Raw genomic sequence first — 104,645 nt, 5'->3', positions numbered from 1 at the left:
CTGTTAAACTGATGACATGATTGATTTGCTAGAAGCTAAAGAAGCTGTTAGCAGTGATCTGCAGATGAGAACTGGAAGTCTCCAGGAAATGTTGATCCCAACATTTGGGCTCCTTCTCCAAAGTCAAAAATAAAAGCAGCTGCACAAGAGAATTCTTAAATACATGAAGAAACACAAACAAAATTAAAAAAAAAAAAAAAAAAAAAAAAATCAAACAAATAAAAGCAGCAGAAGCCTCTCCTATCCCTGATCAAGCTATGAGGCATGTCTAACAATAGAGCCCTCTGCTAGCAAGCATCTAACCCAACTTCCAGCCAAGCCACAATACAGAAGCAGCCTTACTTGCACTGATGAATCACCTCTGAAAAAGAGCAATATTATCATGCACTTAAGCCTTACTCAGTCATCACCATCTTTAAAACATCTGATCTATTGTTTTTCAAGCCTTGTTAAGTCACAATAAACCAACTATTCCACTCCCCTCCTTTCCTTACCTCAGTGAGACAAATGCCCGTAGCTGTAGTCCACATTATCTACAACTTGAATGCGACAGCATTAATGTGATTTAATACTCACATATGACAAAGTCCTAAGGAAAATGCTCTGATGTTTCTTGAGTCAGTCAGCTATTATTTATTATATTGACAACTAAATATTCATTCACTGTGCAAAGCTTTGTGTAGGTCAGAATCCCCAGCACTTGGAAGGCTGGAGGGCTCCTCCAGAACCAGCCTTATTTATTGCATCCCATTAGTGTCACATGAGGATTCACGGTGGTGAGGAGTAATCTTGGAGCTCTACAGTAAGAACAAATTCAGTGGGAGCTCTTCAGTGAGAACAAGGCTTTGTCTGCCTCATATAAGTGAGCCAATACTCCTTTAGAGAACACATGCCAGATCTCCAACCATCAAATGGCAAGGTTTTCAGGTCACTGTCTTCCTTTTCGTCTATTGTTTTCCCCTACCAAATTAAAGAAAATCCCGTTCTCAATAAGAAAGAAGCAAGCTGCAAGCCTACAGAATATGCCCTGCACCAGGCATAGCCCACAGCTGGTTGCTGGCTCCCCCCCTCACGCACTGTACTGCCATGTCATAAGTACCAGCTCATGGTGCAGCTGCTGGCTGCGTTGGCACCGGTGTTCCTCACAGCATGAATTACAAAGCGTGCAAAGAATAACCACACTCCACCTACAGACTAATCCTAACAGCACCAGGAAGCCATTGGGCTCCTGGCATTTTGCAGGATTGCCCCATGACCTACACGCAGCGAGACGGAAATACTCCAGAAGAATCATAAATCCTGTCTATGTGCAACAACATGCCTGGAAATCCTGAACTTACCATGAACAAACAACAGGCTGGTTTTCAACTTACTGCCTTCCCCCAAGGAGGGAATAAATAGACCTCTCACAAAGCAATGCTGCTCCTCCATTCTTCCCCTGCACCCCCCAAAAAAGAAAAAATAAAATAAAATCAAAGCAGCAACACAAACTAGCCAGCACAAATGAAGAAGCCAGTGTACTTACAGTGAACTTCATTTAAGGAGTGAGGAAATGAAAAGGTTAACGAGGAAAAATGCAACAAAAGCCTGAAGTTGTGACTAAGCAGGAACATTACTGAAGCAGAAACATCCTTTAAGCATCGCTACCTAACTCTGCAGCACAAAGTCTTCAAGCTGAAGAAATTAATTTGCCAGATGAACTATTAGTACAGCCTAAATTCCCATCTGGTATCATAAGCTTTCCTAAAGAACTAACCAATAATTGAACAACGTCCTTTGAAGTGCAGTGCTGGGAGGACTGCTCCCTTACACCAAACCTGGCGTGTAACTGTTCTAGCACTTAACAGAAGAACACTTAATTAAATCTCTAGTCTGAACAAGTTCAAATATTTTATTGGACAAGGGATGTAAATGTGATGGGGACCAAAGCACTCATACACATCAAAATAACTGCATATTAAACTGATGAATTTATCACATCTCTGTCAGTGCAGAGACTGCTCCTGGGGGCGTAGGCTCTCAGCAATAAGAACTCATGTTTGCACAGCTTGATAATTGCTGTCTAGTCTGCATTTTCAGTTTACAGCAAGGACAATTCCATCTTTAACTTCCAGCAGAAGGATTTTCAACCAAAATACTTTTAGCTCAGTGGTGCGGTGGAAAAGCTGATCTGTTCTCATCTTCTTTCACCTGAAAAGCCAATAAAATCAAAAGGAATTTTGGGCATTCTACCGTGCCAGCAATAACTAATAAACAAAACTGATACCTAAACCACTCAGATGTAATGCTTACCTAGAATTAATGGCATTTTCCACACAAAAGGAGAGTTGACAGCGGAACGCAGTTTTGCTATCGTTCCTTGGATCACAACAGAAAGACCTGGCTCATGCAGGTTTTTAGGCACCGCTTTTATACTTTTGCTTTTAATACACAAAACAACGCAGTGCTCCTCCAGCCTTTAACAACCTGCTTTCTACTTTTAACTGACCCGAAAGGTTTTCTGCCGGAATTCTTTTTTCCTCGACTTCACATTCAGCAGGGAGCTCACCTACCCTCTAACTTCCAACATAAGGAAGCCCTAGGCTCCAGGCACCTCAAAGCCTGACTGCTGTACCTTGTTAACGGCTGGTGATGCACTGAGCTCTGCAGCTCCAGCTGAACGTGGAGGGACGGAGCAGCAGTTTGTCCCAGGCCACACAGAGAGCTTTTGGCAACGCACAGAGCTCAACCTGTTTCCCAAGTCTCAGCACAGCACTCACCATTGAACCACCTTTCTTCTACATAAAATACCTAAACTATTCAGATTTTCAAGGCAAAGGCATATGTTCAAACCTGAAAACTGTTTAAACTGTTAAATGCCACAAACGTCTACCAGACCTGCAACTCCCTACTCATGCAGATAACATCTGTTAAAAGTAAGTGGCTCATACAGTTCTGCCCCAGAAAGCTTAATAAGTTCCTTCTCCAAGATTAAAGTAACACCTACACATTCTAGATGCTTCTGCAAGTCCCTGGAGGGAAAAAACGCTGCTCAGTGCTGAGACAATGAACCAAGCTTCCTTCCTCAGCAGCACAAAACCCTGCTGCTTTACCTAGCACTAACAGGAAGGTGTTATTTATAAAATTGAGCCATACACTACTACATATCTAAGTGTTTCAAAATTAGACTACAGCATATCAGACAATGACCTTTGACTTACAGATGTACAAAGTCCTAGTCTCCGAGAGCAGCATAGGAGTAGAACTCTTTTTTTCTAAATAGTTCAGCCTTATCTCTACTATCAGTCGTTTTGTACATTAACACATATTACTTCAAAACCCAAACTGAAACAAGTACTTGTTTCTCTAACCTCTTCAGCATGCTTTTTTTTTTTTTTTTTTTTTTTTAAAGAGAACATACATTATTTTTATGTCAGGTAAACTCACTGGGATTCTGATGTTTCTGTTTCTTACGCAGTTCTATAAAGCACTGTGGGCAGTACGTCCCACCACGTCTCGCTGCATTTAGACTCAATGAAACCAAAGAACAGACAGTTTTCTCTCTTGTTCTGAACTACTTACCCCACTTTGTAAGAATGTTCTATGCTAAATCCAGTTTACCTAAATTCACCTACTTTGGCACTGAAACAAATGACTGCCCTCTACTTTCAAAGGCTTACTCGGCTCCGCTCAGAACCCCGCAAGCATTTTCAGAGAACACTTTCCGTTGCTCCTGACTCTCAGGAGAAAACAACTGTTGCAAAGAAGGATGCTTTCTCTTCTATCACAAGCCATTGTTCAGACTAGCAGTGACATACAGCTGGCTACAATGGAGCACATACCACCACAGGCTAGGGAACTTCACACTTCTGACTCGCTCTCACTTTCCAGTGCTTCAGGCTCGCTGCATTTTGAAATGACTCCATTTACTGTGATAGGTGCCAGCTCAAATAACCAGGGCCATTTAGTAATAAAGACACTGATGGAATTCTAAATCTACTAAAATAGATTAAGAATTTTGCAGGCCTGGCATTTTGGACTCTGTCCAATCCTGCACTGGAGGCTGTACTGCAGGCACAGATCAGGTCACATTTTAGCAACGTCCTAAAGCTTTTTTCTAATCTGTTACAGTCAATAAAAATGGACTTTTGCACTTCCTCTCTTCTGCATTAACCCTCTGACATACAGTCAGCTTTTATTACTCCTGCTGATAGAACTTACTTGTCTTCTGAAACAAGCCACAGCTATTTGGAAAAGTCAAGGCCTTTTCTCACATTCAGGTTTTTTCCCTGCTTGTACACATCTCTGCACCCCACGGCGCACATCTTCTCTCTATCATTCAGTCGCTGCTCCTAAGAAAGGACAACTACAGGGGAGAGGTGACGGAAAGGGAATAAAAACGTTAAGGTGCTTCCTATTTCCCGTACACACTACTTCTTTTGTCCTCTCTCAAGTTTATATGTAAGCATCTCTTCTTCCAAAACACTTAAATGCTGCAATATACCCTGTTAGTCACCTACCACACATCCTTCTCCTGATTTCCATCTCTGAAATGCACACAATGGAAGCTTGTGCCAGCTGCAGTTATGTAACACAGAAATAGCTTAAGAAAACAGATTTCATCTGTACATTTTACTAACTCAGAACTGATTTTTCCTACAGTAACAAAATAGCAGCGCTGAGTAACTGCAGACACCAGATTCATGACAAGTTTGACTTTTTTTTATGCTAAGCTGTCTCTGGCAGCCCAGTACTCAGTGATATCATGCCAAGTATTAACTGTTAGAATGCACAAAACCCAATATAAACTCTTGAATTAATACTTTCTGCCGTATCAGGGCTTATTTGCCACTGAATTACAAGGCTGACAATCCCTCTAAGTGAGACTCCAGCCCACCCCCTAATGCTTACGGATGTGACAAACAGGAAAGCAGAACTTCCACACTTCTCTGCTTTAGGAACCTGACAGTGTCATGCACATTGTTACTTGTGTGAATTGATCAACATGTAAAAATAATAACCAGAAGTGGGAGACAAAACTGCAGGAACCTAAAAGGCAAATCCACTGCTCCAAACCCACTGTTAACGCTTTCTAGAATGATTTCCTCTCAATGTATCCAGCATGGTACATCATAAGAAGCAATGACTAAGCTCAGAGGAAGAATTCTTTCCATAGGTGATCACACTCCTGCATGTACCTGAAAGATTCACCGTAACTCAGTTGTGAAATAAACTGACACAAGCCTTCATTGTATTTCATAACTATTTTTACACCAAAAGAATAAAAAAAAATCCTTAAAAATTTCAGTCTGGTTAAGTTTGTTAAGACTGCCAGAAGGAGTACCTTGTTGTACAGCATCCAGCCACAGACCTCCCCCACAGCTCTATCACGGTAAAGACTGGGTTTGTGCTGTATCATAATGAACATGGTCAAAGTGTAGAAAAAGGAAGTGGATAAAGAGAAAAAAATAAAAAAGACAAAAAAACCCTTCTGGACTCAACAATGCAAAGCTATTCTAACACCTCACAGAGGCAAACTGTGATCAAATACGGTTCTGCTTTCCATTGTCACATATGGGATTGGGTGAAGGGGAAGAGAACAGGACGTGCACCTTTGCAGATACAATGGCCCCTTCGTAGTGAAGTAAAGCAATGTGTCAGAAGGCAACAAAAAGCTTACAGCATCCAGCAGTCTGGATTCCACGTGCATCTTTGTATATATACATAAGTGGCTGGTAACCTCTGTAAAAGCACAACGCCTTTGCAAGGTGAAGCACGAAGAAATGCAGGTCTTAACAACTGAAGAAAAAACATCAGTCCCATTCTCAGCTTCACTGAGTCAAATGAGAGCACTTTCTACCTAACGATCAGCCTAATAAGTTGTGTAACTGAACTTTTCCCCACTTGACTATTAAGTGTTCTGTCAGAGCATTTTTAATCTCCCCCAACGAACCATGAGAATTAAGACAGAAGACTTTTCAAAAACAGGCCTCAAAATAACAGCCTGCACCCAGAGACAAAACGCTGCTCTCTTGAAGTCACTTGGCAAATATTTTATGCAGTAATACAACACCTTTTGTACAGGTTATGTGTTAATTACTCCCAAGGCATCTGCAGAATTTAAGTCTTAAGTTCATAACACGCCAGACACACATTTGGAATGATACCTGTGCTACAGAGTGCAAACGTGACAGAGCTTAACACACATTTAAAGGCAAGTTGTCCACTCAGAGACCGTCTGCACTGAGAAACAAGCAGCACAGGTGGCTGAGCAGCATGCTGCTAACCTGCAGCTCCCTGCAACAGCCTGTGTGCAGCCACAGCAGCGCTCAGGATGAAGGCTGGGGGCTGCCACAGCCACCACAGCTCCGCACCTCACAGTGGCCCACGCCCAGCACTGCAGGCTGTGCCCTGGTAACACCTGAGAATACAGAAGGGAATGATAACAAATAATAATAATAATAATAATAATAATAATAATCAGCACCAGCACTGTAGGCTGTGCCCTGGTAACACCCGAGAAGACAGAAGGGAGAAGTAAATAATAATAATAATAATCATCATCATCAAAAAATCAAATAAAACGCGGGTCATGAGATCATCTTCTTAGCGCTGGGGATGTGACTGAGCCCTGAACGCTCAGCGGGGCGATGGTGCCATCGCCTTTTGTACCTTTCGTACAACCCCCTCGAGGTGAAGCGCCCGCAGACCCTCACACCAAAGCCAAGATTTCGTCAGGAAAAAAAAAAAAAAAAAAAAAAAAAAAGACATTCGAAAAAAAATAACAAAAATAACAACCATAAAAGAAGGAGAAGGGAGAAGCCCGAGGCGACCAGACGGAGCGCTGCGCGAAGGCAGAGGGCAGCGCCTGCCCCGCACGGCAGGAAGAACGCCGCCGCGCCCTCGGGCCTCGGGCGGCCCCACATCGGCCCTCCGCCCGGCCCCGAGCACTTACTGGAGGCCGGCGCAGTCCGGGAGCTCCGTGAGGAGCCGGGCCGCGCGCGGGTCCCGTTCGCCTCCTCCTGCCGCGCTCCCGGCCCGTCACGACGGCGGCGGCTCGAACTCGCTCTTCCCTTCCCCTCCCCTCCGCTTCCCGCCCCGCTCAGGAAACTCAGCCGCCCGCCCCCCCGCCGCTGTGCGCGGCGGCGACGCCGAGGTCCCCGCCCTGCTGTGCGCATGCGCAGCAGGTCAGCCTCCATAGGCGCGGCGACGCCGCCGAGCATCCTGGGATATGTAGTGCGCGGGCAGCGCTTGGCGGGAGTTGTAGTCCCCGCCTGAGGGGGAGGTGGGCCGCAGGCAGGCGGGGTGCCGGGCGTGTCATTAAACAAAAACGGTGGTCTCCTACACACACACAAAAAAAAAAATAGTACAGTCAAAAAGGGGAAGGATATGTACAATAATTATGTACAATAATTATGCACAATAATTATGCACAATAAATATGACAACACAGAAGGTGACGTGCTGCTTGTGCCTTGTGCCAGCAGCACCGTTTGAGCAGAGCCGCACACTGCCCACGTTCATTGCAAGGGAGTTGGACTGGGTGACCTTTAAAAGTCCCTTCCAACTCAAACGATTCTATGATTGCTGCCATGTGACAGAGTTTTCAGCAGTGGTTACGAAACGTGAGCAATGACGCTGCAGCCATTTTGTCCCTGGGAACTGAGGCAGGCAGTGTGCAAGTCATCGCGGTGTGGAATGCAGTGGTGGTGGCACAACCTGTCTCACGGAGAGCTGTGCTACCGACTGCACTCTGCCTTGGAAAGAATTCACTGTTTGGGCACATGAAGATTCCTCTGCTGCACTTTTCCTCTTGGTTCAGGTGTTGCCTCAAAGCCTTTTGAAGCCGTAAGGCACAATGGTCCGAGTGGCACATAACAATTTCCAGTAGCGATATTTAGCCAATTAGAATGGGAATGTTCCTATTTTAAGCACACACTAAACTTGTTCTAAAATTTTTGGTTGCTTTCCAAAATAGTAATAGGAGAATTTTTATTTTTTTTCCTAGCTCAAAGCAGTGATATCTCCAAAAAACAGAATTCATTTGAACTCAGTTCTTGCATGTAAATGCATCTTTGTTTCAAGCTGGCATTTAACAACTGTACTTTTTACAGTCAAAGAAAAGCTGTAATCAGAGTACAACAATAAAAGCTGAAGTCAGCTACAAACAATGCTTTACAATTCCCTTGGCAACTTCTTCCTATCAAATCCTTGATAGGTCACATACTCTGTGGCTGCACAAGCCAAAAGCTTTTCAATCTGTACTCCATTCGCAATCATTCAAACATTTTTTGATGATTTTCACATACCAGTACTTTACTACAGTTAATGTAAGATAATTGACAGTAGCCAGCACAATGCAGTTCTTCCCCTACTTTGGTCCCGATTTGTCATTTCTGGTGCTGATAGAATGATTGCAAGCATGGCAGTTCCCCACAGGACTCCAGGTTGTGGTCTGACATTGCACTGTGCGTGGAAGAGCCCTTTGTCAATATGAAATGCTATTTCTATAACCAAAACCTGAGCAGTCAAAAGCCATATCATAACACACATGCAGAAGGTGAGGAGAAAGTAGTAAGGTGAGGAGAAAATCATGTAAATGAAGAAATATCTGCCCATAAGTTGAGATACAAACTTTTAGAAATAGCCACATGCCCTCTGGTAGTGACAAAGCTCACAGAACTTTTGGAATACGCAAGTGGAGAAGCAAGAGATGAAGAGCTCATCCACTGATCAGTGTGAGATGGAAAAGACAATTGCCACTTACACCCATCCCTCTATATCCAGAGTGTCTCCATCTCATATGTGTTAAAACCTGGATGTAGTCGCCTCGAATTCCTCTCTTATAGGGAAAACTTCCTTTTGGTAGAAGGTTGCTGATGGCTTCAGTGTTATAATATCATACAGGACATTGCTGCTACATAGGCAAGTTAAAGCTCTGCTGCACTTACCAACACAGGCAATTCAGTATTCTTAATCTTTTATATTAAGTGTGCCAATGTAACAACTGAGAGAAATTGTAGTGTCAACGAGTTAAACTTCAGGTATGAAGTGATGAGGTCCCTTAGATATTCCCTTCAGATATTTTCCCAGTCTCCTGCAACAAAGTACACGTGCAAAGATTACAAAAGACAGAATGTTTTTACCTACCCTGCAATTTCTTGAGATTGTCAAGAATGAAGTCGGCACTGGCTTACCACCTATGCAATGCCATTGACTTCCATTTAGAAGTTGGCTCAGAGCCTGGTATAATCCTGCAGAATTGTAAAGCAGGCTTTTATTCCCTTTCCAGTTGTCTCTATTCATACTTTTCAAATCTGGCAGGTATTCTTATGACAGTCTTCAGGCCTGTGAAAAAAAAAAAGTGTCCCTTTTGAACTCATCTCTTACTCGGAAGTTGCTTGTGATTCTCGTCATTGTAATGTAATACATTTTGGATTTAGATTCCTGTTGGAATTCCAGTTACTCAAAATACAGTGCATAATAAATTGTTTGTTTGGTGACATATGGAATTATGCGCCTAAGAACAAGGAATGATAGAAAAAGAACTAAATGTCCTGTTGGACATTTATGTAAAATGGCTACCCTCGCCATTTTCACTGGTTACTTTATTCCAAATGTAGCTTTGCCGTGCTCTGTTCCTGTCTTTCTGAGTGGAGTGTTATTTTCTGGAACCCTGTCTTCATCCTTTCTCGTGGAAGGAGATTTACCAGGAAACAGCAGGTAAAGGGCTTCTGCTTGTTGTTTTTTTTTCCTCTTTTAAATAATTACATTTCCTTATGGCAGCCCACCATTATTATGTGACTACACCTGACTTGTGGGCTTTTAGTCTTGACTCAGAAGGCATGTTATCTCTGTCACCTCTGCTCTTTGGCAAAGGCTCACTTTGAAGAGCCTTAAAACAAGAGCTGTTATCTAGTGCATAGCAAATAGATTCAAACACTGCACTTGGATGAAGAAATCTCATTCAGTTCAGGCATGTGTGTTCTCTCAGTCATCAAAATAGTAAAGCTGAGCTAAATACTCCTTTCCACTTTTACTTCAGGGCAGTTTTTACAAGACAAAAGGAATTACAGCTTTCACTGAAGGTTTGCTGGAACATCTCATTCTGATCCTGCAGTGCTGTGCCATTCAGTTCAAGTCAGGTTGAGCATGACTTATAAATGAGATCAGAGGCAGAGAGAATGAGAGAATCCTCATGCATGTTCCTTCCTGCTGGTACCAGGCAGAGCCGTTAAAACTCCATGTTCACCCAAGTGAGCCCCAACCCCTGCCATTGCCATTGGAGAGCTCTATAAGCTCTTAAGTTAAATAAAAAAGAACCTGCTCTCAAAACAGTAAAGTAACGTTTAGGGGGCCCACTGTTCTTTATAGTACTTGTGTTTAAAAAATTAAGGAACTATTTTATTTAATTAATTTTGTACTTTTTTTTAAAATTTAATTTACACAAGTTCCCCATGTAATAATTTTACTATATTGTCGTTCATGTACTCAATTACAATGCATGGTGCTATTCTTTGAAGTATTTTTTCGTAAGGCAGGAAACTCCCAGTGGAAAATGGATCTATAACAGTAAAATCAGAAAGAATAATAGGCATATATACAAGATATAGATGCATATACACAAGTATAAATAATACATTTATATCCTCTATGTAGAAGTGGACATTGCGTTCCGGTGAAGAAGCAGAAATATCCAGTGATTCCAAAATATCACAGTTCTCAACTTTCCTAATTGTGTTTTCATGATGGATAATTTTATCCAGCAGAGGAAGTTCAGCAACTTTATATACGCACGGAAATAAAGAGCTGTGAACAGAACCTCACTTCATTGCTATGAAGAAATTATTCTGCCTTAGACAAAACGTTTTTGTTAAAACTAACAGTTATGTTACAGTGGAAAACAGGAAAAAGCCTGGCCAGCGAATTGCTAAGTGTGCAGCAAAATGCTCTCACTATATTCCTTTTCTGTGGGTTCAATATTGCAAATTCCATCCGCAGGCAGTGGGTCTCCTGTGCACTATTTTAAGAGGGGTGTTACTGGAATCAATGGGACTCCTCTTTTTAGAGGTTATGACCAGGAAGCTGTCACGCCGCTGACACCTTCACCTTCCACCCAACCACCAGCATATTGGCAACCAAGGGAAGCTTTCCTGCTGTTAAATGTTACTATAAAGGAGGAATTCTGAGTTTTCTGCAGTGGCATGGGATTGATTCGGTAATTATGTTATTTGCCATAATGTAGAAAGCCTTGTAGAGTTCTCTGAGGTTCTTGTCAGTATGACCTGGGCAAAATCCACCTTTTGCATTTGGGGTTTACTCACAGCTGTGACTTCAAACATGTGAGCAAGGCCATCCAACAAACAAGGTGCTTCTCCACCTCGGAGCACACTGCTGCTCATCTCCAGTCACGGTAGCTTCTGAAACTGGAGAACATAACAACCAAGATCCCCAGTCCCTTGCTAGCTAACAGATGGTGAAAGGAAAATGCCCTCTTGATTGCCACCGGCAATTAGCTAAAGCTGTGAAGCACAGGATTTGCCATAATCCTTGCCTTGCAGCAAGACTGTGTGTGATTAGCGCCTTGAGGGGAGCGCAGACAAAGCTCTTCCCTCCTGAAGCCAGAGAAGGAGCAGAAAGCATTCAAATCCCTGCACATATAAGCACAGGCTTTAATTCAGAGGCTCCTTCAAAGCATAGATAATAGGCATTTTAAAGCCTCTAATGTGAGAACTAAAATTTCACCTCTTCTGATAAAATTACATAGACAGAGCTTGGAAATTATATCTCACATAGAGTTTGGATTCATTCATCCAGTCACTCGATGGTGCTGGAACTTGGTGCTGCTATAACCACAGTATGAGAACTGGCACACAGCAATGTAGTGAGTTCTCAGGCTTCTGAGTGGAGAGCTCCATTTCCTGAAAGTCACATTCAAAGCACTGTGGTCTTATTAGCACTGGAAGCTTCGTATGCTTATTTTGCAATTATTTCACTCCTTTGTATGTCCATAGCTTTGTACTAAAATTGATGTAATGATAGTTCAGTTTCTATGAGACTATGCTGTTCTAATTTTCTTCCTTCTTTTTTGAATTCTTATTATTGAAAACCAAGAAGCCCTTCTTCTATTTTAGTTCAGGGCCATTTTGCTAAAAAAGTGAATTTTCTTTAAAGTAAGTGTCTACAATAAAAAGTTTGAAGTGTTTTATTCGGTTGCAGACGATCCCTTTTTTCCCAAAGATGAAAAGATGAAAGCTTAGTCTTCAGAAAAGGGCGTATTCCGCACTGAAATCTATGCAAACCGCCAGGAGGGCTCTCAGCTTGCATTGCTGTTGCCATCACTTACTCAGCTCAGAACTGTTCAGTGCCTCCCTTTGTTCCTGTGCCCAGAGATAGTGACAGTCACGGCCTGCTGGGTAGAAGTTTGAAAGCTTTCAGTTTGTTACAAGACCCTGAAGGCATTTGCAATGCCCTGCCCTTAGCACACCCCTCTTGCTCAGCTGTGGCTGCTGTTTCTCATGCTGGGGAATCCCTCGATGATGGCACTCTGGGTGTTTCCATCTGTCTGTGGGAAGCAGCAGAGCAAGGCAGCTGCAGTCCCATTGCTGGTACCTAATATCTTAGTGTGGTTTCTCTGCAGATCCTATAATGTAAGGGCTTCTGACACAACTATCCAGAGAGGCTGTGGGTTCTTCTCCTTGGAAATCTCCAAATCCACCTGGATACGGCCCTGGACACCTTGCTCTGAGTGGAGCTGGAGTGGGGAAGTCCCTCTGGTCCCTGCCCACCTCAACCAGTCTGTGGTTCTGTGGATCCCATAAGAGCCTCATCTCCGTGACACTTTCTTGCTGGAAGCTTTCTTGCTTTCTGTATAGACAGGTTGGATGTTAGGAAAAATCACTTCTCAGAAAGAGTGGTGAGGTATTGGCACAGGCTGCCCAGGGCAGAGGTTGGGTCACTGTCCCTGGACGTGTTCCAGAGCTGTGAGGATGTGGCACTGAGGGATGGGGGCAGTGGGCACGGTGGGCTTTGTGATCCTAGAGGACTTTTCCAACCTTAATGATTCTGTGATTCTGTGAGAGGAAGAATTTGTAGGACTGGAGAACAGCTGATATTGGTGGCCATTAAAAAATGCACGAGCACTAAAGAGTGGGAGACTCTGCTTAACAGCTGACAGTGTAACTTGGAAATTCATAATATGCAATGAAGAAAGCAGTTATTACGGATTTATTAAAGGATAAGTATACTTTATAAAATCCACAGTATTAAATTACTTCAAAGTCCTAGAGAAATCAGGCCTACGCCTGAGTACTGATGATAGATGCTGGAATTGCCCAAAACCTTCAGTTACATTCTCGTGTCTTAGCAGCAACAGATAATGAGATTTAAATTTGCTGCTACATTTACCATATCAAGTATATACGAAATTCTGAGGTTTTGGAGACTTTCCCAAATTCCAGCATTTTAGCTCTTGATGCCTCCTTCCTGAGTTGTTCCCTGGGTGCTGTTTTACATCTTCAGATAAAATCCTTTTGTATGTCTCGCGTTGGTTTCTGAGCAGAGGAGCCCTGACCATGTAACTGCTACCCAGGTTCAGGCTGGGATCCAGCTCGTGGGAGGTGGGGATGGGTTTGGCACTCAGATGGCTGCCCTGTTCCTGGTAGGCACAGCAGTGCCCACTTTGAAGCATGAGGCAGTTGGGGCCTATCCTGCTGGGCACCGCAGGATGCTCAAAGAGATGATTTCTCTCCAATGCCATTTTCCTAAGCCTCGGTCCCATCAACAAATACACCCTTGTTGAACACTGCATTGAGAGTCATTTAAGTGAAAATACACGCAGCACCATTCCAGATGCTGCTCTAGATTGTCTGACTTCTGAGCATTTCTTTTCCCTCCACAGATCTTCCACTCTTGCTAAAACCAGCTCCACTGGTTGTAGGAGTAGCTTTGATGGGTTGTGTAAGAAAAGGATTGCTGGGTCATCTCCAGCTCACCAAGCTGATGGTGGTGCTGGCGTCTGCTTTCCATGCAGTCTGTCATCGCAGAGGTGACAGATGTTGACAGCTGTTTGCCATTGGGCTCATCTCCATACCATGCTCATCTCCAGCAAGAAGTTCTCTGAGTCAGCCAGGTGGCTTTGCGTTTTGGAGGCATAGTGTATATTTCCATGGTGATTTGGCTGGATTTTTGTTTCCCCTGCTATCTGGGATGGCAGCATTTCCAAAAGGTACATTGGGCTATACTGTAACGCTCTGGGATTTTATTATTGTTATTCTGTAGGTAGTTGGGCTATGAAATTCTTCAGTCCTTTTTGCTTTCCGACTGCGTGCAATTCTGATATTAATAATGAAAATGTGGCTGGTTCTGTCGGTCCTACTCTGTCCCAGGGAAAAGATAACAGGAGTGATTTAGTTCTTTGAATTATTTGGTAGGCTCATCGCACTCTTAGAAACGTCCGAAAGCAATTGTAATGGTGTGGGCCATGTGCACGACCTCAGTACAATGAAAATACATCCTCAGATGTTAAATAATGTGTGAGGAACAACTGCACGCTGGGATGAATTAAGGTTAGAAGGGAGCAAGATAGGATGATGCTGGGAAGAAAAGATAAATATTTGATGGCAATGAAGATGCACATCTCCCATTTTAGTAGAGGTTAGTTAAGGTTTTGTTAAAAGCAACTCTCAGTTTTGTTTAAAGAAACTAAGTGTGGTGCTGGTAGCTTCTGGGGAATCCCAGAGTGCCGGCTCCTGCCCAGGGGAAAGCCGGGCACCAGCTGCCCCCGAGCTGCTGGAATTGAGAGCCTCAGCACTGTAGAACTGCCCACTTACTGAGAAATCAAGGCTGTGATAGGAAGCCAATTCCACAAAATGAAAGAGCTGAGATAAGGAAGAACAAAGGACAAAAGGAAAGAAAGGCAGAAAATAATGATGGCTAACGATTATATGACTAACCAACACCCCCGCAATGATTAAACATTAAACTCCCGCAAGCTAAGTAAACACAAAAATACCCTCCAAATTCCCCAAAGGCTTTTTTTTTAGCAGCAAGGGCTGAACTTGAGAGAAGAGCATAGCACGTGGTGCCTATGGCTCCCATAAAACCCCTGTAGGCGCTCATTAGAGTCCCCTTTCCATGGCTGGTTTCTAGCCCAAAGAAGCAACGTGGTGGTATTTTTCTCCCTAAAGGAGTGATTTGGGGTCACGCATCCTTAGCATTGGAGGCTTCAAGGCAGCGGCTTCCCATGCAGCCCCAGCATTGCAGCACGCACGGGCACGCCGGGGCAAGTAGTGCTCAAGCACGTCCTCCTTGCCAGGCTCCTTGCTTACAGAAAACTTCACCTTCCCACCTCCCCTTTGGTGTGCAGCCATGTTTGTGTTGCAGGCTGGAAGCGGGGGCAGCAGGAGGTGCTGAATGGTGATTCAGAGCTGCTCTGAGGTTTTTTATGTGGATGGCAATGAGTCACCGCAAGGAAGAGGGGATGAATTGTTGGCGAGGGGGGGTTGAGGCCATGGGAACACCTCCTGGAAGTGCTGCAACACCATTCCCAGTCACCTTTAGGCATGTGGAGGAGGTACACGTGGATGCCCTGGCTGCTGTGTGTTGGCAAACACACCGGCTTGGTTAAAGCTGTGCCAAAAATCCAGGTGGGCAGAAGGTCAGATGTGCCAAAGTGATTTCTGCTTGCAAAGTCTGAAAATAGTTCACTCCTAAAGCTCACCTCCATCCCTTAGAACAAAACAAGGCATCCAGAATCAAACTGTTACACATGATGTAATAAATGCTCATTTCTTTCAGTGCCGCAAAAAAGAGGGCAAATCCATGTGGCACTGAAAGTTTGCCCCATGCAAAAGTGGAGCTGTGCACAGTGGGACTGTTCCTCAGCAGAGCAAAAGTCATGGCTAGACAGATGTGAGCAATTGAGTTATTGTGGCTAGTAAATTAATTCAGCCCCAAGGAAAGCAAGTTTATACATAGATACGTAGATGTATAAACACACATATATATACATGTGTATGTGTGTGTGTAGGTATATATGTATGTGTAAGTATATATATATGTGTGTGTGTAAGTATATATATATATATGTATATAAGTATATATATATATGTATGTGTAAGTATGTATGTGTCTATATATATTTTCTTGTGTTTGCAGTAGGCTGTGGCCTGCTCACAGCTAGGAAATATGGCTCAGTGAGTGAGGAGTGGTGTAGAAAGCTCAACTTTGGTTGGACAAATGTCTGTGCAAATGACAACAGTGTGCTAAAGACTGTTTTAAGGCATAGAAATGTGGGGAGCCAAAGAGGTTGGCTGGCAGAAGACAAGTAAATGAGAATAAGAGGATAGAGGAGCAAAGAAGAGAATGGGAATGAATGTTAGAGGAGTTTTAAAAAAGGGGAATTATGGAATAGACATAACATCAGGGGAGATTATAGGGAGAAAGCAGACTAAGTTGACCTCTTTCCGATGGCAGTGGTGAAACAAAATCTGTTATTGGTACCTATGGTGATTGTGTAGCTCACAGCTTGGCAAACCCAGCCTGGCACAGCCAAAAGCAGAGAGCCGAGTGCTGCTGCTCTGCTGTTTTGCTTCCTTGGACAGAGGCCGTGACACTGCTATTTTCCACTAGACTGCTCAGCTGTTTGTTTACAAACAGAGCAGTGTCTCCCACATCTGTCTGCATTCTCCTCGCAGCTACATCATGTTCTCTGCAAGTTCCCACACTGCACGCTGCCCTTTCCAGGACGGTTACTGAGCCGGTGCTCGTCAAACACTGTCCAGCTTAGCTCACCTAACAAAACAGAAGGGCAAAATCGCATCTGATGAAAGCTGTCTTAGCTGTGACATCATGTTTTGCTAGTTTGAACAAACAATTTGAGAAGGTTGAAGAGGAATGAAGAGATGACACGTAGGATATTTCTGGAAATGTCTAGATTTCTACAAATACAGATGAAATCATAACCAGAACGAAGTGCAGCTGTGCAGGGAAGAGGCACCTCTTGTTTCACCTCTGTTCTCAGGCCAAAAGGAGCCCAGCCTGGCTGGAGAAGAGATGTAGCTGCTCAGCATCACAGCACCCAAAGCAGCCTTAGTTCTTCTTTAACCTTGGGTTATGAGTATGAAGAATCATAGGACAGCTTAGGTTGGAAAGGACCTAAGAGATCATCCAAGTCCTGCGCTGGGCTGGCTGCCCCCCAGCAGGGTGCACAGGGCCCATCCGTGGCCTTGGGCACCTCCAAGCGTGGGGCATCCTCACCTCCCTGGGCAATCCTGCATGTGAAGCGGGGAGCGTTCTGCCTACAGGAGTTATCTGCTAGAAGGCATCCCCAAATGTTTTACATTTCCTGAACTACACCGGCGTTGTAATTACACAAATAACCAAAGAGAGGTTTTATTAGGAACAGTTTAGACTTACATACTCAGCCACCTGTTATCTGCTAAAATGTTGGCAGAAATGATTGCTTTAATTCCCTCTTGGAGTAGTGATTTAGTGCAAGCACGCTGCCTTTTTGTTCACGAGCAAAAAATAAATCTTACGCTGAAATGAGCATGTGGTATTTGGCACGGTGTTCTCTTGACCCCAGAATTACCGTGAAACGTGTATTTTAATGTTGACAGCAACGTATTTACAGGAATAGAAGTCCAACTGCAATGATAGGTGAATCGGGTTTAATCAGAAAAAAAACAGTGTCCTATTCATAGCTTCAAAGCAGCAATAATTTTGCAGAGGTCATTATGTCAAGTTATATAAAAAGATGGTTTATAACAAGCAGAATGTGTGTACTAATGTCAAGGCAAGCCCTCTTGGCCACATGTTTTTCCCATAGCTAAGTGACCCTATTCCCAGGTGGCCTGGAGACAAACTCTTTTCCATCTGTTGCCATTGCCCTACGCCCTTTGGGTGAGAGAGGGCTGGGGAGCACAGTGGGAGCATGGAGGGACATGGGAAGCTGCAGCTGGGCCTAAATCCTCTTCTTAGCACACCTGAGCCACGTTCAAACAAGCTTTGCCCCATTCAGAGCAAAAGCCACTCTGGTTTTAGGCAGTGTCCAGCGTAGCTCTGGCACATCCATACATGCATCCCACATGCTGGGACATGCTTGCTCAGAGGATTTGCCCTTCTAGAAAGGACATCTGGTGAAAAAAATAATCTGCACCTTTATGGCAGCATAAAATGTCCTGAATCATATCTCTGCTGTATAAAAGTAGATTGCTGAAGAGGAAGAGATGGCCATGGTTGATCAGCGTAGGCCCAGAGCGTGGATCCAATGGCATGAAGAGCTCATACTGCAGTGACAGGGGTGGCCAAAAGCTGTGGACCAAAATTCAAACTGCAGAAGCAGGGGAGGAGGAGGGGATATGGGATGGAGGTCAGCAAGGGCACCGAGCAGCATGTAAACCTGCAGCAATTTGCAGAACCAGTTCCACAAGTTATCTAGATGAGGCTCATTCATGGCTTTTATAAAGCCATCTCGCTTGGAAAATATCATTCAATTAAAAAGAAATTAGATAATATATGTGGAACTGTGGGAAACCTGAGATGTAAACGCCTCCAAACTTTCTTTTCCCATAACCTAGAGCCAGGTTTTGTCATCCGAGCCCATGCCTAATACAGAGGAAACTGCCAATTTTCAGCAAGAACCTGTGGGTAATGGAAACAGGCTGCTGGTCAAATTTAACCTTCAAATGAGCATGACATGAGGAGAGGCTGCAGTTGTTTGTTTTCGCTGTGACAAAATGATTATGGGGCTTCGCCAGTCCTATCAGGTGCTAAAATCAGTTCTCAAGTGAGGAAATAGCAGTCCTTATTTACTCAAGAAGGTAGTACAGGATGAGCATGTGTCATACAGACTGGAATGGAGGGATGGTGTCTATGCTTCAGCTCCTGTACCCCAAATCAAATGAAAATCCATATTGCAGGAACTGTTTTAATTTATTACTGATTTAAAATTCTAATATGTCTTCTGGCTAAAGACTTGGGTTAGCAGAACAGCTTCAATCTCATTTCTTTGAACTTTTCCAATGACAGAGAGGTAAGCCTGGGCCCTTTGCTTTCCTGCCATGAGGCAGACAGTGTGTAATCTGCACCTGAAATCTGAGTTTTGCAGACAAAGTAAAAAGAAACAGTCTGACTTCTGAGTAACTCCTCAGAAGTTCTAAGGTGCACGCAGACAGTGTCTTTTAAATAACCTTTTGCAGCAGCCACGCAACCTATTCAAAGGTTTTCACAAGAAGCTGGCATTTTGCTGGGGAGCACAGCCTCTTCTGAACACTAAGTGCTAAATTTTAATAAGCTCTTTCTTGCCTGGTGGTTAAACCACAGCTCTACAAGTCCCAACGCAGGGGTCCCGTGCCTGCTCTTTGGTAGCCTCCTCTCTGACCTCAGATAAGACCTCTGCACCATCAGCACTAACATTTTAAGTATTCATCTATCTCTGCTGCTCAGCTGAAGTCACTTTGCAGAGCACTTTGGCTTTGTTGGATGAGAGACATTATTCTTGGTGTAATTTCTGATTTCAGTTCTTCCCACGCAACCTGCTTCTTCATGCGTAATAGCATCATCTCTCTGACTTCCTTTCTGCACAAAGGTTTGGTGTTATCTGCACTAGGAAGCACGATTAGGGAAAGAAATACGCTTCTTTATAAACGTTTTCTAATGCTGAAACATCCGAAAAACGTGCTTCAGTGAGCAGCTTTGCTGAGATAACTCATCAGTATTTTCCATGAAGGTTTGATTCCATGTGCCACCAACATTTTCTTCAGGGCGCTAAGCATCCATTTTTATCATCAATTTCCATTTCCACTCTTTGAGAGGAACGATTCCACTAGAGGAATCCATCTCAGGCAGCAATTGCATAAAGCACTCATGCACGGAGTGTTGCATTTACAGAATCTATGCTTATCAGCCATCTCGCTAACTGTCACCCTTGAAACACTGCTGCTCCTATGAGTCAAGTAAGTTGTGGCTGTGTGTAGATGGAGGGATAAGTGTGCTGAAGAAGTAAGTTGAGCAAAAGGCCCATCAGCAGCTGTTGGAATCTTTTAGCAAACTGCTAGAAGTTGATGTGGACATTTGCAGTGTTCTGTGCTGACAGGCCCTCATATCTGCCTGTAATTGCGTTTGTCATCAACACCGAACAACAGTAATCAAAGCCAGCTTTTTGTCATTGATTCAGTAGGTGTTGCAACACACTGGCCTTTTCTCTGGTAATCTTTCTTTGCAACCACATTTGAAAATTCGTGGACTTTGCCTTTTTAAAATTATTTTTCTTTGTCTTGGAGTCCAAGCTCTTTTGTTACAGTAAACATTTGCTTGCCGCAAATACCACATCAGTGCTCAGACATAGCAAGAATAACTGCGGTGGAGTTGATGCTTTTCCAAATGCCTACCTGGCTTTTGCAAGGGAATCGCATCGCTCCGGTTTTGTGTGAGCTATTCAGTACTGTCTGTGGGTCTGACTTTTTGAAGAGGCATTGAATAAAATTCACTCAAAATTCTGTAATGTGTATGGGAAAACCAACTGCCACAGTGCCTCTAATTTGTGCCAAAAATGGCCTTCAGTTCTGTTAGAGGAGAAAGCATTCTGTGGGCACTGTGTAAGTAGTGGGTGACCTTGTTGATGAAGTTCTCCATGGCAGCAAGAAGAACACTGTATTCCATGCCAAGGCATCCATGAACACATCTGATTTTCCTACCTTTTCTGCTGTTTTTCCAAGTTAATGGGATTCTCTGGAGTTTTCACTCACAGTCATGGGACCTTGCAGGATATGCGGAGAGCAAATTGCAGCACAGGCAGATCACTTATGCACTTTTGGTTCAAAATGTGTCTCTTTGTGCTGAAACTCTGCTCTGAAGGCACCTTCCTGGCTCTGAGAGCACACGGTGCACCTTGGTGAACATTTTGATTGTGAGGAGTAGGCCACTGGTGTGCTGGAAAGCCCCAGCATCAGGCTGGCAGCAGAACCTGCATGGTGCAGGAAACCCATGTTACCACCATCACCAATATTATTAATCAGCCCACAGTTTGCTCAGGCAGGAAATTGTTGCTGGCCACTTCAATTTAGCTAAACAAATGAAACCACCCCATTACTCATTCAAATCTAATAAACCACAGAACACACAGGAGGAAGTGAGCGCTTTAAGATGGCTTGGAGAAAAAGTCCACACGTTGTTTTGCCATTTAATTAAAGCCAGACTCTTTACAGGAAAGGGGGTAATTAAATGGCAACAACATGTGCACGATGATAACCTTCTCAACTGGCATCTCAACGTGCAACTTTCTGCTGGAGGTAAAGGGACTTTTAATGCTGCTCTTCACATTCCCAGAACATTTTGTGCATCTCAGAAGACGAGAATTAGAAAACAATTGGGTACCAGGATGCACCCGTTCTGTAAGGCACCGTTGGATGATATGGAGCTTCATTAGAAAGGGATCCTCACACTTCAACCATCTGAAGACTGGCCCTACAAAACATCTGAGATCCATCCGTTTTCTGAACATCTTGGTGTATGCTGATCATATTGTGGGTACCCCTGCCTGGAGGTGCCCAAGGCCGTGTTGGATGGGGTCCTGGGCAGCCTCAGCTGGTGGGGGGCAGCCAGCCCATGGCAGAGGGGTTGGAGCTTGGTGATCTTTAAGGTCCCTTCCAACAAAAGCCATTCTATGATTCTATGATCAAGGTTTTAAAATGCCAACCTAATATCACTGCGGTTTCAGTTGTTGCAGTTCTAGTGTTAGTTAAATACGTGATATATTTGTATGTATATGTAAATATTGTCTTTGCAGTCAAAGCATGAAAATGCTTGCACTGCAGGACGAGGTTGTAGTAATTGTTTTCTTTCCTTCTCGACATCCAAATGAAGGTACTCCTCCACATGAAGGTAATTTCACAAACAGCAGAAAGGACCATTTTGGTTGTGGGAATTCTAACTTCAGCATCAAAGTGGTGTAATGAAGCTTCGAGTGCAACTTCTTTCACCTGAAAGAAGAGTTCATAAGTGGAAATTACTTCCTTATGGTATTTTAGATCCCAAATACAAGCACATTTAGACACAAAGGTACTAGCAAGGGAGATATTATTGAAATGCTGCAAAAAATGCTGCAAAAACCATGAGGGCTTTTTCTCAAATGTATCTGAGTTTGTTCCTCTCTGTACAAGGCTCTGCTTAGGACTGTTCACATGTGGCTCCTTCATGCTTGGGGGATGCCGGGTTTTTGTTGGAAGGTCGTTGCCAGTTTGGGGCTGAACTGACCCAGCTCCTTCACCTGGTTTACTGTAGGCACTTCATCTGCTGCAGGATGAATCCAACACACATGGGGAAAGTCATCAGGAAGGTGTGTTAGTTGTATTATGTATTAAAGAAACTCACACATTTTGTAAAACCCCCTTTCAGTCACCATTAGAATTCACTTGTCCCCTGCATGGACTGTCTTATCCACACAGCACTTGCCTGTCTTTCACCTGCCACAGGTAGGCTACCAAGTGGAATGCAGTCTGCTCTACTTGCCATTCTTAAAAATACCCTCCTTGCCAGCCTGGATAGTCATACTTAATTTATTTTGCTATTTGGAAGGGGTTCCAGATTTGACATCCTAGAAAACAGCTGTAACTTTGACGGGAAAAAGAATGTGATTCATGATTTTCCAGAAATCCGCGCATTGCATTTGTAACATATTGGCATTCCCAAGACAACACATTAACACTTACAACTCCTAAACATCGCTTGTGCTTCTCTGCTGTGTGCACCTGTTCCAACACCTGTGCCCCAGCTGTGGGGTGAAGCACGGCTGACGGAAGCAGCCCATCACAGCGAGGTGTGGGGCAGCAGTTTGATGGGCAGCTCTCCTGGGCAGAACGGCTCCAGCTTCCCCCTTGTTGTTGCAAGAGGTGCAGCTGCACACGTCGCACAGAGAGGAACAAACTCAAAGGAACTTGAAAAAATATCAATAATGAAATACAGTGACTGTCAGAGCGTGACTCAGTCCCAGAAGGAATAGTTGGGTGTTTTGAATAATGCACTCTTTGGAAACTTCCAGAAAGTGAAACAAAAATGATTTATAAAATGCACGCAAGGATAAGAGCAGTCAGTTCTCTAGGCTGAAAATATATTTCATTCTGTCCTCGTTTACATTACTGACAGGGCTCCTAACATCCCAAGGTGTGTCGCCAGAGCTATTTCACACCTGCAGCAGGGAAGTACAAGCTTTTCAGTTCAGAGCTTGTTCCTGACACCCCTCTGTACAACTTCTGATGTATCACAACCCAAACTCATCCAGCCCTTCGAGCTGCTTCCTGAGGCCATCATACAAAAAGCACTAACTCGGTTTCAAAGTATAGAGTTGGATGTTTTCTGAGTCCAACCCATTGTATGGTGCTGAGGGAGCTGGGGAAGAGCTGCCCTTGTCAGCCCACGTGTGTATGTCACAAGAAGAGATGGCAGAGCCTGCTTAAACAAAATAATCCAAGACCCCAACTTTCAGAGCATGTTTAGAATCCTTGCTGGTATACTTCATGCTTCATGTTTGCTTAAACAACTTATTAAACAGTTTGGTTTTGCTTAAGCAGCCAGATTTATGTCCTGGATTAGTAAATAAACTTGTAGCAGTATGTTTTGCTGTATGTTTCACTTCTACCCTGCCTATTGCAAAATGAAACAAAACTAGTAGAAAGACGACATGCATACACTGAGCCACAGTACCTAAATTGACATCTTTAATGAAAAAGATTAGAGATTTTAGATTTGGTTTGTTGTATGCAAACAGCCCATCATTTGCAAGTGCTTAGCTCCAGGATTCGGGCTCAGTAGCATCACTCTAAGCAAAAGCAAAATGATGCCAAAGTGAAAATGTTAGGGCGGATGCTAAAATGTGAATCCAGAAGCTGTGTGGCTTAGGGTTGACTCCTCTTCGGCTGGCACTGCTGGGTTCTGAGCAATTCTAACTTGGGCGCTTCATAGTAGAGCCCATCATTTTCAGTCCATTCTGCAGTGTCATTCTGTGATAAATACTCATTCTAATGACTGGATGAGAATAAATGTTTTCAAAGAAACATTTGCTTTGTCCACACGTGGGTGAGCATTCAGAAGAAAGCCCCACACGGGAGCTGTGCTGCACACTGACCTGGTACTGGCACGCCAAACCCTTCTGCTGAAAGGAGCCGGTAAGGTTTAGATTACAAACACACGATAAATTGTACTTGAAATAATGCCATGTAGATGAAGGGATTGAAAAACAGCTATGTATCTCTGTCCTATTTCCCTTTCCAGGAAGGAACATCTCTTGGGTAATCTAAAAACAAAACAAAGTAGCTGAAAACTTTACTTAACCTCAAGCTAATTTCCTATCCGGACTAAATTTAGCCGCTCGGATTCTGTTTGGTGTGTGTGCCTCCCAACGCACTGACTTTATGGGGATGTTTGCCTGCTGCAGCTCAGGGCTCTCCAGCTACAATGGGCTGGCTGTGTGCCGTGCCTCAGAGCTGCCTTTACCATGAGACTTCCCTCTGTGGGTGGAAGCAGCAGCGGGGCATGGCTGGTAGAGCCGCTTGGTGGACTTCTCTCTGGCAAAGGCCCTGTGTAGTAAACAGCTGCTGAGAACGCACTTGAGATGGCTTCTGCTTCTCAAGGAGCAGGTAAGAGGATAAAAACATTATCATAAAAGCTTCTCCACGCTTATTTTGAAACAGCCATTAGATTCAAGGAAGATCAAGTCTGGGGCCAGCTCGGATTACTTAGATTATTTTTCCGTGAGTCAAGAGTTATACTCAAAACAAAAATTAGCCTACAAACACCAAGGCCATGCTGATGCACTGAGCATTTCCCAGCACAGGTCACTGCTGCCAGGCTCCCGCTGCAGGAAAAAAGCCATCTGACAAATGGTCTGGAAAGTTTGCAAAACTTTATTCATCCCGCCCGTCTCTGTCTTTCCTAAACCTTTAATTTTAAGGCCAGAAATTATTTGTACCGTTGTCAGCTCAAAGCGTATACAATCTGGAAGGACCATCAAAGACTAAAAAGTGCATTTGAGGACTCTCTAAAACTGAAAGCACTTCACTGTTCTGGATGCAAGGTTCTGGGGAAGCCAAATGCTTCTTTCATACCTGAGAACTGCACCTTCTTCAGGGTGGTAATCTGGCCAGGATAAGGACATCCAGTCACCAGTCTGTCACTGAAAATAGGACTCAGTGGTTTCTGCTGCACTTTCGGTTGTGCTGGAAGGACTAACACCTGACACAGGTGTTCCCAACACAGTGCTGGACATCCTGCTCCTGGCAGGTTGTCACAGATCCAGACAGCCCCCAGTAGGGCCATGCGAGCTGGAATGGAATGTAACAGAGCATTCGTTTCCCTCTTGCGGCAGTGGCTTCCCTTTGTGTCCTTGGCAGTAGCAAACAAACACAATCACAGGCAGGGCAAGCAGATGCAGCCAGTTACTGGTAGGACATGAAGTGGGAAATGATTCAAACAATTAGCTTTAGGAAGGAAAATATCAGAAATTGTTTTACTGTAACAGTCCCATTTTACACCTAGTGACAACCTAACCTGGCTGAGGGCTGTGAACGCTGATTCAGAGCTGGTGATATGCAGGTGGTGTCAAGGACTTGAAAAAAGAGAGCTGTGCCGAATACATAACTAACCACTTCACTGAGTAATTAGTAATAGGAAATAAGTGATTCAAGATAAGTAAGTCACAGGTGGCAAAATGTGGTTGTGTCTCCTGTGCTGCCAGTGGTAGAGATCACAGTCCTGCTGAAGTTACTGATCCACAGAGCTGAGATGGTGTTCTGCTAAAAAGGAAATTTATTTTCCCCGCTGTATCCCCAAACATTTGTTAGTGGAGCAAATTATCATCCACAGAGGAGAAGTCTGTTTCTGATGTAACATCCCATATGTTTCCAATCAGAATTTTCCATATGCTGCCTTTTGCTGATGTATTTTCAAGCCATCTAAATGGCTGGTTGCAAACAGTATGCGCACACCACTTGGCTGAACACTGCCGTGCAGATTCTAAAGGAAATGAAAGAGAAGTGTGAGTTATTTGCCTCTCCGAGCAGCCTGCACCCACAAGCCCTGTCTGTATTGAGGCAGGGCATGGCTTTGCAAAGGCATCGTTGCAAATTGCCAAAGAGCTGCAATTCCTTCACTTTCATCCAATGGACAATGCCAGGTCTTGGTTGGCAGTGTCCATGTGAAGCACTGGAACAGGTTGCCCAAGGAGGCTGTGGATGCCCCATCCCTGCAGGCATTCAAGGCCAGGCTGGATGTGGCTCTGGGCAGCCTGGGCTGCTGGTTGGTGACCCTGCACATGGCAGGGGGTTGGAACTAGGTGGTCACTGTGGTCCTTTTCAACCCTGGCCATTCTATGATTCTATGTCATAGAATTGTTGAATCATTTTCAGTTGAAGGGCCCTTACAGGTCATCTAGTCCAACTCTCTCACAATAAACAGGGAAAATGTTATTATATCTCACCTCAACAAGTGTTAGAGGATCCTAAATGCTATTTTTCCACCCAAAAAGAAAAAAAGAAAAAAAAAAAAATTGAATGCAACTTCGATTTTCTGAAGAGGTTATGGCCATTTGTCTTAGCCGTGCTATGCCTGGGAGCTTGGCAGCCTTTGGTGAGAAAAGAGTTAAACAGCAAGTTTGTGCTAACTGGAAAAAAAACCCATGTTGGAGCTCCTCCTTTCCAGGGTAAATAAGCCTTGGTGCTCCATAGCTGCTCTTCTCTTTGAGGTGCTGTGCCCATGGCTTGGCTGGCTTTTGTTGAGTCCCAGCTCAGGTCTGACACAAATAATGCACCACATCTGGAAGATGTGGAAAATACCAGCCTAAAAGAAACAAGAAAGGCCCTGCAATGTTCTGAAAAGCAGACTCCTCAGCACAAAGTTCAAGGCACAAATTATTTACATTATGAGGGCTCATCCAGTGAGCTGTGCTGAAAACCTGGACAAGCATCCAGCAAACAGATTTTTACGCCATGGCCTTTTCTAGTGTTGCTACAGCAACTGCATGGCTGGAAAAGTCCCAGGTCCCATTTCTCCTTTTTTTTTTTTTAATTTTTTAATTTTTTTTTCCCCAAACAGCGCCTCCAAAACACAGGACTACCTCTCACTCCAGGTCTCGTGTTCAGACACAAACCCACTCCATCCCCTCAAGATGCAGCTCCATGTGGTGAGCCTCTCCTCTGCCTACCGGAGCGTGATGTGGGCCACATGCTAAGGACTTCCCAACCCTAATGTAACATCAGCTGTCCTCGTGCTGCCATCACAGCTAGATGTAAAGGAGGTTCCCATAGATGGCTGAGGCTGGAGGCACTTCTGGGTCTCTCTGGTCCCCCTGTCCCATCCCCTTCCAGAGCAAGGTGCCCAGGGCCACGTCCACATGGGTTTGGACATCTCCAAGGAGGAGATCCCATAGCCTTTCTTGTCTATAGAGGTGCATTAAAACATGAAATTAAATCAAGAAATTAAATTAAATTTAGGGCACTTGTTCAGTGTTAAATTAATCTCAAGTAAGGCAGCACCATGAACCCGCAATTCCATGACACCACTTTTTCCTACAGGACGCCCGCCTGCTTCACTGTGTTGTATGGACCAGTTGTGGGCATGAACCAGACTTGTTCAGGAAAAGAGTGGGTTGCCTGTAAAACCTGGCCCCCTAGTTGAGATAAACTAGATGCTTATCCCAATTCCCCACGGAGTCACCAGTGACTCACACTTTATTTTTTGGAGACCTCTGATTCAGAGCTTCAGAACTGTCAGTAACTCACCGTAACAGGAGTCACCTCAAGATGCATGTCATGTAAATCGAAGTCAATACAGCTCTAAATCCTTTGCAAAGACTTGTGCTGTAGCCAGCCACCCAATGCAGAAAGTGGACATCGCTGAGCTTCTTCCCAAGGGAGGAACGTGGAGGAGTTCAATCTTCACACCTCAAAGTGGTGTAAAAATGCATAATTAATAAACATATCCAGTGTCTACTGAGCAAGACTGAGGGGATAGTTGTAGCAAACCTGATGGTGATGTTAATTATCATGTTTTCAAAGAAATGGTTAAACAGCACATTCCAAGATGCTGCTGGCAACAAGAAGCAAGGGGAACATACAGAGACCTCATGTTTTGGATGCTTTTCTACTCCAAGATGTGATGACAAGAATGGTTCTTTAAATATTTAGTATAAGGCTTTAGTATGTGCTTTAAACAAATGAGTCTGAGATTAAGATTGCATAGGAAGTTTTAATCATGTCATCTCATTGTTTCTATGGATCTGTCTGTGCAATAGCTAATAGTGTTATCACTAATAACCAATAGCACTGTGTTGTACATTCTGTGCTTACAGAACGCTTGCAGGTAGTCAGCCGGTGGCTTTACAGAGGAAGCTGTGGGAAGCACTGTATTTTCAACTGCCTTAACAATGAACAAAAACATAGCTTATGGTACTAATGTATGTACAGCTCTGCACATTGTTCCTGCTCCAAAAAGGAAGAGGAACGTGGTCGGCTTGTTCAGAAATGAGGCAGAAATGCCATAGAGATTTCATTTCCTGTAAATTAGCTCGCAGAAGCTGCAGTCACTGCAGTCCTACCAGGGGTTTGAGTAGTGTCTTGTTTTGTAATGTCTGCTACATCTTTCCGAGATCACTCATCCAAGGTTAAAAAGACCGAAAACGGGTCTGCTTTTAATTAGTGAAATAACCCAACAGCTCGAGAAGGTTGGTGAACTGGTTGGGCTGAGGTCAACACCTTTGGATGGGGAAAAGTGATCATTTCCCCTGATCAGACCCGGTAAGGGGTGGGAGGGAAGTCAGGGCTTCTCTGCAGCCACCGTGGCCTCGATATGTCTGGTAATTAAGAGAGTCATTAAATAATCATCCCTGATGTGTCCAATGACGGTCAACAGGCCGCTGTTCTTGCCACAAGCGGCAGTGCATGTACCCAGTTGGATGTTAAACCCTTCTGAAGTAATTGTTTAAAGTACACGCAGCCAAGCGAAAATAGGAAAATGTTACATGCTGTTTGTGTGCTAGCTGTACACACCACCGTTCAGGCTCATTAATCAGACTCCAGAAATCATGGGATGGCTCAAAATCTCATTGTTGTTTGGAAATCATCCTGGAGGGGCTCTGCTTGTTTGACTTGGGCTTTCTGTGATTCTAGATGTTTGCATGGTGCTGCGTGCCAATTTAGCTGCTTCCAGCTAAAAGCATTCTTCTTCCTATCCACAAATCGTAGGACTTGTGAAAAAATACTCGGTGACATTGTCCAAGAATTTGGTTGGCTTTTATGGGAAGAGAGGTCACCAATGGCTTCTCCTTCCCTCCATCCCTTGCAAGGAGCACAGAAAGGCAAGATTGCAAACATACTGGCAAATCAGAAATTGTCATCATATCACAGTACATCTTGAGTTGGAAGAGGCCCACAAGGATCATTGCGTTCAACTCTTGGCTCCAAACAGGACCACCCAAAATTTAGGTAGAAATGCCATCTCTGCTTTAAAAAACCCTATTTGACTCCAAAAGCCATCCTGGGGGAACTGAGCTGAGAATGATGCTACAGTGGCCACTTGAACCAAGAGAAAACACTCTGATAAGTGTTTTAGCTTATACATATTTATACATTTAAACATATTCTGGCCTTCTTCTGGGAAGTTCATTTCCTCCTCCCCTCTTCCTTCCCCTCCCCTCCCACCTGAAGCGATGGCTACCATAAAAGAGACGCCTTGGTCCCAGATGTATTGCATTTCCTGCAGTCAAAATTAAAATCAGCACACTACTTAAGAACTTTCTGTAACTGCTTTAGTTCCAAGTGAATAAATCAGTAGGATTTGGTGAGCTTTCCAGCGTTTTCTAATTTGTTTCTACTGGCAGAAGCTCTGCAGTGAGTTTCATCCAAACAAATTTGGTGGCAGCATCTGCTCTGCAATGACCTACATGTCTAACTCTAATTTTAGAAAGCGACTTGTAAAGGGTTCAAGGGAGGCTTTCACGGCTTGATCCTGATTTTATTTTCACTCCTTTGAGTGAAGAGCTGATTCGTGGCCTTTACATGGGCAGCACTGGCTCACAGGCCCATGGTTGGCCCTGCTTGGGATCAGTTCGTGTAATCCACCTGCAGTCGATACCCTCCAAGGGGTACCTCTGTGTTCCTCCAGTTCTTCACCTTTTGGGGCTTTTTTCCCCCATTCCTTTCAGCCATCCCTCACAGAAGCTGTTTCTGGGGCCCTGCCTGACTGTTTGGTCAGATTTTTGTTGCAGATTTTGCTCTGATTTGCTCCTTTATTGCTGAAATTCTGTTATATTCCACATCTGGGTTTCTAAGCTTGGATGGGCCTCAGCGCGCAGGACTTCTCCAAATATATATATATATATATAAATATGATTTTTACACTCATTCTATGCAGAGTGTTAAAAAAATGCCTTTTAATGTTATATCATACTCAAGTGAAAAGCACAAACAAAGCCACGTTTATGAGTCATACGAGAAAATCTCAGAATCATAGAACCTCCTGAGTTTTAACAGCTGTTTACAAGGGTGAATAATGATAGGACAAGGGGGAATGGTCTTAAACTGAGGCAGGGGAGGTTTAGGTTGGATATTAGGAGGAAGTTTTTCACCCAGAGGGTGGTGAGGCACTGGAACAGGTTGCCCAAGGAGGCTGTGATGCCACATCCCTGCAGGCATTCAAGGCCAGGCTGGATGTGGCTCTGGGCAGCCTGGGCTGCTGGTTGGTGACCTGCACACAGCAGGGGTTGGAACTACATGATCTTTGAGGTCCTTTTCAACCCAGACCATTTTATGATTCTGTGAGTTGGAAGGGATCATCGAGCCCAGCTCTTGGCTCCATATGGAGTCACCCAAAAATCAGACCCTGTGTCTGACAGCTGTGTCCAGATGCCCCTTGAACCCCATCAGCTTTGTGTTCTTGAAGGTTATTTTACAAAACTAAAATATTATTCTGAAATAAAATTAGTTGCATTGATGATGCTAGTAAAATGTATCAACAGATATAAGGGATTATTGCTATATACAATGCAAATAAACTGTCAAGAACACGTTCAGTCCCATGGGACACGTATAGGTCTGGCCTTGTGTTTCAAGGATCTTGTCTGATTTTCTTTTTCCTTTTTTTTTTTTTTTTAAGCTAATGGTAAAAACACAGTTCAGGTCAAAACAGTAAATAATGAATCACCCAGAAATCCATCTCATTTCCTATCTCTCAGTGAAAAAAACGTTGATCCCAGGCATGGGAGCATAACTTTGAGCCAAACAATAATTTCTTTATGGTGCGCGTGACTCATAGGAAAGAATGCCTCATGGGGATGGCAGTAGAAAAAAAACTAAATAAGAAACCCCATAAGTAAATGCACTTTAAAGGAACAAGCGTTCAAGTAAAGGGCAAAAGGTCAGCAGCTGTGTGCTCTTGCCTTGACATGTCCTCCCCTGGAGTGAGATGGGGCAGGAGACAGAAGGCACTGTGCTATGGTTGGGGCCAGCTTGAGCCCACCCTCTGGTTAAAGGAACCAAAAGCAGAACCAAGACAATGATGTGACACTAAGCTGCAAGGTAGCTCATGCTTTGTAGCAGCTACACGCTTCGTTAATGCCACTCACTTAAAGCCACGTAGAGGACCAGTTAATTTCAGGCTACGACTCATGAATCATAGAATGGTTTGAGTTGGAAGGGATCTTTAAGGTCACATAGTTCCCACCCCCTGCTATAGGCAGGGACATCTCCCACTAGACCAGGTTGACCAAAGCCCCATCTAGACAGAGTCCTTAAAAAATCCTTTGTAATATCTGACTACAGCTGACTGATGTCTCCTACCCACTGTAGGAGCTTTCACAAAACCACGATTCGGGTTCCAGGAGGGCACAGCGTGGGACATTAGGCCTTTCCCGCTCACAGCAAGTGAATTATGTGCTTCTGTACCATAACCGCTCTTAGGCGTAAAGCAGATCAGTCTGATTCTCAATTAACACTTAAAGGAAAAAATTAAAAGTTGTGCTTTGGAACAGTTTCTTATTTAAGAGTTAATTCCTGCTGATGTAGGAGAACGCAGAACAAAATTAAAATTTGTCTTTCAAAAGGAGGTGACGGAGATAATGACTACCTACTGCAGTGCACTCTTTCACCTTCTAGAAAGGTAGGGCTCGGCTCATCCAGGTGCTTGGGTTGGGCTGGGAAGGTCCACCAGGGAGGCTCACAGAGAGCAGACAACCTGCAGGAAGAAAACAGCAGTTGAGTATTAACTAATTATTGCCTTGTAAGGGTCAAAGCCTTGCATCTAAAGTCTGGAAGCCTGTTTCCAGATCCTTCTGAATACGTCCTTTTGAACTGATAAATACAATAGATTTCTATGCACAAATGTAGATTCTTAACTACAGGAGATGTATGGGCCTTCCTAACTTATTAAATGGTGATATCTTTTAACACAAGGCACAGCAAGCTCCAGTGGTGCTGTGCTTGCAGGGACTCACGTCTCACATCCTATTCTTTCATTTCAGGTTAATTTAACATTCCTGAAGAATGCAAAGTTTACACAGATTAAGGGATGGCTCTCGGGCTGGGTGTACCATTGGGTTGGCTTCCACCATCCATCTGTCCATCCATCTGTCAAGTATATTTCAGACCAGATTTTCAAAGCAGGACCCTAGCAGGATTTTTCCTACATCAGTGTTTGGGGTGAGCAGCTTACAGCACTCCAATTATTTCTAACTTTCATTAAGTCCCAGTTTCTCCCTTATTAGGACAGCATTAGCCAGATGGGGTTTTGTTAGAGTGAAACCACGCTGAGCCCCAGGAAGGTGCGAGCCTTCCTGCAGCCTGCAGACAGCTTTGCCTGGAGGGGCAGCTGCAAGAAATCCCATGGAGAGCTTTGCCTTCGTGTTTTCGTGCCCATCGTCATGGTGTTTGTTTGTTTTACAAAGCTTTGCTCCACTGGTAGACGTGGTGCGCTGCGTTACAGCACAGTGTTTCCAGACATGGAAGAATGTTTATAAATCTGTGGGGAAAGATTTAGCTATCTTTGAAAAACAAGCTATTTCTGTATCTGGGTGTCAGGGTGACGCTCCTTCATGAGCCTGCTCCCATCAGCTCCCTGCTGCTCTGGGTCACCACGGGCACTGCTGTGGGACCGCTCGGGCCTGTCCTTGAGGAAAAGACCTTTCAGATCCCCGAGCCCAACCCCAGCCCACCCCACCATGCCCACTGCCCACATCCATCAGTGCCATATCTCTGTGGCTCTGGAATGCCTCCGGGGATGGTGATCCCAACACCCCCTGGGCAGCTGAGCCAATGCATCACCACTCTTTCAGAGAGGAATTGGTTTCTTGCTACCCAACCTGAACCTCCTCCGGCACCGTTTCATGAGGTTGCACACCCCCAAAGCAGCGCTGGCAAAGCCTCCCTGTGTTGGGCAGGATGTGCTATTTCTCAGGACGGGAAAGCAATGCTGCATTCCTGTTTTTTGGGGGGTTAAATAAGTAGCAGAGGATGCAAGCAGCGAGTGGGGACATTTGTGAGCCCCGGGTACCCCCTGCTGGTAGATGTACTAAATTTCAAATTAATTCTGTCGTACTGTTTGTAAATCTCAAACTGCAGGAGACGTTCAGAGTCTGAAACCATCACACTCCAGGTAGGCATAAATTGATGGGTGACTTGCTCAGCATCTTACGCTTGGATGGGTGCCATGGTTTACAGGCTTCGAGGCCCACTTTAGTCAAGTCATTCAAAATTCCTCTCCATCACTTCTGTCACTATTCCAGATGTGCAAAAACGAGGTTTCCAAACCAGACATCTGAATCAACCCAATAAGGCACATTATACACACAGACAAAGAAGGGCACCGTTCACTGTCTGGTTGCTGCTTTCCACGAGGTGTCTGCACTCTGGTCACTGGGGACAAATAGCACAGTGCTCGGGGTGGGACACTGGGAATGGTGGGTGGGAAGCTGGCACTGCTGCCCATTTGCCATCAGTGAGTGGGCCTCGTGGGGGTTAACACAGGGCTTTTATGCACTGCTATTTTTATAAGCAATTAAGATTCTGCATGCTCTCTCACAGCATTCTCTCAGGAGTCTGCTGATCGAGGTGGTTACCTCCAGCTAATGGTGATGGTTGTGATTCCATGGAGGAATGCAATTCAATCTCCAGCAAGCTAGTTGGAGCCATCTTTTACTATCAGACCCCCACCTCAGTGCAGGGCTGAAAGCTGTTCTGGTTATAATACAAATGCAGATATTTCTGCACTTGCTGAGCAAACGTAGAGAAAAAAAAAAAAAAGGAGAGGGAGAACTATTTTAAGAGCTGGAATTTGCTCCTGGAAAGCACTCAGCACCGGCCCAGCACAGAGCAGTGAGCATTTGTTGGCCCAGGGCGGTAATCTGCCACTCATCCTGAGCAAAGCAACTGCAGGAGCTCACCGGGATTTGCCCCGAATAGCTCTGGGTGCCTGCAGAGCCAAAGTTTGGATAAGCATAAATCGCTTTGTGTAAGCCACAGGGAAGGAGAGGGGTGGTAAGATCACAGGGCTGTCTGGTCACGTAGGAGCAAAGTTTTCTTTTCAGTTTCCGCAGAGATCCTGAGATTTGAGCAGATAGAAGACGGCTTCTTAAGGGCTTGGGTGATGCTAACAGTTTTCTTTTTCTTTTTTTCTCCCATATCTGTGCACATCCTCCCACCACGGCCAGATCTGAAAACCTTCTGGGTGTGCACAGCTCCTGCAGCTTCACAGCTGAAGCCAGGAGGCAATCAGCAGCAATTGCAGAAGCCAGCTGGGCTGCACAGCTGCTGCCCATTGAGCATTCCCCTGGGCTCCAGAAGATGCAAAAGGGGCTAAGGATGATCTGCTGTGGGAGGTGAGGAAGACCCTCCTGGGATGGGAGGAACCTGCAGTAAGAACCTCCAATGAGATGCTTATACTCAGCCCTACTTCCCACCAGGCCGGGCTGACAAGCACGTTCTTCTCTCTGACCTCAATTCCACTCAGCTCCTCCCTTATCACAGAATCACGAAAGCTGGAAAAGACCTAAGAAGTGTTTGAGAAGAATGGGAAAGAGGGAATCGCTGTCTGCACTGACAATAGCAAGAGGACAGAAAGCACCCATGGAAACTATTCGTTTGGGCTGGCTGTCCCTACATCCTATCAGCTAGTTATAAGTGAGGTTCTTTCAGTAATAAATATTAAATTTTACTGCAGCGCTTACCCAACTGACCCACCACACCGATCCAACAGGCAGAACAGAAATGCCACCATTCTGAGTCACAGCAGAGCCCACCTCACTGCCAGCTCTGCTCCTCCTCTCCCAGCATGAAGGAAGCCACGAGACTTTGAGACTTCAGAGCAGCCGAACTGAAGATGATTATTTTCTGCCTGGAATAGCTTTGCACACTCACAGCAATGACAGTTTTAAAATATTCCATCTATTTTATTCTGCTTTGTTCCTGTGCTCATCTCCCCGTTAAAGTTAATGCCGAGAACTGCTGCAAAACACCTCTGATATCTCCATAAACCAACGAACACAGTGTATCATTCATAGATATCAGTACACGTGCACATTTCAAATTCATAATTAGGCAGTAAAAGCATCAGAGTGCTGGATGGCACGTGGTGGGAGCACATGGTGACAGCTGGTGCTTGGCAGGGCACACTGCCTCACCTGGTTTCAGCACAGAAGCTTCACCATAACAAATCATTTGCAGTTTTATCTAACACATTTAAGATACAGATCCCCGTGGAGAATCTCCTGATGGAGCAGAGGCCAACAGACGAGACTGGCCATCACAACACTCCTCCCATTTATCCAGAGACACTGTCAGAGATTGCATATATTTTAATTTGTCATTAAGGAAATGCACAGAGCATCGCAGAGGTTGCATTCCGTAGAGTTTTATCATTACAGAGCAATCAGAAAATAAAGGTACCATCAATACATATTTTGCGTAGCAGAACAGATTGAAGGAGCTGATTCAAGCTGAGAATGAAATGAAGAATTCTTATCAGCTCAAGTGATTTGTTACACACATGAGATATTTAAGCCTAAATTAATATTCTCAGCCAAGGCGAGGCAGTCCAGCAATTTCTTTTTTAACAGCTGTATCAGCCTTGTGATAACAACAACCACAGAGCAGAACCCCCAGGTCTGAGAGCCCCTCCCAGCAAAACCCCAAAGGAACAGCCCCAGTCTGACCCCACAGCCTACAGAAGATGATGGAAGGATCCATCCAGAGCGCAACAGAACAAGGAGACAGTGCAGCTGTAGGGGCAGAGTGCCCTGAGCTTTCATTGATTTCTTTTGCAGAGGCTCTCAAGAACCTTGACCAAATTTTGGAAGACGTGCAGGATCCTACCACGTGCTGCCTAGTGCTGATCTTGCAAAGAACAATACTTAGAAACAAAGTCACAACACGGAGCTAGCAGAAAATCTACTTCGTCCCATAGTTCATGAATTCCATAAACGTGCTTGAATTCCAAATGGGCAACAAAAAGCAGAACTCCTCACTGGAAGGCCACCTCTACTGAGGTGACACCAGCTGGGCTGAAAGCCGCTGTGTGCTGGAGATTAGACCTGGTCAGTACAGCTGGATGCTGACACCTTCACAGATCAACCACCTGCCTACGTGTCACTGTGCTACGAATCACCTCTGCCCTGCCAGCTCCTTGCCAGCATCACCGACCCAGCAGCAGCTCAATGCAATCACGTTGTGGTACATCACTATGGCCCAGGTTGGGCACCCCCACTGTTAGCAGCTGCCCACAGCTATGGCTGCGCAGTGCCATGGCCCACTTTGGGTCATCTACGTGGTAAAACTGCAATGAATGGGATTATTAAACATGATAATTTAGTTCTTCAGCTCTCTAGACATCTCCGTGTAATTTCACTTTGCAAAATTAAAAGGATTAGATAACCCACCACACAACACTCTCTTAATGACACCAGTGCAAGGAGGGCTATGCACCACTTCACTCTTTAGGACACTGAAGAACACAGTTGAAATGCATTAGGAATTTGGGTATACAAAAACATTGTTACCTGTGTTATTAGCTGCCTACAGCACAGCGACTGACCAAAGCTTTCCAAAAGTAGCAGGAGAGACAGGCAGTCTCCAGTAGGCAGCTCACCTGCTGAAAACAGCACCCAGGCTGCTTTTTTAGCTGCTGCTTCCAGTGTTGTGATAAGATCTTCGAGTATCAGAGGAGAGGAGACTGGGAAAGTTCTTTTATCCCTATAAATGTATGTAATACAAGTTTCCCAATTTTTTTTTTTTTTCTTAATAGCTTTCTCTTAGCACTTTGTATCAATACTAAACCATTCTTACATCAGGTTTTTTGCCATTGTCCAGACTGGATATATTCTCTGAACAACTCAAGAGCGTGCTAGAATTCCCAGTCACTTTGTGCCTGAAAATTGGAGCTTGCTTTTGAGTGCGTGCCAACAGCAGACAGCAGCTGGAGCACATCACTCCTTACCTTCACTACAAGGCTGCTACCTGCAGCTAAGTCTGCCTACAGCTTCTTCCTACTGAGAAACGCGGTATGTGGAGTAACGCGGTACAGGAAGTGTGATTACAACCATCCCTTTCTATAAAGGCAGTTTCAGGATCCCCCTCATGTCAGCTTCAACAGCGGGTGCCAACACAGGGACAAGAGGAGGAGGACGAAGCAGCCGTTGGAGGGGCCGAGCCTCGCGCCGCGGCTCTTGGCGTTGCAGTGGCTGGAGTAGCAGCAGTGGACGCTCACCCCGGGTGCTCTGGCTCCATCCCTCATCGCCTTCTCACAGAAGGAGCGGAACGAGCAGGACTTCATCACACCGCCTGGAACAGAGCACAGTGAGCACACAGCGCAGCGCAGTGCAATGCAACGCACCCACCGCCAGCGCAGTGCCCACCCGGCGGGGACCATCGCGCTGTCACACGTTTGGCATCAAGCTGCTGCTAAGCCAACAGAACCAAGATTTGTAAACAGTGCTCATTTGGAGGGGAAAGCAGCTACGCTTTTCTCCTTCCAGCACTGATTACCTTCCCGCTGCTGTTAGCAATGTGCTGAGCTGGAGCTGGCTGTGGTTACTCACTTGCTTGTCCTCGCATGACCGCACACGCATCGGAATGCCCCGGGCACTGCTGTGCCCCTTGTCTGTTGCAGTCATCATCGCTGGAACCTACACAGGTATAACACTGCAGTGCTTCACCTGTCGTTAGGAGAGAAAAGATAGTGGTAGAGTTTGCAAAAAAACCAAAACAAAACAAACAAAAAACCAAACAAACCCTTTTCAAATACCATCCATGCAGTCTTTATGATTTTGCTTGAAGCACGCGCAAGAATTGCTAGAAGATTATAAATACCTAAATATTTTGCAAATCCTATCAACTTCCCTTTTTTAAAGGGGCCCAGATAACTGACTTTAAGGATGAACAAAAGTGAGACACGTGTTATGATTGCTACAATTGCACTGAGCATTAACTCAAGAGTATCACAGAATCACCAAGGTTGGAAAAGACCTCCAAAATCACCCAGTCCAACTGTCCGCCTATAACAACATTCCCCACTAAACCACATCCTTCAGTGCAACACCTAAACGTCCCTTGAACACTCCAGGGATGGTGAACATCTGATGCTCTGTGATTGCACCCACATCTTCTTGTAACACTTGTAGAACAATGGAACAACTGGAACATGACAGTTTTCCCCTCCATCGCGGTCTTTGGTCCACAGCGCCATGAGAAAGTACACTGTGAACGCCTAAAATCATATTATGGTCCATATTTAGTCTTCTGAAGTATCAGCTCCACTGGAAGACCAAACAGTACATCTTCGATTTTTGCATCTGTTTAAACGTGACAGCTATAATCTAATTTTCCTTATTCCCAAAGTTTATCTTTGGTTGAAACTACACAGAATTTTCAAAGACAAGCACGAACTTGCAGCTTCTCTGCAGTGTCCTTGGTGAGCCGTGCAGATCACAAGGCACATTTGCTGTCCAGAGATAACGCATTTACATTTCTTTGCAAACATCTCCACGTTTCTATTCCGTAGCAGAAGTGAAACGCCGTGCTGCTAACCGCACACACAAAACACTCTGAAAACCAACCAAGCCAGGAGGAGAGCCCAGAACAGCAGAGAAGCTCAGCCACGTCTGAAATAGGAAATAAGGAATAAAGGAAGAAGAGAGCTGACTTACTTTTGATGACAAAAAGGGAGCCGATGAGAACCAGGCTGAAGACTGTCCGCATCATGGAGATACAAGAGATGCACCATTAGACAAAGAAAGCAGTTTGTTTGCTATTAAAGCTTTAATGCTGATCTTACATACTTAATCCTCCGCAGAGGATGACTTAGAGGATAAGGAGGTGTGCGGGAATGCTGCTTATCTAGCTTATTCTGGGTGTACTTCTAATCACACACACTGCATCTCCACAAATGTGGCAGCAAATTCTTCCATTGGCAGGAAGAACAAAATGCGTTCACCCAACAACAGATCTGCTTAAAAACCACCTCATGTCACAGCACCCAACTCAGACAAACAGCCTCACTTTCCTACGTGCTTTTCTGGACCAGGGTGAGAGAATCAGTCATTCCCACAGGATTGAGCTCAAACTTGAGGACAGAAAGTCTAAATCTAGCATATATACTTGCAGGGAATGCAGGATATAGAGACAGGTGCACACAAGCAGTACGACTTTGTGGCCAATCCCATCACTGGGCAAGGAGTTCCTTAACAAACTCCGCTGTACCTGGCACAGCAAAAGCAGTAAGCAAGCAAAATACACAAAATAAAGCCACTCATCTTCAACTTCCAACGAAAAAATTTATTTACAATAGAGAATTTCATTTAAGTGACATGCATCTTGATTTTTTTTTTTTTTCATTTTTCATTTTATTTTACAAATCAGCAAATGCAGATAAAGTTTACACTCCTTAAGGCAAGAGTCCCCATGCAAGTAATACATGTTTATATTAAATCCAAAAGACATCCAACATGGGAACTCATGTACAAAGGGAAGGCTAGGATCAGCAATTTGTAATTTCTTAGAGAACTTGACAATCTCCCTGATACAGGAACTTTGAGATCAACTTGCTATGAATTATACTATGAAAATGCAAACAATAGCAAGAAATTCTGATAGTCATCTTAGTACTGCATACAATTAAATCAACTTTATTTAGAAAGAAAATACAGTAGTGCATACGAAAAGGTGAAAATATAACCCGTCCACATAAATGTATGGACATCAGTGTGCCAATGGTCATATTGCACTCAGTGTTGAAGTCCAGAAATTTGGTTAAAAGTTAGCTTTTCCCCATTTTGGCAATCAGTTCGTCACAAATCTTTGTCAACTCTTCTATCTCTTTATTCTGGAAAACAAAAGGCAGTATTGAGTTCCATGAAAAATATTATTATATTGAGTGTATTTAAAAATCAAGCTTTCCCATAAGTGTGGAAGACCAGCATTTTCTCCAATACTGGGAATAGATGTATGTATGATATACACACACACGTAGAGCAGTTGTGCATAATGCCTTCAAACAATCTGCTTGCTGCTTCCCACACAGAGCTCATCTTACTGCAGTAAATACAACTTAGCACCAAATCAGATGATGATTCAGGACCAGCAGCCACTCCTGGCACATGATAATAACACACAGCGTGCTTCTGTTTGCAGGCTGTTCCCCATAGCATTACTTTCATTCTGTTTTCATGGGGCTCTAAGCAAGGACCTGCTGTATTTTAGTGGAAATAAGCTCCTTTGCTGAGCTAGAGAACATGAGATATATTCTGGCTGGCTGTGCTTGAGGAGCAGAACAGGACCTTGGGCAGACCTCGACCTAGGTTTAAGCTCCAAAAGAGAGCTGGAGGCAGCCAGTCTGAGGCAAGGTCATGTCACTGCCTTAGATCCAGAGTCATTAAGGTTGGAAAAGACCTCTGAGATCATCTGCTCCAACACCCAACCCGTCCCCACTGACCATATCCCTGCACCACCTCCACGGTTCTTGAACTTCTCCACAGACAGTGGCCCCGTGTTCCTGGGCAGCCCGTGCCAGTGCCTCACTGCTCTTCCTGAGAGGACATTTTTCCTAACATCCAACCCGACTTTGTTAGAAGAGCAGAGCTGCTACATACCTTTTGTTCCAGTGTTCTTTCCAACGCATCCACCTTCAGCTGCTCTTTACGAAGGCTGGCCTGATACGCTGCTTGCTCTTGCTGAGCCTTGCCTCTCACTTGTGCAATTTCAGCATTGGCTCTAGAAAAACACAGATTCTTGTCACGTCAGGAGGTCTCCAGGAGAGAATGGAGGGTATCCAAGGATGGGCTACATGTTAAGAGATGGGCAGGGCTGCTTTCTGTGTATCTTTGAAGGCAGCCTGAGCCTCGCCCCTAGAGACTTTCTGTGGCTCTTTCCCTTGCTCAGCAGTCAGCAAAGCCTCTTCACTACGTCTATACGAGAAGGGGTCAAAGATACCACTCAGCAGGAGGTGTTCTGTGGAAGTTTCTCAATCTGATCTCCAGTTCTCACAGACAAGATTCACAGCTGGGAAGCAAATCCAAGCCTCGCTTTACTTTAGGCACTGATCAATGCTAGTGATGTTTTGCAGACATCTCCTGGGCTTCGAGGACTGCATGCGGACTCTAGAAATGCTTACTTGGTTATTCCATGAAAGCATTAAAGATGGCAACAACAACAATCCCAACTGACCTGCCTGCCTTAAGGCACAATCAGATGTTCACACCTTAATGGTGGCTTATGGATTTACACGCACTTTTGTGCAAGTGCACATCACCATCAACACAAGTGGGCAAACTCAGCATAAACCAGGGGTCCAGAATTAACAGAGAGACACCTGCTCTGAACTGCACACTCTGTTCTGCTGACTGATGTCAGGGCAGTAACACAGCACAGGGCAATAGCAAAGCACTGGGGCACAAACATCAGCTACAAATGCAAATATCTGAGCACAGCCCTTTGTAGCTGCGTAAGCCTGGCTAACAGCTTCTCCCTCAATCTTCCCTGTCAAATACATGAAGATAAGGAGAATTTTAAGGTGCTCAACATGGACTCCTCCTGGGGGATGTTTTCAGTGTGAAACTAATTCTTTCTTTAGCTATGGTCAGGAGCTGAAGCACAGCATCTGGAAGGAGCAGGTTTGGAGCGCAAGGCTCAGCCTCAGGGACCTTCCTGCAGTGTGAACTCCTCAATGGAGATGTGCACAAGCAATTACCTGTCCAGTTTTTCCTCGGCATGGATTTTGAGTGCTTGATACCTCTGTTCTTCTTTCTTTACTCGTGATAAATACTCTTGCGCACATTTCTTTAATACTTCTTCATTCTGAAATGGAAACATTACATCACATTTAATCCGAGTCACATTCAGGTACTTGTAAGGAGGCTGTCCAATGCTGATAACTGACATGCCCCCAGAGATTTCATCTGAAGCAATTCTGCACAATGCAAAAAGCTTTATGGTGCTTTTATTTGTCTTTGGTACCGGGCTGAAATCCTCTGTTTGAGGATTACACCACACCATGCGCTTTAGACATAATCTCCGAGTGGAAATACAGATTTCCCTGACCCCTCAGCCTGCAAGCCAGCCCCAACATGTGGTAAAATCCAGCAGGTATGTGATATTTATTGCAACTGTACCGTCGGATACAGGAACAAGCTACTCTTAAAGAGAAAGAAAGCACAGTGGGCATTCCTGCTGTGCACAGTGCAGGGCCATGCAGCAAAGCAGACTTATGCCTGGGAACGAAAAGGTGCCCCATGTGAAGCAACACGGGTTCACCACCACACGAGCGCCCTCTCAGCTTCCCTCCGAACAGGAAAGGAGCGACTCGCCTTTCGAAACCCCTCCAACACCTCCTTCATTTTTTCGTATCTCCTGAAAAGATCTGCCAGGGATTTCTCCACCGAGTTCAGATCCGCCAGCGCTTGCTCCTTCTCCACGATCAGCTGTTGAACGGTGTGATGGGAGACAGATTTCTCTCTCTGCTCGTCCTCTGGTAGAAAGAAGATGGGGGAGAAAAAAGAAATCAATATGAACACTGATTTCACTGTCATCTATAGCTTTTACTACGCTGAGCTCTATGCTGTATGTTAGTTACTCTGCAGAAGATCCAAACGTCACTGTTACTCAAAGACAATATCATGTTTTAGAAAAAGCTTTCTAAATACAGTGATCATTAATTACTGTAATACTGGGGAAAAGGTGAAAACATCTTCTTACAGATGATTTATTTCACTTGGAACTCAGCTGCTCCCATAAAGGAGATACTGGATTCAGTGGAACAGGCTGCCCAAGGAGGCTGTGGATGCCCCATCCCTGCAGGCATTCAAGGCTGGATGTGGCTCCAGGCAACCTGGTCTGCTGGTTGGAGACCCTGCACATAGCATTGAGCATTGAGGTCCTTTTCAACCCAGGCCATTCTATGATCCTGGGATTCCTCATTTGCCAGAAGAGGCACAAGCTGGAGGAGATTACATGCAGCAGTACTTCAAGAGCAGGCAATACATTATTTGCTGCTTCTGACCCATGTTGTGATCTCCCACCATCTTTTCTAACCCCGTACGAACTTGCCACTTCATTTCATTTAGCCCAGCTCAAAATTCTCCCCTCAGAAAACTCTGTAAACTTTCCTTCTTGGGAGCTCTGCAGACAAATGCCAGGAAGGAAACCTGACTTTGGGCAGAGCTGGTTTGTGGAGGGCATCTCCTAAGCATAAAGAGTGTTTAACTACATGTGAGGCAGGAAGGGTGGGAGGAGTAAAACAGGATTCCAAATCCACATGGAAGACAATTTTTTTCAAAGTAAAAAATTAAAATAGCTTATAACAGTAGGAAAAAAAAGCCTGCCATTGCCTACTTGAGTGATACACTGCTGGCTGCAGATCCTAAATTAAGATCTTTATGTCTCTGTTTTAAGGGCTGCTTTGAACGATGCTGCTATGAGATATGCTCAGAGAAATGAGCAGCTTTACGTTACCGTTTTCTTACACCTCCGACAGAAATTGAAATGAAGGAAAAAGTTCTCCCATCTAAAAAGCAGTTTTAAAATGTACAACTTTTCATTTAAGCCTCCTATGTTTTGAAATATTTTGACGGGTGTTCAGTTTTTCACTCAAAGAGTGAAAATGAGTCTGATTCAAAGAGTATTTCACGGTGTTGGTCAACCCTGAAATGTCAAAGTTCATGCTGTGAATTCCCAAGCAATTCACCTCTTCCTTTTGTGTATTCAATCTCTTTGTAGTCCTCTGCATTTGTGCCAGCCCAGCAAAGCCCCAGGCAGTGACCAACAAACACCTTTGGGATGAATGAACCAAGGAGTGCAGAGCCTTGACGCCCCATCACTCTGATAACTTCTCCCTTTTGACTACTTGGAGACACACCATGATTATTTGTAATACTCAAATAAAGGGAGAAACCCATTGATTTCTCTTCCTTTATTTATGTAATTCTTTGAGATCTGAGAAGCTGCCACCCCGTGCTCCAGCAGAAGCCTTCTGTAAGCACGTTGGAGATACAACCTGCCCAGCTCATCCCCAAGCACTGACTGCAATGATGCCAGTGTCAGGCAGCACCTCTGCTCACAGCTCCATCTGCATCACTAAACGCTTTAAGGCGTTCAAAGTGACAACTCAAATCAATAAATAAATCTCCATTTACTTTTTCTGAGATTACTGTGGTATTTTAGCAACTTCCTCCTGCTAGTGATGCAGCCTCACTCCTCACATCTAGGAGCTCTTTGCCTCCCAGCATCATGGGCCGCAGGGGCTGGGCAGACCCACCAACTACTCTCTGAAGCTATCATTTAGCCTTAAGGAACAGGCTGCTCAGTGGAGCTGTGCAGGCAGCTCCAATCTCAGCTCACCAGTTACAGCCACTTATCTCTACATTGTTTCTAAGGCAGTTTATAAAGGCTACGTGATCAGAATATTTTAATTAAATGGCTTCCATGTCCATACCACACACTGCCTGTGGGTCACCACCACCACGAGGATGCTCAGCACTAAGGATGTCCAAATGGACAGAGTGAGGCCACCACCACAGGAGCAGCACATCCGCCCCGAGGCTCAGCACAGCGTTATCACATAACTGAATGGGAATGCAGCAAACGGAGAACAAAGGCAAAAGAAAGGAAAAATGCAGAGTGGTGGTGTGAAAGTTGGTGAAAAGCTTTACTTACCGGGCTTGCCTGTTTGTTTTTGCAAGCAAATAGCAAGAAGCAACGAAAACGGAAGCAAAATAGAAAATCAGGAATTGTTAGGAAAGCAGAAAATAAGTAATGCAACAACCCGTAATGCACAAAGCATAACATTTGTTTGTCTTCATAATGAAAAGTTCATTATGTCTTTAAGCTTACAGGTACACGGATACATTTTTTTAGCAGGAAAAAAAGAGGAAAAAAAAAAAGCCCAACATCACAAATCCAACAATACAAATAAATCTACAGCAAGGATTTTGGAAGGGGAGGAGGTGAGTGTGACTGAGGAGAGGTGCGTGCCGCAGGGTGAGCAGGGGCCTTTGTGAGCTCTGCCCAGGCTGCAGCACAGCAGCATGGCTGTCCTTTGGGTGCCCACCCTCAAAGGGCAGCAGACTGTCTTAGGGGGCCAAGTGTGAGGAAGAGCAGTTAAAGCAGCAGGAGGAAATGATGCAGAGACACTCATAGGGATCTGTGCACTGACAGCGTGCAAGCTCTGCCTGGACAGCATGGGACTGATTGTATGAGCTGGGGTGGGTTAACACTGGGCTCTGTACATGACAGCAACAGGAGATCTACCACAGCCCTTGAAATCAATGGCAATGACAGCTTGCAGGGCATGTTTTCAGCTTTTTATATGCAAACACACGCACAGTCTTATTCCACAAGTAAGAAATATTTTCCATGCTCACTCTGCATGCACACGACAGTCTGTAAAAGCTGAGCAGGATCGCTCAACCACGCTGAATATTCATGAAAAGGGATTTGTGAAATCGGTTCACTTGCAATGCCCTCCTGGCAGAGGGCTCTGTAAATAGCTCAGAAGGGTTAGAACATAAACAGAAAGAGCAGAGGCATTTCCTTTGTGAAAATGCATATTTTGCTCCAGCAGGGAGACGTTAGTGGGATAACAGCTCAGTCAAGTCTATGCAAACAGCATGCAGACAATCACTTCCCTCACAATGTGGCATTTGGGTAAATTCTTTCGTCAGAAGGGACAATAATTTGCAGCAAATGTCAGGAGAAAGTGGGATAATTAGAGGGAAAATTTACACTAAATGCTGGGAGAAGGAGCCTCACATTTATCATGCTGTAAAATTTGCATATTGCTCTAATTAGCACATGCTTCCTGTGTCGCTTCTGTTCCAGTTCTTTTGAAAACGGATGGCAAATTACGTTATTTACAGCCATAGCTCTTAAAAACTTGCTGTACATCACCTGGAAGACTCTGACTGATACTTTGAATTAGAAGCTTGAAGTTCTTCCTATTTCCTCAGTGGCCAAAGGCCCGATGCTTTAATATCCTTGATTTCTTTAAAGATGAATCGGCAACTGCAGAATTTGCCATGCATGCCATGGCTGTGCTGTTGCCTTAGAATCTCTGCTCCATACCTTCTCATTGCTCTACAGACTTACAACTTCTATACATATAAGTTTAACCTGCAGTCAAAAGAAAGTTCTGTTGCTGGCTGCATGCAGATGCTTAGGGAGAATGGGGCAGGTCCTGTGTCTGCCCATACAAATGGCCATTGAAGCTGAAGAACTCCCTGCAGAGTGATACAGGACCTACATGCTGTAAGCATTCAGATCAAACTCTGTACTGCTTTAAAAAAAAAAAAAGAAGAATCTCTTGACAGCAGTGGGACACATAAAATAGGAAAAAATGTCCCCAGTGTTTGAAGAAGAAAATTACATTTTGGAGACTGTGACCCTGATTCTTCACTACGCTTGGTAATGTCCATAATCGTGCATGAAGCAGCACCAGAGCACACCCAGTGTAAAATAAAGGGAATCAAATTCTTGGCATAATCTGACCACTCCTGCCTTAACATCTGTATGATGAGAATGACAGAGGTTACGTCAGAAAGCAGGCAAACCCATTCAGGTTTACACACAGAAGGCAATGGAGGCAGAACACTGTACAGAGAACAAAGCACACAGATGAAGACTTATTTCTAGACCCTTTTCTTTCCTTTTCATGAAAGGAGGTTGGGGTGCCTCCCCTGGGCTGTGAAATACAGGAAGGCAGCAAACAGCAGGCACTGAACAGCCCCCCCACTGCTCTCCTTGGGCAAAAATAAGCAACTCTGCTATAGAATTTAGAGAGAACTCAAGCATCAAATGCTAACAAAACAATGTAGAAGAAACCAACAGCTTGGGTGTTATGCCACACAGAACACGAGGAGCTGCCAGCTTTAAAAGGGGTAAAACACATATATATTAGAACTCAACAGCTGTGATAAAAGTCCTTCATGTGTTAAAACCCTTTTAGAAAGATGCACAGATGCCTTTTGTGCTGCAGGCATGCAGTGCTCTCTATGACAATTCTCCCAGAGGAGTGAGAAGAATGATTTCTTGACTTCTGCAATAGATTGTGCAGATAGCTTGGAGGCCTTTATGTCAGTAGCTGGGAGGTGGATTGGCCACTCACAATCTCAACTGGGATTGAAGTTAATCTCGGTTTTGGTCCAACCAATGCACTTAGCACAGATAATCCCTGTTGTAAAGAGCTAAATTTGGTATCTCCTGTTAAACAGCTGCGAGCGGATGACTACAGGGTTTTCAGGTCATTTTATGTCTCTCCTGGAGATACCTGTAGAAGCTGGGCAGTGTTTGAACATGTTTCCCATGGGACACTTTGCTTTGACACAGAAGAATTACCTGTATTTCTCTATTTCTGTATTACCTGGACTGCTTTGGGGTTTATTTCTGTAAAGTGAAGCACCAGCTTCACATCACCACCTGGAAGCACACAGTGTGTCCTCAGATGCATCCCCATTCCCTGCAGCATCAGCGGGGGGAGCTGGCATCAAAATGAAGCCCACAGACTTAAATCCCATTTCTATGCCCTCTTCAGAAAATCAGAGTGCAGGATAGCATCTTTCATGGCAGGAACACCTACCTATCATCTGAGCAATCGTCTTCTCATATTCTGAAACTATTTTCCTGTAAGAGGAAAAAAAAGAAAAAGCTTTTGGCAAACATCGTAATAGCTAATAATTAGAAAATAATGCTACGTAATAACTGAACTGTGGTAGAAAAACAGGATACAGATCCTGCTCCACGCTTTTGCATGCTCTTTATTCCTATGCAACAAATAAAACTGACAGCTTAAACGTTGCTCCTCCACGGGGAGGGAAAAGGAATTACTTTGCATCACACCGAAGTACATTACCGATCTCAGTTTAAACATCAACATAATTGCATCAACCTAATTGAAGAGTTGCATCAAGTCTCCTTTTCCAATTGCCTTCTTCCACCCCCTCTTCATCCTCCGTGTCCGCTTATTTTTAATGTAAACATTAACAAAAGCTATAATTGGTAGGCAAGTAAATCCAACAGCAGTACAGCTGGCCCCCATCCAAAACACATCCACTCTTCCACTCTCCAAACGTGAAGAAGTGACCCATCAGCACTTAAAACAACACAACCAGAACATTCAGCTATGGAGCACAAAGCTCACCGCGTCCAATTTCACACATCTTTTGAAAAACAGAGGGGGTAAAATGTTACTTTCAAGACTATTTTATTTCGCAGACTCGCAGCGGGCTTTGAGTTTCCTTCTTGAAAAGAGGTTAGCCAAAATAAGCAGATTAAATGTGATTTAGAAAGATGATCCATCCCTTTCCAGAGCCAAATAAAGCTAATGAAATGGGACTAGCTTGATCTGTGCTTTGATTTGTGAGCCACATAGGATTGCCTATGAAAAACAAAATTACTGTACGCTTCATCTGAAGTGAATATTCCAAATAGCCCACTGGTATTTGAATACATATTTTTTGAAGTCTTTGCTCGCTTTGATTTGCTCCATTTTAGCTGCAGACAGAGAGGTTGCAGTAAGGATAAGGGGAAATCCTGGGACAGAAGTCAGCGAGGAAAGGAGAAAGCTGTGGAGATCCCCCAAACCCAGCGCAGTAACAGCAGCACTGCATGTGTCAAGTCTGGATCACATACAGACCCCAGACAGTGGGATCATTCTCACATAAGAGGTAAGCAGCAGGGATTTCAAAGCCATGTCATGTTCTTGTGATAAAAGCAGCCACCTTCTGGAAGCTTGATCATCTTAGAAAATGAAGCCAAGGACCAATGACAATGAACACAACACTAAATGTTGTTAGAACACCATACAGCTTCCCAGCCTTACTTTCATCAGTAAACGTGGACACTACAACGCCACAGCGATTTTAATACTATCTGATTTGGAAAGTGAAGATCTCAAGGCTTGCTTCATATTCATCACAAAGCTCTCTTTCTCTCAAGCAGACTAAAGAAAAGGCATTGCAGGTGGGGAACCCAAGGATGCTGACCATGTCATTCCTCTCTGTGATGGAGCATCTCAACTCAAAGTTGATGCTACATAGGCCTAAGTTCTTCTATTTCAGACTTCTGGTCTGCGTATTGACTTTCCACAGTTTTATAAGTCATGAAAACATAGAAATCCCAGGCTACCTCTCGAAAAGTCTTCTGCTTGGCATCCCACACAGAGGTACGATCAATCACACCTCCAACAAACCATGTTTAAACACATCCAGCCTGACTCTGGCTCTACCCTTGGGCTATGGCACAGCCCATCACTGGCTATCTGTTTGAATCCTACTGTATCCTTATTGTAACTTCTCTTTCAGCTCCTTACCTCCAGAGTGGAATCTCCTTCACACTGACATTTTGCTGGAAACTTGGCTAAACTCAGGATGTAGAACAAGGAGTATTTGCATAAAGAAGCATTGCTTCTCATCCTGCAAAAAAAGTTACTATGCTTGCAACTCGATAATCCCAGCCTTTCCCTTCATTCCTTTCTTACAATTATGTCACGTCTAATTTCTGCATCTCTAATTTATCACACATGAACTGTTTCAACATGTAATCTTCCCAATGAAATCCTGGTGCACACATGCACCTTTCATCATTTTGAGACAAAATGACCTTTTCCCCATTTGCCTGTTGAAACTTGGCTTGCATAAGGCTTTTTCTTTTTTTTTTCTCCAAAATCAAATCTTACTGAGCACATAGACACAGAAGCAAATTAATGCGAGGTACAGAAAGGAACAGATCCTACAGTGTGTCAGACGCTCTGTCTCTCTGCTCTCCTTTCATTAAGGAATAAGCAACCTCTGCCAGTGCCTGTTTGCAGCCAGCAGGCGTATGTACCCTGGCAGCCTCCAGAAAATAGACAAAGTACTGCACTGGAGTGTGTGCAATGAACTCTGAGTCATTCTTTACATAATTCCTAGGTTTTCTTCATTCCACGTTTCGTTTTTTGGATGCATGCTTGCAGCAGTTCCTTTCCATTTTGCCTCATTATGCACTGAGAGAGCTATGCCAGGGTTTTGGTTCCTTTCCCAGGCGGAGAGCAAGAGAGGTGAGAGAACTCAGCGGGCGCTGGGAGATGGTTCCTCTCAAAGGCACAAAGGGGCTGCCCTCGCCTCCTGCAGACGCCTCTCTTCAGATGCATTGGCTCAGAGCCCTGTGCTCCTCTATTCAAATCTGCCACGTGTGACACTTGGCACCTTTGCCAGTGCTTCTGATTTGTGCAGCACAGTGTTCTTTTGCCCCTGTTCCATCAGCACAAGTTTCCCGGATGCCAGCAGGAACTGCAGGTGCAGATCACTTCTCAATACAGCTGACTGGCTTTTGCTTTAAGCTACCTAGGTCTTTAACTCTGAGAAGAAGCAGGTGCCAGAACAGAAAACTCAGTCTCAAAAGGCATCATGGAAATTATAATTTGAAAGATAGATGCTAAAATAATCTGTCTGATGTCTTTTATTTATGAGTGAAGGACAGAGGTAGGCAGAGGGCCTGTCTGTTTGAAGGCAGAAAGTAATAGGCTTTAAAAATTCCATAGAATACTCCTACAGAGCCTCTTTTAAAACTGATGACTTTCTCAGATTCAGGTCAATGAATGGGTCAAACTTCTCTGTATGTTGTTCTTATGGCATTACCACTGTACAGAAAAAGAATGGCTGAAACCCTCAGCTGACTAGATGGCAAGCAAAAGTGATGCTTTGAGCAACTTTATCCACTATAGTGACTTTATCATTTTTGCAAATGGCAGAGACCTTGGCTGGGAAGAAAGGCCAAAACAGTTATTATCAGTTTACTGTTATTTAATGTAATAGAGACAGGCTTGCAAGAAGAAATGGAGTACAGTAGATCAGCAGATACAACTAGAAAGAACTGAAAAGTTCAGAGTGCTTCTCGTCAGCTCTCAAATTGGGTAGCAAAATCCAAGATAAACACTGGTTAGCTGAAATCAAATTTAGTGTGTATGTTACAATTAAAAATTCTGTTCAAAGAGAAGGAAGTTGAAACTCCTTGAAAGTCAACTCTCAAAGGCAAGAGTGGCTCCTTTGCAAGAAATGTTTTCCTACCAGCAATGGGGTTTTTGATGTTAAAGAATCTTTTAATAATAACCTCCTGAAGGGAGCCTCTGCTGCTCATACCTGTATTCAAACCTTCACATGCTTTTTTTCTGCTGGCAAAACTCCTCGTGGAAAGACAACTTTAAATTAGCAGACAGACACCTCTACCAACACTGCAGGCACAGTCATTCAGTCAGGCAACAGAAACACCACAGTGCAACCCATGTGAGAATTCACAAGCGAGGAGAGCAGCACAAACTGGAGAAAACTCCTTATATTAGCCTGGACTAAGACCCTTTATCTCTGTACAGCAATGTAGAAGTTCACAATGATTACCTTCAACAGGTTTAGGATCAGTTTGAAGCCTGCAGTTAAATATAACCAACAACTTGAGTGAGCCAAAGATCTGTACAGTCATGGCACTCTGTGTGCTGTCCACAGCCTGAAGTAAGACTACACTGTTGTGATTAGTGACAAGTGATGACCCACCTCATTTCCATCACTTCCCTTCTGCTTTCTTCATACTTCTCTTTCCACTCAGACACTTCTCTTTCCTTGGCCACAATCTGAAACAAGAAAAAAGAAAAGTGAGAAGAAGTGATCCACTGAGGAGGAAACAAAATAAGTGTACAGTATGGATATCAAATTCTGATTGATACAGGTACAGTTTCCAAAGGCACAATGGGTTCAAATACAAACATGCCTGTTGATTTACAGACTGTAAGGTGCAATTTTAAGAAGTTCAGATGTGAAATCATGATCATTTAAAAACGCTTCATACAATGCCTGATTTGGAGCCAGGACTGAAATAATTTTGGCTTTGGAACACAGTCCCATGGTTTGTCCTCTAAGGAGGCTCTTATTGCTTCTGCGTCCATATGTAGGGCTGACTATCCATGAGATTTTATACTTGAAGGACTGTGTTCCTTTGTGCTCCTTTCATTCACACTGGAATGGTTAGACACTGGAATGGGTTTCTAGAGGTGGTTGATGTCTTGTGCCTGTCCACTTTAAAGTGACTTTTAGATACTGCTCTTAATTATGTTTTTTCACTTTGGGTCAGTCCTGAAGTAGCCTGACAGCTGAACTCAATGATTTTCATAGGCCTCTTCCAGCCAGTATTTACATCCACAACAAGCAGCACTTACAGAGTAGCACCTTTAGCTTTGTTAGCCTCCAGCATGGGTTTAGAATTGCTGAGAACAGTCTCAAGCATGGTAAACATAATAATAATATAAAGAGTTTGGGAGAAAACAGAAAAGAAGGAGTCCACAAGTGCCACCTATTTCCTATTCCCAATTCTAAAAAATTACCTCTGCTCTGGCAAGTCGTAGTGCAGCATCCAAGTCTTGCTGGGGGTAGAGAAGACTCGTGGTGCCTTCTGCATCCGAAGCGCCGATCCGTGAGTACAGCACACTTTTAGAGATGGAAACATCTGCTGGGATAGCAGGTTCTCTCTGTGTGTTTGGTTTTTTTTTTAAATACAAAGAAATGAGCCATTAAATACATGTTGAGCTGATGTTTTCTGTGTGCTAGGCACCAGGGTCCTGAGCTAGGACTGACAGCCAGTGCACTACTAAACTACAACAGCTGTAACATTGACAGGAGCATTTCAATACACGTTTAAAAGTCATAGCGAGCATCAGGAGAACCAAATTAGCCTTACAGAGAGAAAATAAAGATAGTGCATCATCCACAATATTTTAGGAGCTTATTTTACTACCTCCTGATACAGAAATGTCATGAAAGCATCCACAAGAAACACGTGTCAGCAGAGGAAATTAGAATGGGAGGCAGAAAGCTCATTAAGGGGAATTCTGCTTCCATAAAAATAGATGAGATTAAAAAAAAAAAACAGAAATGAGGAGATGTTTATCTTACTAGTTCTCACATGCTGATATATTCTGTCACAAACAATATTTTGTAAGGAGTGTGAATATGCAGCTGCCATTGCTGCCCCGCTGATTATTTAGCATGCAATTAATATGTTAAATGAAGTTTTGTTAGCAGCTGCCAATCTTGTTCATGCCGGTGGTCAAAACTGGGTCAGAAGGATACAGAATAAGGAAGAGAGCCCAAAAGAGCCAAGTGAAATTGAGATGCCTGACCCTGCGAACGCTCTAGATGTAAACAACTCACATCACAGTGCATTAAAAAAAACAAGGAGTTTATAAACACCCACTTCTTGAAATACCACATCCAGACTGCTGATGGCCTGGATAGGAATGCTCTCATGCTGCAGCTACAGCACGCTCTGCCCCAAACAAAATGCTGCACCTCCTCCCCTCCAGCACTGCCCTCAGTGCAGACTCTCAGCTTTGTCCCATGAATGGTTCACTTGCTCACAGCCCTTCTCACACATCCCACAATAACAGAAAGGATCCAAAGTCACAGTTCCTCCTGTGCAGCCCTTTCTGAGCTCCCACAGCACACCTTATTGAACAAGCTGTCCTAAGGACACAGAATGCTCACACTAGGAAAACACAGGAATAGATGTTATGCATTCCACCCACATCTGTGAGCAACGTGCTGAAACTGTGCCAGCAACACTAAAAGACGAGACAAGGAAATTTAATTAGAGCAATAACAAGCTCAACAGCACTTCAAAACACCATGCTGTTTATATAGGAGACGTGTCAATTTGCTCTCTATCTTTTGTTCATTTTTAAACACAGGAATCATCTGACTCCGTGCTTTCAGCTGCAGGCCATTCCTCTCTCTTTTTGTCACATTTTACCACATGCACCGACTATTGATCAGTTCCAACAACAAAGAGGCACAACCTCCAACCTGGTGGCTTTGCACAGTGCAGCAAAAGGCAGCACAGGATCTACCCAAATTACACAGCTTGTATTCTTCAGATTTCTCCTGATATACAGTGACAATGCAGGAAAAAGCACATCTTGGGCACGAGTCATCTCTGTGTACGCATATATATAAAAACACACGGTGCTGCCCACAAACCTCAGCAGAACAGGCAAGAAACCAGACCTCTGCTGCTGAAATTCAGTATTCCAGCTTCAAAAAATGCACTTTATTTCCTACTCAAACCCAAAGAGGAAAACTGAGAGACGACAAAGAGCTATTAGAGCATCAAAGCTGCCCTCAGAAGAAAGGCCATCCTGCAGCTCAATCTGTTGAACCACACATATCTTATTTCAAAAGCCTTCTGCTGTGTGAGCTGCTGGGTCTCGTGAGGAAACTGCTGGGAAATATTAATCGTGGCAATGAAAACACACATTTCCTTAAACTCCTGTAAAAACTTTTGGAAGTCATTGTCAATATGTGAAGATTTTGAAGGGGAAAAAAAAAGCACATTTCAAGAATACATATTTAGGGATTTTTGTATATCATGGAAGCATAGAATGGCCTGGGTTGAAAAGAACCACAGCGATCATCTGGTTTCAACCCTCTGCTATGCACAGGATCACCAACCAGCAGACCAGGCTGCCCAGAGCCACATCCAGCCTGGCCTTGAATGCCTGCAGGGATGGGGCATCCACAGCCTCCTTGGTGACCTGTTCCAGTACCTCACCAACACCTTACTAACATGGTTTTTCTCATTCTCTCCTGCAGTTGAGTGAATTTTACAAAAGAATTACTGATGACGTATAATAAAAGCTTAATATTTCCCCCCAAATAACTACCATAAAAGCTCTTGGAACTGAACCAGCTCACAGAAACACTGGTGTCTACTAGCCCAACCAGCGTTGTCCTGACTCTGGAAGCAGGGCATGCAAACCCCAGCTGGGTTGGCTGGCTTCTTTCTTTGGCAGGAGCATAACTAACCCTCTGCCACAGTCTCCAGCACTGGTCTTATTGGTTTTATCTAACAGCCAGTTTTACAAACTTATGGCCCATTTCCTATCTGTTATTTTCTGCCTTCAAATATTCCTATCATCTGAAAACAAATAGCCCAATAGCATGACAATATCACCTCAAGTAATATTTTGCCTATGCTTTAAATTCAGTGCCTAACTGCCAAGAAAGTAAGCAGTTAATTGGGGTAATAATAAGCATAGGGATTTATAAGTCACTGAACCTCACACAGAAAGATTAGAGCCCGCAGGGGAATTACTACGAGATGTAGGTCACTGTGATCTTAGTGCAAATATTTGAGAGCCCAATGCACTTCCCCTGCACTTCCCAGCACCTTGCACAGAAACCAGATATCTGATCAGACAGAGAGTAAATGCATATTGATTAACCAGCTGTGGTGATCTCACTTCAAGAAGGTTAGAGTGGAAGAAAAGTGAGGCTCTGCAGTGAAAATGATACATCACTTTTAGCACACTGTTTAGGGGAATATATGTATTTAGCCTTGCTGAAAATTAGTATGAGTGCTGGCAAAGGGTAAGCTAAGTGCATATCAAACGATCTTGTCTTGTAACTAATTGATGTGCGCACACAGGTCGATGGAAGCATAACAAGCCTAATTTATGCCTGCAACTTTATAGAAAAATGGTGATAGGACATGGTAATGTGGAATGCTTGTGCTTGTTATCACACCTGTAATGGTTCAGCAAATGCTAACCTTAGTTATAAAACACGAAGGGAAGAAGTGTGGGCAGCCAACCAGAAGGGAATCCTGCCAGATAGTGTCCGAATTTAAGTCACTGCAGTCATCTGGTGGATCCTATTATAGTTAATCCAGGCCACCAGTCACTGCAGGTCACAAGGGTTGCCACCACAGGCTAATTTAATATCAGCAATCTCCCACCTAAACAGTAAAGTTATCCAGGGACAAAAGGCCTTCCCAGCCTAGCATGGCACCCAAGTTGTTCAGCCAAGAATGCTCCTGTGGCTGGATAGAGACAGGACCTTGTGAATGTCCAGATGCTTCCAATTCTGTGCCAGAGGGTGGAGTTTTGCTTATTTTTCCCTCCTCATCTCTGCTTGTCATTTTTGCTATCTTTGTTATGGAGATTAAATTCACATGAAGCCTGTCCCCCATTTCTAAGTTCCAAGGAGTTCATAAATTTCACCAAGAAACTACACCTTGTCATCAGCTCAAATGTTGTTATGATGCAATGTACTCTAATATTAAGATGATGCAGGACTAAGCCAAAAGCTTCCTGACTTATTAATGGCCACTGTAACATAAGAAAGGTCACTGGAGAAGGATGTGCCACAGCACATGCCCCTCGTTTGGAATAAAATGACTCATTGCAGCAGGATGCTGCCATTCCGTCAGCATCCTCCTCAGCTGACAGCACCTCCCAAGAAAGCCATTAGCGTTTTTGGCTTGACTTTTTTGTTCAAAGCACCACAAAGGACAACACAAACGAGCTGCACTACTGGCTAATCACCAAACACAGTGCATCACAGCAAGCTTTTCCATCCTGCAGTAAAGCCAGTAAGGACCGCACGTGTCTCTAAAGCCATGCAATGCATCACTCCGAGGAGGCAGTAGGCAGCGTGCTAGAGAAAAGACAATTAAAGGAAAGCTTTAGATCTTCAGGAGTGAAGCCCCACTGTGTTAGGGAGCCCCTTTCCCTCGGTAGCTCTACAGCCCTTGCAGGTCTGCTGCAGTCCCTTTCTTCTGAAGCCTGATGGTAGGGTTGACTGAACTTCTCACTTGTGTACTTGGGTGTCTGTTTCAAGCCGTGGGGACCAACAGCCAAAATCTACAGCATTCTTATAAGGAGTAGGTTTGATATTGTTTTGCTACCAAATATTTTAGGACAAACCTTGGGGTAAACATTAAAGAAAGCCATCTGGTTGCAGAATTCTTTCTCCTGTGATAAGTGTATGCCTGTTTCTTGCCTACAAACTTATGTTAATCTTTCCATTGGTGGACAGCATTTCTGTGTGCAGTGCTGCTTTCAGCATGCTCTTCTGTGCCACACTCTGGTGCTTGTTTTAGTTTTCCACTGCACTCTGAGCGCCTTAGTCACCTTGTTAAAGAAAAAGCAGCACTGTTTCTTAGTCTCTGTGCACACTCACACACATGGCAGGCACAAAACAGATACCTCGGCATCTAAGGAGCGGAAAGAAGACAGGGTAATCTGCCTGGCTAACTTCAGTGCTTCTATCCTCATTGCAGCAAACTCTAACTCCTCCTGTTAAGTGTTTGGTCATCAGTGATCCACAGAAAAAAATGTGTTAAGAGCACAGCAAAAATCTTTAACGCGTGAAAAAACTGAATGTTATTGATTGCAATTGATGTGCAATTCTGGCAATTCCTGGGTGACAAACATCCCATATTACCTTTGTTTTGAGCTTTGGTGCAAAATGTCACTTTGTGGGTAGTTCTGAGATGGCAATTTTTATTAGAAAGTAAGTTTGGATAAAGTGTCTGTATAAAAAAAATATATGTTTTCTGCAGTTGAAGCCGTTTTCCAGACTTCTCTGCTTCCATTCACATTTTATGTGAACTTATACCAGCTGCCACCCCCAATTCAACCTTTGCTGCTTTGAAGTTTCACTGTGAATATTCTGGAAAATAGGTCCTGACACACAGAACTGCTCTGCAGATGGATTTGCTTTTCCTAGAAGAAGCCACACCAAACTGTGCATCAGATGGATTATTAGAGTAAATCCTAATTTCCATTTCAGCAGAATTAGGATCTTCATCTCCAAAAACGGACCTACAGATACAGACCTACTAAGGTCAGGTGTCAAGGTCACACTCCACACATGGAGTCCTGTGTTCAAGCCTTATAGGGTTAGGGCTTTATAGGACTAGAGTTGTCTTTATAAAGACTTCAAAATATATACATCAGAGCTACTGGATAGAGGAAACTGTTAAGGAACTTTAAGTTCAATTTTATGTATTGCATAAATTCAATTAAAATATTTCTCTTCCTTAGTTTCCTGAAAGGCCAAAGTTACTTTGGAGAGAATCAAATCATTGCTTTCTTTCTTTCCCACCCTCCAATCCAAGCCATTTCCCACCCCTTTCACTCAAGGTAAAGCATTCTCCACAGAGCATAGACAAAGGAAAAGAGAAATTTATATTTCTGCTACAAACCTGAAGTTTCTGAGCAAATACTGGGGGGTTCTTTTCAGCTAAGTCAGGATCTAGATATTCAGGTTGATCACATATTGATGTTTTCTTAGATATCCTGTTGAGAAGAGCATCAGCAGAGACAAAGGAGTCTTCAGGAGATGTCTGAAGGATAAGAAGAGCGTAGAATAATCAACAGAGATTGCCCAAGCAATTTAAGCTAAAAGCAATGTGTCTGCAAATCCCTGATTTCTCATAATTTCATTCTTCATAGAAAAATCCTTTGGAATACACAGCTCATAGCTATAACAGACAAACATCAAGAATAATTATTCCCAATTTATAAACTGAGTAAATTTTTTAAGACTAATATGAAGTTAGCGGCATTAAGACCTCTAAAATCATGGCTCCCAAGCCATGAACCACAGCACACTCTCAATACATCTACTATCATGTGCTTTGTTCTGTTCTGATATCTCTAAATGAATCCAAAAGCTTTGAAGATGACCAAAACTGAGGGGGAAAACGAGCAAGACTCTTCTTCCAAATCTTGTGCTGCTTATTGGAGATAAACTAAGATGTGTTCACAATTGTAACATGCTCAGGATAAATACATAACATGAAGCTGGACAGAAGTACAATGAGAAAAACAGACTTCAGGCACTTGAGCACCTGCAATGCATTGAAAACTTAGCTTGAAAACTCATCAAGCTAATTCCTTGCAAGATGGTATCAACAGCATCATTAAAGATTATAAATGAAGCACAGTATTAAGGTGAGCTTAAAGGAACCTTCATGTGTTTGAGAACCAATGCTCTGAAGTCAGTAAGCACTGCAGGCCTAAAGTAAGAAAGGGCTCACTCAATACCAGAGAAGCCACTGAAAAAAAGTGATGCCACTGGAAGCTGGGCTGAGTTCTAATGATCAGAAAAGTGGTTTTTACATTATCAGCATCAGATGACAACAACAGAGTCATCTGTTGTTAAAAACTGTTAAAAACTGTTTTTAATCAGTTTTTAAGAAAACCTGAACGTGCACCTCTTTTTACCAACAGAAACTTGAAATCTTACACCACATACAGCAGAGCAAACCACGGTCCTACGTTTTTACAGAAAACCTAATTTATGACTAAAATACCTCCACAAAAATTGAGTTGAAGTGTAAACAACTGCGTGTAAGGAAAAAGCACTTCAAAATGTCGGCTTGGAATAAGTCATCACAAGAGCATTTTAAAGTACAGTAAAATTCGTCTGAATTCCATCAAACTTTCATTTGGGTCCTACCACATGCCGCTACTAAGAGTACGAGGCCAAGTTCTTGCTCTGCTTGTGAGATCCACCTGTTCTGAGTTTTATAAGATGTGAATTTTCTACAACAAAATGGTTCCCAAACTTTTAACATAAATTACTTACTATTTCAATAGTCTCTGGGGTTGTTCCTAGTGTCATGGGCTCTAAGTCCTTCTGTTTGGACTTGTCTGGTGACTGTAAGTGTGCCTCTTGGCTGGCAGCAAGGACTCGAGAAGCTGGATGTTGTATTTTCATTCCAGAGGATTGCTGGGCTTCAGGGTCTTCAAAACTTGACCTGAGAAAGGATTGTATGCACACTTTCAGGGTGGAGCACAAGACCTTCATCGTTCTGCTTCTGGTAACACCAAAGTATGTCCTCTTCATTATTTCCACGTGTATAAATATAAACACTGCTTCAGCTCATCTTTCTATCGTTCTATCTCATAACACTTTGCAATATCCTTTCAAAGCTGCACGCTGGAGTCATCTAAATAAGCCCAGTTCCATCAGAAAGGTTAAGAACATTCCTCAAATATTTCTCCCTTGCCTTTTATCCCTTTCTCACCATGACCTACATCTCTCCCAGCAAACAAATGTTCCTAACAAGAACAGATGTCCTTAAAGAGCAAAATTTTGGAAAGTAAACACAACCCACACATGCTGTTCTTATGAACAAGACTCACTTTCTAGAAAATATAGCTAGGAAAGGCCAAATGAGAAGTTGCAATTAAATAGTTTCTAGATTGACATGAAAACGACCTCAGTATCCGAGAATAAAAACCTAAGCAGGAAGCCACAGCCTTGTGAAACTGTTGCCACTATGACTGACTCCATTCAGTAAGAACATAAAGGAGAAATACGTGTGCTTATTCCTTCCCATTGCACAACTTCTGTACCTTTGCCCTCTGTTCTCTGTCATATGTGTACACAGATGGGAATCTATTTATAAACAAACAACCCTGCAACAGAGAAGCAGAAAAGAGGAATAACTGCCTGCCTGCGTGTTGGGATGGCAACCTATTTCCCTGGCATCCCTTTCCACTGCTGCTTTCCTTGCAGGGACATACCCTGAGCATGGCGTGGTGGAATCGGACAGTCTGACGGGAGGCGATTTGACTGGGCTCTCTTGCTGTGCATCAAACATTAGGTACAAAGATTGTTTCTTCGGGGTGCTATCATCCTGCTGGCAACAGGAAGAGAAAGACTCATTAAGCAATTCAGCTGTTCTCTGTTGAAGCTAATTCACTGCCTTAAGTGACCGAATGACTTGGCAAACAGCTAACAATACAGGACTGTAATCCTCCCTGTGCTAAGTGATACTGATAAAAAATGATCCCTTGCAGGAAGAAATCGATGAAGAACATAACCTAAGTGGTTCACTCTTTGTAATGGTTCTTTCTCTCCTTCTTTGGGGTTAATCAGATTTCTGGTCCTGTCAGGCTGGAGGCATCTGTTGACTGAAAGTTACCAAAATATTCATTGAATACAACGTTACTCACATTAGTTTATGTACTTGACATAAACCCCTGGCTTTTCTAAGTCCCCACTGGATCTGGTCAAGCTACCAAATCCATGAATTGAATGGAAAGACAAACAGCTGATGACAGTGTACAGTGCTGCATTCCATACTTGACATTCATTCTATATTCTCCCAGGATTCTCTCCATCTTCTTTAAAGTTCTGCTCTCCATTTCTTAAAATAGTTCAGTAGCTGGTGTAGACAGCTCTGTGTTCTACACTGCTGGAACTACTGAGTTCCTTTTAGTCTCCAGAAAGAACTGCTATGATCCTAGCTTAAAATAAAATAAAATGGAACAAGCTCTACAGGATATAGGACAACACAGCACATGCAATTTACCCCAGTTATGCCAATTTAAAAGAAACTGGATTTGCAAATCTGCTGGAGGCACTTCATAATTAATTTAAGGGGTAGTGAGGTTGATGGCATTATCAGGACAGTGCATTACAACAGGGGAATGCAAATGAATGAAAATGGGGTGAGAACTTACAGGCACAGAGGAGCCTATTTTCTCCATATATTCTATTTCATATGAGTTGCCATATTCCAATTCTGCAACAGAAACAAAAAAAGAGCCATTAGATAGGTGCCATTAAATGATTTTTACATAAGTAGATGAGATATGTTCTCATTTACAAGGCCTGCTTCCACTCTGAATACTTTCCTATGAGATATTAAAAATAGAATATACAGAGAGAAAGCAGAAGATGTACTTTCATTGATTTTCAGCAGTGAACCTGTGACACATTTCAAGCAAATATATTTGCCAGAAAAAAGTCTGCTTTATCAGCTTACCCAGCACTCTGCCTCAGCACCCAAAATATTAGCACAGTTCCAGAGCACCTTCAGAGCAGGTAACTTTCCTCTATCTTATCACAGAAAACACACTTTTCAATTATTGGTAATGTTGATACCATGTGCCTTTAAAGTATGCAAAAAGGTGCAGCAAGCTGTTATGAAATGAAATGATACATTTCCTAATGTACATCACATAGTTCAAAATTAAGAACAACAACTGTGGTATCACTTGAGATAAGAAAGATGCATCAAATAGCTGCACACTCACTGAACAGGGCTGAGACCACAGCCCAGCTTGCTTGGCTGTTGTCACATTTAGTCATGGAGGAAAAACCCAAGGTGGGAAGCTTGGTTTACGAAGAGCCCTAAATCTAGACCTTAAAAAAAATGCAAATCTTTGCTGCTGCTCTACTTCTCATCTCCTAATTAGACTGCTGGGAATAACCAGATTTCTTTCCAATCCATCGTCTTCCAGGGGTGAGATGAGAGAGGAGGACTGATAACACAGCCAGATGGAATCACAGAATCATAATCATAGAATCCTAGAATGGCCTGGGTTGAAAAGAACCACAGTGCTCATCTGGTTCAACCCCCTGCTGTGTGCAGGTCACCAACCAGCAGCCCAGGCTGCCCAGAGCCACATCCAGCCTGGCCTTGAATGCCTGCAGGGATGGGGCATCCACAGCCTCCTTGGGCAACCTGTTCCAGTGCCTCACCACCCTCTGGGTGAAAAACTTCCTCCTAATATCCAACCTAAACCTCCCTTGTCTCAGTTTAAAACCATTCCCCTTGTCCTATCACCGTCCACCCATGTAAACAGCCATTACCTCTACAGGAAAGGAGAGCATATCTTCCTGGACCCAAGCAAAAACAAAGATTTTGTCCAGTTACACCATAACTTAAAAATTAAAACCATAATTATTTGCCCAAATTCCATATTTTACCCTGTTGCCACGAGCCTAACCCAATAAACCATGTACCACGTTTCCATTACAGACAGGTCCTAGTGAATGCATTTGCATTGAGATAAAAGCATGTACAAAAGTTCCTATAGATTTGGGCAGCTTTTGAAAAGCAGGGCTCGTATCAGGGAGATGAAAGCCATCATTAGAACATTTATGCTTTACAAGCAAAACCAACCCTAAAAACAATCTCTTACATTCTTAGATTTTTTTTTTTTTAAAGTAAAAAGCATCAGAGAGTACAAGAAGTGCAATTCCACAACCTATGTATTTTGTAAAACAACCACAAACTCACAGAAAATGACATTTGGGAGATATTAATACTAAAATACCTAAGAGAATGCTATGATAGGCTCCTGGCTGGTTTAAATTCCTGGCACCATGTGTTTTAATGGTAATAAGAAGCCAGGTGAGGCAGACAACCTCCAGGTATCAGACATGAATTTCTTCTTAGAGAAAGCAAAGCCAAAACTGAAACAAGGAGCTGATAACAACCTGCTGGACATTGCACTGCAGGAGAAATGAAGAAACGTTTCATTTACTTCCTATAGCCCAGCAAGGAGCAGCACAGTATTTGTGGGGCAGTTTCACTGCCCAACCAACCCCAAGGGAGCCCAGAAGCAGACTGTGCAGCATCGCTGTGCCACTGCCATCCTCTGCTGCCATGGGGGGCTGTCAGCCTGCAGCTGCCTCCAGCCTCAGCCTGCTTCTGGGATAGCACACAATTTTGCTGATTAAGGAGGCAGGATGCAGATGGAAACCACCTCAACAAGGAACAAAAGGAAGAACATGGCTTGCTAAACGCAGTGTAGCTTCGTCTCATTAGACTCACAGTTAGATAGCATCTCCTCTCCCAGGTATCACCTCTAAGATACCATCTCCCCTCCAGAATCTCACGCTCCAGTTATCTCCATGCATTCAAAATCTACAAATGCCCAGGATATCATACGAGGTAAGATAATTATCTTTTACAAATGCATACAGCAGACTTACTAAGCGATGCTCTTCAACTCCTCCTACAAATAGCTGCACGGTTACATCACAACTTTCTGCTAATAATTACTGCTTATTTCTGGTCTGTGAAATGGCCAAAAAAAAAAAAAAAGGCAGCAGCTATAAGCAGAGTGCAACAGACGAGTGCTGGATGTGCGGGCTCACTCTGTGGTTGGGCTGTATTGGTACAAAAGCAGTGTTAGGTTACAGGGTAACAGTCACACCACTGTCTGGGAGGGGTGAAAGGGAAACAGCGCTGAGAAACAGCCCTGAAACTGCTCAAACATTCCTCAGAGCAGCAGTAGTGAGCCTGCCAAGGGAAGAAAATGATTATTTTTAAGAGATCTGAAAAGCGGAAGCGTTGTTGATTATAATTAGCATGTAATCTGAAACTCCAACTGTACCATGCAGCACACGAGATGAGACAATTAGCATTTAATTAGGAGCTTTGCACACTTTCTTCTTCCACTTTGATAGCTCAAGTGATTGCTTTACAGTCTCTCGCTATCCTTTTGTTCCATTTCCTTTCATACAACCTCCATTTTCCAATATTTGGGAGGTTATTATTAAAAAAATATTCCTTGGCTTTAAAAAAAATTTTACAGAATTTCTCATTTGATTATAAAATCAAACGTATTAATCCAGACTGACATCCTTATCTGAACAGCAGACTCACCAGATTTCCATGAAATCCAGGCTGTGCAAATACATAAGCACGTGTGTATGAACATGTGCAGTCCCATTACAAGCAGCTTTATCATTCATGCCTTTTAATATCAAACACATTTGACCTAAAAGCTTAGCAGTTCTTAATCAAGCAAAAACTCTTCAAATGGTATAGAACAGCTTTAGTGTTAGCTTGGGACTCAGGTTAAAAGGTTAGGAAAAATAAGGAAATCTGATTGAGAGGAAAAAGTTGAAGCCAAGGTAAACTCATGCATTCCTCCCACCCTCAAAGCTGAAAATCTGCCCTCTGAGCAGATGTTGCAGAGCAGTGCTTCCTCTGCTAACCCCAGCGAAGGCCACACACAGATTTCCAAGTGGCTAAATTCTCTCTTCCACATTTCACAGACCTGGAATGACAACCCTCAATCACAGAAGCCTCCAGTTTTGTCTCACAATTGCTTATACTAAGGTACCAGAAAAAAGATCTTAGGCTGACACTTCTGGTGATTTGACTTGGCACCTGAATAACTATCTTCCCCAAAGGATATCCTGGGTATTTCTGTGCATATAGAAACCTGGATCCCAGCAGCCTGAAGGGAGGAGTAAGTTAAGGGCCCTAATGTACAAACTTTGAGCAGAGTTGTAACCACATTTTCTCCCATTCACATTATAGACACAGGCTTGGGCAAAATCCTTGCTGCAGATCTAAGAGCACCGACAGAGAGCAGTTCAGCCCTATGAAGACACAGGCAGCACCCAAAGAACACGGCAACTCTATAATCAACAGTAAAAGGAAAGCAAAAGTCAGTGTTCTCCGACGGGCTCTTTCATTTAAGCTGCCTCTCTACCCTCACTTGAAAACTCAAGGTGTGATTACTGGGGTCATTTATTCAGCCCCCCATAACTGCCAAGCGCCTCAACCTGATCCAAAGAGCACCATTTTAGAGTTCCCCAAAATAACACCAGCTGGATGCAGACAGCCCAGTATACAGCATACCCTCTGTAGGAGAGCTGAACTTAGTCTCATTGACGAATGTGGACAGATCAGAGGGCTGTGGGTAATCCTGCTTGTCCGTGCTCAGGTCCACAGTCATGCAGGTCCATTTCTGGCTGGTCACTGCCAGTTTCTCCTCATCTGTTGCATGAACCACTGCAGATATGACAGGAGGCGTTTCTGGGGTAGGCAGCGGGGTGGGATCCTGTAGAAAACAGGGCTGATTAATCCTGTTATCTTTCATCAAGAAGTTGTATGGTCAGCTCTGAATTCCTCCACCTGACTACAGTCATCCTTTTAACTCTTCACTGCAGCCCTGTCTAAAATGCTTACCGAAAAATAAAGTGCTGCATTTAGAACTGCCCTAGCAACAAACCTTCCTCCTGTTACTGAGCTCTTTGATGGTAAACACTCACAATGCAAAGCTGCCTTGATAACAAGGCAGAAAGAAAATCTGGAGCCGTTTAAACCCTTTAAACACTTGACAGAAGTTGTCAGGACTGAAGACTTAGAGGAGCAAAGCTGACTTTTTAGGCTTCCCTTGCAGGAGCAAGTCTGTGTAGGACTGTGAGGTCACAAACCCTTTCTGCACTTCTATGCCATCAACCTGCATCAATGGAAGGCAAGATGGGGGAGAAGAAGGCAGGCAGCAGTGTGGAAGGAGCAGCGCTGCATCAAAGCAGTTGGGCTCTTACACACAGAGGGCTTCTGTTACCTCCCTTCTAAGGGAACCACCTGCTGGCTGTTTACAGCAAGGAATAGAGCCTTCCAAGCACATGCTCCTGCTAGACCAGCCCTCTTGTTTTACTTCTGTTTTCCTCTCAACCCGGTGTGTCTAGCTTCTTACTTCTGAATACAAAAACTGCAAGGTGGATGCTTGGCTTAATTTTTCTTTTAATGTATGCCACTCCAAAGCATACTTGATAATAGCCTAATTGGGATTCCCAGAGCAATATGTACTGCATAGATGCCAAAAGCTTAATATCACATGATTACAGCCCCACACATTCTATTTGGACACCAGTATGCTTACATTCTTTACCAAAGTTCTTCTGTTATTAAATGTACAACTGTAAATCAAAATGTCTCTTCTTCACCCCTGCAAGAATATATGTATCACAACGATGCAGTACTTTACCTGAGAAGGAGGATCAGATAGTGGAGATCTTTTTGGTGATTTTTTCACCCTAAATGTATCACTAAAAACAAAGTTAAGACAGTTAGCATGGTAATAGCAGAAAGAAATGGGTCATTTCACACTTAGCGAGAGACAGCTACAGAAAGTGCATTCTCTGTAAGCTCTTCTGCTTTTAAATCCCATCCATTAGGCAGCAGCACCACAGAGAAACATGCTGGAGGTACATACTTTTGTCATGCATTTGGAACAGACCTTGATACCCAAAAAGCTGAGAAAAGCAGGATTGCCATATTTCTAAATTCACAGAAAAAATGTGGGTTTTTTTTCCAGCTAACTACTGACAGAATGTTATTTACAGAACAGAGTTGCTGCTCCACTGCAATTCAAATCTCTGCTCCAACACAGACATCTTCAGTGGCCTTGAGCAAATTATTTAACTTCTGTCTGCTCCAGTTTCCCATCTGAGAATAAAGCCCTAAACATATCTTTACAAGAATGACCTGGGAGTTAAACCTGACAGACTCAGTCAGTAAGCTCCAACCACCCCACAGGGCATGGAGATGAGAAAGAAATGGGTATGATTTGGGCGAAGGACATAAAAAATGGCTGAGGAGGATGCCGTTGCTGAAATTGCAGCACAAAGTTCCATCCTTACCAACAGACACGATAAATGTCTCCCTTTGAGATATCCCCCCTCACTGCAGCCTTCCAGTACCTACAGGGAGGCTACAAACAGGAGGGGAGTCAACTCTTTACAAGGGTAGATAACAGCAGGACAAGGGGAAATGGTTTTATGTTGAGGGAGGGAAGATTTAGGTCGGATGTCAGGGGGAAGTTCTTTCCTATGAGAGTGGTGAGGTGCTGGAACAGCTGCCCAGAGAGGCTGTGGATGCCCCGTCCATCCCTGGAGGTGTTCAAGGCCAGGTTGGATGGGGCCCTGGGCAGCCTGGGCTGGTATTAAATGTGGAGGTTGGTGGCCATGCGTGTGGCAGGGGAATTGGAGCTTGATGATCCTTGAGGTCCCTTCCAACCCTGGCCATTCTATGATTGAAATAAATACAGCATCAAATATGGCAATGCTGCTTCCACTGCCCAACAGCTCACAAAGCAAACCAGGAGTGCAGACACTGCAGCCCTCCAAAAATCCCACAGATTTAAATCAGGCAAAGAGAACAAAGAATTTATGTTATATGGAAGTGTATAACTATAAATGTTGGCTTTATCTTCCTTCACAATTGGTTTAAAGCCTTTTCTAACAAGAACATCAACCAATTATCTACCATCTTCATGCATGTTGCCACAGCTGTTCAAACACGTTTTTGCTACTGACTAGAAGAGGCAGAAAACATCCAACTCGTTGACAGAGATTTAATGTAAGAACTTGAGGGGCAGTGGCAAAAGTTACTGCCCATCAGCTCATTCCTGTCAGTGAGGAGCAAGGTCAGCACTGTGAATTGTAATGGTGGCAATCAATTGGAAGAGGGTAAATCCATACCACTTCTATAGGGAAAAATTAATTGGGCAGCTGAATATTAGGGTGTTTGGTGCTACTAATGATCTAGGTAGGATGCTAGAAATAATTAGGACAAGTTATTCCCTTAAGGAGAAATAAATCATGCAGTATTTAAGAAAGATGGATTGTACAATGTTTTTGTGTGATGCTAGGAATAAAACTGCTGTATTATCTCTAGGATGGGAATTCTGCAGTTTTTAAAAGAGGATCTTCTTTGACAGGCAAACAGATAATGAGGCATTAGACTCCTCTAACTCATTCACAGATGGGCGCTTTCCTTAAACAAGCTTTCATATGTGCCAGTGAAGTGACACAGTTAACACAAGAGCTTCATGCTGAATAATAACTGATCATGCTGCAAAATAAACGAGTAAAATTAAAAAGCCCATAAATCAAAGAAGAAAATTGAAATGTTAGCTTAGAATTACTTACAACAGAGAACATACAGACATCACATCTTCTACCATCCTAAGACAAATAAGACAAAGAAAAGAGAGACAGACAGAAGGAACTGACAAAAAAGATAAACCTACAAATACTGTTAATGTGTTATGGCAATCCGATCATGCATATCTTCTACCTGCAGAACCTCTACTTTTTACTGAGCAACAGTTTCAGAAGAAAAAATATTAATACTTAAGTTTTCCACTCTTTTTAAATTCAACCTTATACTTCAGACATGCATTCATCTTACAAAGCATTTGTCAAAGCTGAAGACACTGAACTAAATTCTCATCAACAAATGAACCATTCTTGCCTTCCCTGATGGCAGCCACCTGCTTTCTCCTCAAAGCACACTACTGCTTGTTAGGGATAAGGGATGTCAGACTGTCTTGAACAGCAATTAAGCTTAAGGAAAGCACTACTACTCAGCTTGGCAGCTCCTGCTCCATTCCTCACGTGTGAGGCTCCTGAAGCTGGCATGCTGCATTTCCAAAAGACAGCCTCCAATCACCCAGCTCCTTCGGGAGGCATGTCGACACAAACCACCTATCTGGATACAGCATTGAGCAGGGACTCAGGAGGCATCAGCTGCTCTTTGTTCACTTTCATCTGAGCAAGATGATCCATCACGAAACAGCTCAGCACTTCAGCACGTGAACAGAGAGTGATTTGCATCAAGCTGACATTCATTCTAGAAAGCTCGTGTTTCCATGTGTACAGCACATAGTGGTGCACACTTAGCAATGACTTACGCTCATGCCTGGCTTTTTCACCTCTCATAAGTCTTATCTAACAACAGCAGTCTTTCTGTACGATGAACACATTCTCAATCTGGCCTATGGAATTTTATTTCTGCAACTCTCAACAGAAAACAAGCAAGCAAACAACAACAGAAAACCTGGCTTGGCAAAATTCTTTAATTTGGATATATTACAGTATCATTTCTAATTCCAACACCTATCAGCAGCTCAGAGCAGTGTTTTGCACTGGCTTCTCTCTCCTATCCTATTGAGGAGGCACCGTCAAGGAGGGTCCAGCAGGCAGTAGCTTTGCCCATGCTGGGTTCTCCTACCCTGGATCCCATAGAAGAGTCACACCAAGGGGCCTTGTTACAGAGAGCAGTGACAGGCAGAGACAAATATAGCCACTGCCTCCCACAGCATCCTCTAGCAAGCTTGAGGCCAATTTTCTTCTAGAAAGCGTTAGAGCTGCAGGCAGTGCTGTGCATTAACATGCAGATCCCCTTCGTTAGAAACCACTTGCAAAAGTAGGCTATAGGGCTGCAGTGAGCAGATATCGATTATAATGCTGTGAAAGAAGCTCCAAACAAGGGCAGAAAATTCTTATCAACCTTCTGAAAAAAAAGATTACAAAAATCTACAGACTCTTTTTAAATTCACATCGCCTCAAAACGAACAACTTTGGAATTGGTTCCGATACTCAGAGCAGATGGGTGGACCCAAGAAGCTTATACCAGGGGTCCAGCTCCTGGCTGGCTGTAAATATTGGACTTTAGGGTCTGGTGACGTAAAAAGTCTCCTCTTTTCCCAAGTACAACTCAAGTTGTTCCTCTCTTGCAGTCAGACTTCTGCACATTGATTTCAACCTCCCAACTCCTTTAGGGAAGACATTCTTTGCAAGCTTTACATTAACCATATAATCTTTAAATAGCCCAGTTTTACCAAAATACTAGAAATCGTTGGATAAAACTTGCTGTACAATAGAGGATTTATTCTTGTCTTATTGTTCCATTCCTCACTCAAAAACTACGATTCATAAAATACTCTTTACTGGTGTGAATCTTCTTAAGCAGTTTCAAATTCCAAAACGAGGTCACCAAAAAATTTGACACAAAATTGATAAAATTGGGACTTAATCAGATTGAAAGCTACACTGGACCCCGAGATTCAAAAACTCAATTCCCAGACCAGTGACCTCATCAGGACTGATTCACTGCTGGTTCTCCCTTTTGATCTGGAAATGCCACGCTACCGAGGTAACAGGCTGAGGGAAAGCAGGTACAACATGAGTCAGTTGTGCAGTAAGCAGCACTCAACAGCATCTTCCTTTCTCTTGTCAAGGACAAAACTACCCTAACTATGCTATGGGTAGGAGTGTGCTGCTTCAAATCCAGAAACATCCGAGCCCTTTAACTTACGTCTTTAGTGGCGTCTTCTTCTTTTTTGCAGGTTTATTCAAGTTGTCTCCATCGGTTCCGTTTGTTTCGTTGGCACTGGCTGGTATCTCAAAGGAGGCTGGAGATTTAGTGGGTGAGTTGGCAATCTTAGAAGAAGACTTGAAAGGGTCAATGGAGTCCTCGCACATGTCTGGCTCAAAACTGTACGTTTGTTGAGGCAGCGTGGGAGATTCTTGCATTTTTGTACTGGAGGAGAACGGATTAAAATTGGGATCATCCCACTTGTCAATATCAAAAGTGTAAGATCCTTTTGTGATCGGGATTTCGTTTGGATCAGCGGGTGCCTTCGTCGGTGTGGTCGGAGCATTGTCAAGCTTTTCCACGGACTTTTTAGTCTTTGGCCTCCGTAGTGGCATTTTAGCACCAGGCTTTTTACCTGCTTTTTTAGGAGGAGGAGTGCTCTCCTGCTGCTCTTCACAGATCCCTTTTTCTTCCGAATAGTCAAATTCCAGCCTCACGGCAACACCTTTGGCTGGAGGGTCCTCTTGTCCCCCAGTGTCCGACGGAGTCACCTCCCCAGCCTCCGGTGCAGGTGTAAGAGGTAGCGTTTTCTTATTGGCAGGGGGTGAGTTTTGCACTTTGCTGCCTCCAGTGCTAAAAGCACTAATCCCTTCCAAATTGTCTGGATCCAAAGGGTAGGATCCCTCAGGCACAGCAGAGGCCTCCCGTTTCTCAGCAGAGGTTTTAGAAGGGTCAGTATACTCGGGTTTTACTGAGGCAGCTTTTGCTTCGGGTGCTGGTTTCTCCTCACCCGCAGAAGCTGCTTGGCCAAGGTCAGGAGGCTCTTGTGGCGCTTCCTTCACCAGCGGAGCGTCCAGGGATTTTTTTGCTGGCTGCTTCTTTTTTAAGGAAGCGGGCCTGGATTTCTTCGTTCGCTTAAGCGTACTGGAAGCACTGCTTGAACCAGTACCATAAGCATCTGCTGCCGGCGCTAGTGTCTCGCTGTTGCCAAGGTAGGATGCTCCATCAAAATCACTAGCTTGCAAGCTAAGAGACCGAGATAATGTAGATTTGGAAACTGGCACTGAATCGGTAGATTTTCTTCGAACATTCGCTTTGGGGTCACGATTCTTCAATTCTGGAGAGCTCGGTCCTAAGGCATGGAGAGAATCAACCAGCTCAATGTTATCAAAGTCCAAGTTGTAAGTTCCACTGCTGGCTATTGGCTTGTCCTCATCGAAGACGGTGGAAAAAGAATGGCAAGGGGGACGGAAAGGGCTTTCTTCAACTGACTCAGTGTGTGACACATCAGTGACAGGGGCAGTTTCAGGAGGTAATCCTGTGGAAACAAACAGAAAACAGTGAATTTCAAATGTCCCTTTACAATAAATTTCCTTACAGTTTGGCCAGTGCTTCAGCAAATGCATGTTCATATTAAGTTTTGTTTCCCATGTTCTATTTTTACTAATTTCCCAGAGGAAAAAACAATGGCACATGGCTTCCTCTCCACGAGACATCAAGGCTGCTCCTGTCTGCCCTAAGCAGTCAATACGTTCCACTTTGACCTCATAATTTCAAGTTTATAATGGGACATCAATCACTGAGAATTCCGTATGAAACAGATTATGTTGAAGATTAAAAAAGAAATCAATTAGACAACTCTACAAATATTCTCAGTTGCATATCTTCTATAAGAATGACCATTACGTGCTCCCTACTGATTATTCAAAACATTTCTCAAAAGCTAGTCCTAATTCAAACTTATATTCTAGAACTGTCCAACAGAGCATCTTTTCACTGTAGCTAAGCATTTGCTTGCTGAACAGAATCCTAAAAAGTTCTGTTGAACAATTATATTGGACAAAACAGACAAGCACACAGTGTATATCAAAAGGACAGAAAATAGAAAAGTAAGAGAGGATTAAGATAACGATTAAGATTGCTGCCTTCTATCTCATGAAAATTCATTACTAAAATGCCTTACTGATCCTGAATATGGGTTGCTCCTGCTGCCATTGCACTGTTCTGTGTCTGAACCTCACTGCCACCTCTATCAATATGCATGTATCACAGCCAAAGTGTGCAGAGCTCAGAAATCTTCAGTTCCCTACCCAGGATATGCTTAGCTGGCTTTGTACTTAGCAGCTGAGCTCTTGCTGATGAGCACTGAAAGAAAACACTTCAGTTTTTTCTATTGAGCAACATAGCATTTTTCACGTTGTCAACTTCAAATGAGTTCTTTGCCCATCCTTAAGTGATTTCAGCAAAATTTCTATGCATCTTTTTCACTTCAATCTTGACACGTTCTGCAAAACAAATTTCCATTTTGCCCAGCTCCATTCATTAATCTTTTCCATAAAAGCAGTACGGGCAGAGAATCAATAAGTACTCTTAGTTAGAAGCCATGACTGGATGATGAACAGATGATGAGCATTTTTTCTTTATTTCAGAGGAAATTTTATGTCCATATAGAAATTATTGTTTAAGGATGCTGAGAACGGAAGAAACTTTAGGGAATCAGATACATTTCCTTAGGGCAGCACGAAATACATTCAGACTTTTTCAAAGGAATGACAGCAAGATGGATTGTCTTTGAGGAATAGGATTTTACTGAGTTACATGAATTAAAAACATTGTTTTACTGTGGTTGTTTTGTTTTTTTTCTGAAATGAATGCCATTAACTTGGCAGTACTTCAGGACAGTTTATTATTTCCCTCATCTCCTCCGGGTTGCCCGTGGTTTCAGTCTGGTGGAATGGTCACTAATTAAACACCATTTGCTGAGCTTCACACACACATCTCTCACTTCTGACACTGGTCAGACTCAAACAGTGTCATAAAAGCCCACGCTGTACTAATCTGTGCATTTTACATCAAAATGGAATGGAAGACACTTAGCTAGAATACAGAGCAATAAGCACTTGCATAGCTCTAACAAGTCAGCAGAGCCCAAATCTAGGTCAGCATGAAATAAAAGGGAGATCCAAACACAGTCTTCTGAAATTACATGTTATTTTCATTCCTGCACATGCCGAAGGCCTCACTAGGGTTGAGGTCTCTTGTTTAAAGTCAGTACAAACATTTATTTTGTATATATATAAAAAAAATCAGTATTCTGCAGGACTTGGAATGTAGAAGACAGGCGCAGCACAGCTGAGGTTGGGAACAGATCACAGCAGCAAATGGAGGTACAACGCCCTCCATGCTCCACATAATGCAGAGTTTTAACCCCTTTAATTGCTTTTTTCACAGTTTCCTTCAAACCAAACTCAGTACAGATTTCTGCAGAGCGCAGCTCGACTCACTGCTGTGATGTTTCCATTGTTTCTGTATGGAACAATATGTGAAATTGAGAAAACAGGGCTTCTGGCAGAAATGCAGAGCTGCTGCTTGATTCCTCCAGCACCACAAGTGACACAGCTCCACCCTGGTAGCAGCAGGAATGTGGGAGGGAAGAGGTGAGCAGTATATATTGCAGAGCAACACAACATTGTATTGCTACAAAGACACGTTAAGATCATTCTTTCCTGATGTTAAAATCATATCCGGAGCACAGTGCCATTTGCTTTCTTACATCACAAGATTAAGCAAAACAGTCCTGCTGATTACAGTATTTCATTAACATACAGCTTGGTGGCAGAGGAATGCACTATGCAAAAGAAGGCAGGATTTGCTATACAGAGAACAGCATAACGTCTTGAACAAGGACTTTTAGGGGCCCACTGCAAGATGCTGACACTCATACCCAAATGATACCTGTAAGAGATGCCCACTGGTAGATACGAATTATTTTAAGGAGCACAGGTGAAAGCAGGGAAATCTGTTTTGTCCCAAAAAACAGGCGAATCCTGAAAGAAAGCTCCCACTTCATCTCGTTACAAAGAAGGTCCACACACTGCTCCTTCCATGTGGGCACCTTTCTGACTGTGGAAGAACCCTGCCTGGATTGGGTAAGAAAAATCCCTACACCAACAAAAGCCGAGGCTTTGTGAAGCCAGGCAGTGAGCCCTTGGGGTGAGAGGATCCGCACCAAACACAGGCAGTGTTACCTCAGGCGAAGGAATGCTTCCAAAAACCACAGAAGCATCTTCCAATATGCTTTAAAGATATTTTAAGCAGAAAAGAAATGATGCATCTCCACCAGCTACCAGCTTGTTGAATCTAAATCTTAACTGCTTCTTTATGAATAATGAATATCTATTGAGGAAATAGAATCAAGAGATTCCAGCTGCTTTTACATATTCTTCCCCTTCAATTATGTTCAGTTCCAGTGCTAGAGCTGCGCTGCATGCTAGGACAGTAGAGTGTTTTGTTCTTTGTTGACATGTCTCTAAAATAAGAACGAAATCCAATAGGCTTAGACTGGAAAATAAAAGCCTTAACGCTGCTGAGTTGGAGGCAAAGCAAAACACTACTTTGAAAGATGTAGAAACAAAACCTGGCCAGATCTAATAAAGCAAGAAGAAATACAACTCTATTTCTGCTTCCTTGAGAAAAAGAGGCAAAAGGAAACCTCTGGAAAATGCATACAGCACATACCCACACTCTCTGTGATAAAGAAATAACTCACCAGACAAGTATACTTTGCCTACAGCGTATAGAAATCGGAATTACTTAATATTACACATAGTCAAGCACTGCTTATTTCAAGTTCCTGCTTGTTACGAGAAGCCTTTGAAGAAATCAGTTGGTAGCACTATTTTTAAGATTACTGTAAAAATACTCCAGCCATTTATTCTGGGAGAAAATTTAGATATAAAGTTTATTTTCAATTTTGCTGTGCCAGGCTTGGAGAGGGGAAAAAAAAACAGTTTTCCATACCAAAAATTCAGCTCGCTTTTGCCTGGATCACCATCTCTGTACTGTAAATGCTGACTTCCATTTCTCTGGAACAGGAAGGAACTGGAGATAGGTCTCCCATTGGAGATGAGTGGGTTGTAACGCAGAGGACTGCAGGGCGTGCAGCTCCCTGAGCCCATCCGTGCCCCCTGGCCCCCTCCCCTCACCAGCAGGTCTCTGGCTCGGCCACGAGGCAGGTTTTACACTGCTGGGAGCTGGAATGAAGCCAGGTGAACCAAGCTGCATTTTGGTCCCATCATATATATTAAGCTTTGAAGTAGTTCTAATTAAAAACTCTCCTCTTGGCTTTCCAGCAGTGGGGTCCAGCTGTTGCGCTAATGAGAGCGGGCAGGATAACTGCAACCGTCTGCATCAATAATTACTGTCAGATACAGATGAAATAATCCTTGGAGCACTGACTGTGCTCCCTCCTTCCACCCCTCCCACAGAAGACAAAGACACGAGGCCAGCCGTTGCTGCCTTGCACCACATGTCAGACTCCTCGCCTGCCCGTCTTCCTTATTGCTATTGTGTGAGCTGTATGGTGCAATGAGAAACGCTCCTTCAGCTGCTCCTAAACCCCAGAAAGGGGCTCACTGTTGCGTGCAGCCATGTGCACAACCCAGAGGTAATAGAACTGCAGGATAACTGTTCCTCAGTGGCTTATGGAGTACAAAACGTTCAACTAAAATGTCACGTTACCAAAGGAGCATGCAAACACCCAGATTAGAGTCTTCGTATTCTTAACTTCTGCTAAAGATTCCAGAAACAAATGAATGCTTTGCGTTGCCCTCCTACATTTGATCTTCTTCTGCATTACATATCTTTCTTCTCTCCCATAAATCATCCTGTTGTATAACTGCATATTGCATAACTTTGGAGCTCTGTCAGCTTGTAGTAATTTGCCTCCTGTGAACAAAATCTTATTTTCAAATGAAATGTTTTCATCTCTGCCATCCAGTGGCTTTTAATAGAGCTCACGTTTGGCTATGAATAAATATATTCAGTTTCCTATCTTTCTTCAGGAATATCTGACAGAAAGGAGGGAGAGATGTGGGATACAGGGAGGAAAGAATCACACGTGACAGGGAAGCACATGCATAATCGAGGGCTTGCAGATAATCTACTGCAGTAATTAAAAACATGCTCCAATCCTGTTTAGCGTAGGATTCTTTTGTTCTCTCAGCAATTAACTTACTTTGTAATCACGGAAATTAAAATTAGAAAAAGGAAAGAAGATGGAGAAACATTTGATACAGTGAAGAGAGAACCGTAAAGGAAAAACTACTAGATCTCAGTATTTCATTTCCATTTTATGGGATCGGTTTGTCCTTTCACATTCTTATGAACTCTTAGCATAACAACAATCTTCAAGAGCACTTCATGAATAAACCCTAGAAATATTTTCAAGATAGACAGAGATAAGGATAGCTCAGGATATTTCCAAGGCTTGTCATATCCCTTAAGGTTGAAATCAAAGCTCAAAAGCTTCCATTATGCATATGAAACACAAGTGAGCTTTAGTAAAATCACCTTTTCACATTTCAGCCAGGTAATCAAGATGACTTGGCTTTTGGATAGGAAAATAGACAGCATAATGGGGAATTCAATCTTAAATTGCTCAGCTGTCATCAGACAACCCAAACAAAGCTAATTTGGGCTAATACAGTGCTTCTACTCCCTCAAATTCTATTATTCAATTTGGAGAACAAAGAACACTCTCTTAGAGACAAAAGTTTCTGTTTTTTTTTTTTTTAATGCAATATTCTCTTCTTGAAAGTTCTTTTGTCAGTGTATACCATTTTCATGTATCTGTATTACACACACACTCATGTGAACTGCTTTGTTACTTCTATACTGCACCAAAGAGCTCATTACTATTGTTAGATGTTCTACTCTTCTTTCCGTTCTGCTTCAGATGACAGCTGAAAGTGACATTTTGTTAGCTGTCACTGTTAACAGCACCTGCATCTCTCTTAGTAAAGCTCCTAAAGTACTGGGAGGAGGGAATGGAAAAAATAATAAAGAAAAGATGAACTTTCTAGAATACTTGTCAGATGTTGTGGCAGATTCTCTATTACTTTATTCCAGCAAGCAACTGGGTTTTTCCTCTTGTAGTGGATGAAGATGAGTATAAACTCATTAATCTTCCAGAAAACACTTTGTTAGCATCCATTCCTTGTCTCTGCTAACACAAACACCTCCTGCAGCAACCTGTCCCATACTGCATGCTTGTTACCTGTGTCTTCCAAGGGCAGCTGAGGCTTTATTTCTTGCTCTGCTATATCTGCTACGATGGCTACCTCCGTGTCGGGTGGTGGCTGTGGAGGTGATGGAGGAGCCTTGACTGGTGTCGTGGACTCTGGGGTCTCAAATGCTTCTTCTGAGTCAGAGCTCCTGGGGAAAACAAGAGAGAGAGAGAGTATCCTTTAGCAGGCAGGACTAGTGAGTAGAGTGAAGATTCATGTTTGGAGGAGACAAGTTGTATTTGGAAATGCAGAATTTTCCCACAGCCCTTTTCAAAAGATAAACACACAGGTTCGTTACACACGGTGAGACAAGCCATAAAACGTGCTGAGTCCTGGTGTTGTCAATCATTCAAATTGACAGTTTCCTGAAGGAAAAGGGATCTGCCCATTTCTAGCAATTCTTTTCAAGGCTGGACTGCAGTCCCCATGGCTGCCCACACTCAGCATGACAGCGCAGCGGGGACCAAACCTGCTGTGAAATGAAACCAGAAGCACCCCACAAGCCACCCTGCTGCAACGAGGACTCCTCTCACTTTGTTGAAGTCAAACGATACCTCAGAGCTGCCAGATTCTGCTCTCTTTATTAAAGCTCATGATTATTTTAAGCAGATCGATGTCAGCAGAGGTACAAGTACTGGATTTGCATCCTATTACGCCTGCTGAAATCTGTCACAGCAGGAAATCTCCTGTGAACTGGGTAAGAAAAGAACCCACAACCACCAGCCTGAGCAACAGAGGGGACTCTGCAGAACATCACGACCCCTCTCCCTGGTGCAACCAGATGCTTTGGGTGGTTTTCTCACCTTTTGGGAAATTTGTCTGCCCAAAGCTTACACCATTTCCTAGAGAACTGCTCATCAAAACTGTCTGGGTATCAATTCTTTCTACGGCTGTAAGACCTCTCTGTGTCACTGCTTAAACCATGCACAGTCATCAGGCTACAGAATGGGTGAATAGGAAGAGGCAGGCTGCAGCTATGTGAATTATATCCCTTCAGACACATATTGTGCCCTAAGTTGAAATATTTTAAGAAGAGCTGAGAACAAAGAACTTCCATAAACACAGCTATACAGTAGTCATTCAACAGAGCAACATTTTCTCCTACATACACTGAGATGGTTCAGGAAACTCATAAGTTGAAGCATCAAGCGAAAAGGCAATTTGATATTTACCTTGTAGAGAAATATTTCCTGTCATAAAAATAAACCTATGATGCTATCATCCAAACCAGCAGAATTAAGGGCAATTCCTACCTGTTGAGTTTGTCTGTATCACCTGAGCTTCAGCACATCTTTGTTTTGCCAATATTTAATAATCTTGGAAAGGCTCCAATCCAATACATTTAACGTTCACATGCACTCCAGCATAAGCAGCAATGTAACCAGAAAGAACTGCCTTAACCATAATTCAAATGCTGCTGAGTTTGTTATGGGAAGCAATTGCACCAACAAAATATGGCATTTAAAAAAGAAATCTGAAAGGAAGCTCAATATCAGAAGAACATTCTTTGCCACTGCCTGGAGTGTGGCAGAGAGCACAAAGCCTGCAAGCACATACGAGGACATTACTCCATGGTCTACATCACATATCCTAGGCAAATGAGATCCTGTGTTGAGCCAGTTCAGCTTTCCCTTGTGAAAATAATGCTTGGTCTCTCTTGCATTGGATATTTTTAAGACCATAGCTGTACTTTTAAAGCATACCAAAAGATTTTCCCAGAACAGGATTTCCTGTGAAAAGGAAATTACATATTTCAGCCAGCTCTATTCATAATGTCATTTCTCTCAGAAATAAAGGGTGTACAGGAAAAAAACAAAAACAACAACAAAAAAAACCCCACTGCCTTAAAGTTCATAACATAGAACAGACTGCCAGTGGTGGTGGGCACGGACCCATTGGTGGGCAGGTTGCGCCAAAGGGAAGTGCCTGTTTCATCTTCTATACCATGCTTCTGGAGCTCCAGACAAGGAGAAGGCAGGGTAAGAAGGGACTCGTGGGTCTTGGACAGTGCAGAACTGTTGGTCCCAGCTCATCAGTTAGGGGGCATGCATGACTTGGTTGTGCAAGTATAGAACTGCAGCCTGAAGAATTGGTTTCTGAGAAAACAAGGAATTTAAAGCTATAGGATAGAACACACATTCACACATTCCAAAAGGCAATGGCCAGCTTAGGTAATCAATGGGAGCTTGCTTTGAGAGTATATTTTGTATCTTTACATCTGCATCCTTTGTTGTTTTTTTTGTTGTTGTTGGCTTTTTTTATGCAATGGGCAAAAAAGATATAGATTGTTGAAGACACCAAATGATGATAATAATAGAGTACAAAATAACTAGAAATATTCTTGTAGTCCATCTCCTTCACCTCTTGGAAGATAGCCAGTAAGCAGTAAATAGAAAGGCAGCCAATAGAACACAGTGAACAGTCTATAGCAGGTACAGATAGGGAGAGTTGGGAGAGCCAAGGAGCAGCCAGGGGAGCTGGAGTTCTCCTGTTCTCATCTGGAGGCTTGGAGGTCTTGCCAGCCTGCTGCACTAACCTCAGGAAGAAACAAGGGGAGTAACTTGGGTTGAATTCTTTGCCACCTTCCTTGAGGAAACTCAGCCTTAGAACTGACCTTACCTTTTTTTTTTTGTAAAGCACATGCTATGAAGTCGTCCCTTATTTTAGGACAAAAAATAGCCCTTAGTCACTGTGGCTGGCAAGCACACAGTAAGCAAGAATGGGATTTCTTGCTGCCCCTGCTTCTGCTTGCCGTCTTCAAGCATGACAGCCATCAAATTGTGGTCACCCACAGTTAATGCCCACAGCCTAGAGTCAAAATGAAATAGCTTGCAGCAGAATGGTTTCAATGCCTTCTGCCTCACTGGGAATCTTCCAATGTCTCAGGTTCTTCCAACATTTACGTTACAGCAGTATAAGCAGTGCAAGTGCATGCTCACATTAAAGAAAGTCATGGATATCTTACGACATGCACAGAACAACAAAAGCAAACTGTGCTCCATTACCATACAGGAGTGCTTGGAAAGTAATGAGCCAAAATAAAGGATTCCAAAGTTTGATTGGAGAGCTCTTATTTAAATATTGCCCTCTAATTGACATGGGCAGGATGTTTGGAGGGCTGTTCCAGACATTAAGCAGCCTCTCATATCCACAATGCTAATCTGGCTGATCAATTAGAAGCAGCAGAAACTTCCAAAGACTTGTTTGGGATACAGCTGCAATCCTAAATACTTGAGGAAGAGGAGATAGAAATTGCTATTTTGTCTTCTATTTTGTTTTCTACCTCACATTTACACCTGCACATTCTTTGCTGCTGGCTAGAGCTGCATTCCTAAAGGCAACACACAGGTTCCAGTAGATCTAACCTTCTAAAGCATCTGAAATATCATGAAGTTAAGATATTCAGTATTTGCTGAACAATTTATCACATAGCATGTGAAGAATCCAAATGAACAAAAAAAAAAAAAAAAAAAAAAAAAAAAGCAAGCAATTTCTTAAAATGCTCAATTTAGTGTTGAAGATGAATTTTGGTTTTCATTCCTGTAATCCCACTGGGAGATGATCTGGATATAAAAAGGAGGAATGAGTTCTGCAGTCTCACCGCCATCGATCATTTTCAGAGATGATCCTCATAAAACCTGCATGAATAATTCAGATCTGCTTTACTGATGAGATCAGAGCCAGGGCTGTAGGACTGGCTGTACGTTTCTGAGGTCAATCTCTTCTGTATGTTACTTAAATGGGCACTTACACTGCACTGACTGACAGGTCTGAAAAGACACATATTTCAAACACAACAAAAGAGCCCAAGCAGTAATTCCTTTCCTGGAGACCAAGTTACCAATGGAAGCCATGGACCTGACCCTAGGCCTTACTCACTGCAACCAACACTTCTGGATGGTTACAGCCAAAGGTCCTTTTTTCATGCCAGTGTGATGTTAGGGTAATATCAAAAACATTTCTGCTCTATGTGCTGCCATTTTTGCATGGTGATTGCCTACTCAGCAACTCAAGGCTAACAAAGCACTCTAAATAAATAATGTCTCTTATGATGGTGACTGCTAGCTATGGCATTTTACATCTACATGTGCTGAGTATCAAACTTTACAGATTGTAAATGCTAATATTACATTTGTATGGGAATGTACAGAAGATATGAAAGATACACTAGTAGATTTGTCTGGTTATTTAGCTATTAGATGATAATGTTTGGTACCTGGATTACTGAAATACTCCACCTGTCATCCAAGGATCTGTTAAACATGTGGTATTAAAAATGGCACAAATACGGTGTCAAGCATAAACCTCACAAACAATATTTTCTTCCTCCCTAGTAAAATATACCATTAAAATGACTGAATGTCTCAAAACCAATTCAAAAGTACTGATACCACCGAAAACATTTTGCACAGAGAAGAGCAAAACCATTAACCTCAGCCAAGCCTATCAAAACTCACGGGTCAGTGACTTTAACAGGGATCGTTTAAAGCCATCTGCCTTTACCACCCCAACCCCTTGGCAAGGCTGGCAGCGTGGGATGTGACTGTCACATCGAGCCAGGGACTGGAGGAGGCTCAAACGTGTCACTTACATGTCACCAGACTCCATCTGTAAGACTGTTTCTTTTGGGACACGTCTGACCATTAACTATTAATGGACTGTTGTAAGGACGCTCGGTGACACGACCATCTAACCTACAATTAAATTCCCAACAAGCCTACAGTGTGAGAAGCTGAGCTGTGAAACTCGTCTCAAGAAGGGGATGCTAGAAGGCTGCAGTCAGACTGCCATTGCCCCAGCCTCCATCCTGCTCACCCTGTTGTGATGCCACTGTCCCACATGGAACATCCCTGCTGGCTTGCACCCACAGGATCACCATGCTCACATACGTACCAGATTAGGCTTTGAGCTTCTCACCTGCCTTGCAGCAATGATGGAATGTTTCATGGGCTTCTCACTTGCAAAGTCTGATAATCAAAACACTGGTTTCATCGCAGCATCATTTCACCTTAGACTACATAGCTGGAAAATAATTCACCAATTGCTGCCTTGTAGATCATTGTTTTTACATTCAAACTGGGTATGTTTCAGTGAAAAACAGGAACAGCAGCTTCTTGAACCACAATAATTTAGAATAATATTATAGAAGATATCCCTCATTTAATTAAGTTAATTTCCTTGGCATCTTCATTTTTTTTTTTTTTTTAATCCAGCTGTCTTACAGATACAACAAAACCCCAATGTCAACTAAATTGTAGGATGACTAAAAAAAAAGATGGTAGCGTTGTTTTTTGGTTTTTGTTTTCTCCATCCAAGAAAGGTTTTTTGTAAAAGCATTTGTTGCAATTAAAGTTGGGAGGCTTAAAAAGGATTTATGCTTCATATTCATGGTTTCTGCAGCAAAGTAACATTACTCAAAGCCGACTGCAGGTTGTTCCCTAACAGAGGAGCATAAGCCCAGGATAATGTCACATGATCATTCTATGGCTTGAGCTGCAACACAGAAGCATTCTTTGCAGTTCTTACTTTATGAGGTTTCATCAAATAAATCCCATTCCACTGAAATGACAGAGACCTACTTTCGTGCAGTGCAATTACATGAGAACTCATATTGACACAGACGTGTGCAGAAAGCAGGGCAGGCACTCCTCTCCAGAGAAGGATTTAAAGATGATTTCAGCACAAATATCCCTCCAAGCTCCACGGCAAACACGGCAACCCAGGAAAATAATGGATCTCGCACTGAAGGTGAGACCTCCCAGCCCAAATGTGATGCGCCCCAACAAGCACAAAGCTTCACTGAAGGATGAAGGGGAGGAAGTGCAGTGTGCTGAGCAGCAGCCAGAGCCACATCCCTCCTTTGTGCAGCATTCACCTCTCCCTCACGCTGTGAGCCCGTGGGATGCTTGCTGCTGTCTGGGCACAGCTCAGAGCTGTAATGATGTGCTACACCTGCAGAAATCGGTGTGAGCAGCAAGCACTGCTGGGTGATGCACAGCTGCTGGTGTCACTTCTCCGAGCCACTTCACGCCAGCCTGCAGACATCCTCAGACAGCAGAGCTGGGATACAAGAATCTGCCTGTTTTGGTGGTGGTGTTTCGGCTTACATTTTCAGATCATTACATGGGACTTCAGCCATGGAAAATAATACCCTGTGTGTTATCCAAACCACACAGGTCAACTTGGAGACGTGTTTTCTGAAAAAGGAAACATATGCCTCCCATAAGCATTAATCACTTCCTATTAAAAGGCCGATTTCTCTTCATGGGATGATTATGTTTAGATTGTATTAGGATTAGAACTGCAGCAGAGGAGAATTAAAAGGGCACGATCAACTTAAAAAACAATGCTGATTGCTGTTTTTTAACCTACTGCATTACAAGTAATCCTCTTTCTATAACTGATAAGGGGAGAAGGAATCATTTCTCCTGCTTTTACTGTTTGTTTATTCAGCGATTTCAAGAGCGTTTTGTGCAGAAGCCAAATTCACACTCCCCCAGCAAAAGCCATTTCCTGCTTCACGCAGCAACAAGAAAGGAACGTCTCAAGCTGTGGGAAGCCACATCTGAAAGAGAAGATTGAGGGATATAATACTGCACGCTTACAGCAGCACTTCAAACTACTTAACTCATTTTTCTAACTGATTAGCAAGTAGTTCTCCGTACTGCCTCAAATGACATTAAAATTTCCGTCTTTGTGGCTTTTGCTGAGATCTAATAGTGCTTTTCAATGCCACTGATAGAAGTGAATAATGAAATGAATCCCCATTCTTTCTGGCCAGCCTCTCCCTCTCACTGACTGTAGTCTGAAGAATGAAAACACTTTACAGAGCCAGGGCTCAGAACTGAAGGATCTGTACGTTCTGTAATCTCCACGCTCCTTGCAGGCAGATGCTTTAATTCTCAGAGGAACAAGAGGAAAACACCATTTAATTAAAGACACTCATCCTCAGACATCACAGCAGTACATACGCTAACATGTCCCTAAACAACCAGAGGCTGCAAAACGTTCAAATACCAAAATCTCTTCAGGGATGAGAACAGTAAAGATACAAAGATACTCCGATATCCAGGTAGAGAAATGTTTTCCACAAATATAGTTACAATCAGTTAATACACAGTGATTCCAATCAGTGCTGCACTGCCATTCACTCTCTTAGCCTAGGGATTTGATGTTTAAGTATTTAACACCCATGACAAATACCTTTCCTCTGTCTTCAGTAGTGAGCGCTCAGGTTTTAATCCGGAAACAACATCTCCTTAACTACATCCCTAGAAAGCAAACCAGGTGCCCGTGCTAACTGCTGTACAGCACCATGCAAAGGCTCCAAGGGAAAGCAATCAATAACACATTGGGAGCCAGAACTGTGCCTTTGAAATGGCTTTATTTGCTGGAACTACCTTGGAAATCCAACCAGGCTTTCCCTTAGCCATCTCTGCTCACAGGCACACAGCGGGTCCTTTGCCACAGGGCTGCACTGAGCCATGCTGTGAGCAGTGGTACCAGGAAGGTGACATCCATGGCTGGCAGTAGCACCTGTGTGACAAACCATGCCTGGGTTCCTGGATCCAAGGGAGTGGCCTCAGACTCCAGGAGTAAACAAAGGAATTCGCATTCCTCGCTCATCCTCCCCCTCCTTGAGCAATGAAACTCAGCACAACGCTGGGCTCATCTTTAATGAGAGCAGCGAACCGTTAACGAGAGCAATAAATCCACGTTTCTGTGCTGAAAGTAAATCAAAGCGCAAAAGCAGGAGCTTGACTGCAACTGCTGCTAGGTTTCACATCTGATCTATGTTTAGCCCAAGAAACAAGCTTCTTTTGTTTAGAAAAAAACCCCTTACTTATAGATTTGAGCATAACTCCAAGGATGCAGTTTAATCTAAATCAAAGAATTGCAAATCACCTGATTTTTCTAAAGTTTACTTTTCATCTCACCAGAAGAAATGACCCCAATTCCTTCTCTGGGAGGCAAGAAGCTCCCAAACACTCATTATATCCTCAGTCAGACCTCAGAGCTTAGGACAGGAGCAGCACTGTGGGGAAGCTCCAGAAAAATAAAGGAGAGCCCTACAAGCATCCTGAGGTCAGTTTCAGAGAGATCTATACTTACTCAAACCAAAATATGCCCACTTCACATGTTAAGATTTTAGATGGTCTACAGTGCAACCCTCATTTTGCTTTCCAAAGCTAAGGAGTGATCGATCTTCCTGTCTTGCTAAGTGTTGCTACTGATGAAGGTTCTCATGCCAAAAAGTACCTTAAAAGAAACTCTGAGACCCCAAAGATGTGGTGAAAAACTGAAACTAACTCACCTTTTCCCCCCTGAGCTGACTCTCTTGTGCTACTGCAGGTACAAAGCACGATACGCATCGTCTGCTACTGAGCTCAGGTGGCTGCTTCAAAGCATTTAAGGATCTGATGAGAAATGACACAGCTTTTTTTCCTAACAAGTTTTGCTACAGCAAAAACAACACTTTGTTTTGTTTCACATGGAGGAACCCCAATTTTTATTTTATTTATTTATTTTTTTACCTACATCCATTTTCCAAGACTTCCTCAAAGAAAATGCAAACTGCACTGAAATTCTAGCTGTGGTTAAAACTCTGCCACTGCAAAGCCTCTCACCTGGACAGCATGTGAAGTTTGTTACAAAGCCAAATCCTTATAAAGCATCAGCGATGGATGAGGAAATGGTATCTATTGGCTGTGAACGGTATCCAAGATATTGGCAAACACAAAAACTCTCTCCCCATGTAAGGTCTTAAAACAAAGGAACTGAACTAATTTTTGTGTACTACAAGCATGTTGGAAAAGCCCTAAAAGCACCCAGCCTATTACCCCTCAAAGAGCACCTTCGATTCAAACTTAACAAGCTGTTACTTTGACTGCTGCGTTGAGCAAAGCAGAAACATAAGCAGACAGAGAAACAGTGCTGAGTGTGAGAGCCACAATGCATGTGCAGGAATGCCTCTTCATTCATGTTTTTACTGCCTCCCATTTATTATTTTCCAATTTGCTTGTATGTCATAATACATAATAGATGACAGCAGCTCCATTACGCATGGCATAGGGCACACCACTCAATATAGAGAGCTTTCTGAAGCACACATCTTTGCCAGATGTGTGGTGTGCCCTGCTAATAGAAGGTTGAGGGATTCTGGGGTCTTTTTATTTTGTTTTCAAGTCTAAGTGTGACCTGCCTCCCTCTCGTGACAGATGTAGCGGTTGATGTAGTACCCTTCCATATCAAAGGAAGCGCTGTCAGTGACTTCAGAGATGAGATCCTCTGGGCTCAAATAAGGGAGGTTGGAATAAAAGGCAGGAAAGCTTGACAGAAGAATTTCCCTGTTATTTCTGGTCCATTTTCTCTCAAGTGAAACACCCTCATGGCTTCCAGCAATTCACCTTACTTAGCAGACAAAACTAGGAGGTGGAGAGTGCTCTCTGTGCTGCTGGGAATGCTGATTGGTGACTGCCAAATAGAAGGAAAAGATATGTACAACACTGACAATAGGCAGGGCTATCTGTCAAAAAGGGCTTAACTTCAATAATAAATGCCATTTCAATAACAGAAGCCTCCCCTCCTGCCAAAAAAACTCTAATTCTTCTCAATACTTTCATTGTGTATTTCTCCTTTTTCCATATGTTTATTCATTAAGGTGATTTCCTACATATAAGCATATAAAAATACAATTGTGCAAATATTTAACCAGATTGTTTTCTTCCAAACTTTTAAGAACCACACATTGGATTCCTTTAGGTTTTGGAGACAGAAAAATGCACAACAAAGCAAGGGCTGCATATTTGTACATACATATTTGTACATACTTATTTGTATTATTTGTACATACACATAGGTAACTTTCCTCCATACACACACGTATACATACCCACACACAAAACAGCTGCTCACATCTCTTATACACAAGGCTGATTCATCCCAGTTTAAATTCTTCTCAGTCCTTCTGACAACTACCAAAGCCCACACCTCAGAAGATAAACAACGCACAAGGGCAGCATCTTGGCTGGCTACCAACCATCAGTGACATTCAATTTCTTTTTTGGAGTCCAATCCAGCTCCCACTGAAGTCAACGGGCATTTCAGCATTGACTTCAGTAGGAGTTGGCTCAGCCTCCAGACATTTTCCCCTCGGATTGGCAGGGGATGGAAATGTTACAGAGGCAGCATGTAGAGCTCTCAATGGGAGGAAATAGCACACCCCAGCCCTCCAGCCAACCAAGAAACAGGCACTGGACATCAGTCCTGTCCAGCAGCTGCATGGACAGCAGCTACAGTGCTCCACCAAAGCCAGGTGTGCTTTGTGCTCAGAAGAAAGGAGGACAGCTAAAGCAACGCAGAGGGAAGAGCCAGATAGGAGCCATCAACGTTTAAAAATCTATCAAGACTTCTGCTTTTCTAATACTTATCCAAGTGTTATTATAGCATCACCTAGAGCTAGAAATACATTTTTATTAAGAAAACCACCGATGTGTAAGGGATGGCAGATGGAAGCCAGCACAACCCTGGTGTGTCAGCACTGCACAGGCAGTGTGCGAGGCCACACATGTGCCAGCTGTGTATGTGTGTGTGCACCTGAGCAGAGCCAGGCCTGCTGAGCAGCACCACGCTGTCAGTTCCTTTATTCCAGCTATTATGTGATTGAAACATGCCCTCAATTTTGCTCAATCCATGGCCACCAGGGTGCCTGCTGCAATTTGCAAAACACATGACACTGCTCATCATGTCACCAGTGGGGTCTGAGCCACGCCACTTGGATCTGCAGACAACTTTCATTGGCACAGGCTTCCCCTGGGCCTTCCCTTTTTTGTCATTCAAAAGTGACTTCCCTTTTTTCTTTCTTTTTTTAATGTCTATTTTTTATGTAAAAGGCGAATTGCCTACTACCAGTGACCAGATTGCCAGCAACCCACAACAGAACATTCAAGACTGTCAGTACCAAAACTGTTTTTATTACAGATACTTCTTCATTGTACCTGAAACAAATCTACATTGAAATAGGTGTGGGTTTGTTTTTTTGTTTATTTCTCAAACTACATGCAAATAGAGCATAACTAATCATAGCCACACCTGAAAATTGTAACCTTGACCCCTTCTCAGCATAAACTTTACCTCAGTTTCAACAGTTTCACTAATACTGAGCAAAGAGGTCCATTGCAGGATGCTTTCGAGGACCTCTGAAACCAGCAGCTTCTTAAAGGAAATTGTTTCCCTCTGTACTTTTTGATGCTAAATCAATTTCAGCAATGGTTGCTGATTGATGCCCCTGTAACCCAATGAAGGAATGGAGGGCAGCCAAGCCCATCCCTTTGTTAGGAAGCCACCTCCTGTCATTGCCATGCTGTCCCACCGGCCCACGTTGCAGGCGGTCACCACCTGCCTGGGACTCAGCTGGATGGTTTTGCCTCAAGCCACAAAGGAATTTGTTTGTGTACGCAAGATAGGTTGAATACAACCTCATCACAAAAGCGTTACTGAAAGTTACAGTCATTAAAGTATCACTATCTCAGAGCAGGATGGATTACCATGACATCCAATGAAGAGACTCTTGGTCTGGGAAAACAGGTCTGTACTTTCTCAAGGATAAAAAAAAAAAACCACCTCCAGGCTCACGTTTAAGAGCACACAGTTGGAATGAAAAAAATTGCACAGGCATTTGGTATTTAGGATGAGTAATATCTTTCACTGACGCTTCCCAAGAATATCAACAGTTACTGAATGACGTCCGTGCTGAAAGTACTTCTGCTGACTACGTTGGACCTTAAGAGACCATATTAAAGTCCCTCAAAGGTAACAAACAAAAAAAATATTCACATATAAAGCCATCAGAAGAGATGATAATGTCATGTCTAGCATATTACCCATGTACCATAAGAAAAAATAACTACGCCTTGATCAATATGTTCTTAAACAGAATGAATCCTTCAAAGGTTGTGAAAATTGTAGATAAAACACACTGAACACTGCTTCATCTATGCCACTTATATTGCCCAGTCTTCAGATCACTGTTAAAAATATATCCCAGCTCGAGCAGACAAAAACGTAATTAACAGTACTGTAATGAGTAACAGTAATGAGGCATCAGTTCATTCCACTGTACCAGTAAAACATTGTATGCAGCAATGTTAATACTGCCTACGATGAAACTATATCTTACTGGGTGAAGCTGTGCAGCAAAGGAACAAAGGATGCAGAAATGCTGCTAGGCCTATGCCTTACAAATCTAACAAGACAGCATTGAGCAAAGCTATCTACTGATGTACTGGAATATGACAATAGGGAGCATGAACCTACTTGTAAGGCCTATTACAGAGGCAAAACAATCAGTTACTGCTCTCCCATTCCCCTTTGCTCAGAAGCACTTATCTCAAACAGCCAAATGATGCCTCGAATCTAATCACATCTACCTTAATAAGCACATATTACATTACAGTTTCTTTAAAGAGTTAAGTGAGGCTGCTTTATAGATCAGCCCTAGTGGATATACCTAAAACTAACTGAAACGCATGATCAGAAATAAGCTCAGTGATCAGACATCTTAGATAAATGGGATCTCTAACTGAAAGGCCAATGAGAGACAAAGCAATTCCTATAAAACCACCCTGAGGTGAAGCCCGTGCTCCAGCAGTGAGTTTGGGGTGGAGGTCAGGGAGAAGAGGCTGCTCACCACTGAAACCTCAACCAATAAACAGCAAAACCCTAATTTCAAATGGGAAATGACTCTGCTATTTCTGCACGCACGTACGTATCTGTGCGCTATCATACATGATACAGCAACATGAAAAAGTGATCACTTTTGCTCAGTGACATTTGCTTTTTCCTTTCCTCCCCCTCCAGTGAGCCGATCCTTCAGAGCTGCCTTCAGCAAGAGCTGCAGACACCTCGCTCTCACAATTCATCACAGAGTGCAATACCAAAGACTGATGCTGACAGGGGTGATGTGACCTGAAAAACAGCATCTGTACGGAGAACAGCAGAGAGAAGCTCTGAGGAAAGCAGCTCCACGCTGTGCATTTTAAACAGAAAACCCAACGATGGTGGGTTTGGGAGGGGGAAGGGGCAAGTTTTTGTTCCGTTGTAAACGGTCATTGTGCTTGATTCGCTACGCATCCAAAACGCAGAGACAAACGTATGGCACCAGGCATGGCTCCACAGCACCGAGATGAGGTGGGCAGCCCGAGCGAGGTGGGAGCTCAATGAAAGACAGCTCGTGATATTCACCGACACCACAACCACGTCCCCACCTGTACGCAGCCGGCATTAAACAAAGGCCTCACGCGCACAAATCAGCCCCCCACCGCATCGCAGAGCGGAGGTGCGGGAAGGCTGCGGGCCCAGCAGCGCGGCAGAAAAGACGAGAGCGAAGGGAATGCAGACAGACTTACATCGCCTCCGACGGCTCCCGGGCCAGGCTCCCTGCCTGTGCCTGCTGCAGGGACTGCGAGCCTCCCATCCTCAGCGTGCCCCGGGCTGGCAGCTAGGTGTGCGGGCAGCTCCCTCGGCGAGCCGTGCCTGTGCAGAGCCTGCGGTGCTGCACTGCAGATGGGAACAGCTGCTTGCATCAGTGGCAGCACAGGCAGGAGCACTTGAGCAGCAGCCTCTCTTCTTTGAACAGTTGCCAGTTATTTTTTTTTTATTTTTTATTTTTTTTCCCCTTCCCGTCCAGATGAACGTTAGTTAGAAAATAAAATGAAATCCCGGCCACTGTGACAGGCTAATAATCATCTGCTGAACATCAGAGGTCCGTGCAGCCACGGTGCAAGCGCCTCGAACGCAGCACTGCTGGCTATGGAAACTGCCTTCAGGAAAAAAAAAAAATCCAAAAAAAAAAAAAAAGAAGAAGAAAAGCAGACCCTCCCTTTAAGCACACATTGTCAGCTACTGTGGCTCCCTAAGGACCTACAGGCAGGACCATTGCATTGTGTTGACTCAGCTGATTTGAAATGCAAATGCTGGCGGACGCGGGATGCTGTGCATACATTTCCTTTCCATAAGAGGCAAGTTGGACACACTGGGACAACTGCAGAGAGGATTAATAAGCAGAGCGGCCGCTTGTTTCATTTAAACAAATGAGCTCATCCCTCTTGCAGAAATGGAATCGTCCATGAGGGACAGAGGGAGAATATCATGAGCAGCCAAGGTAAACATGGCAATGTGGGAGCTTTCCCCACCCGCAACGCTCCATCCGAAGGGATTGGGGCTTTGCCACCACACACACAGCCCCCCGGCAGGGCCAGAAGGTACAGAACCATGGGGATGCTCACAACCGAACACAATCAAGAGCAGTGGTAGGGATCTTTCAGCCTGCAAAGCACAAGCAAAAACAAACCACAATCCAAACCCTCTGAACAGGCTTATCCCTCTCTGGGGGTAGTAAGGCGACAGAATTCATAGAATCATTTCAGTTGGAAGGGACATTAAAGGCCATCTGGTCCAACCCCCCAGCAATCAGCAGGGATGCCCACAGCTCCATCAGGTGCTCAGAGCCCATCCCCTGACCTCAGGTGTCTCAAGGGATGGGACACCACCACCTCTCTGGGCAGCCTGTGAAGTACCTCACCACCATTCTTGTAAAAACCTTTCTCCTTAAACCTAATGTAAAAGTCCCCTCTTCCAGCTTGAACCCATTTCCTCTTATCCTATTACAACAGACCCTACTAAAGAGACTGTCCCCTTCTTTCTTGTGGCCCCCCTCTATGGGGGAACAAGCCAAAAGGGCTGGACACGACCACTCCTGTGTATAAATTTTATACACCACATTCAGCAGAGGCACTCCATGTGCATGCTGTGTTCCACAGCATCCTAAGGACAAAAAGGGTATCAGCTGCATCACTACCTATACTCGGAATTAAACACTCGAGAAACAAACAGCTTGAGGCTGCGTGACACTTCTGGATCCAAGCTGGAGCAGAGGGGTCAGAAGGCTCAAATATATTTAATAGGGATACTAGAACTCACTGACTTCAAAGCACCTTCCCCAGCATTTCAGTGGAGACCTCAGTAGACTTGCACCTTCAGTAGCTTCTGGTTTTTATTGTTTCTGCTTGCAAGAAGGAAAATCCAGTAGTGTTTGCCCACTGCCTGCACTAGAGCACATGGGCTGCTTTTAAGCCCTTTCACAGTAAAAAGCACTTCAGCAGATATTTACAAGGAGAAGCACTAAATGCTGTAAGCTGAACGACACTGCTAATGACAGCAGATCTGTACAGCCACATAAGAAAATGATTCAGAATGCTCATTTTTAACAGAACCTCAGGTAATACACCTGTCAGGAGCTCGTCCAAGTAAAACAGAATTCAAAGGAAGAGCCTGGAAAAAAAATAATCTGTATACCCTGGCAGTAGCTTTGCAATGGTTAATAACTCTGAGATACCAACCCAGTGCAGGAAGTGGTACCAGCCTGCAATTACAGGGCTGCATTTAGGGAACCTATTAGGTTGAGGTTACTGCTCAGTTTTATGCGTGGTAGCTGTGCTGAGCTACAGATGATTGGTCTTCTGATTGCCATAAGAGCTCCCTATTGGGTTTTATTTATTGCAGAATAAAGGAGACAATAATTCTAAGAAAGGCAAACTCCACAATGAGAAAATGAAGCCCTTGCAGTTTTCTGGGAGCCAACAGGGAGAACAGAGGCACCATTTGTCCTGCAGTGGAGAAAATGGGAATATTGTGGTACTTTCCTAACAAATATAAAGTGTGCATTTAAAATGCCTATCACTTTGCTCCTTGCTACATTCACCTGAAGCCACGCTTTTCTTTAAGTTATTCTGAATGCTCAGAGCATCACATCATTTCACTACACACACTTCAGTGCATGCAATGAAGCGTTATACAATTACAGCAAAAGCAACTTTGAAAAGCTGGCTGTGGCCTTTTATTCCTTCATGGATACAGAAGCACTGACCCCAACCTCAGGAGTGAACACAGATGCAGAGCAGCCCACAACGTGGGCTCTCCCTGCAGCTCCGTGTGAGGGGAGCTTTCCCTCTCCTGCCTGGCCCCAGTCCATCCTTTAGGCCTGCCAACAGAAGTGCTAATTTAGTACTAAATTTAGTGCTGGCTTTTAAAAATATAAGAACTGTGTTGATACCATAAAAGTACATCTGGTAAGAACTAGCCTGGGACCTGAAAAACACACAGCTGGGGCTCAAAAACCAAAATCTCACTGTGGCTTCAAAGGAGTTGAAGATGCCCCAGGCATCTCAGCCCAGGGTTGTTCCAGACACCATCCACATAACTTACTGTGATTCCAAGGCTCAAAAAGGGTATCTAAATATTCAGTGCCATCCTTTAAAATTTATCACTTCCTTCTGTTTGTTTCATTCACTTCGGCCTACATGAAATATTTGCTACAGCCCCTAAATATTTGGTCTTACTCCATTTTGTGTTTATATATAAATTCAGACTTGGGTCACCAGCACCCAATTTGAAATTTTTGGCTTCCATCAAAAAAGCAGTGCTGGGCAGGACTGTGATAGGATTTATGATTAAGTAAAACTTGTGTTTTGTTTTTGGCTTCACCATAGACCTTGCTAAGCCCTAAGGCTAGTTATAAACGTGGCCACACACATACACACACTACCAAACATCAAAGAGCCCTCTGCAAGAAAGCACTGCCTCTCATATCTTACCACCCCCCTTGGGATGGGTGCCCAAATCTCAGCCCAAACATCTCAATTGCAATCCAGGATTGGGGTACTGTACAGAAGCCAGCACTGTGTGCAGCCAACAGCACAGAACAGAGCAAAAGCAAACAACCCAGTAACTAAAGTGGGTTTTTCTGACATGCTGAAGGCTGCTGTCAAAGCCCTGAGGAACAATACTGCCTCTTTTAAAGCAATTTTTAAAAGGGGGAAATGTTAACAAAGGAGAGATTATTTTATAAATGGGATCCTAAAAATAAACACTGAGATTTAGATGATATTACCTTGGGATCCCAAAGCCTTGAATGCGGCCTGAGAAGCAGTTTGTATCCCAAGGATTCCTTTATTTGTAGGCTGCCTGGTTTCAAAGCGCTCGTGAATAGGGCACCCACAACATCAGCCTGATAAGACATATCAGTCATAAGCTCATCACCTTCACTAACAGACTAAAAAGACCACATTGCACCAAGAAAATCAATGCTGTTCTGTATAGTTGCAAGGCCAGCCAGTGCCTAGGGGAGGCTGCCTGCACACTGGAGAGCACATCAGCACATAAAAGCACTGGCAGCTTTTGAAGCACAGCCCTTTCAGGGCACCCCAAGGCTGAGGGCTCCTGCACTCCAAATCCTCCCCCCACAGCTGCTTAAGAATTCAAGCACTGGTCATTATAGAATGCATAATGCATGGTTCTAAACATGCCATACGTTTTCTTGCACTTCTTTACCCACCACCACACTTTTCAGCCCTGTCGCAGCTACAATTTCCTTTTCTTGGTTTATTCTTCTCCCTCCTGTAGCCAGATTTTTGTTCCTTACTCCTCTCTCCCTCTCTCGTGACCAAGAGGCCATCAACCTTATAACTGAGAGTCACTCAAAGGTTTCCTTGAGCAGTGAGCTGCTGAGGCTGCCAGCTGACTTGCCACAAACCATTTGCTCCCCTTCACTACGGCTCTTTGCTTTACCTGGTTATTGCTACTCTGATGTTAAACACAGAGCTCTGCCAGCAGGAATCAATGCAGCACCACGTTGATTCTGTGTGTATTTCTCCAGACAGTTTGCTCCACAGTCCAGCTCACTGCCTGCACTGCCATGGCACAGGGACACCATGGCACAGGGACAGTGGCAGGATGTAATGCTGTACCACAGCATCACCAAATATTTCTCTCTTCCCTTAGTTTTATGGAGCAACTCCATGCTACAATTGAAAGAACAAAGGAAATATGTGAAATATACAACAAATTTACCCCCTTTTGGCTTACTGGAAGAAAAAATGCTAACATAAATTGTAATGCCTATGTTTTACTAGTGCCTAACAAATAGGCTTTTCGTTCTGTTCATGTGCACTGTTACTGAGATAATAGTATACAGTCAGCAATGTAAGGACATATCACCATCCTTAGCTATCCCTAATTTGATCTCATCCAGCGCATATAAATCAGAAATTCCATCCTAAATTAAGAACCGAAGAGCTTCAGATTGAAACCATCATCACAGATCTTTTGTTTGGTTGTTGTTTTTTCACTGATTTTTTGGTTTATTCATTTTGTAGCTGTTCCTTTTATTTACATGGGCTTGAAGGGCACCCAGGAGAGCATGAATGAAACCTAAGTAGCAAAATCATCAAGGACCCTGTTAAATGAGGTTTTTCAATATATTCTTCAAGAAGAAGAAAAGCAATTCTTTCTATTGCCTTTGCACAAGGTTGGGCATTACACAGCCCTTTCTGCATTGGTATCAAAGGGTATGCCACGAAATAACATGAGCTGATACTAGGTGTAAATCTTTAGAGGTTCAACTTAATCTTACATCAAATGCCTCCACTTACCTAGATTAACGTGAGTGCTTTATTTGCATTGCTCCATTATTAGTCCCTGAAAAAAACACAGTATCTCAGAATTTAAAGCCTGAGCGCATTAACAAAATGCTTCTAACTCCCAAGTCAAGAAAAAAAACCAGGTGACCTGTGATGATGCTCTCAAAGTAGACAGTGCAGCTCATAGGAAACAAATGCTAGAATACGTTCCCCCAAAAAAGGAAACAAATAAATACTCCCTAGATGTGCACACACACAATTGATCAGTGTTGAGTTGCTAAGGTCACTGCTTAATCTAAATTGCAAGTGAGATCAATGGCATTAAGAGTTATGGATAATAGTTATTGAATTTCCTGCTCAGTTATTGAAATTTCCTGTGTTAGAAACCCACTGCAAATGCTTCTCTTCAGGATGCCATGGGCTCTGCAGTCTTTCAGGGCCCAGTGGTGAATTAGGATGGGTAAGGTGAGAGCCAAACACAACAGATTCCATGTACAGATAGGGAGATGTGCTTTTGGAGAGCAGGGAAGCCTCCATGGCAGCCATGCAGAGATGCCACCCAAGGAACAAGGAGGGCTTTTCATCCCACAGATCTTCAAGACCTACGTTAAGGTTCAAGGGCAGCCTTGAATTGGTGTCTTCTTACGTTCACCTACAGGTTCATTTTGAATCTGAAAGACTCCACAGAAAATTGGTTCGAGTCTTTTCAGTATTTTTCAGGTTTTTCCTTTTAAAGGATGGGCCAAAACCCAGCAGTAGGGGTAGGTGGAGCTCCTGCCCCAAAAGCACAGGCCCTACTCAGCCACATCATGGACCGCTGAGAAACACAACCCAGCCCCAGTCTAACCCTGTATTGCCTGCTCTAACACAGGAGGCGCCCATATCCCTCAAATCCTCCTCCCTGCTGGCAGCACCAGGACATGATGCCTGTCCTGCCCTTGTACAGCCACAGCAAGATGATTAACGCCACTCTAAAATTCCTTGTGGATGGATTAGTGTAATGACATATTCATTTTCATGCTGTTGAACCTGTTTTAGCAGCAAGGAAATCATCATCTATCGCCTGAGGGAACCTTTAAAATACACAGCAATAAGCAGCAAACACAGGGCCACCATCACCCTTTTGTCCACAGCCACATGCAGGCAGCAGCTTTACAACACACAACTAATTGCCTTCTTAGAGCATAAGCATGCAGGGTGCACCTCGGGGAGCACAAATTCTAAACAAAGATACGGTCAGCAAATTGGTACAATTTCACATTTCTAGTAAGTGCCCATTAACATATCATGATTTGGCTTTTAAAATTCAAATCAGTGGAAACTATTTGTTGAATTGTTGCTGTTTTATGGAAGCTGTCCTCTGCCAGACCTTGGGGTCTCCAGGAACCCTGCCCATCACACACAGCCACAGGGTCACCCAGAGAAGCCTGCAGGATGCTGTCCCTTGTCTGGAGACCACACCATAAAAGCCTGTAAGCGGTGACAAGAAAATGCTCTTAGTCTACAATACTTTGAGCTGTAAACACAGCAGACATCTTAGGATTTGATGGGACAGGCTGGCAAGATGGAGTGAGCAGCACAAAGCATCCTCCTGCTTGGGACTGCACAGTGCTGAGCACAGCCCTCAGGCCAAAGGCTGGGAGACACAAAAGGCTGAAACAGAGGAAATGAATGGATGAGTAGAGTGGCTCACTTTTGCCCATTTCTTGGAGGACTGGTTGATAACATGAAAGATATCTACTTATGTTGTGCTTCAGGAGGTGAATGCTTCGCAGGTTATCAACCATCGAGCCTCAAGAAAAATCCTTGGTTTTTAGTTTCCGAGACCTAAGCAACTTCATTTCAACATCTTCACACTGTTTCTTCTTCTACAAAAATCACTTCATTTGTGCACCAGACAGTCTACATAACCTAGAAAGCATGCTACAATACAGTTCATGCAGTACACTTAAAAAACAAAAACTAGAAACAGATGCAGAATGCATCACATCCATCTCTCTCCCTGACAACACAATTGGGAATGGATCAGCTCTCCAGATTCTTGCTAGCTCTATCCACAGTGGTTCCTTAAATGACAAGTTACACTCACTAGCAATATTTCAGCACTTCTACCAAATTATTAAGTGCCTGTGATGCAGTTTATAAGCAGCTCATCATAATCAGAGGAGACTGAAACACCTCAAGAATCTATTTTGCAGAAAACTGTGCAGAGGCAAAGCACTTGCAGAAGTTTAGCACCTCACTGTGCAAACAGCTGCCATAAATGTGACAAAATGAGAAATAATCCAGCTTGCACACTATTATTTTCTGTGTCCTGTTTGGGTTGACCTGATAAACAGAAATTACAGAAAAGTGCATGAAGGCCCAAGAGGCATTAACATAAGGGGCTGATTATAACAACAAAGAACTGTTCGGACAGTAATGTGAGGAGAATGGAAGAGCTCTTTTTATCCTACAGATCTCTCCAATTCCCACCTCCACATGCATTATGATCTCTGATAAACTTGTGTTCACAGTGCAAAAAGAGCAAACACATCAGAAGTTTAGAGAAGGCTGCAGGTGATCAGACTGCTCATCTCCAATGATAATGAAGATGCACATTTCGGTTAGCGACAGCCCAGGATGGGTTTTGACGTTGCATCAAGCAATTCTATTAATATTACTTGTTTACTTCATTACTCTGTTGTTTACCTCACCAAAGAGATTCTTAAACGCACATTTTCAGCAGTCAGCTCTGCCTGTCCATACACTTCTCAAATGATTTCTCATCTCTTCATGCAGCTTTTAGAGAATGACTAGAATATCCTCTGTTCAGAGAATTCTCTCCAGATGACAGAACTTGCAGGCTGCTGCCAAACAGACCTTCAGACACTTCTTTTCCTTACCAACTGTACACACTTAAAAAGAACATGTGTGTACTGTACCATAAAGGAGCAAAGAACTAACCCTACATCACAGCAAGCATGTAACTTTAAAGCTTAGGACACCACTTTCTGATCAAAATTCTCAGAAATACACAAAGGTAAATTCACCAACACGTTTCCTAGGTATGAAACTGTAGATGATTTTTGAGTAGTGTTTGCTGATAGCTATTCATTCTCTGTTCCACAGCAGAACACATCCATTGTGTACGTGCCCATCCGTGATTCAGGGTATCCTCCTGCTGACACCAGCACCTTCTGACATTTCTGAATGTCACATTAAGCAGAACAGCTGTATTTCCCATGGTGTCTCCCATCTTGCAGCGTGCTTGTCACAAGCTGCCAACCTGTATCTGTGGGGTGGAGAAAGACACTCTCCAGAGAGTTCCCATTTAATATTCTCAACCGTGCTGTGACCTTTCTCATTAATAGATGTCACAGTGAGGGCATGCCATTATTGCCAAGCCACAGCAGCACAGTGGTTAATCACCCACAAGACAGGCACCACCCAAAGCTGTGACATGAATACCCACAGACATGTGTCCTCTTGTCTATATCTGAGATGGGAGGACAGCCTGGGGGTTTTCCCAGCAGAATTCCCTGAGGCCATTTAACAGTCAGTGCAAAGCTGAAGGAGAGAAAGACTAGCTTTGAAATGAAGATAACTGAATGTTTCTTTAGCAAGAATGAAACCAAGCTGAACTTCTTTCTTCACTACTGTCAACTACAATGCAGCATCTAAAGAGGAATGAGCAAAACAGTTCTCCTGAGGAGGAAAAAAAAAAAACAAAAACAAAACAACTGAATATTTAAGAATTTAAAAACAGTGAGGAAGATCAGTGCACTAATAACCAGCGTAGTGCAAGCTCCCTCTTCTGGTCTTCCAGGGGAAATGTAGTGGAACAAGCAGGTCTTCATCCTCTAGCAATTGGTTTCAAAATCTAGCAACAAAGTGTTCACACAACTTAGGCAAAACACCCAATATTTTAAGACAAAAACATATAGATGTGGAAATTTACTTCAAATGCATGAAATAGCACTGAACACTACCTCTTTATCTCCTCTGTGACACTTCCAGCTTCCTGAGGAGGCAGCTCTACTTCACCACCAGGGGCTGCAGCCACCAGCACATCCCCGGAAACGAGCCCACCAGCTTCTTCACAGCTATCAGGCTTGGAAGTGCTGGAAAATAATCACGAAAAATCACCAGCTGATAAATTTAAAGAAGGCCCACGGACCTGCAGTGAAATCTCTTGAAAAGATGAGTTTGAGTAGATCTGAACTTCTGTCAGGAGCACACTGTTCCATCACTGGTACTCTCCCCCCTGCCTCCCATGAATTACTTCTTCCTACAAAGCCTACTTAAATTCTCAGATGACCACATGAACAGCAGTACTACTGCAAAGCTTTGACAGCTCTTACAAACCCAAGCATGATCTTCCAGAGGAATTCAAGACTGTTCTGTTTGCTACATGCAATGGAGATGAATGACAGAAATCCCTAATTACTCCTGTACAGAGACCTTTCTCCTCACAACAGATTATAAACACTCAGTTTAAGTGACTTCAAAAGGAACCAAAGGAGCATTGCAGCCATCAAGTGCTTCCCAAGGGCGGCTCTGACACACCAGAGGGACAGAAGTGCCCTGAGGCAGCTTCCCAACTTGTTTCTGCAAGTTCAGACCCAAGGAAACGTTGGTGGAACTAGGCCAGGGGTGAGAAGCTGCTTTTAGGCTTCCTAAGCTAAGTATTAATGGCCATTTCTGTCATTCTATCCTTTAAATTTAATTTCCTCTCCCTGCCCCCAGTAGTCATACTTGAATAACTGCATTACTGGATGAGAGCTGGTAAGGTTCAGGGACAAATTGTTCCTTTCTTTAGAAACATGCACACAAGCAAGGACAGCCATAAATCACATCTCTCTAACTTTAGCCACAGTACCTATCAGCATGGAGACAGTGATTCCCCAAAGTGTTTATCCACACAGACCACGAGCACTTAAAAGGGGTCTACATAATTAGCTCACATGCACGAAGTAGCTCTGTGCCATATGGGCTAGCTATTATGTTATTTCTTCCAAGAAACCAGCCAATTATCTCTGCTCTGAGCACTTCTCTCTCCCTTCCTTCCTTTCCCACCCTGTCCTGACACCGACGCAAACTTCCCGACTCCCCAGTCCCATCAAGTCCTTTATTTAAAAGCAAGCTGTTTCCTTTTTCCACAGGGAAGACTCTTCCCTTTGCTAAAAATGTCTTTATCCTAATATAGAAATGGCATCGACTATATACAAACGCTATGTGACTATATAGGGTCACATGGAGATGAGAGAAAGTTACGATTTTCAAGGAAAAAGTGAATTGCTAAGAATAAGAAAATGCTGAACACACGTTTGGAGAGCAAACAAAGAATCACAAAACACAAACACTACAAAGTGGACTCAGCTAAGCAAGAATACTGAATGTACACACAGTTACAGACATTACATTGTGTACACAAGAAAGCATCTCAGCTAACTGCTTGCAGTAGCACTCACATCTCACTGCCCTTTGCAGTCCCTCAGCTCTCCCCTTTACACCTTTCCACATAAAAGGAAAACATCTTCAGCAATATCCTTTGACTGATGCCACTGCTGACACTCTGCAAAGCAAAACAAGCTATCAGAATGGGCATTTTTAGAAGAGCTCTGCTTCCTGGGACTTGGGAAGCACAGGCCTTGCTTTGACAAGCTGTAACACCAATATGTGTTAAGCCCACAATGAACCATGCATTGGCTACTCTGGATCCTGCTGAGTTGAGCTGATCTGAAAACACACTTTTCCACCTCTGCCTCTGTGTATTTGTCAGCAATTCTCAAAAGCCACCTCCTGATGCTCCGCGTGCCCCTCCAGTCCCCAACACATCTCCCACGAAACAGGAGTGCTGCACCTGCAGTGTAAGCAGGAATACGTCCAAAAAGAATTTCTTCTAGAGCTACGTGCACTGACAAAAAAATGCTTGGCCAAGCAGCCAATGAACTCTTGACCTAATTCTTTTCAGGGCACTGCTCTGTATATACAGTAAATAAAATGCAGTATTGAGCAGATGTGATGCCCTGATGCCTCTAATCAATACATTACCAGCAAAGGAGGAGAAGCAGTCCCCGAGATCCAAAACAAAGATACAGTTTCTTGACTGACAGATGGATGAACAACCTGATCTCTTATTATGCACTGCCATCTGGAAGACATTTGGCACAAACTGACCCCTGCCTTACACGCACCATTATTTTCCCCTGACAAAGTGCCCACCATCTGCATTATACGATGCTCCTGATGGGGAAACAAAAGGAACTTATTAATGGATAACTACATACGTTGCAAGAAAACCCACTTTGTAATCACATTTTATTGCAGATAGACTGGAAAGGATTATGCCACCTAATAACCCTGGTAAGTACAACACACAGGTGTAAGCAGGGAGCATCAACACAGTGACATCGCATGCATGTGCACTGGAGAATTTCTCTGCAGTCGCAGTGAAAGCAGTGGTACAGAATTTCTACACAAAAACAGTAAAATAAAATAAATTAAAAAAAAAAAAAAAAAGATAGGCAAGTACCTGCTCCCTGCCACAGGTGAAGAGATGAGGAATAAGGCAAAGACACAAAGCAACAAATATCACTCAGATTCCCCTCAGACAAGAAAAGCTCAGTCCTGCTGTCACCGATCCCAAAGGTGGGCACAGCCCCACGTGCCATAGAAGTATTGCTCTCACTGGCTTTCAGCATTACAGTTATCCAGTCAGGACTGAACAAACCACTGTGGGTCACTGCTGGGAGCTGGAAGCCTGTTTCAGGCAGGAGTGGAAGTGATGCAGCTGCACAAGATGAACCCAGCCTGCCTACCAGCTGCATCTGCAGGTGGGATCACGTGTGAGCTGGTGCATTTTAGCACCAGACGTACAAGGAACACTTCTGCCAAGTGCACACCACCTGCACTAACAGGAGCCAGCAAAGCTGGCAGCCTGGCCAGGAAAGGCAAGTGAAAGAACAGGCAGGCTTTTATGTCAAAGCAGGTACAGAATAAAGGAAAAAGAAAAACTATACTGATAACAACTGTACAGATTTTGGCTTTTTAAAATTCAAAACCAACAAACAGATGACAACTGCCTGCAGCCAGATTCACCCTAGCTGTGAATCCCAACAGCCAATGACCTAAATGACCGCTGCGCATTTTCTCTCTCACCTACCTGTTTCAGCAACTGAAAGGCTATCATTTCCTGCAGGCTGCATATCCCTGGCTTGCACCCTTTATCAGTGACCCCTTGCAAAAATCCTTGCACCTTCACCATGGGTGGGATACAGAAAGGAGAGCATTGAAATGAGTCCCAGGCACTGTGATTGCTGTAGGCTGTGCCCCGTCACAGCTGTGGGCTCTGCCCAAGACCAACTCTTGCATGCTTAAAGATGTAAAACCATCTTTAAGACAGAATGTATAAAGCAGATTAAAATAAAAGGCGTAATATAATGAACCTTAAAGCTCAGATCAAGACAAGAACGTGAACAGGGTGAATCCACAAGGTTTACAGGAAGCAGTGAATTAAGATACTGTGAAGACTGCTCTTCTAAAATGTTTCCTAAGGTGACGTGCCTTTTTGCCTACAAATAGCAAACTATCTCCTCAGGGGCAAAAGAGCTTTGTAATTTAGACTGTATTCAAGGGATCTTATGTAAATGTTGGCACTTTTGGTGGTAGGTTTGGTTTTTTTTGTTTTGTTTCACTCCACTGCACTCAGTATCTCACAGCTCCACCTCACTCACTGCTCACTCTTTTCTATTGTTTGCTATTATGACAGACAGTGCATTAATAAGAGAAAAACAGAATCCCTGGAACAAAATTAATCCAAATGAATTTATTAAACACAAAAAAGCACAACTATTCAAGTAAAAACTTACAAGGACTAGAAGAAATCCACACCATGAGCTTCCTGTGCGAGCTTCTCTAGATCCCCTTGTCTCTTGGTTGTAGGAAGAAGTTTGTTTCTCAGATTCACTCAGCATTAGCAGTCTAACTAGCTTGGGGACAGGTGGAAGACGAGCAACAGCTCCACGCCAAGGTTACCTGGCTTTTAAGGTGGATTGTGCAAACCCCACAAGGTTCTTTCTGCCTTTGATAGTGTATTACTACTACTTTAGCTAACCAGTTTAATGCTAGCTTAAATACTCCAGACATGTTTACACTCCTCTGAATTC

At 43.5% G+C, this 104,645-nt stretch overlaps 2 protein-coding genes across 2 annotated transcripts; both read right to left on the bottom strand.

Moving 5' to 3' along the window:
- Window positions 1-37,587: 37,587 nt before the first annotated feature.
- LOC306946847 (uncharacterized protein) lies at window positions 37,588-39,212 on the bottom strand (the record flags this gene model as incomplete). Its single annotated transcript, XM_079535948.1, has 3 exons — window positions 37,588-37,793; window positions 38,051-38,167; window positions 39,158-39,212. 3 exons carry the CDS (start codon window positions 39,210-39,212, stop codon window positions 37,588-37,590), a joined length of 378 nt encoding a protein of 125 aa, XP_079392074.1.
- Window positions 39,213-40,266: 1,054 nt separating this feature from the next.
- Window positions 40,267-91,493, bottom strand: TACC2 (transforming acidic coiled-coil containing protein 2; the record flags this gene model as incomplete). The annotated part of the gene is made up of 17 exons (XM_079535302.1): window positions 40,267-40,332; window positions 41,099-41,219; window positions 42,196-42,302; window positions 42,812-42,972; window positions 48,073-48,116; window positions 52,019-52,095; window positions 52,843-52,986; window positions 57,502-57,591; window positions 58,503-58,643; window positions 59,891-60,062; window positions 60,835-60,950; window positions 61,777-61,838; window positions 65,703-65,904; window positions 66,838-66,898; window positions 70,953-72,270; window positions 78,010-78,167; window positions 91,426-91,493. The coding sequence occupies 17 exons, from the start codon at window positions 91,491-91,493 to the stop codon at window positions 40,267-40,269; spliced, it is 3,108 nt and encodes a 1,035-aa protein (XP_079391428.1).
- Between the last annotated feature and the right edge of the window lie 13,152 nt (window positions 91,494-104,645).

The sequence above is a fragment of the Tetrao urogallus genome (genome assembly GCF_951394365.1).
Source record: "Tetrao urogallus genome assembly, chromosome: 5".
NCBI lineage: Eukaryota > Metazoa > Chordata > Aves > Galliformes > Phasianidae > Tetrao > Tetrao urogallus.
The sequence above is the reverse complement of the archived record's forward strand: the minus strand, read 5'-3'. Positions and strand labels throughout refer to the sequence as shown.